The sequence below is a fragment of the Pseudochaenichthys georgianus genome, chromosome 17, assembly GCF_902827115.2.
Source record: "Pseudochaenichthys georgianus chromosome 17, fPseGeo1.2, whole genome shotgun sequence".
Taxonomy (NCBI): Eukaryota; Metazoa; Chordata; class Actinopteri; order Perciformes; family Channichthyidae; genus Pseudochaenichthys; species Pseudochaenichthys georgianus.
Window position 1 is genome coordinate 26236569 of NC_047519.1, and position 144179 is coordinate 26380747.

General features: G+C 41.8%; 1 protein-coding gene across 1 annotated transcript; it reads right to left on the reverse strand.

Annotated features, from left to right (window-relative positions):
• Window positions 1-14875: 14875 nt before the first annotated feature.
• On the reverse strand, window positions 14876-77208 carry cdh2 (cadherin 2, type 1, N-cadherin (neuronal)). The gene is made up of 16 exons (XM_034104243.2): window positions 76891-77208; window positions 75171-75279; window positions 37298-37518; window positions 33939-34106; window positions 32874-33029; window positions 31158-31302; window positions 30646-30818; window positions 29223-29360; window positions 28562-28747; window positions 27703-27956; window positions 26845-26987; window positions 25545-25778; window positions 23529-23762; window positions 23161-23300; window positions 18693-18857; window positions 14876-16119 (listed from the first exon to the last, which is right to left on the reverse strand). The coding sequence occupies exons 1-16, from the start codon at window positions 76948-76950 to the stop codon at window positions 15913-15915; spliced, it is 2733 nt and encodes a 910-aa protein (XP_033960134.1). The 5' UTR covers window positions 76951-77208; the 3' UTR covers window positions 14876-15912.
• Between the last annotated feature and the right edge of the window lie 66971 nt (window positions 77209-144179).

Below are 144179 nucleotides of genomic sequence, written 5' to 3' on the forward strand. Positions count from 1 at the left end.
CCTCAGACAGAACGCTCTAGAGTTTTGCTCCCGTCTGCTGATGGCTTGTCACTCTAGCCCTCGGCTATCCATACGAATGAGCGGCTACAATGGAGTTAGTAGACAGGAAACACTGGCCTACCCAGTGGCCTCTTTTCTCCTCTATATAGACAATAAAACGACCCAGTTGTACAATCAGCTGCACATTGATCTCGGGGCCATCTAGCCTTCAGCACATGTATTAGCCACTGATCATTGAAGTCTCTCACTAGTCGGCAGCAAGAATGCGAGAACGGCAACATATTTGGTCTCATTGGAGGAAATAATTGTTTGTGTGTGCCAAGGGACATAAAGCCGTAATGACAAACGGGTGATGGAATGTCATGCGTTTAAAAGCATAAATAAATCTAAAGGCTCTCGAGGGAGTCTTTGTTTCCATTATTTTTCCGTGCCTTTGTATTTTCCTCACTCGGTTTTTTGGATATTTTATTTCAAAGGAGAATAAAAGCATTTCTCTTGAGTGCGCAGTTGCCATTTGCTTGGGCTTAATGTCATTTATTTTAATGTTTAGTAATCTTTTTTATTTCTTTTTTTTAGGTTTTGATAAAGAAGGTTTTTGTGTGTGTGTGTGTGTGTGTGTGTGTGTGTGTGTGTGTGTGTGTGTGTGTGTCTGCGTGTGTGTGTGTGTGTGTGTGTGTGTGTGTGTGTGTGTGTGTGTGTGTGTGTGTGTGTGTGTGTGTGTGTGTGTGTGTGTGTGTGTGTGTGTGTGTTTGTGTGTGTGTGTGTTCTAGCATTACTATACTTGTGGGGACCTAAATCTGTTTACATAGTCACGTGTGGGGACTGGCTTCCCTTATGGGGACAAATTGGAGGTCCCCATGAGGGGAATCATTAATTTTAGGGTGAAGACTTGGTTAGGTTTAGGATTAGGGTTAGGGTAAGGGTTAAGTTAAGGGTAAGGGTTAGGGTTAGGCATGTGTTGGTTATGGTTAAGGTTAGGATAAGTCTCCAGGAAATGCATGTAAGTCAATGTAATGTCCCCTGAAGTGATGTATACATGGTGTGTGTGTGTGTGTGTGTGTGTGTGTGTGTGTGTGTGTGTGTGTGTGTGTGTGTGTGTGTGTGTGTGTGTGTGTGTGTGTGTGTGTGTGTGTGTGTGTGTGTGTGTGTGTGTGTATGTGTGTGTGTGTGTGTGTGTGTGTGTGTGTGTGTGTGTGTGTGTGTGTGACAGAGAGAGATAGTCTGGGTGTGTGTAAATGTGTGTGTGCATGGTTTATGATTACATGTCCCTTTGTGGAGCACATCAACCATTCATGCAAGAGAAGCCACAGCGAGATGAGAAATTCCTTCCGTGCTCTCGCAGGCAGCAGAAAGTGACATTGAACGTTCATATACAAGCTGAAAATCTCATGCTCGGCCGATATGCATCTCATGAACGAAACAGCGTTCATCATTCTCGTCTCAGTGCGCCCCGCCCCACCTCACCCTTCCCCCCCTGCTCTGTGACCGCGGTGTCACGGCTGTGTTTGGACTGAGAATAATGGCTGGATGGGGCCTGATACATGGGGGCTGATAAATCAGTATCGCCAACAGAGGCAGAACAATATCTGCTGAAACAGAGGGGCCAGCCATTCCACAAATATCTGCCTGCAGTCAGAGAGAACACAGGGAGCCGTAGATCAAGGCTGGATGTTGGTGTGATCGCAAAAGACTCAAGAAGCGGTCCCTAATTCTCTCCGTGGGTGACGCAATCAAAACAAATGGATCTAATATTCCACCTAGAGATCAACAGAGTAGAAATGCAATTGATTGATTCTACCCAAGTCACTGGGTCTATACATAAATGCATTAAAGACTGCATGTGCCCTGTGTGTGCGCTCGCTATCCTCCAACCTAATTACTTATTCATTCCAATGTAGCATGCAGGGAATGGGAACCTATAAGAAATATGCTTTTGCCGCTGCGGGCCCAGAAGTTTCCATCGATAGCATCCATCTTCCCAAAGTACACCAAAGGTCAGGAGCAGCATAACTTAGAATCCGGTTTGCATGGGACCCATGTCTGTATTCTGCATGTTTACTGACAGTCCCAAATCCTCCCCCCCCCCCAACGGAGACTGGGTGGATCTGTGACACTTGCTCAGCCAACCACGCGCGCTCACTGAGGAGCTGAGGATAGCTAGTAAATCTGTGATGGTGAGGGGGTGTTGGTAAAAGCATTGTTTCACAGTCAATAAAAGGGGCCCTGGGGTGCTAGTAAGTACAGCAATCTGAAGCCATTTTCTAAAGAGAACATCTTGGGAGTACTCAGGGGGTTATAAGTTGAGTTCCTCCTCGTATTTGGAGTTAATATTTCGGATAAAAAAACAAAACAATATGGTGCCCAGCACATATTGCTGTGTCTAATGGGAAAAGATAAGGAGTCACTGGAATGCAATGTGCACATGAGAGCCAGGAGGAGAGACAACAAAGCCATCAATGCAAGCCAACAAAAGATAGCACATTCATTATTTATTTATATTTGTATTCCTGAGGTGTTTGCTTCTCTTTTTTTTTTATAAATGTGCATTTTGTATGTCAAAGACATAAACTGGCGGATTAAACCAATGTAATTTCCATCCAACTTAATTAGCTTTGCAAATAATTTTCTGCATATTTGCATCCTCTTGCATGACTATTTTTATCCATTTGTCAGCTAGCTAAAATGTGCAAATGAGATACTATTTTGAACAATTATTTCACCTATCCTTGCTGAACCATATGGCAAATAGATGATGAAAATATGCGTCTATCACACAATAGGCCATTCCAATTACCGCTCAGTCTGTCAATGCCAATGATTATATTCCTCAAAATACATTCTCCTTTAATTTCCCATAAAGTATATTCCAGCATCACTCTAGCTGAAGCATACTATTTTCCTTTGTGTTAAATGGCACACAACGGTAGGTTTTGGGTGTGTGTAGTGAAGGAGCTGTACTGTACTCATTGTGGCTACTCTTTTATAAATAGTTTGTTATAATAATAACACCACAAGCAGATTATATAGATTATGTGGTCACATTATTTGCAGTCTGGAATGTACAGTATATATTTATGTCCCATGGCTTTGTTGAATAACCAATTCTCATTGGTCAAAAAACATTCTACGGTCTGTTATTTCTGAATAACAGTCTGCTGCTTTGGATAACAGACCATTACTATGAATACATAATCATTTAAAAAAAAAAAACTAAGAAACACCAATAAAATGAAAATGTGCCAATTACTAGTAATTATATTTAATTTTAAAATGATCAAAACGTAAACAACCCATCATAGGATTCGCAAGCTGGATTTAAAGAGGCTTTGACATTTGAGAGGCCATAAACAGCACACTCAATTACTGTATATTGTTTTTGAGAGTCATCTGTTGGAGGTTAATGCTTTGATTCAAACAGTAAAATTAAAAAAGAGGTTCAAGGAGTAGAAAACGGGTCACTGAAGCTGAATTTAAATCACATAATTTCAAAAATATTTCTATAATTATGGAGAAAACTGAATATGAATGGCATTATTTAAATGTAAATGTTGTACTTTGGAACCGAATGTATAAGACATGTTTTTGTGATATAAAACCTCCAACCGGTCCATGGTCTCTTCCCAGCAGGACGTGCATGGTTGAATCCTAACCAGGTGCACGAACCACCTCAACCACAACTCCATTGTCCCCTCACTCGAGAACAAGGCCCCGAGATACCCCAACTCCTTCACTTGGGGTAATGACTCATTCCCTACTCCACTCTGAGTGGAGAGTCCATCGGTGACCTGCTGAGAACCATGGCCTCAGATTTGGAGATGCTGATCCATCAGAACCCTCTCCCATCATCCCCTTCATCTGGCCTCAAATCGACCACCAGATGTGCGTGTGTACCATTACCTTAATTATTATTGAATTTAATTGTATCTTTATTGCGCATTTTTACTATAACTTCTTATATTTATAAGACATTTATTTGTATTTATTTTTTATTGCACAATTTCATTTTACCGCATTATAATAGGCGCTTTCACACCGGAGTACTTTTCCCAGGAATAGTTCCGATAGTTCCTGGGATTTTGCGTTCACACCAAAAAGATCTGGAACTAGAACTTTTTTTCGGGAACCTTTTCACCCCTTTTCAGTCCCTGCTAGAGAGGTGGCAATTTCTGATTGGCTGGCCGAATTGCAAACCACGCCCCGTAAAACTCTGAGCAGGAGAAGTCAACGATTCTTCGGGAGAAAAAAAGCCTCAAGCAAAGTCTGCAGGAGAAGGAGAAGGAGTGGAAGGTGGAGAAGACTGCCCTCACTGCACTGCAGACATCCCAGAGCCCCCATCTGGCCCAGGTGGAGATGCAGGAGAAGAAAAGCAAGAGCCTGATGGCTGCTCTTCAGAAGATCTTTGAAGAAATGGTGGAATGAGCTCCCCATTGACATCAGGACAGCAGATAGCTTACACACCTTCCGGCGCAGACTGAAAACTCATCTCTTTCGACTCCACTTCGAGCGATAGAACTATTAACAAAGCACTTATATACTAATAAAGGACTGGCTTATCTAAAGCCAGTTGAGTAGCACTTGAAATGTTTTTGCTCTATGAAACCTGATGTACTTATATGATTCTGTTTTCTTCAAGTTTGTATTTTGTTGGTCGAACGCGCTTATTGTACGTCGCTTTGGATAAAATCGTCAGCAAAATGCAATGTAATGTAATGTAAAAGATCCCTTGCCCTGCATCTACAGTTCCACGCTGAAGGAATGAATGAACTGTGTAATATGTGAAAATATGTAATGTTTGCTGTTTTGTTGTTGTTCAAAAAGGGTAAAGTATTTATCAGGAAACAGGCACTGGATTCTTTTAAATCAGGGTTAAAACCCTTTCTTTTAATGCAGCCTATCCTGAGATCCTTTAACCGTGCCTTATCATTGCACTTTTAGTTGCAGCCAGTATTTTATTGCTTTTATGAATCGTCATGAATTATTATTATTTTATTTTAATGATGATGTGTTGAATGCCCATGTGAATCACTTTGAATTGCCTCTGTGTCTTAAAATGTGCTATATATTTTTTTTTTAAATAAATCATCATAATAATCAATCAATGTTTATTTATATAGCCCAATATCACAAATGTTACATTTGTCTCAGTGGACTTCACAGTTTGTACAGAATATCAGTATGACAATACGACACCCTCTGTCCTTAGACCCTCACATCGTACAAGGAAAAACTTCCGGAGAAAACCCACAGTTTAAAGGGGAAAATGGGAGAAACCTCAGGGAGAGCAACAGAGCAGGGATCCCTCTCCCAGGACGGACAGACATGCAATAGATGCCGTGTGTAAATTGAAAAGATAATACATTTGCAACATAGGTAGTCCAAATGTTTGGAAATGCATGTGTGTATAATAGGAAGATGAATCCACGAGGATATCCATCTAGGACTTATGATCCAGGACCACAGCAACAGGCACAGCCACGACTCAAGATCCAGGGCTCGCGATCCATGACACAGGACCGCAGCAACAGGATCATCCATGACTCCGGATCCCGGCATATATAGACACCAAAAAGAAATACATTTGGGGAAGCTGGGTTATTCAGAACATGAGAGTACACAGGTATAGACAGAGAGAAGGAAGAAGTAAGATGTCCCCCGACAAACTAAGCCTACATCAGCAAAACTGGGGGCTGAATCTAATCAGCCCTAACTATAAGCTTTATCAAAAAGGAAGGTCTTAAGCGCACTCTTAAAAACGGATAGGGTGTCTGCCGCCCGAACACAAACTGGAAGCTGATTCCACAAATATGGAGCTTGATAAGAAAAAGCTCTGGCTCCCATTGTACTTTTAGAGACTCTAGGAACAACCAACAACCCTGCATTCTTGGAACGCAATGCCCTAGTAGGACAGTAGGGTATAATGAGTTATTTAAGGTAAGATTGCGCCTGCCCATTAAGGGCTTTGTAGATGAGAAGAATAATTTTAAATGCTATCCTGTGTTCTATAGGGAGCCAGTGTAAGGCAGCCAGAGCAGGAGTAATGTGGTCCCTTTTCCTAACTCTGGTTAGTACACGAGCTGCAGCATTTTGAATCAGCTGGAGCGACTTAACTGACTTCTTGGTACACCCTGAAAATAAAGAGTTATAATAATCCAGCCTTGAAGTAACAAATGCATGGACTAGTTTCTCTGCATCGTTTTGAGGCAAGATATGCCTGATTTTTGCAATGTTACGTAGATGGAAGTAGGCGGTCCTTCAAATTGATTTTATGTGGGCGTTAAAGGATAAATCCTGATGAAATATAACACCAAGATTCCTTACAGTCTCACTGGAGGCCAAATTAATGCCATCCATATAGTATATCTTTAGATAATTTGTTTCGTAGATTCTTCGGGTCGAGTACAATAACTTCAGTTTTGGTCGTGTTTAACATCAAAAAGTTTAAGGTCATCCATGTTTTTAAGTCCTTGAGGCAGTCTTGAATTTTATTTAGATGAATAATTTCATCAGGCTTGATTGATAAATATAAAACATTTACAGAATGATTCCTTATAATATTGCCTAATGGAAGCATATATAATGTGAACAAAATAGGTCCGAGCACTGAGCCCTGTGGCACTCCATGGCTAACTTTGGTTTGCATGGAAGATTCATCGTTGACACGTACAAACTGAGAGCGTTCAGATAGATAGGACCTAAACCAGCCTAAAGCAGTTCCCTGTATGCCAACTAAGTGCTCTAGTCTTTGCAATAAGATGTCATGGTCGATAGTATCAAATGCAACACTGAGATCGAGCAAGACAAGAATAGAGACAAGTCCTTTGTCTGAGGCTATTAGAAGGTCATTTGTGACCAGAGCTGTTCTAAAGCCAGACTGAAAATCTTCAAATAAATCATTGTTTTTTAAGTAATCACACAGCTGTTTTGCTAATGCTTTCTCAAGAATCTTTGAGAGGAACGGAAGATTAGAAACAGGTCTATAGTTGGCTAAAACCTCTGGATCGAGGTTGTGCTTTTTAAGAAGCGGTTTTATCACTGCTACTTTGAATGATAATAAAGGCTGATAATAAAGACATATTCATAATATTTAATAAATAAGTGCTAATTAATGGAAAAACTTCCTTCAACAGCTTAGTTGGAATTGGGTCTAAGATATACGTTGATGGTTTAGAAGAGAGAATCATTGAATTTAATTGTTCAAGGTTTATGGCTGAAAAGCATTCTAATTTACTATCTAGTGTAATATTAGAACTTACATTTCTGGGAGCTGTTGATAACACTAAACTGGTCAAAGGCAAGAGCATTCATTTTGTTTCTAAGAGTAACAATTTTATCGTTAAAAAAGCACATACAATCATTACTACTGAGTGCTATGGGAATAGAAGGCTCAATCGAGCTGTGGCTCTCTGTCAGCTACAGTGCTGAAAAGAAATCTTGCATTATTCTTATTCTCATCTATTAATGAATAGTAGTAGGCTGCTCTCGCTTTACACAGTGCTTTCTTATATTCATTGAGGGTAATATGCCAAATTAAACGAGATTCTTCAAGTTTAGTGGAACGCCATATCCTTTCAAGTTGTCTCGACTAATCTATGTTGTTTTATTTTCATCTTTTTCCAAGGAGCAACAGAATCTAATTTTATTCGCAGCGCATCTGTAGCACTATTAACAACATGATCAATTTGGGGTGGTGTACATTTTGTATACGTTTCCTCCCTTACATGCAGACATGCTATCGAGTTAAGTGTAATAATCAGTGGCGGCTGGTGGAAAATATTTTTGGTGGGGCTGTTGATATAGTGAGTACAATTTTTTTTTTTGGGAGAAATGACCTCTTAAATTAGGACTTCTGGTGATGTAATGGCGCATTTCCAGTGCAGCGCGGAGCTCGCTTTAATGCTGCGTTCAGACCGGACGCGATACGAATATTCGCTTCGCTCTAAACGCTCCTATCGCATCGCTCTAGTCCAGGCATCCTCAAAGTACGGACTCCGGTCCGGATCCGGACCGAACCACAACTGTCTCTGGACTCTGAGCAAATTATACTTTTCATATGTATTATCTGTATTATCTGTGTTATCTGCGAGACATCGCCACAACGCAACGAGTCAAAATGATCCGCGATGTCCATAGACTGCAAACAGCGCTCATCGGACATTTATGAGAGAAAGTCTCTAATGTCCGAGTGCAAGTGAATGCAGCACAAGATGCACGTCATGTAACCCCTCCCCCGGTCCTGGTGCGAGCGTGGACATATGATTGGCGGCGATTTCATTTGAACGGGATGGCGCAAAACGAGAAGCATTCGGACCCAAGCACTGAAGGAATGAGGTATTTGCGGTCCACACTGACAGAGAAGAGACTGTCAGTTTGGCTGCACTCAGCATTGAATCAAAACGCACTAAAGCTGTTGATCTTAATACGTTTGTGAGGCGTTTTGCTGAACAAGATGGTAATCGCCGCATTCAGCTGCAATACACGTCAACTTGATGCTCTGCTCACGGATGAGCAAACACAACTATTAAGATGATGACCTTACGAGTAAATATTAGGGGTGTAACGGTTCACAAACATTTCGGTTCGGTACGTACCTCGGTTTTTTGGTCACGGTTCGGTTCGGTACGTTTTCGGTACAGCAGAATTTTTTTTCACAAAACAAAACATATATATATATATATATTTTTATTATTATTAAACTGTGAATAATGTATTCACTCAAATAAATACAAAATATAATAAAATAAACATTAAGGTGCAGCATTTCAATGAACTGAAATAATCTGTATTTGAACTTTACTGTACAAGTACTCACAAAACATAAACTATTAGTTTTGGGTTTTTAATTATTATTAAACTGTGCATATTCACTCAAATAAATACAAAATATAATCAAATGAACATTAAGGTGCAGCTTTTCGATGAACTGAAATTATCTGTATTTGAACTGTACTGTACTAGTACCTAAGCAACCAGTTTGACATTATGACTTGCTTGTCATTGTATTTTCATGTTGTTTAAAGAAAAATGAACTTTTCCACATTGCTTGCCGAAAGGGCAGATCAGCTGGCACTAGCAATGTATCCTGCTGTGGAGAACACCCTCTCGCTAGGGACAGAGGTAGCAGATACAGCCAGGTAGCGCTTTGCTAACATGGCAACATAAGGATATTTGGCGTTTGTAATAGCTTTGGCTCGGTCTGAAGTTTTTGCGAGTGGTGGAGGCTCAAATGCTAGCGGGAGTTGGGTTTGCACTTCAGTCTTTTTTCTTTTGGTACCGGTGATATTCACGTTCGGGTGATGCCTTTTCAAGAGTGTGCAAGTTTGATGTATTGCCAGCCGCGTAACCAATTTTAGTTGAACAATGCCGACAAACAGCTTTGGTTCGGTCCACCTGTCTTTGTCCGTCATCCTTGTACGTAACTGCGAAACTAAAATGTTCCCAAACCGGAGACTTCAATGATGCTGGAGGATTTTCGAGCTCAACTTTATCTGCGTTCGCCATTAATTTTCGACAGTTCCTCAAATTACTGACTAAATTTGAACGCATCCCTCTGACCAGCTCTCATAGCATGCCCTCTCATCCAATGGAATGACTTGCTCGCTCTATGACGCGATGAGCCCAATGTGAGGAAATTACTCTGAATGCTGCGACGCAGCACCTGAGATTACTTCCAAGAAGTTGTTCACGTTCTCAATTTTTTACGTTTAACGTTATATTCGCTCGGTACACTTCGGTACACACGTGTACCGAACCGAAGGGCCCGTACCGAATAATTTCGGTACGGGTACGTGTACCGTTACACCCCTAGTAAATATATATTTTTCTTTGAGGGGGTCTGCCCCCAAAAAACTGTTTAAGTTCTGAGAAAGTCAAATAAGACGGTGTGTAAAACTACACTGCCCAGCCAACAGAAAGTAACCACTTTGATTGAACTAGGCCAGTAGGTAAGGACTCTCCACTGAATAACAACTGAAGTATAAAAGAATGCATGACTGAAGTGATGGAGACCATGTCGAAGGCAAACAAAAAGAGGAAGTAACAGGTCAGATCAAGCAAATCCCCTCTCAGATTCCCCAGCAACCAGAAGAACATAAACACTGGCTGGTGATTTGATTAATCAGCTTTGTGATGGAATAAAAAATGCACAGTGCATTTCCTTAGATGTGGGTGAGTCCACTGACACCACTGACAATGCTCAGTTGCTGGTGTTTGTGAGTTTTTATGATGAGGCAAAGGGGGAGTTTGTTGAAGATGTGTTGGGCCTGACGAACCTCAGTGGACACACAAGGGGGAAGACATTTATAAAGCAATAATGGGAATGCTGAACGAAAGAGGGTGCAGAGGCCTTTATTCATAACTGTGCAGCTCTTACACTGCGACTCTGCGGGGTCAAGCACAGACACAACAACAATGAAAACTGCTGCATACAGATTATTTTTGTTTTTGCAACCTCGTGTTAAGAATCTTGTTGCAATTGTTTAAAAGTTTGAATGACCGTAATAAATGGACCTTTGTCTTATTGAAACATTTATTTTGGACCTTTAAGATTAGTATTTGAGTACCCCTGCTCTAGTCGCTCGAGTTTCACCGCGGCTGCCAGCTGTGTTTACTCGCATCATTCAAACAAGAGGCGCTGGCTCGGGAGCTACAACTACAACAAAAGGAACATATTTTACCGTAATTAAATTGTAATACACGTTTCTAAATGATGCCGACGTAACAACATACTGATACCGGTTAGTAAAAACCATGAATTAATGCTTTGAAAAGTCTGCAGACAGACGGCAGGCGAAAAACCTTTTAGAATGCTTGTTCCCTGAATGGAGCTTGGCTAAGCTAACGTTATATATGCTCCGACCGTGCACACTCACAACAACGGCCTATACAGACATAAATAAACCAGCGACTGTATTCTCCATGACACAGACAGTCTGTAGTTTGTATTTGTGTAACTTTTGTCTAGTTTCTGAAGAGATCATATCTGTCCCCGGCTGTTTGAAGAGCAAGCATGGGAAACAAAAGATAGCATTTACCTGTTTGCATCCAGCTAGCCATGTGAGAAGCCTCGTTGATACGTTTTGTCTTTTTCACGAGCTTGCTGTGATATATACAAATCGGGTTGGTCCGGTCCAAGGTCTTTAAGTATCAATTTATCTCCCAAACTTCTCCTTTCGAAAGGATTGGAGAGTAGCTCTTGCACGGAATTGGGTGCGGACCGAGGTCCGGCGACTCCACCTGCACACCATTCTCATCCAACTACTACGTCACCTTGGTCACTCACGAGTCTAAAAAACAACTCACGTCAACGCACGTAAGCAACATGGGCGCCAACGTGAGCGCCCTCGTAACCAAAATATTTGACGGCGCTGATTGGCTGAAATTATGTTTCGGCGGCACAGTTTACTATTGAGACTTTTGCAACGAGCTGGTTGCTGCTGTTTGGCTCGGGGGCTCCGCCCGGTAATGATAAACTAATGCCATGGGCAAGGCCAGGCAGGAAACATGTGACTTATCAGTAACTTTAGACATCGTAACACAATTTTAAACGAGATTTTATTGTAGATTATACATTTTTGTGATACCAATTGTATGATATTTACCTTGTTCATTAAAAATTAAAATATAAAATATTTTATTTTTTTAAATATTTTTTTTAAAAATATTTTTATTTTATTTTATATATATATATATATATTTTACTCCTGTTCCTGGAGTCCCTCCACAATTACTAGGCATATTACAACATAAGCAGCTGCATTAAACTCATTAAATAATAAAAAGCCTAAGAAACCCTTTATGAATTGAAATAAAATGGAGGCAGCAGTACTCAACAGCAAAACTATATGAAAACATCAGTTTACTCTCACAACTCGTCGACTGTTGCTTATTTTTTTTTTAGCAAAATGGCAAACCTTTCCTTGTGCCTTAGTAAACTAAACCTGCAAAGATAAGTAGACTAATACATTATTAGATTAAAGGAAAATAAACGGACAACTGTTTCAATAATTGATCAATTGTAAAAGTACATTTTAATGAAAAATGTTTTCAGCATTTCAAAAGGAGATCTTTCTGTTTGTAAGGGTAATCATCGCATTTAACTAAAAATTATTGACATTTAAAGACATAACTTTATGAAACTGGGATGACCATTTATCTCAAATTCTATTCCATTTTATAGACCAAACGATTAATGCCACGCTAAAATGCAAATTGTATTCGTGAACTTTAAAACTGTAAGTCCTACATTAAGGGTAGGGTAGGTAAAAATGGAGAAACCAGCTCGAGTGCGCTAGAATTTGAAAGTATACAACCGAAATAAATCTTCCCCTTCCTTCAGACTTCCTTACAGAGCCCCTCCAACACACACCAACGTGCACATGACCAATGAGGGCACGAGATAAGTTTGTGCACAGATGGAAGGCTGACAGGCAGGTAGGCCATCCAGTTATCTGACCCGGGCCGGCTCAGATAATTGGTCGTGCTTTTTACAGCGCCACGGCTTCCACAGATGAAGATTTTGTATGTATTTTTTGTTAAAGCATTTAATTTATTCATTGCTATCGGGATGTTAAGAGCATTCCATGGAATATAACAAAAAGTGTTTCTGAAGTGAATTACCTACCCCACCTTTAACAGCAGAATATGTTGTGGTGTTGCACAAGATGCGTGCGTTGATTCAGAGGTGTAAAGGCTGCTCGGAAGGTAGCGGATATATTCCAACATCACTCTAGCTGAAGCATACTCTTTTCCTTTGCATTGTGGAACAGTACGACGTGTCTATAAATGGCATACAACGGTAGGTTTTGGGTGTGGGTAGTGAAGGAGCTGTGGCGGCCTTTATGTCTCGGGCTCTCTTAGATTGCCAGCTTTCCTTCAGGGATAATCCATGTTGTGAAATTGAAGTGCAGTGCTGGAATATCAATTACTTTTACTCCCCCCGCTGAGGGTTAAAAATGAAACAGGACTTGACTACTTGCTGGATATGAACGTCTATGATATGAACCCATCGAAGCAATCTGAACATCAAGATGATAATACAGCAGGGTGGGGGGGGGGGGGGGGAGCCTGTAGAGGAGCTAAAACTGGGAAGAGATAATAAAGAACTGAACAAATGTAGCCTACTCTGTGCTGCGCCTACAAAGCTTTTCATCTCCCGTGTTTAATTTTAATAGTTTGACATTTGGGATTTTCTGGCGAAGAGTTAGATTCAAAGATTGATATCTCTCTCAAATGTCAAACTGCTCCTTTAGTGTTGTATACTCTTTCCCTGGAAATATGTCCTGCTTGGCTACACAGTTGTTAACGTTGGGGTATTTTAGCCAAAAAAAGGTATTGACGAAGCACTTTTGAAATGTGTCACTAACCACATCTGTTTCTGCCAGGGATCAAAGCAAAGAAAGCTGTTTAAGTGGTGTAACGCTCCTATTAGTGAAGCTGAAACAAAAGCACATACATTCAAGAACATTCGCTGGTTTGAAAACCGCAAAGTTGAAGGAAGTGATTTGGCAAAACAAACATGACGCAGCTACAGTTGAAACAACACCTCGAGGTCAGACAGTTTTTTTTTTATCATTTCACCGGACTTGGCAACGTTACATTTCATGTTGCTTCTGGCAAATGTAGGGTGCCACTTTGCATACTCTGAGATAAGTGATGTGCACCAGACAAGGTCAGTCGAAATCAACTGTAAAAATAACTCCTCGCCTTGCGCATGAGGATTTATGAAGACGACTGGTGTTGTTAAGAGGTACAGGATGTGGAACACAGAGTAGCGACACTGATTACACCCGCTGAAAAACAAAAGGCGGTGCGGTTCACTGGGTAATCTCTAATAGACGCTCATTGCGTTTTGTGTGAGGACTACAAAACCAAACTGGAGTCTGTCTAATTTGGTTGAATTAATAAACCATGTCAACGTCTATTCAGCTGGGTGCAAGTGGTGGCTCTGTGAATTACAAGTCCCACGGTGATAGAGGAGGGGGGGGGAGGGAAGGAGGGGCAGGTGAAGGCTAACCGGCACATCTTCCGTGACTTCCATCATCCAGATTCACCGTACACGTGAGGGCTGAACAGATTGTTACTGCACCGCCACATACAGTACATACAGTACACACACCCCCCCCCCCAGCACACGTCCCAGTGCAGATACATGCAGAGTCCCTAGAGGAACTTTTTGGAGACATTCTTCACTTTGAGGTCAGGTCCGTTGTGACCTTCAATTATTTACAGTACAAACAGCTGATAGCAGACAGGTGTTGATTGGACCTGGCGTTCCCATGATCCTTTGACCTTGACTTGGCTTAAGGACACACAGATTGTGTTACATAATGAGCTAACTGTTTACTTCTCAGCCTGCAAGTCAAACAACTAATCAGCTATAGACTTGTAAGAACTTTGTGTACAATGTGTGCAAACAAATAAATACGCGTATTAATGATTCATTCTCCCCTCTGGTAAAATATTGTCCAATAAACATTTTTTTCATTCAAAGCTTTTGTGCTTTGAGATAGATTGCACAATTCTCAATCTAATTACGCCTCTGCAACAATGCTGAGTTGGAGTAAAAATGAATAAATAAAGAGGCAGTTAAGTTTTTAGCTCCAAAATTTGCATTTTATTTGGATGGTTGGGGTCAGAGATGTATAATTTGTTTTCCAGTACACATGGTTATCCTCAAGGCTTACGTCCAAAACCTTTTCCAGTCTTAAAACTGATTCAGTAATTAGTGCCTAGCATGTCACCCCCCCTCCCCCCCACCCACCCCCTACCCTTTTTGGTACAAATTCAACAGTTCTGCTGACAAGATCACTACTTTTCCATTTTTATTAATGTGTTTTTTTCCACGTTTTATACAAAAAACTCTCTTAACGTCTACACATTTAATGTCACCCAGATTTTTATTAATTTTTTTCACTTTGTAAATAAATTTGGGAAACAACATTTTTCACTTTTGTTGTCATGAAAAGATAAAAACATGCAAAAAACTTGAATTTGTAGTCCAAATTATACATTTACAAGTTTTGGAACTTTTTGCACTTTTTCATACACTACATCAAAAGAAAAAAGATAAAGGAAAAAAAACATTATGTACACACATCTTTTTACAGTGAAGTAAAGTTGAAAATATCAGATGATGACTAAGGCAAATGAAGTGTACATAGATTAGACCAAAACAGTTTTTTTGTTGTTTTTGTAAAATCACTCCAGAAACAAAAGAAAAGAAATCTGCTACAAAAGTATGATTCATAACTCCCTTTATTTGCAACCAGCTGCATCATTTTAATTTTTTAGTGAAAAAGTCTAGAAGTCTAGCGTACTGTACAGTGCTGTTCTTAATTGTTTTTCTTTCCATCCAAGCTAACAGATGATCCTTCATTTAGCGTCTTTGTGTTTTATTTAAATAATCTTCAACAAACAGGAGCGTAGTGTAACCAAAGAGAAAAGCATGTAAGCATACCAGAGTGTAACATACTTAGTTTGAAATCACTCCAAAAGTCAGTACCATTAAAGCCTTGAACATAAAACTAATCATTTAGATCCAAAAGAATGTACAAAAAGGCACATTATATCCCAGTGCTTCTGTACTGTGAAATTCAAGTGTAACTGAGCGCATTCAATACCAACAATCCAAGTGGCGACAGTCCACCAGTGTTCCCTCCCACATTCTCCATAACTGGACCACAGCCTATGCCAAAGCTTTCAACAAGCATATGTATGCGTAGACTACAACAATAAGCCTAGGTTGGTTTTTGAAAAAAATTCTGAATCAATGTTTATTTTTTTGTTTTCTGTCACAGTTCCATCACTCTCTCGGGGGAATATCAGAAGCTGTCCATGTCCATCAACAGGAAATCTTTCCTTTTTTCTTTAATTTTAACTTTTTTTTCATCTCTTCATTCTTTTCACGGAGAGAGCTTAGTCATCGTTTCCACCGTACATGTCTGCCAGTTTTCTAAAGCGAGGGCCCCAGTCGTTGAGGTAGTCGTAGTCCTGGTCGCCCCCACTGCTGGAGGAGTTGAGGGAGCTGAGGGAGCCAGCTGTGGAGCCGCTGCCCTCGTAGTCGAACACTAGCAGGGAGTCGTAGGGGGGGGCCGTGGGGTCGTTGTCTGCCGCCTTAAGTCCCTGCACAGAAGGAAAGACAAACTGCCGTTAGATGAGAAGATTAAGCCACGTCTGCTCAGCAACACTGTCTGCTCCGAGGAGTGAGCCGCATCACGCACCTCCCCCCCCCCTCCTGCTGCACACTAACAGACTAATCTGTCCTGAAAGCAGTCAGCGGTTCCACCTTAACTTGGGCAGGAAATCACATTAATCAGGCTCTAGTGTTCCTGCGAGTTTCCTTTGTGCGTTTGTTGGGGCTCTCCTGATGTTGCTGGGATGTCGGATTATCTGCTGCTTGATCGAAAGGCAAGAATGAGGATGTCCAGCAGCCTCCCATGTCTCGAATCATCTTCCCCTCCCCCACCGGCCCATGCAAGCCCCCCTCTCTCTTTATCTCTCTATCTCTTCAGTGTTACTTCAGCGCTGATACTTTGTCTTTTAATATAGATGGCAACACCTTTTAATATATCATATTTATCCGAGGCCTGTCTTCACAGCGGTAAGCTCTAAATTAAACTGACGCAGAGGTGGAGTGTCTCGGTGTGTTATCTCCACGCTCGGAGTGTTGGTGGGGGGTGGATCTATTTTAAAGATAGTGCTCGACATTCCCAGAAATCCTCATAGCATCATGAGGGGAGTCCACATGGATTGTTATTGATTTCCAGCCGCATTCCCTAACTGGACTGTGGAGACTTGATGGATTGCTAATCTAGGAGTGGAGATGTGCTTTGGCCATGAAACACTTTGGATCTGAGCCTGGTTTCTCTCGCTTATCGCCACCACTGAGCTAACCCCACAAATAATAAATGAATTAACAGAAGTGGAGCAACATAACACCAAAAAAAGAGAAAAAGAAAACGAGACCTCAGCTCATGGGGAACTTGTGAAAGATTTATAGTTTCCTCCATGCTGCCGTTATAGAGCTGGAATGCTCTCAAATAAAAAGATGGATTGAATTAAAAGTGCTTGGGCAATAAGCGATTATTTTTCACTTGTTAGCTTTGGTTAAGTATTTGCCCAGGGCTGTGACGCTGATCATTTGGTGGGAAATATGACAGATGGATCTTTCATTACAATTACAACCGTGATCGCTGTGCTGGTTATAGACCCCTCCGACTACAACGGCAGTTTCATAAGGTTAGTCAATCACAGAACGTCATAATAACTGACTCATCCACTGTGCAGGAGACAATCACGACTCTCAGAGAGAAATGCTGCGCTGTCCTTACTTTAGGAGTCCGCTGTCCCACAAAACAAAAGAGTTGTGTAATGAAACCCAGTGGTATTTCTATTCAGAGCCCAACCTTGCCGGGGCTGACACGCGGCTCTATGCAGAAACAATGAACGCAGTCACGTCAGCGTTGTGTCCACCTGCGTCCAACAGAGGTCATGCCAAGTGATGCTGCTGATGTGTCTGATTTTACACCCCTTCCCACCCGACCCCTTTGTGTGAGAGGCTGACTAATAGACCTTTGTGTGTCCGTCTGCGAGGTTAAAGTCCTTATGCTAAACCTCTGCCTCGTTTTTTTCTCCCCTCTAATTGAATTAAGAGCCAAAAGCTGAGCTCCATTGCAGGATGGAGATCAGACCCCCCTCCCCCTTTCCTCCCCAACCCCTCTCTGTCTCCCTGCTCCTCTGGCAGCTAGCCCTTATCAGTTCGGTCAGATTCCAGCTCCATGTGAGTGCTGGAGTTACCATGACTGAGCTTTAGCGACAGTCAAATCTGCGACTAAAAACAGATCGCTGCCTGGTTGCGCTGAGCCGTTTTCTGGGTCAGGATGCTCAGACTGGGAAATGTCTCAGAGGTTTTGTGAGAACATTGCAATAACAAGTCTGATGAAGGGTTTCGTACATTTTCAAACCGTTCCTTATTGAGCGGTGCAAAGCATTACATTTCAACTCAATAGGGCCGTTACGACAAGTGCATTTTATGTATTCATGACACATGGCGAGGGGGAAAATGAGTGGTGCCTGGGTAAAGGGATCCGAGAGATAGATGGTCGGGAGAGCACAGCTGAAAGAGCGAGTTCTAATCTAAAAACATGGGCGCCATCCAAAAACTAGGAGCGAATTCCATTTATAATGCTGTGAAACTCTCTGTTGGAGCTATTGAAAAATACATGACTGCTCTTTTCATTTTACATTCTCTCTTCATGCTGGAGTCAATGATGGCTGCAGGCATACGGGGGCACTCCAATAGAAAGCCGATGTATTGCTTCTCTTGTCTCCTATTTCTATGCTGACACCTCTAACCACTTTGGCGGAGAAGTGAGGAGAAAAACAATTATATTTAAGTGAGTTAGCATCGTGTACTTTTTGGGGATTCATTTCTGCGGGGAAAATATGAAAACAATTCTAATAAAAGTTGATTACATTTTAAGACCTTTTCTTTCTATGACTAAAAGTTAATATACACCAAATTGTTTATTTAAATACAAGTTATTTATAAGAAGTTATTCAGCTTGAAAATGAAATTCAAGCTTTGTAAACAGCGCTGATCCTCTCACTCCGGCTATTTTCCGGGGATTTGATTTCAACATACAGCCAAACAATCTCAGTTTTCAGAAACTCTGAATGCCCGAAGGTGTTATTACCTCATTGATGAAGTCTCCGATGTCTCCAGGGTGGGGTGCTGCTGACCTTATGGGGTACTGAGGCTCAGGGTGGAGGGGTCTCTCGTCTAGACGGCGGATTCCAACCGGCTTGATGGCATCAGGCTCTATCGTGTCCGGCTGCTGGAGCTGACTCAGGTCGTAATCCTGTGGGACAAGTCGACAGATGGGAGTTAGCAAAGTGGCGTGATGAGACCCCCGAACAGAGTGCGATTATCTAAATAGGTAAACACATCCATTGCCATATAGAGGAGGAGAAGTTCATCTGAGTAGAGGGGAAGATTTCAAAGTGTGCATGTAGCAGGAAGAGTTGAAAGTACACAAGGGAAAACTTTAAATCTACTTGTCTGTGAAGTACAAGCCCAGGGACAATTTGACACATTAAAGAGCCAGCACTGAGTGGGGGGGGGGGGCCAAGCTGAGGACCACATCATACGCTGCACAGTAGTTGTACTTGTGCGGTGTGCTGCAGGAAGGATGTGCAGGCGACTGTTTTGCTCTAATCAATGCCCAGACACGGGATGGTGGATATGCATAAGCCATTTATAATCCTATTAACATTACCAAGGCAACCTGAATGGCTCGCAGTTTGTGCAAAGTCATGGGCAGGGAAGGAGGCGGAGGAAGAGAGAAAAGGAGTTAGGAGAGACAGAGGCTGTGGCGAGGAGCACAGCCGAATGACTGGATGGTATCACGGTGACAGCAGATATGATAGAGAAAATGCCAGTCGAGATTCAGGGAGTGTGCCTAATAAGCGTGCATGATGGATTGTCCCTCTTTAGAAGATTTTCGGTAATCCATCCATCTCTAATATCCCCCTTCAAAATTGTCTTTGCTCAGTTGCACATGTACCTACACACACACACACACACACACACACACACACACACACACACACACACACACACACACACACACACACACACACACACACACACACACACACACACACACACACACACACACACACACACACACACACACACACACACACACACACGCGGGAAAGAAACAAATTAAAAGGCTGCCAGATCCTCCAATGTAAAAATAATCGTGAGAATAAATATAAACGCCTGTGATGATGCTCAAACAATCCGGATAAACAAACAAGACGAAAGCACGCGGCTACTTCACAAACACTTACTCAACTCCACACTAATAAGTATTATCTCAAATCTAAAGCAAACACATTGATTATTCATGTGTAATTTGATTTCATGGGGAATGACACTCAACTCCCGAGGCTAGCCGGAGAAGAACAATGGCCACCACACATCGTGCGATAACGCCATCCATCATCTTTGGACCATTTCTGTCTGACTTCTGTTTGACCTTCGCTGAGGTCGCACACCGGAGGGGTCAGGAGTCCGTAGCAGGAATTGCAACAGAGACGTATAATGGCTGAACTCAGCAGGAAGGTCTAATGACAGAGCAGCCCCCCCTTCAGGGAATTGACTCCTCACACACACTGGCCGGGTGAAATGGCCGCCTCTGGCCCTTGTGACCCACATTCAAACATGGGAGACTGAACAATGCTAAGCCTTATACACTTGATCTGTAGTGAGTCATCGCTGAGCAATTTAAAAACTGAACTGAGTTAATGATTTCAACGTTTTTGCCATAATAAATAATAGCGTACAATCTTATTTTATTCTGCAATCTGGGAAAACAATAACAACACTAAAAATAATTACTAATGCGGCTGTTAAATTATAAAAAATGCATCCACTACAGTTTATAGGAGTCATTTCATATACCCATCTGACCATCATATGTAGCCCAGTCATACGTTCACACAGGTTTTAATGCATTGATGGATTAGAACAATAATTTGACATATTGGGAAATTAGCTTTCTTGTTGAGACAAGATTTTAATTACTCTCATATCTATCAATTCAATGGCAGTAATAGCAAATCTTAGCAAGTAGTAATTCCTTGTGTATGATATCATAATAATTCAGGCCAGGATTGCAAAAAAGTCCCAGATAAACCATCTTCTTCTTGAGATAATATTAGAATAAGATCTTCTGCACGTGTTAAACATGTCTTGTCTCTAGTGACAAAAATGGCACTTATACTATTTGCATAAACAGGTCTGATTCGTTTTGTTTCACTTGCCGCATGAGATTGAAAAAAAAAACAGAATATTTTTCAGAGCATGCTTGCGAAGCCACGCTGTCTCATGTGCATCAAATCAGTCTGAGGTCATTTGAAGAAGAAGACGCCGCCCGTCTTATATGTTATGTCTTCACCTGCACACCGGTGCGCAACCACCTGATTTGCTTATATTTCTGCATTTTTCCCTATGTCCTGGGAGCGAGGCCTGATCAGCTGTCTGCCTGTGATAGAATGAGTGCTTTTCAAAGCAATACAAGGCAGGGCAATGGCAACTCAAATCATACACTCTGAAAGCGCCCCAATGGTGTGACACTTCAATTTCCTTGCAAGCGGGAGATAGGGAGAACAGAGGTGGGTATTATAAAGACCACATAGCTGGGAAAGTGAGGGCCATTTTATACGTAACACTGACTCTTGATACTGTAGACAAGACCATCTCCTCCCAGCGCCCTGCCCTCCTCTGCGCCACTCAAAATGGAAGCATGTTTTCCCTCAATAAATTGCTGCATCCGCTCGTTACCTTTTAGGGATATTATATTATGCAACAGTTTCCTTTTCAACATGTTCTGCTCCACAAGTTTCACCATTCTGTCTGTGAAAACAAAGATGTGAATACACAAGTGTGTGTGCTCCCTTCTGCCTAATCACCAGCTGATGTGTCATGGCTACCCAGTCATATTGTTACCTTAGACAGAGCTTCATTATTGTGCCCCAGCAGATGTCTATCTCCAAATGACATCAGCTTACCAATTACTAGTCTCCGAGGCTAATTTGGCACTGTGCTGGGTCAGACCGAGGTCTCCAGCTTATATCTGCTATACCTAAGCCACCGGAGCACTTCATCCAGCAGCAAGAAAATAGCCCATTTTGTATATTAGCGCCTTTTTTATAAAATGATTCCGTTCTGTTAACAAGGGGTCATTAGGACAATTGAGTTTGTGTCTGTGTGCCTGATCAGTGCAGGGGGATAAAGAGATGGGACTTTATTGATGCCTGTGGCACTGCATTTCTATTGTGTCTGTGTGAAGCTGGAACCGGTTCCAGTTGGGGGAACATTTACAATATTTCCAGAACCGATTAGACCAGAATGTGTTTGTGTTATTGATTGCAGATTTTAATTCCCAGCTCCTTTTTGAAGAAAAGTACTATTTCAATTTTACCATGAATAATTGTCTTATTCCTATTTGTGACTCTTTGGGGTCCTTATACTGTTCCAGTTATACAGAGACTGCTTGTGCTTGCATGTGGCGCCAGAGTTCCCGTTAGGACTATGACCGGTAAAATATGCTGAAGACCGGCAAATCTCCGGTCAAAATAATTCCCCCTTAGCGCAATACCGCATCAGTTGCGCCACTTATGTGACAGACAAGAATAGTATGTGACCAGAAGTCGCGTTAACCGAATATTTTCCGTCTATGACGGATTTTTTTTAACAATGACGGACAAATCTGAAAGCAGTCCGTCATTTTCACAGATTAGAACAAACTCGGAACAGCGCCAAAGTTTCCCCGCAGCGAGGCTGCTTATGGGTGTTATGCATGTTATGCCGCGTTATGCATGCCCTCCAAAAAGGAAATGATACCGTTTCCAAACCTAACTGTGCCGTACAAATCATTGAAATGTCTGAGTTTTGGCTTTACGCTGTGCACGCTCCCGCGCTCCATTATTCCCGTGTTATTGTAAATTACTGTACACTTTTGAATAGTTAATCTACTATAATTATTTTGTTTAATATCGAATCATATCAATTTGTTTTAAAGCTCAATAAATAACAAAGAAGACCTTTGACTGGCACTTTTCTAATTTTGTCCGGAAGATTGAAACTTTAACGGACATTTTGAACTCTGTGTGCCGCAGTGCGTTGGTGTTCGGATCAGGGGAGTGCAGGTTCAAACCCCACTGCAGTCAGCATGTCGTCGTGTGCCTGGGCAAGACACTTCACCCCAAATTGCCCACAGTATTGAGTATGTAAGTCGCTTTGGATAAAAGCGTCTAACAAGTAATACTGTCAGAACACACTCGCCGTATACTCCTTTTTTAAAAACATTGCACAGCTCCATGCTACATACGGCTTTGTGGAATATTAGATAGTTCTATACCAGCACCAAATGCCTCTGCTAAAACAGAAACAATTATATGTTCTGATACCAATATTATTGGTAATTATTATTATTTTATTCAAGAATTGTGAAAATGTAACTATCAGATTCTAAAGGGGTATGTGACAGTCTGCTGTTAAAGCACGCAAAACAAAACTTGTGTTAATGTACACCTTCACTGATATCAAGAAGCAGATTGACACAAAGGGGAGTCTACGCTCATGATTCTTACCTGATCTTCCTCTCCTCCACCTTCCTCATCATACTTGAGAATGTTGTCCCTCACATCGTCCTCGGGGTCGATGAGGAGCTGCTTGGCCTGACGCTCTTTATCGCGGCGCTTCATCCACACCACAAACATCAGCACGAGAACTAAAAGGCAGACAGGGAGAGGGATCTCATATTACAAAACGTAATAATGTGCATGTTTTCAGACAAATGTAATCGGATCTGATGTTTTAGAGCTTGGATGGGAGCCTGATCAAGGCTATCTTTTTGGTAATCCTACAGTAATCTAGCGGTATCTCGGATAATGTTTATCTGTCTTTATAATCCCTGTGTGTGTGATGTGCTGTTTGAGAGGGGCATTGAGACACTCACTGAGGAGGATGATGATGCAGAGGAGGATGGAGATGATGGCGCCGGTGCCCAGACCAGCAGCCATGATGTGTTGCTGGTCAGTGCAGTCTCCGTTGAAGTCGCACTGGCACACTTTAATCCGCAGATAGGAGGTGTTGGTCATGGGCAGGTTGCCTGAGTCTGTGATTAGGATGGGGATATCGTAGATACCGCTTTCAAGGAAGCCAATCTTCAGGCTCACCTGAGCATAGTCACCTGGGGGATGAAGGGGACAAAAGACAGCGTGAGTGGGTGGTCCATGATGGCCCCTTGTCATCAGTGAGACAAGAGATTGAGTTACTCTGTGTATAAAACAATATAATAATATATATTTTACAGAGGAGTCTTTCAAAGGAGATTAAATCAAAACTGTGAATTGTTTGTATAGACCGCGTTCACAGTACGATTACACTCCTGTCACTACAAATTAGGGGTCGACCGATAATCGGCATTTGACCGATTATCGGTATCGGCCTTTTTTTATCAAATTGCCGATAAAACTTTGGCTCTGATGCGGCCGTTTCTCTGGCTGCAGTCACCACTCTGTGTACACGAGCAATGTCCCGCCCACAGCGCTATCTGATAGGCTATTACTGAAGATTTTCCGGGCCAGCCAGAGAGGCGGGACCTTCTCAGATTACAGGCAGGTGCGAAAGAACGCAGACACAGACTGAAGCAAGCAGCAGCGCTGAGCGGCAGAGCCATACATGTGTTAAACGTAACCAAAGTTCAATAAACATCCCTATCCCCTATGCTGAAGTTGCAAAAACACCACGATCTTATGATCCAATTCTATCAGTTTCCCAGTTACACAGGGACCCGGGAAGTCAGTCAGAGTTGGGGGTGCGTGCAGCGTCTCGCAGCGAGTAACTGTGGTGCGGAGGGGCTGCGAGTGGAGCCTCGCAGTTTTTCAGGTTGATATGTGAAGCTCATTAGCTAGCCAACATGTATCTAGCAAATGTTTAGCAAAATATTAGAAGTGAGGCTACTCGACTAACGTTAGGTCTACTGTAATAACCTCACTTTTAATAGTTTGCAAAACATTAGCTAGCACTAGTGTGTTGCAGTTGCTAGCAGCTTATTGGGATTTTATGCTAGATAGACGGATATAATAAATTAAGCATTATTGTTAGTTAAGCATGTCAGCCTGCAGCCCCACTTCTTGTCTCTCTCTCTAACTCATTGCAGATGACTGCACTAAAGAAAATGGCACAGAGAGGAAACCAGTTGTAAGATGTTTAAAAGTTAATTAAACATAATATATGCTTAAATGCATTCCAAAGAAGTTGTGTTGAGTTGTGTTGGAGTTTGTGTTATTCTACATTTTGACACCAAGATTTTCTGATTTTACTGCAAATGTATATCGGTTCCAAATATCGGTTATCGGTCTCCTTGATTACTAATAATCGGTATTGGCCTTGAAAAAGCCATATCGGTCGATCCCTACTACAAATATGCAGCAGAATTTCCTACCTGGAAGTTGCATCGGCACATCTAATCCAAAACATGGTTGGGATTTAGATTTGGAGATAATAAATCCACTGAATACCTTTTGATAATGCTGCTTAGGCCAAATTCCCAGCTGCAATAATCCAAATGACATTATCCTATTAAGATATATTCACTGCTTTATAACTCACACTATTCTAATAACTTAATACGCAACAGATGGGTTCGTACAATTCATGTTTTTCCCCCCAATTAGCATAAACAATTAATGACTGCATAGTTATGTTAATACAATATTATTTAGTTTCCCCTGCTCTACCTGACCCCTCTGCTGTATGCTATGTTTACAAAATGTAATGTAGAAGAATCACAACTTTAATTACTAAACAACAGACTGCTGAATGATATATTGAATTTTTTTTTTTATTCATCATTTAAGATTAATTAAAATTGCTGAAAAGGTCATCTGCTCATCTTTTAATATTCAGTAACACATGCAAAAAGCTGAATCAGCGCCACATTACAATGAGTAAGTATTCGGTGTTTTACCGCTGACTCTTGTGATGGTCCAGTTTCTCCTGACATCCGCGGGCCGGTGGGCTAACTCAAAGGCAAAGGGCCCGGCGTTGGGGTTCAGGTCTCCATCGAGGGCCGTGATGTTGATGGCATTTGGCTCCGGCTTCTCACATATCTCTGTCTCCTGGGGGAACACCACGGGAGCGTTGTCGTTGATATCCAGCAGGAAGATCTGGAGGGTACCTGTGCCACTTGCGGGAGGTATACCTGCACGGACCATACAATTACACACGCTCAGCCCATACATATTTATGGGGGGGAAAGGGGATTTTCTTTTACATTTACATATGTATGGGAATATATACTTTTGAAATGCAATCTCTCATTTTGCAGTTGCTTTGCAGTCATTATGCAATCGTAAAGTAAAGTATGGAGTTTTTCTTCTTGGATCTCATGCTATAATAAGACACTCTAAACAGCTATTTACTCTAGTGGGAGAAGACTCATCCAAACTGCATACTGATCTGAGAATCTTATCTCTAGTGAGGAGGTAGGCAGAAAGAGAGATATCAGAACATTTGGGTAGTGTGTGAGTGTGTGTATGTGTGTGCCCGAAGAACGTCTTCCTGACGAAGCACACGGGATGAGAATACTAAAGCAGACAAACAGAGCCCACTGTCGCTCCTCTCAGGCTCCTCTATGTATTCACTCAGCTAAGAGGCTTTTTACCATTCAGGCCACGCTCAAAGGAGCTAGTCATCCAATCCTGACCCATTAATGCTGAGAAACCTCTTTATTGGTAGAGTTTTTAAGCCTATTGGCCTAAGCTATGCTCGGCAGAACAGGGTAAACCTGAACAGAGGTAAATCCCACCAGGGCAGGGAAGAGGTGAATACATCCACATGCTGCATGGTTCTGGGACTGCTCGCACATTAACCTTCAACTAAGGTAGTCTGCGTTTCAGACATGCCAAGTGCTTGATACAAGGTTGACCGTCAAGCGTTAAGGATGTCTTTGTGGCTTTAAATAGAGTTTTTAGGTTTTTAAACTGATGCTTTTTTGGACTGGCTTCAGGTGAAAAACATCCCAGTGGAAGTCAAAGTGATGCTGGGTGGAAGATTGACCTTTGAGAGGTAGGCTACATTCGACATCCGCTAGGCTTTCCATTGAAAAAGCAGCATTACCTCCTCCTGACTGCTCCAACAATAATGGCCGGGAATAGAGTGCTTGTGTAACAGTCTGGCTAAAACATCTAGACCATGTAACCGGTGCATCACTGGAGCTCAATATGGTAATTTTGGAAAAATGCAGTATCATTTAAATGGTAACTCACCGCTGTCAGAGGCCAGGAATGTTGCATTGTACAAACTGTTCTTCACATAGGGCGACTCTCGGTCCAAAATGGCAATTGTTGTTATACGGCCGGTGTTAGGGTCAATCTTTAGCCAGTTGGCTGGATCTGCGAGTTTGGAGTATCTGAGGAAAGAAAACAAAGAGATTCACACACTGATGTTTCTGTGTTCATTGTAAGCTGAGTTTAAGTTAGGAGCAATTTGCAAGTTATTTTGCAAATGTAAGTAGTGACAAAGTTTAAAGGGGTTAATTTTGTTAAATAAAGTCTCCATTTTTTGGAGTCCTCTTCTAAAACGGATTTATTTTTTATTTGTTAACACAGAATAAATATTTCAGACATCATACATTTTACATAATTGTTCTAACTTTTGAGAACAGCCCCACAAGGAGACCAAATTGGTTATCAGTAGCTCAAACTAATTTGTAGGACAAACCGAGACATTACAAAGTTAGCTAATTTCATTTCATGGACTGTTTTCAGGCAGATAAACCCTATCAGGGCCAAACAGCTGTGAGGCAAGGCGTTTGATGATGAACAGGGAAGAAATAGGGCTTGTTTGACAACAACTAGATGCCGGCTGCATATTGTTTCTTGAGCAGGGATGATGAAAGGATGTGGCCTCATCTTAACCTATCATTTCAATGCTGTTTCACAAACAGAGGACTATTAGTCACTGTTGAAACCACCATCATCTTCAATGCTGTTGGTGCCAATTATTTCTGCGTTACGGGTGATAAAACCCACACATTCCAGGATATTAAGATGTGGACTGGCCTTGATTCATTTGAAAATATGTTCTAAACCACCTTCTGTATCCTTTTGACTTTAAAACTCTACCTGATGGTTTGCTGCATGAAGCGATCGGGGTCCTGTGCAGTGAAGGTGGACAGTGTTGACTCAGGCATCATTCCCTCTTCCAGTTTAATGAGTTTGGGGTTGGGCTCGAAGTAAGGACTCTCGTTGACATCTATCACTCTGATGGAGACAGTGGCGGTGGACTGGCGAGGAGAGTGGATGCCCCTGGCCAAGGAAACCTCATTCTTCGCTTCCACTGTCAGCACGTACGTCCTACTAGTTTCATAGTCAATGGGCTGGAACACAATAAGAGGGAGTATATGGAAATCACGACCAGGTAGAAGAATCACACAGGGTGAATTTAACAAAAGTGAGTCGCATACATGTTTTGGTCATTTGAAATGAATAACAGCTACACAAAGAACTAAAGCTAATTCTGCATCTGAGTGCTCACAATAGACAATGGGATGCGATCAAGGGAATGTATCCTTTTGTGAAGGATATGTCACCGTAAGAGAGTTGGCGGAAGAGTTGTGCAACCAAGCATTTCTTTATTTTTAAATCATGTTTCAAGTTTTAATGAAGATATATTTCAAATTAGAATTTACATGAAATACAAAATGAGAATTGGCTAGCAGCAACATACTCATCATGGTCAGAAACATGTCTTTAATATGTGTGACAAATACGGTGCAGTGACCTTTTCATTTGATTGTTCTTCTATCCTTGAAACAAGTGAACTGGAAAGTTTGATTATTAACTCATCGTAACCATGGGCAACATCATAACAACTGCAAGATATTAATGGAATGACAACAACTGCCAAACCTCTCATTGCAATATACATTTAATATGCATCTCTAAGGGATAACAAGGGTGGAGTTTGAAGAGGAGGCCTTACCTTGACAACTGTTACCAGGCCCTCGTTAGTGGTCGGATCAGTGGGCACAGAAAACCTGCCAGTGGGGTCGCCCCCGGTGATTTTGTAGACGGCGTTCCAGGCCGGTGTGTTGGGCTGGTCCTTGTCAGTCACCGTCAGGTTGGCCACGATGACATTCACACGGTTTTCAGGCACCTCGCCGAAAAACTGCATGAATAAACCATAAACACACAGAGCAGCGAGCTGTTAGTGATACCACTGAGGCAGCAGAAAATACTGCGAGCGCGGCCTCACACAGCACAGCCAGACCAATCTCGGGTAAATAGACATCTAAGGTAACTTATCATGTCATCATGGTCATCTCATTCCCTGTCCTCCCCTGATAGCACAACAGTAGCATTACAAATGTCAGTGATTCCCGGGCACAGTAAGTGCCTCTTTCACTCGGGCAGACATCCCAGTAGTTGCATGTGTCAACATTTTGGAGGGGAATGTAACACTCAACGCATGGGTTCCTACTTGTATATCTGTATGGCTTCAGAAATGCTGGTCAAGCAGAACTAGGTAAGTGAGCAGAACGGCCGCTTGAGTGCTTATATGGGGTGAAATAGGGGGTCCGTGAGGTGCTCTCACTTCGCCAAGATTGCTGTGCTGATGTCTCAGGTATGAGTTTGTGTCTCACCGTCTCAGCAGTAAACTCTGGTGCATTGTCGTTAACGTCTGTGACTCTGATGACTGCAGTGGCTGTGTTGGAGAGACCGTACATGGGGTTGCCCTCCATGTCAGTGGCCTGGATGATCAGCGTGTACTGAGGCACTTTCTAAAGGGAAAGGGGAGAGAAGCAAAAACAGGATTAAAAAAACATAATTCTCTAAACTTTTAACAATATAATACGTTTTGTAGAAATGTTTGGAGATTGTTGACATGCTTACTGTTTATAGGGTGACCTGTTTGTTTGAATGAAATCCAAAACAATACGCATGTAAACCTTATCCATCCTATCTTTAACTTTGTGGTTGTTTTTAGGAAAGTGCTTAGTGTTGCTTTAAGCATTATGTTAAAATGTGTTAATATTCCACCTCATGCATGTTAATGAGGATACATTTATATATAAAAAACCGATATACAATATAATCTAAAGTGATACATACAGCGCTGCCTCCAAAATGGCCTTAACGTGAAATATACACATCTAAATACACATCAGTATTAATGTGTTCAACTCGAATAAAATACATCTGAACTGACTTCCTTCTAATTTACGATGACAAATGGTGGCTTTTTATATAAATGGTATTTATTCTCTATGGAGTTTGCAAATGCATGATGTGTGAGCTTGCACCTTTGCTATGTACATCATCTTGAAGCAAACAAATGGCTATTTTCACATTAAAAGCCACTCAGGTGACGGACCAGTTGCTAGGTAATGAGAGTCGGGGAAATTACATTCATGGTGGCAACTGGTGGACATAAAACATCGGCCCCTGGGCAGGAGTGATTGAGCGGCCACCTAGCCAGATTGCTCTCGATAGAATTGCACCAACTGGCTCCAGCTTTCTATATTATTTTATTTTTTCTCTAACTCATATGCGATCCAATTAAATAAAAGGTTGGTAGCCTTTACAGCATAGGAAGTAGAGGGGGAAATAGAGAAGGGAAGGCAAGAATGAAGGGAAGCAAGCGTTTAGCTGCTCAGTGATGCACGCTGCCCCCTTGTATGAGTAAATAACTGTGAAACAACCAAGTCCGTTTTTACTTCTCATTTAGTTGGTAATCGACAAAATTCCCTTAGGCTCTTTAGTTCTCAGACAGTCGGAATATTAGCAAATATTCTCAAGCTGTGTTTTGTCATTATATTTAAAAGGAAAAGTGTCCAGACCATTTATGTAAACACGAAAACATTTACACCTATATGTTTATCTGAAATAGGTGGAGGTGCAAGATGGAAATTATAATAGGTGGCCCTGCTAATGTCTCACTGAGATACAATCTTTTAATTATAAGTCTACATTCACATTCAGTTCAAGAGTAAAAGAGCCAAAAGCTTATGAATGAGAATTGAAAGTGAGAAGGAATAAAGGAGAGAATAAAGATGTGTCAGGCACCTCTCTGTCCAGGCCTGCTGCCACCGTGATGATGCCTCCGGTTTTATTGTTGATGGTGAACATATTGGAGGTTGGACTCTCTGGATTCTGAGACAGGATCTTGTAGCGCAGCATCCCATTGGCTGTTTTGGGGTCGTCTTTGTCAACAGATGTCACTGTCATAACAAATGTTCCTGCAGGGCAAAATGCAAATATTTTCATGTCATCTCCCTATTTATTGCTTTTTTATTGGCAATCAAAATATATTATAAGTTGAGTGGATAGTGCAATATTGAAGACAAGATGTATAGTGTTGTAAGACAGAAATCCAATGTTCCTTGTGTGATCTTAAAATACCCCCAGCCGCTTTAAAGCAGCGGAGGCAAAGTTAACAAAGTAGCCACCCTAGGAATGCCATCAATGCTGCTTGATCTGCTAACACGGCAGCAGCGTGTAAAGCCAGAGGCTCAGACTACACCCAATCAGCTGCTCATACAGTGTGATGCTGCGCTCGGCTCTATGTGGTATATTACCTGGCTTGGAACCCTCTGGAACAGAGCCGTTCCAGATCTGATGAGTGAACTCGGGTCTGTTGTCGTTCATGTCGATCACATTGATCACAATGTCAATAGGGTTTTCTACCTGGTTGCCGTTGAGGTCCACTGCATGAGCTCTCAGCTGAAGGAAACACAAACGCATCTGGGCTGTGGAACTGTTCAAGCAACAATGATTTTCAACAGTGCAAACATTATATCGGGACAAAACACGAACTCTGCGCTCAATGTCACCAATGGAACTGCTGTGATAATTAACCCCACTAACCATCACTAAAGCTGTTTACTTTATTCAGAAGAGCAAAGAGTTCAGAAAATCCTCTTTATTCAGACCAGTATGAGAGAAAGTCTGTCTTGAATTTGAGTTGTGAATAATAAATTATTCCCTCAACCAGCTCTGGCATGCCAAGGCAAAAGAGGAAGATATGATTAGATTCAGTCAGATGCCTGCCACAGAGTTGACAACAACACAAGCATTTCATCTGCATGTTTGTGGTTGTCTCTTGAAACGGATACAATCTGATTTTATTCAGTAGTGTTGCCTACACTGGGTCATCACAGGTTTAGTTCTTTCTTATGAAAAACAACTGATGCGCTGCATTGTTGTGCACTTCAAGTGCATCTTTCATGCATACACACCGTGGTAAGTTGGTGCCTTACACAGGATTTTGAATCAGTGACACATTTACATATTGTGATCCTAACCAGTCATTCTCTAGAATAAATACATATATTGAAAATCCACAGGCTATAAGCAGCATACTTTACTTCATATGGCTTCACATGTAATGCCTAACAGCTTAGTATTTAGAGTGTAAATTGATCAATTAATTATAATGTACAGCTTCAAGTGCATACAGTGATGCACTTGAGTCATAGTAGGAATGATGGGACATAGGGGGAAATTGGCCCACTCTCATCAGAGACGACTCAAACAAAACGGATCTCCCGTATTGCTCGACAGTGAACAGTCCACATACAGCTTCAAATGAACCAATGTGTTACTGTGTGGATGTTGTTGTGATTCTCTATTATGACCTTCAAATACACGGAAGTAGACTATAGTACAGTCTATCATTATATTTTAACTACAGCCTGCTCTAAGGTCTACCAGTTATTGTTTAAGCACATGCTATATCATTTAAAGGCCATTGCAATGTAATGGGAGAACCACTAATGAATGAAGCAGCTCTGAAGCCGGACCTTATCATAATGTATCTAACACACACACACACACACACACACACACACACACACACACACACACACACACACACACACACACACACTCATTCATGCACACACTCATTCATGCACACACTCATTCATGCACACGCACACACACGCACGCACACACACACACACACACACACACACACACACACACACACACACACACACACACACACACACACACACACACACACACACACTCATTCATGCACACGCACTCGCACACTTCACTCAGAAGAATCACGTTAAATCCTCTACATTCTCAGACGGATAAGTCAGATTTCTGGGACACCCCAGTCTGTAATGATCCTGAGGAGACTGTTTAGGCTACACATGACCCTTAAGCACATGCAGATTGGCAGGAATGTGCGGCAAAGCCAGAAAGAACAACCTTCTCTTGATGAAGCAGGCATGAAACACCATTTGCTAACTATAATATCATTAAAGAGTTTTTGGACATACATGGAAGTTTGAGATGTGCTCTCGATCCAGTGGCTTTTTGACAGAAAGCTCTCCGGAGATTGGGTCGATGATGAAGACGCTGGTGGGTGGCTGGTCAGCGCCTGGGCCCGTCACACTGTATCTCAGCAACCGGTTTTTGTCGTTGTCTGACCGGATCTGCAAATGTAAAGATTTATTTATAAAAAGCTCTACCCATACTTAAAGTAGACCACATCTGATAACATCATATCAATAGATTTTCTTCTTTATACATTGATACATAACAAATGGAAAGAAACAGGAAACAAGTGTGTTTAAAGTGTGTGTGTGTGTGTGTGTGTGTGTGTGTGTGTGTGTGTGTGTGTGTGTGTGTGTGTGTGTGTGTGTGTGTGTGTGTGTGTGGTACTGAAGTTCTGTCTTTACTGGGCTGCCTATCCTATTTGCCATGTAAGCCGAGACCCTCTGTGCCTACACTGTGGATCCATTCTGATAACATGTTTTCCTCATCCTGATATTATCCAATAAGCCCACAAACATCCCTTCTAATATGTCTGGATTTAATTTAATACATACAAATAGCTTGTACAGGACTTGTTTAGTAAGTCAGCTCAATATGCTGAAAAAGGATCTGCTTCTAAGCTGTCCTGTGTAATGCTTGTCGTCTGTTAGCTATCACCACTGAGAAAAGATGCAAATGAACTTGGCTGTGAGTGTCCTTGAGCCGTGTTAAAAATAGGAGAAAAATATCTCAACAAGGCAACCAAGGGACAATTGGGCTTGTGGGCACTTAAGATTTCTCTTTGCTTCTAAATAATGCTAGGTTACATTGACTCCCACTGCCCCCTGAAACAAAAGATAAATAATACAACAGAAAAGAGAGCCCTGACCTTTAGAAAAGTGCTGTAAATATGAAACATTTTGTTGAAGGCACAAGTCTCATGTATGTGACCCTCTGAGTGGGAGCTTAGGGCTACAGGACCTACAAGGTTGTCATATCGAGCAAAAGGCATTTTCTTTTTAAAGTTGTGAGATTGGTGTGTGTACATGTGTGTGTATCTGTGCATGTGCTTGGGTGAGCTGCGTTACCCGGACAAGCTCTTGCGGGAAAGGGCCTCGTGAGTTCTCTGGGACATTGATTGGGGGGATGACCCAGTCTCTCTTCATGCGCTTCAGTTGGCTGTCCGTGTTTCGTAATGGAAACACTATTTCCTGCAAATCCTCTGACATGGCTGGAGGGGCAGCAACTTGTTGGACCTGTGAAAAGGAAATGATTAAGTTCAAGAGCTGGGTAGAAATCACATCTTTGTTAAAAAAAGAGTACATTTATTCTTAGCCACCCGATTGGCACTGCTACTATATGGATGGATACGTTGTTTTGCTGGTCCAAAACAGACCACAACCTTTGGATGGACTGTCATGAAAGGTTGTACAGACATTCATGACATCTATGTCGTCTAGCACAGACATAAGGTTTACATTTGTGGCTTTGCGGGCAAGAGATTGTTTAACTGAATCAAATAGGTCTGGTCTGAAATCATCCTTTGTCTTATTATATTATGTTTACTCTAAATGACATATTCCTCTTTAGGAAGCATTAAGCTTTAATCCACCGCAGCATCTGCAAACCCAGATAGTAAAGCACCACCTTACTGCACAGAATAGTATTGTAAGCTGACTAATGACCCTCACCTTTCACTTATACTAAAGGAAATTGATGTGGTGATAAAAGGAAACAGGATACCATTTCCTGCGAAACTAATAAGCTCTACCAAATGTCATTTAATAAATATTCAAAATTTGTGTTTAATCAAACCATCCATTTTTTATAACTTTCTTTGTAGCTTCAAATATCTCCAGTCCGAAATGTGATGATATTCCCTGAAATGCTTTGGTGTGGCGAGTGCAGCTGCCGCACAGCGCCAGCACTGGTTTGCGTTAAATGGCAAACCCCTTCTCATGTCCTGATCAAATGCACTCACACAGACAGACCAGCTTCCATAATGGATCTGCCATCCTCCCTCGGCTGTAATGAATGAGATTTGAAACAAAGGAGGATGGTACCTGCAAGCCAGACACTAAACACACAGATGGCTCAAATTGCCTATGTTGCTCCAGAGACTGGGGGAGACTGAAGTAGTGCCAGAGAAAGTTAAAATAACCTTGAACAAAACAAAGTAGGAAGGAAAACAGCAAAACAATATGTAGAATCTGTCAATGTTAATGAATTATAGCTAGGATTTCAACGGAGCTGTCAGGTCCCTTGAAGTATCTTCCTTTCTGTTGCCTGTAATTATTTGAATGTGGATTGTTTTCCGGGTAGTCTCGTGTCCTAGGAAATAGTACAAAGTGCCGTGTGCAAACACATAAATTAATTAACACTTTGTCACCTTATAGCGTGACCCATATGCCACACTTCCACCCCCCCTTCTAACATCTGGAAGCTGTCGCAGAGCTTCCACTAATCATGTTTGAAATCCGATTATACTGCTTTCACACATTGGAAATGCAGAGAGGCAAGCGGACAGATAGCGGTGCAGCATGCTTCAGAAATATCTATTGCCCTATTAAAATGGGCACGAGTGAGAGCAGTAATTATTTGCAACCTGCGTCTGGAATGATGAATGGCATGGTGGGTTTGTTGAGCCCAACACGCATCTATCTCTGGTATGCTGGAGGTCCCGTGCCTATCTACACTCTCAGAACCCCCTCTATCTCCTGACTAGGAGTCTGGAGTCCTGGAGGGTGTTAGGCTGAGTGATGGCCTGTGTGTCTGTGGGAAGGATTAGGCACGTGTGTGCGTTTGCCCTTTTAGACAAAATTCTCCCTTTCAGAAACATTTTTTTCCCCAGGAATGTGGAGCAGCTGAGGCTCTAATAGAGGTGGAGATTGTGACAGAGGACACTCATGTTAATGAGGATATTGTTTGGTTGTCATTGATTAAAATGTTTCCCCACGGCTGCCGCATTCATAGACTAATACAAAAATGTAATCGCTGATGTGATTAAGAGATGTGTGATGATTCATGACAATAATTGTGCTGGAGGGGAGATAACCGCTGATGACCTCTTAAATGGGCGAGATACAGGAAAGTCAATCCCTGATTTCATTACGGACAAATCAGGGCGAACCCAACAGCTCTCCGCAGATACAGATCGGAGAACGGCTGCTGAAGATAAATTGATAATTTCTATGAACTCATACAGCCATTGGGGGGGATGAGTCTTATAAAAGAACTGATGAGAATCTATATTTACCTGTTTGAGACAAGTATGTATTTGCCCAACAGACAACAGTGACTAATGGTACCATTCAAAACACATACCTGCAGGAGTCCCTCTTGTAAAAGAGTGTCAGCAGCTAACGATGGTGTTTTGAGAAGCCATGAAATCATTACATTCTTAATTTCCGTTCAGCAGACCCCCGTGCCCGCAGCACTTATAGTAACTACAAAGAACTGTCAGTATTAACTTCTAATCTGCGCCCACACAAAATCCACCCGCCTTCCCTGAGATTATCTGCCGTGCTGCTCATTTAGAAATGGCCACTTGTGACCATTTGCGTAAGTGTATTACAGGGATAAAACAAGACACACACATTGGTCTTTGTATAGCAAACACGATTATTGCATTTGGGGTTGTTCATTAAGATGCCAGAAGGCTAATGATCTAATATCTAACGGCAATGATTATTAACATATGCCCATAAAGACTCACTTGTAAACCCTAAGGGGTGGGTCAGGATACAAAGTAGCATACTAAAATAGCGTGTGTGTGTGTGTGTCTGTGAAGTATTACTCCTGTAGGTTTACAGCGACAGATATGTTCTAATTGAGCAGGATCATATAATCCACTTACACTGAAGTTAAAATCCCTACAATAACACAGCCTTTGGAGCTTCTTTTCATTTCCTGGTTGCAAAGCAGACAGGAAGGACAGTGCTTGTTTTGTGCACTTCCTCTGAAACCCCGCCAACCACAATGTTGACATATGAGCACACGGTCATTCTAACAAATTGTAGATGAGTGCACAACACGTCCAGCGGAACGGTTAGACTCAGACAGATGCTTCCCGTCTTCCAAAGCATTGAAAGAGGTGCGTCCCCTTTTGGATGACGAGGCAATAACCTCACAATCACTGTGTATGCTCACTGAAATGTACTTTATGAGGTGCCTTGTTGCATCTCTCGCTACCCACTGACCATGTGGAGTATATGTTTGTGCCTCGTAGTAAATTGACAAATTAAGTTTGAATTAGCACGCATCCATCCAGTCTCTCGGAACACCTGCTACAATTTAGACAACTAGTCATCTGTGAATGTGCAGTGTGCTTAACAGCTGGAAGTTATTCGATGAAGGGGATCAATCCACCTTTCTTCAGCACTAACATCAGTCAGACAATTAACAAACAAGGCAGAAGTATTAGGGAGGTGATGGTGAAGGTATTCACCTGCTGGTTGTAGTCTGTAGACGGTGTCAGCTTGACCTGGGTCACCCATTGCTGCTGAGTAGTGGTGTCACTGGCCTTGATCAGCAGCGGTGACGCAGGCAGCGTAGAGAGCTCAATGCCCCTGGCAGCATAAACTACTCCGTCAACTTCTATCCGGAAGTCCGATGGGTTACTGCATTCAAATCGCACCAGACCACCTCGGCCACAGTCGACAAACCTCACTGTAAGAGACGGAAGAAAATGGAGGATTAACAAACTGGCCTAAGAGTGAGAGAGAAACCAATAAGGAAAAGAAAAAGTGATAGAGACAAAGAGGGGGGAGGACAGACAGCCAGCCAGACACTGAGGGTCCACAAAGGTTTTCTGATTCTCCTTCTATCTCATACATTATTCACTTCAAGCTGTGCCCCAAAGGTATTTCTCAAAACAGGTGCAGTGGAGGAGAGTTAGCAGGAGAGAAAACTAAAGAAAAAAGGAGAGTGTGCCCCTTAAGGTCTATTAAATAAAAACCCCAAAACATTACATGTAAAGTCTGATGTGTTAATTACACTGTCTAAATTCCCCACTGCAATTGAGAATATATACACCGCATGTGTAAACCTGAATCTAGAATTCAGCTAGATAAGTCTGATTTTATTCGCAGCTAAGGCCATCCATTGCATGCTAGCTTTGTCCCTCATGACATACAGGGATGCCTTCTGCGGATGACTACCGATCCTCAGCTCCTCGAGAGACAGAAGTAAGTGCTGTGCTGAAGTAACGGATGTTTATTTCATCAGCATTGTTCACACAAAAAAACACTGAAACTCACGCACGCATACAGACACTGCAGACAGGTGGCTCATGGGGGTTTGAGTCCCACCGGTGGCAGTGGTACAACACCGGTTAATGTTACAAGTGAGTGACAGCACAGCACAGCCTATGTAGCTCCTACATGTACACACAAACACCAGATACACACAGAAGCCCCTTCATTGAGCTTCATTGTGTGGATATGGGTCCCTGGCAGGCTCCCTTCATGTGTATAGGCACCAAACACACAGATCAGAACGTTCCTATATCATTTGTGTGGAGGCTCTGCTGGTGCCGCTTTGAATTATTAAAGGAGATGTGGAATTACTTAACAAAAGCCTTGAAGGAGGGTGCCTAATCTTCCTTTGTGCCGTTACCTTGGGGACCCACAGATGTCTCCAGAGTATCATCTGCATTCGGAGGGTATCAAGTTCCTCTGACTTCAAGAGGATGCAGTAGATCGGCACTGGGGCCAAAGGAAGTCCTTAGTTTTGCCCCTAGGCCTAATTTAATAGAAACACTCGATGCATGCACTCAATTGTCCTAAAGTGTACCACACCCTACTATTAATAAATCTCTCAGGGATGACAGTAGTGAATTTAGCCATCTTCTTGGTGCTTGTAACAGCAGTCATGGCAGATGTTTTCAGGTAGATACCCTTGGTCCCAGCTGTATCTGTTTTCTTAGTGAGAAACTAAATGCAGGCTGAAAGCTAAATGGCAGTGGGAAATGGAAACACAAATAGACAACCTATTATTGAAAAGGAAATGTGGCTAAATAAAAAAGTAGTGTCCAATACAAAGTATTATGTTTCTGAATGTGAGAACTAGAATGCATGTCAGAGAGAAGGAGAGAGAATGAATCAAAATAGGAAGTTGCACAAGGGAAGTTTGTCATGCAGTGTAGTCACAATGTATTCATCGTGTCCTTATGAATGAAAATGCAATCTTGCTATACTTTATCAAAACCAAAACGGGGAGAACAAATCTTCTGCTTGAGGACCATGAGCTGCATTTTATAACAGCTGCTGCTAAAAGATTGAACACTGACAAAATGGGTAAACAACACTGCAAATGCACTTTTTTTACCAGAAGAGTTACAATTCATCTGAATATTTCTAAATGACACACAAGGTGAAATCGAAATGTAAGGAGAGCTGGCTGTTCTAATAATAAAGATAGAAGATGACAAGATCTTTCTTCTTTCCTGGAATATACTTGATATTGACTCTCTCCTTCCTAGCAGCTTCTGTTCAATTACCCTTGACCAATTAGCTTTTTTACTCTTGGAACCGGGCAAAGCTGACATCAGATAGATGACCTTCTCCTTCTGAAGGGTTTTTGCCTTAAAGCCAGCCGTCTGTAAACTCAAAGTCTTCAGGCAATCACCAGCCAGCCAAAGTCAGCAGATACTCAGACAGAGGGAGAATACAGAGTAAGGGACTGTCAAAAGAACTCACAATGCAGCAGAAGACACTCCATAGATTTTACAATTCCTCACTCCACTATTCTGACTGAGGTGCCAATGCTATATAATGTTACTCGGCAAGTGTATTACAGCTGAAAGGAGTCTGATAAATGAAAACTGGATTATTCCAGCTTCTCAAATATCAGCATTTTCTGATTTCAGTTGGTTTGTATCATGTTTATTTGAATATGACAAAACAAAGAATTTAACAATATAACATTTGACTCTTAAGGATTGCAGGTTTATTTATAATGGAAATAATCATTATGGCTTATATAAATTGGTTGCCTGCGATTTAATTAGATGACTGCAGGTAACTCAGATGTCCGCAGGTATGAGTCTGGGCAGCACTTGCTAATGAACAATTCACTTTAACATTATTATATTCATGGAGAATTCCAATCATATTTGTGTTATTTAGTAGCAACAGGATGTCATGGAACTATGGCTTGCCTGATCTTAAAAAGATAGTATATACTGCAGATGATCTAAAATGTGTTCTACTAGCTCACTATGTAACAGTACAACCAATACTAAAAGCGTTTAATTGACTCTGAACATTTTGGAACCAGAAAAGCTGCAGCCCATGTGCTTCCGTTTTCTGTCCACCCAGCACTTTTGACTATACATTATTGTGTGCAGCAGTGCAGTCCACTTGACAGCAGCGTTCCCCTGTGAGTTATCTAAGCCCAGCCTCTTGTTGAGCTTAGCTCCTGCTCTTTAACATTGTCTGAAATGTGGCCATCAGGACACCTCTGTGAGTCAGCGAGCCCCCACGGCAATCGCTGCACAAACTCCCAGCAGGCACGGCCATTCCCAATGATAATGAATGAGAATGTCCAGCATGTGTCTATTCATTTATCAGACACCCTCTAGTGGCTTATAAACCACAGAAATGTGTAGCGAGGCTCCGGTTAGACCCTGGCTGCTGCAACTTAACTACATCTAGATATATTGGCTCCCCAAGGTTCAGGGCTAAATGAGAATTTGGCTGCCACGCCCTATCAGGCATGCCGTCATGGGCACAACGATAAAGGCCTTTGGTTGGACAGAAATGCCGATGCAGCAGAGGAGGACTGGGGGTTAAAAAACAGAGGGGGGGGATAGAGGGAGAAACAGGCCTGTCAGCAGAAAGGTCTGTCCAACTAATGCCCTGCACCGGGGCCCAAAATTACCTCCGACTCAATGATTCTATTCACAGCTTAGATGCCCCCCCCCTCACGGACGAGCAACACAAAAACCCAGCTAACCTCTTCGTAGTGCCAGAGTGCCTCTCTATTGTCTGCTCCGTCACGTGATAGCTCTAACTCAGACAGACACAAATAGTTAGAGAGAGATTGGGAGAGGCGGAGAGATGCATTACATTTGGAACATAGGATGGGGACCGTGTGACTGCACAGAGGCAAATCAAATGTTCCACAATCTCAGTTTTTATTCTAGTTTGCCAAATACACTAGCTGCGAGTGAGCCGGCTGAAAGTCTCTCTAATGCGCCGTACAAGACTGAAACCTCTCATGTGAGATCATCCCAATACACCATCATTCATTTCGGGGAAGTGAGGTCACTGACAGTTGAGACATACTCAGCATAGGTGTTTCATCAGTAGCTGTGGATAAATGCAGACCCAGGCAAATACCCCAGTGGCAACCCCCCCCCTTCCCTCCCCTCAACCCTGGCTAATGGTACAACACCCCTGACAAAATGCATTATTCACAAATGAATGTGAGCAGGGTTAGTACAGTGGCCAGTACATATGAAGCAGAGGCTGCAACTGAATGTGCTGTGTGACACATCCATGCCAGCACCACTGTTTATAAGATCCGTTTAAGCCCCAGTGGAGCCCCCACTCTTGTACCTGAATTCAAACTGCTGTGATATGAAATCCTAATCCAGTCCAACATTGGGGAGAACAAGCCAAATTAAGGTCAGCATTCTTGTGCAGCATACAGACTTTGTGCCCAAGCACAAAAACATCCTTCACAGCGTATTCTGTAATTGCCCAATTATTGTACAAAATGCTAAAAGCACAATACACTAATGTTTTTAATTTGCTTAATTGTGCATGCATGTTATTTTCTCCAACTCTACTTTTTTTCCATGATGCTTTTATTTTGAATGCATATTCTACAGCTTCAAGGCTGGTGAGTTAACAAATACCATTGGGTACCTTATTACATCGTATTCTTCACAATTATGGAATTTGTATGTAGATGCTTAAAATGTAAGACTATTTTCCAATGGAAAATGTGCATTTTGTTTCTGCTCTCTGATCCTAACTATGCACATTTGAACTGATATTAAAAAGAAAACTAGAATCAATTGTGTCTAGAATTAAGTCAACAAATGTGGGGTTATAAAAGCATCATCAATTGTTTTTCTTTCTTTTTTTAAACAGCAACGTTATAGGAGCTTTTGTTCAAATGTATTCAAAGAGAGTGAGATTCAGAGCTGAGGCAAAGATGTATTTTATGTTTGCGATAATAGGGTATTCTTCAGAGAAAGTAAACTGTTTATAGCTGAAGCTTGGATCTGGGAATGATGATACTGCCTTTTGCCAGACTAAGCCCTTGCAGGCGTTTTACTAATGCACTTCACTTCAAACGCGCAGAGCATTCCATGCATTTATAGCCAGGCCTAAAATATGCAAAGGGATTTGCATGAAAAAAACATGCAGTGTTTGTACTCTGTTCAATGTCTCTAGCAATTAAGAAAACTAAAGAGGAATTGCATCACAGCATAAACACATTAACAAGCAGCTGGCTTATTTCCCTAGCTTGATTGTAGTGACCATTCCCCCAACACTTTGGTTTGTGTAGTTTATGCATATTGTTGGAGCTATTTTTCCCTTCCCAAAACTGCTGCTTCAATTACAGAATGATGAAGAGGCCCTCAGAAAGCGTATTGATACCCTTATCACACACGCCCACATTGGGATGCACACTGAGAAATGTAAGAAGCATGAATGTTGGAGCGGCTACAGCGATACGAGCTTGTTCAATCTCAAACAGAGATGTTTTAGCTCCCTTGATCTACAAAACTGGCCCTGAGGAGATGGAAACTATTAGTATTTGGTTTGATGTGTTCTTTCTTTTCACATTTGCACATGGTCATTTGCACTCTCTCAGAGTACAGCAACCATTTTTGACAACCATTGTATTTTAAGGACAATTACTATAAGCAGGCTCCCCACCAGGTAAGAGTCACCTCCGTTTCCTTCAGAGTGTCAAAACCTTTCCCTTTTCCTGTTGGCTAGGAATGTTCTTTGTTGTGTCTCAGCAATGATTGACTTTTAATGAAACTACCCCGACCCTCTCCGCTGACTGGCCCATGCCTACACCTCAGCGCCATGCTTATTAGATACCTGCTGGGTTCTGATTGAGCAAAAAAGCTAGAAGATATCTGGCTGCTGTGATCTCCCTAAACTGACATTCAGTAAGAGCCTCTTATAACTGTGGCAAAACATGTTTCTCTGTGAAGAAAAAAAATACACGATGACAGTTCAGCTCTTTCGAATAAGTAATATTTGGCCTTTGAAAATTATCAACCTCCATGGGTTCGTGGTGAAGGGGAAGCACAGGGGAAATCACAATTATTCTTTCGCCTTTGTTGGGTAAATGAAATGATTGTGTGTTTCCCAGTACAATGACAGCGGAGCATTGTGTGGATTACTGTGTCACTGGAGCCACGAGCTGATAAGCCTAAGCTACATCCTTCTGCAGTTATCAGCACATAGCTACTGGGATTTTGTTCTGCGAGTTATTGAGACGCGCGGCGTGATACGTAGGCTTTAGTGGGGTATTAAACTGACCACATTACCAGGATGTCAAACACTCTTACTCGTTATGATGTCTTTCTGAAAGGCTCTGTGACCCCTGGGAACGCTTGCACGAGAAAAACCTTATGAAAGTCATCACGTTTATATGCTGGTTCAATCAAACTACTAAAATGACAGAAAATCAGCCTCCAAGTATGATTCACTGTCATTTATTCTTTGAGTTCAAAGGACAATCATTGATACTTTGTGAAGAGTGGGACTTCTAATTACTGTAGACTGTGATTGGGCCAAGTGTCAGTGAATGTGACCGTAAAACACAAACGTAGTCTCTAAATCTTTGAAGCCTTACTGTCTACCACACCCTGTTGGCAGAACCTCTGAGATGTAAATCACAGTTATTGGAAATGAGGTGTTGACCTTCATGACCATAACAGCCATTCTTTGACCTCCTTCTGTCCTCACATAAAAAGGTTGCAGGTTTTTAATTGCTCACTATACCCCATTTCACCTTATAATTTGCTGACATTGGTCACTTTGTTACATCCACCAACGCTTTAATGATTATCGGAGGGAAGGAGAAAGAGATGGAGAACAAAAGCAGGTAGGGGTAAAGTAAAGCAATCTGCACAAGGTTGGAGGCCAGCGGCAGTATGAGACACTGAGACTCCTTTAAGAAATCAGACTGTGAATAATAAGCCATTGAAGGTGGCCACATGCATCATTTTGTATTGTTCCTGTATCACAGAGGTCATTCTTTGGTGACCGCACACCGCAGTAATACACATATTAGGAAATGCTCTACTGCACCGAGCATCCATCTCGGCTGCACCTCGGCGATTTTCTGCTGGACAGGAAGTTCACTCATGTCTGGTGCTCTCGTTGGCTGAGAAATAACCATTAATGATATACATCAGATACTGTGTCTCCTTTCATTTATTATGCCTCGACTGTGGTGAACACATGGGTACCACTAGAGCTAAATAAAGTGACCCACCCCCCTCGAAATTATGTATTTTATGAACATATTTAAGAATATGCTTCAAATAGATGAAAGAACTCATGGTATATGTATTTTTTCTTAACTATATTTGGTGATTAATGACTCAAAGGAGTCTGAGAGAAAAGAGGAATATGAAAGGGCAGCAGCCAAAGGCTTCATCACATGAACGCTGTGAGCCCCCATGCCTTTGGTTCCAAGCTGAGCTGATGTTTTCTGAAGAGGCTGGTCACGAGGGCCTGGCACTAAAACTGCCTCAGTGCAACCTGTAATGTAACATTATTAGGTCCGTTTGATCTCAAAAGCACAGACTCAAAGCTATTTAATTCTTTCCCTTGATCATTTTTGTCAAAATACCATCATAAATATCAAAGAGACAAAGCAGGAGGCAGTGACCCGATGATGAGGTAACCTCGGCTCGCATGCTCACTGGGCCTTGTAAGACTTTTTAATCTCAGCAGCAGAGTGTGTCCTGTCTCAGATTTGTTTCCGAGAGAAAAAGACCGAAATATATCTCCCTGCCCAGAGCTGTACCAATCATTGTTCCATAGGGACAATGATTATCCAGGGCTTTTGGTGGGAAATGGAATAGGTGACTTATGCAATGTCAATGTCTCCTTCTGCTTTCACCAAGTATAAGACTAATGGTGTTAAAATCCTGCATGGTTAGGCTACAGGCTGCAGCTCCACTGTCTCCAGCTGTAGTAAATCATATCTGTCAAACACTCGGCCAAGGCTTTGGTTGATATAATTTCCATAAACATGCACTTCTGACTCACTCACAATGATACTGTGCGTATCATTGTGAGTGAGTCAGAAGTGCATGTTTATGGAAATTATATCAACAATCACTTAAGGTACTCACTTATTTTAGAAGTAAGAACTGTTATCACTGCAGAAAACGCAATTGGTGTTTCTTCGGTTGAAGATGGCTGGTGCCAGACAGAAATGCTCCAGCGCCAGTGTGTGTGCAAACATCGCATGTGTCAGTGAAGGGTGGAAACATATTGTATCAATCATAACACAACCACTCGCATATTTGTCATTCATGCTGAGCGACGATAAAAACGGAAGCCGTGTATTGAGCCACAGTTTGGCATACGGATAGACAGCTGATGAATTCATTATGTAAAAGGTGTTGTTTGAGAAGTTTCAACAGTTTTTGAATAGTTGTTGTTGTTGATTTACCAATTAGCTTTTTGTGAGACAGAATATGTTATTTTTGATAAATATCCATGAAAAGCTGATTTGTTTATAGAAAGATACATGTTAATGTAGTTCATAAAAATAATGTGATTCTGAAATAGAGTCCTACATACATGTATCTATGTTTATATCAAGTTCCACATTGAATACGTTTCAAGACAGTAAGAAGACAGACCGGACCTTTAATAGGAGAAAAAACCTGTCCATTAAAACTTGAATTGGCCCTCGACAAAGCTTGTGCAAATGAATGTTCAAGAAGACATTTCCCGGGAGATTGACCATCAAGGAAACTATTTGTACATTATCAATTTGGATTCAAAGGAAAACAAATGTACGTCGTTGAGTGTGATTCATTCCAACACATTGTCTTACCACCTGTGTCATTACTTGACATGGAGTTAATTTAATGCTTAAAGGAAGCGGATCAAGCCACCGTAAATAATAACTATCATGCGTGACAGGGCTTGACGCTCTCTCTTTAAATGTAACACGCCCTATGCATAGTTATACAGCAGCAGATGGTTATTGCTAATCCTAAAGTCTTTAAGTGCTTTCTGTCTAGTAATAAATGTAACCATATTGATTGCCTCACTATATTTAAACACATTAAATCTTTCATTACACGGTGCCATGTGAATAACCAGCCAGGACAAACACAATGGCAAGAACATGACATTCAAGGCCATGTAAAACAGTGATATGAATAATACAATCTAATTCATATGAACGACTCCCTTCTATCTGTTGCGTGAGTCATATTCACACCTTTGTGAGTGAATAGAAGTCATGGCTGCTTAATAATATCGGTGTAAATATTCAGAATGAAAGTACAACGCATAATAGTATGTCATTTAATTTCTTATTTACAGTAAAAGCTCTCAATCAATCAATCAATCAATCAATCAATCAATCAATCAATCAATGTTTATTTATATAGCCCAATATCACAAATGTTACATTTGTCTCAGTGGTCTTCACAGTGTGTACAGAATATCAGTATGACAATACGACACCCTCTGTCCTTAGACCCTCACATCGTACAAGGAAAAACTTCCAAAGCTCTGTACCCACCACAATGTTTTTTGGGGTGGTTTTTCCCCCAAAATGTTCCTTTTCCATGTCCTTGATTGTACTCCTTGATGTTTCTCTTTTTAGGCTTTGCTTCACTTGTTAAAATGGACGTTGAGGATTCTTCTCAGTATGTTACGTTTGATGACTTAAGCAAATGTATAGAAACCTCCCACTGTGTTTAACTTAAGGCAAGGTCTAATCTACTGAAACACACTCCAGTAGATGGGGCATGGCTGGATAGACTTGATATGCCTTTATGCATATGCAATTTCAACAATTTCCTTAGCAAAAATGACTCCATACTAATTAACATGAAAGTGATAGCTATTAAACAAGGCATGGTTTGCACATCCTCTCTGTCTTCATAGGGAATTATATTTGCGCCTGCGTTGCATCGCGCTGTTGTCAATCAAACCCATGCAAATGACTAGCTCAGGTAAAGACTGATATGGTCCACTGAATCCAATTACAAACCTAACCACACACACAAACATGGGATTCCTGTTCACTTTCAACAATTTCTTTTTAACATGCCCACATGAATGTGTGTGCCCACACACACAGTAACATACCGTTCCCCTTTATGTGCTCAAACAGAGGAGTGCAGCCATTTGAGCCACATTCACAAAGCAAGGGATTGCATAGAAACCAGAGTGTGTCTAAAAGGAACAAAACATTGGAGATGTGATGCACTCACCTACAGCATAAGATGTAAAATAAAGCTGTAGAAAAATGCATGGGGATATGGGGCCATTATGTCATGTGTATCACAGTCACAAGTTCATGCCTTTTTTTGAGAACATGGTTAATGGAATTCCTGCTTCTCTGCTTTTTTCTTTTTGTGAAGTCGGGCACAGGGAGAAACAAGGAGAGGGCACGGGGAGAAACAAGGAGAGGGCACGTGAATCCTCTTTGCAGAGGAAACAAAGCAGCAGACAAAGGGAGATGAGGCTGACAGCCTCTGGAGAACACTATTATACCGTAAGAGATGGGGCTTGTTTCTGCGTCTCCCGTAGAAGAAAATGATGAAATTGCGCACAAAGAAAAAAAAAATGAATATATACCGTGTACATTAATGTGCTATTCTCTTAAATTATTCATAGATTTTAAAAAGAAAAAAGATATATATATTGCCGGAGAGGTCATAAGGATATGTAAATGTTTCTTTTTAAAGCTAAACAAAGCAAATGAGTCACTGGTGGGCAGACCATTACAGTCGTAAATACCAACCATTATCCTCATTTGACGCACTTCCCCCTTATGCCACACATCACCAAACACTTAAAAATCTCCCTCTCTAAACCCAAGACCAAAACAAACTGAGATATGGAGAAAAAACAAAGCTCTGACTTGCCTCCTCTGAAAGGCTGGGGAGAAAGTACATGAATCCATTCAGAAAACAATGACAGCAAGGAAAAATAAGCTTCTTCAAAGAGAGGGATTATTAGGGCATCTGCCAATACATCCGGTGTGCGCATTTGCCATTTCACGTTTGAATCAATATGTGTCAAATTCTGCTTGAAACACAATTAGCCCGTGCGTAAAGAGAAGACGAAAAATACACAGAAGCAAGATTAAAGACAAGCCCCGTGTTCCACTTAAAAGCTTTCACATGCAACACATACACAGCTTTTCATATGCATGACAGCTTGTTATGTGCTGCTCCAGCAGAAGAAAGCAAACACAGAGGAAACTATGCATTTGTATGAATTTACAAACGCTGTCTTAATGTGTCAACTGAGCGTATCCCTTTGTATTGCGTTGGTTCCTGGAGACATCGAGCTACAACTGAGATGTCGAATGCATCTCGTTACTAACCTACTCTGACCTGCATGACCCTCCCCCACACATAGTTTGTCCTCAAAAGAGATCCACGGGGTGGAATGGAAAAAGGGTGAGGAGGCAGGTTATTGTATGGATTGGATTGGGGGGGGGGGGTTATGAAATCCTTCTCTGCAGAGCAAATAATGAATGATCTCAAGGCTGAATGAGTCATATTTTCAAATTGATAGCAAAACTCCTACTCTACTTGAGTTAACAAATACATCTAGTGTACTGCTTTTTTTCCCAGACTTGGACAGTTTGTAGAATATCGAGTTGCTGATTGGAGGTGGAAAGTCGGTATGCTGTGAGATATAGACATCTCATGCACAATCCAGAGCTGGTATCAATCCCTGTTACTGTTTTTATTTTGTCTTTAATGAGAAGCCTCTGACGCTCAATGCGGCATCAATTTGTAAAAGAGACACAGCTTTCTATTAGTGCTGCTCACTTTCTTATGCATGACTTCTTTTTTTATTTCTGAGCAGAAGCAATTTAACACAATCCAACCCAGCAAATTGGCATACTGCATAGGAGTCTCGCCTCCACACAATGCACTATTTTAACCACTCCAACTATTTGATCATTCAAAAGGTTTCCTGTCACGCCTAGACTGAGAAATACATCTGGCAAGCTAAAAGATGTATTCTAAACAATGTATATCGATAAAGACTGAACATGGTTGTCCTTATGTGAGCACAATCTGCATTACTAATAGAAAACTCATCTCTTTCGACTCCACTTCGAGCGATAGAACTATTAACAAAGCACTTATATACTAATAAAGGGCTGGCTTACCTAAAGCCAGTTGAGTAGCACTTGAAATGTTTTTGCTCTATGAAGCCTGATGTACTTATATGATTCTGTTTCATCAAGTTTGTATTTTGTTGGTCGAACGCACTTATTGTAAGTCGCTTTGGATAAAAGCGTCAGCTAAATGCAATGTAATGTAATGTAAATGGATATCACAGTTTATCCGATGTAACAGTTGCCCAGATCAGATGCAACATCAGGTGTAAACAATTAGTCATGGCATGAGTCCAGCACAAGGAAGTGTCTCCTCTCGCATGCATCATCTGTGTTCAGGGAACAGTAGAGCGTTGCCATGTGGGGAGCATGGCTGTGCGACTGGACTGTGAGAGGAGAGCCCTCTTACTCCCATGTAATCATCTGAACTGAGTGGGTTCAGAGAAGGATCTGTGCAGCTGTGCTTTATTACAGACACAATGCGTCCCGGATTAGGGGAACTGGGAGGAAGGAGGGAGGGGATAGAGGATCACGGTGGGGGGAAGGAGGGGTGAAAAGGACTCAAAACACATCTGTCCTCATTTTGTCTGCAGCTATAACACCAAACCACAAGCAGGGCCATGTACAAATCTGTCTCTGCTTGGAAAGGCCGCCTGCGGAAATGTTTCCAGACCTTGGGTTTTTAGCGCGAGGGCTCGTGGGAATAGTCTGTCGCCTCACAGTGATAGCAGTGTTCATCAGGGTCGCACTCACATCGGCGGCAGTGGCACAAACAAGCAGGTTGCACAAACATGTGAATCGCTGTGGACAGCTTCTGGTTGTAGCTTGTGGTCTTGTTGTCGGTGACTCGAGGAAGCAATCAGTTATGCATTTATTGTGACCGTTAGTCTTATGGTGAATGACATATGACAAGTGTTCCTGCTGTTTCCACTTTGGAAAACAGACAGACTGGTAAAGGCTTTCAGGTCAGGCGTGGCAGTGCATCTACACAGTGGTGAAGTGGGACTTTTATAACCTAAAGAAATGCAAGCTATCATGACGCCTCCACGTGAGTCATCCTAACCGAGGCAGAGCGAAGAGAATTGAGGTGCTATGTTTGGTCAGTGCTGTCCCATCATTCTGCTTCACTGGAACCTCTCAGGAAAACATAAAATGCAGATTCACAGCAGGTTATGCCAACCGAGGCAAGATATACCAGAAAGACATCCCACTACCATTAGAGCTTACTGAAAAGCCTTTCTATCCCCTCAGAACATCTTACGCACAAGAAGTGTTTAAACATCAAACCACACTGTTGCACCCTAATCCACCACCCAATTCCTGATTTGCCTCCCTGTTTGTCTTGCTTTCTACTTCACATATACATAAGAAGAGACGAGCTGGTTCTGAACACTACTTAGGATTAATCCGCCAATAAGATGTTGTGTTTGAAAAGTGGCTTTGTTAAAGAGTGGGGAAGATGTTCCTTTGTTACAGTTTACTCACTGACAAAAAAAGCTTCATGTGACTTAATGATGAAATGCAATTTTTTTTTTAACTCTGGGAGATTTGAAGTTAGTGGCACTGACAAAGGGAGGGAGAGGCACTATTTATTTGTTGGAAAAGGAGAATTAGATGTTCCAAGTAGGGTCCTATTTTCTTTAAAACTCCCCTGCAGGTATAAACATAGCAATTCCAAAGACTGGAGTTGATCCTTGTTTTTCAAAGCTCATGAACAGACCAACATAAATGATGTGTGCCGCATCACTTGCTTTGTGGCTGCTTTTCTCACTTACACTGCTTCTCATCTAAGGCTGTTGTTCACACTGGTTCACACGCGTCTGATTTATTGGTGAAGGTACAGGAATTACATTTTTTTTAACAAGCTAAATCCCATTTATTTCATTGGCTGACAAAACCATGCGCAAAAAACAAGCTTATTATTTTGAACAAAGTCTATGTGAGCAAGGTCAGAAAGACGCTTGGATTCAGACATGTTAGGAGGTGATATTAATAATATAAACCTGTTGTTTCTTTCATATATCCTGTGGTCAGGGTATAGCGCAGCTGCTTAATAACCAATATGATCTCCTCGGCTACTCTATTTCCTCTAGGACCACACCAGACACATCCTGCAATATACATGGACACTCAAGATGTACGGCCTAATAACGCACATGACATGAATTCAATAACACGTGTCTATAGCCCTGCATGGTTGCTGTTGAGAGCAGTAAAACAAACTTTAATATCCCAGTGTGTTAGAACTGTTAATGATCAGTGCTAAGGGCAGTGAGGCTCTAACTCACTGTCCACAGCCACCTCACTGCCAATGTAGACTGTAGCTCTCATGCTAACTGTGAACAACATTGAAGAGATGTTCCTCCACAGCACCAATAAATAACAGCATTTTTATATGCTTACCAGTTCTGTGACGTCAGCATTTAACTTGGAAAAATAAGACTCACTGCATTGTGTTATTCACCATCTTATTTTCTCACGAAAGCCTGACACTGATTACTTTGGAAAGTTATTCATCAGTATGTGATTTGGCATCCGAGGGCAAATAATTAGTTTGCAGAGGTAGGGTTTTGGCAAGGCTGACGGGTTCAGCAAAATATGGCAAACATGGCATGCTATGAGATCACAGAGCGCCGGCCAGCTGTGTCTGTTGATGCTGTTGAACCCTTTCAAGCCCCTTCAACATATGGTTTGAGTCAAGCACATCAAGAGTCATACTGAGTTTTAAAAACAAGCAAGGGTGCCGTGTATTTGCAAATGCTGGATTAATTAAAACACTGAAATACACATCATTAAATGCATCTTGTAGAAATGCTGACACTGTACTTATGGGACCACATCATTCAAAAGCACAATTCAAAAGGAGGGAAAAAAATACTTGGCCAACTGGTTTGGTTTAATCCAGAAACTGCTTTAAATTAAAAATCGAAACTGCTTTTGACAGTGAGGTTAACGCTAACAGCATCGTTCTGTTCATTAAAATCAAGGATTTGACTTTATAATGGGGTGCTGAAATATCTGGACACATTTTTCCAAAAAAACTGTTCAGGTGGGAAATAATCAAGACATCTAAATGGTTTAAATTGAATACAGCTATCACAGTCAATATCTTTCAGCACAGGAAATGGTTGCATTTATTAGAGCTTACAGTGTTAAGGCCCTGACACACCAAGCAGTCACCAGAGGACTAGCCGACGCTGAAGTCGGCTGTTGCCTGGCCGTGTTCTCCTGCGTTTTGGCCATGTGTCGCACGGGAACACACCGCACCGACTTCAGTGCGTGAGTGGCAATAACTCTCCTTACCAGCAGGCGGCGGTAGTGTGTATTCGTCATTCAAAAGAGGCAACAACCGGAAGACAGAGAAGAAGAAGAAGAGTATCTTTTCTCCGTAATATCATACAGAGCTGGGCTGCAGTCGGATAGTTTAAAAATCAGCTCCTAAGTTCTAACCCTATCGTCTATTCCTTGACCTCTGAGTGAAACGTCACGGGGTTAAGGGATAATGGATAGGAGAATTCAAAAGGACTTAGGAGAAGAGACTGCGGTACTTTAGAGAATCCGAATGCACTTTCACTATCCGACGTGTTTATGATGCGCCAGCGGACGTCATTGTGTGCGTCTGCTGCTGTGGGGAAACTATGGAAACCACAGTTTTCTATACAGCGGACGACAACATGGATGTTTAATAAGAACGAGGGACTAATGTGAACTCATCTAGAGACTCTGCACCGTGCTCTGATGCTGCTGCTTTATGAACGTGGACAACAGAGAAACATATTCTTCATGACCAAAGTTGGAATTGAAATAAAAAAGGAAAGTGAAACTTATGCTCGTCCCCCTCTCCCTCCGGTCCACATTAATACAAATGATCCCAATACGTATGAGTGTATGAACTAAAGATCTTAAAATCAATACAGATGTATTTATTATAAACGTTAGTCCTTAACATCTATCACTGTGTATATCACCATTCAAACATCTTTTAAAAGTTGAACAAACCCCACACAGCTCAGTAAAGACTGTGAAATGTTGACTTTATTTGATAATTTCAGTGAAAACTAACGTTCATATTTCTCTTTTTAAGTATAATACTGATGAACGTTCAAAACAAAGCACTTTGGCAACTTACCACCTATGTTTTAAAATGCTTAATAAGCACCGTAACTTTCATGATATCATTTCTCGGTCATAATCAGTTGTTTCCGTGAACGGCCGACTGTTGAGTGACGGCAAATGCTGCGGCTGCAAGGCATTGTGGGGCAGCATTTTCGCTTCTCCTGTCGGTTAGGGAGGTCCAGTGGTTCCTAAGCTAAAGGAGGTTATAAAGGAAGTTTGAAACCTCCTTTCCTATCATTCTCATCATTCTAGAGAATTCGAACGGCACTTATCATGGCTGCCACTGAGGGACTTCCGGGTCATTTCACTCCTTTAGGAAGGTTCCTAAGCTAAATGGACTATTCGACTTCAGCCCTGGCCTCTCCTGGATCAAGGTGATGAGCAGGTCTTCGTTTGCATCATTCCAGATCGCCATGATGAGATGAAAATGAATAGCAGTCTGTGTGTGCCTTCTTAAATCGTTTGTTTACGTCCCTCCCTTCCGCTTCGCTTCTCATGCACTGATTTGCTAGCTGAACAGCCAATCAGAGTGATTATTTGGTCCGACTGCCAGACCCGATGCATGGCCGATTCAACATGTTGAATCGGCCATGCATCGGGTCTGGCAGTCCAAATAAGGCGTGTCACGTCGACTGTGCGGGACACACCAACCTGACTACGGCGCCGCGAATGCCCGACAGCCTCTGACTCCCAAAATCGGGTTGGTGTGTCAGGGCCTTTAGACTACAAGCTTTTAATAGTTTAAAAAACCTTCTCTTGCCTCGTACACATGTTCAGATGAAGACACATTAACCAACAGCTACTGTTCGCAAAACGAAAGCTTTCTTTTTGACGGGTGCTGTTGTATTCATAAACCCTGCACACAAAAGGCAGGGGCAGACTGGCCTTCAGTCACTTTGAAAGCAAACACAGGGAACTGGCAAATACATGTTTCTTTCCAAAGAGCATGTTAAAAAAAGGAATGAGTCACTGATTGCAGACCACTGTCCCTTGTACGCTCAAAGCGTGAATATGAAGCAGATACTGAACTCATGTAATCAATATCAGTCATGTTAGTGCTCGGTCAGCTCACACCACCTGAACCATAACACACCTACACAACGTCCTATTATGTGCTGGTTTGTCACATCTCCACATCAGTTAATACCGTGTAGGTTGGAAGATAATCTATATTTGCCTTTTATTACGTTTGTGGCTGACATGCATATAAATTGTCACCATTTTGGACTGCAGCAAGTGTATGCTAACTAGAGGCTTACAATAATAGCCTTGTTGCAATGCTATATTTGCATGATAACCATGGTTCACCTGATCATACCGAAGCAGGCAGAACCCAGACAAGTAATCGGGTCAGAAAACTCATGTTGAACACATTCATACTTTTTTACAAAAAACATAATGTCCAGGGTTTCTGTGACATGCAATGGCCAGTTGATACTCTGAGATAGAGTCTGGGAAAGGGCGTTGCCCATGAACCTCAGCGTGCTGCTCCATCTTGTGTTACACATCCCCCCATGCTTTGTGCACAGGGACAATAACAGCGTTTGGTGGGGTGGGGGCTGTTGAAGGGCTGACGGGGGGGATCTGGTTACCTTCACAACCACTGCCATAACAACATATGGAGGAAGCTCACTTACATGACAACAGGTCCATCTTCCTGTGTTTCTGTTCAGGCCGTCTACGTGCCTCGGGACACAGATTGTTCAGTGCAGTCAAATCTAAAACTCGGCAGTAGCCTATTATAGACTGAAACCTCATATGTTAACGTGGACATGATGTAGGACTAAAGCCAATGTCTGGCTTCAATTGCGTCACCGTGTGCAAACTCACAAACACTAACATAGAGTGTGTGTGTAGGCAAATATTTGTCTCATCCCTCCTTTTTGTACATTCATTAACATAATGTGGGCGTAGAGGGGTCAAAGATCAGCCCCATCACAAACCCTTTGAGTGAGGACGTACAATGGGCAGGAGCTGAATGCTTTAAGGCTAGCAGGAAAGGGGAGAACGGCTCCTCCCTTGGTACTGCGATCCTCCATCCCTATCCCCGCACCTCCACTACATCCAGTTATTCACCGAGTTTACCATTTGAAAAGAACTGCACTGTAACCTGAAGCGGTCTATTGCATATCATTTTTCCACCGAAAGTAAGGAGAGCTGCAGGGGAGAGGAGAGGAAATAATATAAGGTAGAAAAAAAAAAACGTGTAAAACAAAGGGAAAGAGGGGGGGGGGTTAAAAGCAGAGCTCCACTAGTTTTATTGTACCCTGGTCCATGGCAGAAACTGTGGGGCTTCTTTCAGTTGTCACATTAAAAGACCCATCCATCAGAAACAGAGCTCAGTGTGGTCTCCGCAGAATGCCAAAGAGGGGACACTTTCCACTGTGCTGGCCAACACCCCTAAACCCATCTAGTGTAAATACGTTTTCCATTGGCGCTCATTATGACCAGCATACAAACAAGGCCGCTACATTCCTTAGAAAAGAAAACAATGAAATTAAAGAGCTAGTGGGAGGGTGGATATGTGCACACAAGCCAAGCGTAGCTAAGGAGAGAGTTTACAAGCTTTTACCCTGGATAACACTCAGAGGGTACAATATCTAAAAATCTGTAGTTCATGTTAAGTTCATTCAGCATTTAAGAGAGCAAGGCATTATGAGGGCTTTAAATCCGATTCCTACAGTTGTTGTTTTCCGGTTGGGACTCGAGGCTCAAAGATGGCTTTTGTGCCGGAAGCCTGGTGAGTAAGTATGCACGCATCCGTCCAAATAACAGCAGATATCTTGGAGCGTCTGCAGGAGGGACACTAGCCGATATTGTGTTGCATCCTGATTTGGGAGGACGGTTCGGTTGGAAAGCGGATAACATGACAGCTGTAGCGACCCAGGATGCCGGGAAGACCTGGAAGCACAAACATTTGCCTTTCTGCCTCGCTGGAATCCACATTAAGAGGTCATCGGCATTACAGAAAGCCCCAGACGTGCCCTGGTGGCAGCTGTGCACGAGAGTTCACAGCCCAAACACAAACAAGAGATAGAGTGCTCAGAAAAGGGATGGGTGCTGCCAAGCATGTACAGTATCACACTGACACTCTATCCCAGACAGTAGGCCTGGATTCAATTCAATTACCATTTCATGGAACCAAGTACACATTTCTGTATATTAACAAAGAGAGAGGATAAGAGTGAGCAACGAGGCGAGTGGTAACATGAGAAAGACCATTTGCATCATAAATCAATCGGGATAACATCACCAGGGTCATGTGATCTTACACCAAATAGTGAAATGTTTGATGTTGCCCTTGCATATGTCCCACTCAATCAGTCTAAGGTCTTCTCCTCAAGTACACCAGGGGGAGCAGAGCTTTTAAGATCAATGTAACATATGGAACACACCAAACTGAGAAGGAGTGGCGCCTAAGGGTTAGATTTGAACACGGACAGACAGCTGGTGCCATGAGCTATGACAGCAGAGAATTCATATGGAATTCAATTCCATTTTTTACGGCTGTGGAATTGTGGGCAAATTGTGGAGCTTCTCTGCTAAGAACATTAAAGGGTTTTTTATGGGTCTCCGAGCAGAGAGCAGGTCACTTTAATGAGGGGCAATGTCCAGCCTGTGCTCCTCCTCTCTTTTAACGGCATGCTTCCTCAAAGCCCAGGTTGGACCCTCAGCCACATCAGGGACATCTGGCCCTTCCATCTACAAACATGGGCCTTAATGGGCAATTACAAAGTCCAGGGCCTGGGAATATGCTTCGATTTATGGTTCCAATGTATCCAAACCCAGAATCCTCTGTCTATCATGGCCACATTAGGTTATATGAGACAGGAGGCCCATCAGACCTAATAAGCCTTATCCTTTCCAGAGGATGGCCATTTAACTCCCCCCTACCACGCCAGCCCAGTCATCGGCTCCCAGTCTAGTCAATTAAACAAATGAATGGCGTCCGTGGTATTACAATTAAAGCATAGAACATGAAACTATGGAGCTCATTAAAGCCAGACTCCTATACTCCGAGCAGAGCCCAGGAAAACTCAATTACAGACATCCTATGTGTGTATTTCTGTTTCACCCTTTCAATGTCAGGCTCGTATTCAGTCGCACTATATTCCTACATCTGAGGGAGGGAGGGGGGGGGGGGAGAGCTGTGTCAGTTGCCCCTGACAACCCATGGCTTTTGCCAAGTTGAGCCCTCTTCATTTAAGTTTCCCTCTTCTTTATTTCACTCTTCCTCCCTCTTTTCTTCAAGTGGGGGTCTCCTGCTTTTGTTAAGCCCCCTCCCCCCTTTCGTTACAAACACTACCACGTAATCCATGTCAAATCCATTGGAGACAGCCCGAGGAAGTCAATATGGAGCGAATAGATTCTCTGCTTTCAGTGTGGAGCTCCTGAGGCAGCGGAGGCAAACGCTGAAACTATCGCAGACAGTTCAAAAAAACAACCGTAACAATTGTTTTTCATCCAATGCAAGAATATACTGTATTTTTAGGGAGGAGCTGGTATTTTCGGAAAATATATCAAAAACACTATTCAACAGCTATTTCTTCGCACCTCAGTCTGTTCAGGGGGGTATACTACGAATCTAGTTCAACCTATCCTGGATATGATTTGAGTTATCCGGTTGACTTAATCCAAAACAAAGCCGCTCTCGCTAAACTGTCCTACAACGCTGGCTATCAACTCGTTCGCTCAAGCCAGCCGTGTCCTATCTAGTTAGGTGCGCGTTCACATAAAAGGGGTGGTATCTGGAGCATTCGACCAATCACAAACATGAAGAAGCGTACTGACAGCGCAGCGTCATACTTCCTGAATGAAAAGTCAACTATAATATTAGACATATGAAGAAGTTAAACTTTAAACATCCATGACTTAAACACTTTATCCAGGATAAAAGCCACATAGCTGCACCTGCAAGGTGAATACAGCTGGTAAAAGAACAAGTGTTTGAATGCGTACATTAACAGGTTTATGATATCACTGCCCCGTCTAAAACACGATCTGACTTCAATTACATTTGTCTCGAGTGTTTTGTCAACTTAATGTGTTGCTTAAAATAATACTTCTGCATACATTATGTGACACTGAGTGTTGCACGGCAAGATACGGCTCAGCTGACTCAGATAAAGAAATATATAATACATTATGATATGATGTGATATGATATGAATGATAATGGGACACATCGACGTCTGCACTCACAGTGCCGCGGACTGTAGGCTACGTAATGTTACTTTGATCCGGTTACTTATGTTGTGGCAGATATTTAATTAAGCTTTCTTAACATAATAGTATAATGATAGTTATAATAGTCCGATTGCTCTGAACATGGGAGGTGATATTCTATTAATTTTCACGTTCACACAGTCGGTAATTTTGGTCGGCCGTCTTTCCTGCAACCGCAGTTTAAACTGTATTTCCTCCGCACACTGAGCTCTGATTGGTCAGCAGGCGTGGTGCTTTCGCTGAGTTGATCTCTTATCCTGAACCTATCCTGCTTCGGAGCACAGACTAGGTCCCAGGATAAGTCACCATGGTGATCTAGCCCGCTAAAAAGTGAACCAGCTTCGTAGTACCGGAAATCCCAGAAGTATTCAGAAGTGACAGTGATGTTTCAGTAAACTGTTTATCTTCCTTGCAATGTTCAATTAAATAAGAAATGTGAAAGCCCCCCTGCTGAAATGAAAAGCTGGACATGTGAGAGAAAGATATGAAACTCTTCTGTGCTCAGAGCCAATGAAAAGAGGATTTACAAACACATTCATCTCTGTACTTTATTGAAGTGCTTGAGCAAAGATGAAATTTGAATTCAATGAAAATGAAAATCAGAACAATTGATTGTGTAATACTTCATTCCTCCCATTTAGAATTGGATGCAAAAATAAAACGAGTGTTGGGAATTCATTCTTAGTTGTGTGAAACATCAGCTCAGGAGAGAACAAGAAGATGGTGCGAAATGATATATGTCCATGCCGGGGTCTCCACTGTATTTTTTAGCAATTAACACCTGCCAACACCCTTTCACCCCCCTGTCCTGCGCCGCAGGTGTGAGGCGACCAACGTGCGACCTGATGAAAGACACACTGCCAGTGTAGTGCCAAACAGTCATTTCCCCTCACTGATAGGCTATTCTTTATTTAGCGTAGCCTAAGGCGGTGTGCTGTGCTACCCCCCAGACCAACAGACACCGGCGAAAACACTAACAATAAACTGTTACCACCAGCACGGCCCCCTGGTCACACATTAACCACAGCAAACTGATATGATAGTGAGGCTCGGAATCAAACGCATCAGACAGGAAACAGGAGAGGGCAGAGATGGAACCAGGAAGTATGAATCACCACCTGTACGGCACTATTTCCTTCGGCTCGCCCAATGGCCGGAACTATAGAAGTGACAGTGAATACTAACAATGTGAGCTAGTGTCTCTTGGGCTTCTGTACAGCAGGCACAGCCGAGAATCATAAATGAGCGACTTTGACAGAAAACACATCTAGGCTTGGAGAAAAAAAAGGGGTGAAGGATGAGCGGCAGAGGAGGCAATGAATTCAGAGGTTGGGGGACTTTCAATATGACGGGGGTAGTTATTTGTTGGCAGCAGCAAGCCCTTTACCAACAAAGGGCCTTTCATATTTCCTGTGAACAGAGACTCCCATTAATCCCGGAGGGAGGACTCATCTCAGGCTTCTCCTCCGCACATAAATTACTCTTCTTATGCCCTTCCTCCCATTACTGCTCAGTGTTTACAGCGTGAAGTGTAAAGGAAGAAAGTAAAGGAGCCGGCCGCACGGCTTTAATATGTTAGACCACTCTTAAAAACAGTTATGTCAGCGCTAACTCATAACACATGTATCAACATTTGCTTTGCCCCAAGCCACAGCCGGGAAGCTCTAGCAACCACACTCCCCATGTCTCACCTCTCATTCTGTCTCTCTGTGTCTCATGTCTGTCTGTCTCTCACATAGAGGAGGAGTGAAAAGGCTCTGCCCAGCTGTCGCATTTTTGAGCAGATGAAACCGCCCCTGACGGGCAGAGTACATGCCAATCCCCACTTATCCCACACAGAAAGTAGTTTAACAGTGGTGCACAGCTGCCTGTGTACACATGCTTAGACCCCTCGGCGGTCTGGTGGAAGGCACGATAAGCGGCTGAAGAACCATCGCTTCGTCTGTGTGGCACACTGAGAATGGATTTGCAGGAAGTGGAGGAGAAAGAGAGATAGGGATGGAAATGGAGATAGAATGAGAGAGAAAAGGGTAAAAAAGAAAATTCTCCCACTTATGCATGTGCCCAGTGTCTGAGCGGCCTTATTTTAAACAGGCACAAATCAATGCTGGTGCAATTGCATTTTCCAGGCGCACTGCAGACGGACCCATAAATGAAGGCCGGGGATCAGAGGATAGCGAGGCTAGACACTGCATTGGCTGTGGCCAAGTTTCATAGAATGCTGTTCCAGCTGTCAGCAAGCTCCAACACCTACTGCCACACACACACACACACACACACACACACACACACACACACACACACACACACACACACACACACACACTTTAATGCCTGCAACAGTCCTTTTCATAAGATTCTTAACGTGAGAGGCCTCTGGTTGTTGTCTACCTATAAAAGCAACAACGGCCACACTGTTTCCCTGTGAGATTGTACTAATGATTATTCTAAGTGCCATACAAATGTGGAACAATTATCTTGTAAAAGGGCTGAATTTAGGGACGCGTTACTTGGTAAGATATTCATTTACACAGTTATTTAGCATGTGCCTGATTCATCACAATGAATAATTGTTCATATTTAAATTTGAATTGTGGATTGTATGGTACTCTTATCAATCTCTTACGGAAAACCCACAGTTATCTTCCACACAGTCAAATGTAGCTGCTGTGGGCCATGAATCATTCCAGTTTGGATTGTTTTTAAGTCCATGAAAAACCTCAAAAACTTCCTCTTAATTCAATTTGGAAAAGAATCATTTGTGACTATCTTGTCAGTGGAAAAAATACAATTAATATACAGCCTTGTAACTCATGAATAATTATTCCCTTTCGATCAACTAACCAATCTTTAACATGTGTATAAAAAACAATGTGTGCCTCTGTTGTCCACGACAGACGTTCGGCACAGTATAAGCCGGGCAAATGCAGAACAAAGCCTTGTTTGTGTCTTGAAACCAAAGCTCTCCTAGACAACACATTCTTCGGAGGACAGGGGGGAAACATCTAAATGGGTTCACCATAGTTGTTTTTTCTACTATTTGTCCAATAAGATACCCTTTAAAAGAAAAGATGTGTGTGTGTTGACACTTGGTGGGTGCTGCTTTAAGCAAACACGACAAACTCTAGTCAGGGCTCGACATTATAAATGGCCCGCTGGCCCGGAAGCACTATTTAGACACCCCGGGCCAGCATAACGTACTTTCCACTTGCCCGCTCGGGCCACTAAAAATATTCCTTAAAAAAAAATATTGTCCTGTGGTATTGGTATTTTGACAAGCAATTTTGTTAAATTGTTTCGTTTATTAACGCTACAACATAGCGTTTCGTGAGTCGGTTGTCGTTGTTGGGTGAAAAGCAAACAGCTGTTTGCTGCGGTGCGGAGCGCGCTCCTTCACTACAGACTATCGCGCCACCTAACCATTCGCCAACATGTTTTTAATACCAGCGGTAACCGGTCAAGCGCCGTGCAAAAAACAATCTTCAAATAAAAGAAAGTCACCGGAAAAAGGAGAAAGGAGAGTGACAGCCAGCTTGATCGATGGAGTTGGCTTCTAGTGGTGCAGTGACGCGTCCTAAAACCCTTTTATAATCTATCGATTAGATTTATGATTCGAAAATTATAAAAGTAGGGTATACATGTGAATATTATCCGGCTGAACAAAACGTGCATTTATCAAACAGGTTTGTTTTCCACAGACCTTATTTCAAGCTATTTTCCAAAACCCTGTGGAGAAATCCCATTGCTTTTTGTCGAGGGAACCAGCAGCTTACTTCCTGGTTTTAGGACGCGTCACTGGCTGCACCTCTCAATATGATGCCAATATAAACAAGGTCTTCTGTCGGCTCTGTACATCAATGCCGACCTATGCTGACAAGTGAGTGAAGAGTAGACAATATAAAGGTATTGGCTATAGGGAAATGTCCCAGCAGTTTAGGAGAATGAAGGTTCTAATCTAATCTATTACATAGCCATTACATTTCTAACTCCTAATGACAGGAAGGCAGAAAGTGCATTATACAAATAATAATACTCATAATAATAGCCGACATTTTTTTAACAATGACCACAATATCCTTATTTTAATAAACCAAATATGAACAATTGAGGGAAATGAGGAAGAACTGATGGTTCAAATGTTGTAGTACTAGTAGTAATGTAGTTGCATAAATTACTATTGCAACAAATGTGTTAATTTTCCTCATTATTAGAGGGCCAGTGGGTACAACCCTTAATGTCTACCCCTGGTAGTGTAAAAGTAGTCAATCCATGTCAACTATATGTTCTTGGCAAGTCATCCACAGCAAACTTTGGTAAGAACTGTTCTAAATTCAATAGTAAGAAGTTAATATATCACTAGATTTAGCAAAAAAAGAACAGATAAGTGACTACAAATGTCTTAGGTCGAGTGAATTCCTAATGACTCAGTGGTAGTTTGTGATTGACAGCTCTATTTAAAAGGTACAGGCAATTTAAATGACTTACTTCAGCAGGGCACGATGAGTAAACGAGAAAATTGTAATATTGTACCATAACTAACACCTGTAACCACAGCAACATCTGTTCCGACCGTAAAATGGTGCCTACACTAGCTATCAGACTTTTTTTTCCAGCATGGCTTGATTGCTGAAATCAGCAAAGGTGTAATTTTCTCCATCAGCTTGTGATAAACCAACAGTGGCTTTATGTGCTTTTCCTCCTGACAAATGTACTACCTTTAAGAAAAGCAAGACTATAAAGTGGTTCGCAATGGGAGCAAAAGCTGTGGAGAGGAATCGTCTGGATCAAATATGAGGATGTAACGTCTCATCTCTATGAGGAAGAGGTAGAGTGTACAAAAGGCTGACTATGACTGCGATGTGGCTGACTTCTAGATGGCTGATGTGTTTTCAGAACATAAGGCAGAGTTTGACAAGTAAAGTCAAGTTCGAAAGTAAACTATTCTTTTTGCCTGTTCAGTATTTGTTGGTCATACTCTTTAGTGATTGAACTGCGTTTGAACTTCAGCTTTAGAGTGACAGCCATATTTGGCTGCAGTGCAATCATATGCTGGGTGCATGTTCCCCCCCCCCATCATCTGGCACCCACAGTCCTCGCTCGAGGTATAAGCTTTTGCGATATGGAGATTTTCAGGTCCAAAATAGCCCTCCCACTCTTACATACCCCTGGTACTAATAGGCAAAGATAATACTTGTTTCCATTTTATACAGTACATTTGTATAAGTCGTCCACCCCAGCATGCAAATCAGTCCCTACTCTCAAGCGCACACAATTCTCATGCATTAGTCCTTTTACCTCGTCCTCTGGCTAACTTTCTGCAAATAAACAAACACTTGAAAGATTCAACAGGCTCCTCTAAATGAATACTACAGAGAATGGCTGAGGCAGCATCAGTGATGCTGCCTGTGTTCTTGTTCCTCTAAATGAGGTTATAAGCCCGCTTGAAATATATGTGGTATATGTATGAATGGAACAAATGTATGATATTAAAAATGTCCTTTAAGTTGGACCTCACCAGGGACGTCTTCTAATAACAAAAACGCATTTATAGTAGCAGTTTGCTGTTTTTCTCTATTGCTTATTTCCACTGGGATGGGATTGTGGTCCTATGTACAAACAATGTATCAGGCGGAGATAAGCTTCTCCAGAGTCAATACAAATGGTTTTGGTTGAACGCCATAAGGGACCGGGTATGATTATAAACACAAGTAGTGGAGCTGGAAAAATAACATCATCCATGTTGATCTAATATAAATGCATGCCTCCCTTTCCTCCCACCAGGTTTGTACAGACTAGGAGCTCTGAGGGCTGAAATAACATGCGCTCCTTCTTCTCTCTCCGTGCTCCCCTGCAGTCCACACAGCATTCTTTACATGCTACATTTGATTCATATAGGGTTCTACCCATTCAGCTGCCTTCTTTTGTCTCACAGATAGAAATGTAGAAGCAAAGACCCACGGAGACTGAAAGATTTGGGATTAAAATAAAAACAGCGAAGTTGGCTAAGTACAAATTGCGAGTGACTCTTGAGTCTACAAAATCTTTCATCTGATAATGATGACCTCATTTGAAGATGTGTTTTGTGCTCCAAGTATGAATCCTTCAGGCATTTCACACAATGCCCCCTGATCTCTCTGAGACGTATTCACGGCAGCATTATGATTCAGTGTCACTGCCGCTGTATGCGCTCTCCATTTCTACTTTGGCAGAAGACAATTGGTCAACTAGTGAAAAAAAAAAGGTTTGAATGAAAAAGAACCCTGGAGAATTAAGTCGCCCCTCAGTTTGATTCCAAGCCAAGCTTCTTAATAAGCTCAATTCATTTTCCTCCTGGGCCTGGCTCCCTCTATCACTAGTGACAGGCGTGAAAGGTCAATAACCTTGGCTCATAGCCCTCATATGGTTAGCAATGCCATAAATTAATGGTTGAGGCCGTTATTCCAAACTCTTCAAGTCAGCCGAGGGAAGCTTATCTTCTACAAAGGTCACAGTGCTTAGAACACTTAGTGTGAGAGTGAAGGGCTGACACTGGACCTGTATAAGATTGAGCGTCTCGCAATTGGGACGAATCAGATAGAAGGTAGGTGGGATGCTGGTAAACATTTGAAAACCTTTGTTACTGTTGCTAAGCATTCCGTGTGCAAGCACTGTTCTGATGTGATAATGGAATGGAGAAAAACGACACTATACGATTTCTTATGGTTAAAAGACACATTCAAATGTATCCGAAAGTAGCAACACAACGTTTTAGTTGAGACTGCTATTATCCACCAAACACCAAGAGATTAGATCCTCCAGGCAGCAGACTTTCTGTTACTTTTCATGGTCCTGATCGCTTCATCACATTGAACACATTGGTGGTGTTAGCTTCAAATGATGCAACTCAGATTAGCTTGCACTGTGCTTTTTTTATCATTTTGTTGGGGCTGTAGTATTCAGTACAGCTGAAGACGGGAAGGGAAGGGAGATAGAGCGAAGAAGAATTACAGTAAAGGGTTCAAACCCGATGCAGGAAGGACTCTGCCTTGGTACATTATAGGGCTGCTCCATTATGGCAAAAATCATAATCCCGATTATTTGGGTCAATAATTGATATTAAGATTATTAAATACGATTATTCATTGACTTTGAAAACATCCATTAATTGAACTTTAAAATAAATACAAATAATCATTTGAACAGCATCTTTTTAAATGTTGATTACCCTGAACATAATTCAACTGAAAAACCAATACTAAAATAAACGATACATTTATATTTACATTTAAATAAATAATATCAAAAATAATAAATAAATCAACAAATATTTTGGAGCGCACTTCAACAAGCTACTAAACATATAAAAATATGATAAATACAAATAAATTAGACTAAAATAAATGAGATCAAATATGTTGCAGTGCACTGTCACAACCTAGCAAAGCAAAACAATCGTTTTTTTCGATTATGTTGTTTTCGTAATTCACGCAGGGCAAAATCGTAATTGCGATTAAAATAAGATTAATTGCATAGCCCTAGTACATGAGCAACCTAGCAATGTGCTCTGGTCATGGCATCATCATATCATCGAAAGTGATATGATATGAGTATTTTAAAATACTGTAAACATGTTTGTGTCAAATTAGGATTGTATACATTTTGTTCCTCTTCCTCACCATCGTGTTTTCCTTTGTCTGAATCCTTCTGATCTCTGTTAGCAATCTAGGGAGCAATTAGGAGAGTTTGGCTTAATGCACTGATCTCCTGCTTATCCAAACGCTGCTAAATCAATGTCATGTACGAATGAGATTTCAGAGTTATGAATGTTGTTCTTGATTTCATTACAATTAATCATGCAGCTCCAATGGACAGCTTCTCTCGCCTCAAAACCTCACACAAGCACATCAACCTGCAATGACTAAAGCGGCAGAGGGCCAAAGAAAGCAAGAAACTAGTGAAGAAATGGAAATTGTTGTGACGTTTCTTATGGAGTCTTGCTGTTAGGAAATCTCTTGATTTAGAGCAACTTAATGAATGAACACTGCCAACTCTAGCAAGTGGTAATGCAACCATTGTCTCCACAATTCTGTTCTTCGTGCTCACAACTTGAGGCAGGAAGTAATTTACAACAAAAGGAATTCAAATCAAAACCACAATCAAACTGTTACGCCATATGCCTTTGTCTTCTCCACATGGTTTGTGCAGACTCAGTCAGACTCAACGTGTTTGGAGAAATTAGCAGACCTTCATCTTGTAGCAGCACTTATACCCCTCAGTAAGAAAGTACCCCCCTAGCCCTTGTCCTGCTGAGCAGGCAATGCTACAGGAAATAAAGTGGCGACATGCTGCACGCTCTTTAATGCCTCAGTAAATATCGACAGAGGCAGAGATAATATAAACTCAGACATCGCAGGCCGCAGAGCGATGTGTTGCTTACTGCCATAGTGTGCACTCAATGGAGACTAAAAATTGCTGCAGGTCAATCATAATACCCGTGTGGCGGAGGCAGACACTGGTGTCAGCAAGGCTTGGTAACAGTAGATCACTTGAGACAAGTAATATGGCGTGCTACATATGCTTATCTGATGAGCACACAGTTTGGGGGCGGAGGGATATGTAAGGCAATGTTCCTAAATCACCAATCCAGGCAAGATTACATTTAAAGATTAATTTACTGTTAATAAAAGTAAAAATATACTCCTCATTTTGTTAGACAAGCAAAAACTGCTCCCAGACGTATTTGATTAATACACAATGAGACTTTAAATCCTGTCTCGACAGATGCACACACACAGCAAAAGGAACTATCAAAAAAGCACAAGCTCCACAAAACCTCAAGATAGCCATCTATCAAAAAGTATTACCAACAGCACTAAAATCGCACATCACACTCATGACTGGAGCCACGAAGCAACCAAGGTCACTTCCAGAAACAAACTCAGTTATAGAATAAGGGACTAAATGCAGCAGCACTGTACTTGCATTACTCAATTAAGTCACATCAATCATTGTAAAGAGCCAGGGGAGTCCTCCATCTTAAGCCTCACGTGAGGTAGGGGGGAGCGGAGGGAAGGGAAGGGAGTAGTGGGGGTGATACAAAGCGAGATAAAAGGAGGATGCATGGAGGATGTCCCTTTTTTATGACCTAGCGGCTCATCAGAGGCTAGTGTCCAAAAGAGGCGCTGGTGCGTTGAAATTGAAGCCCCCGCCGGAACACAATAGTTGGCGTGGCCCGCAGGAGGTAGACGTTTCTTCCCAAGCAGGATATTGGCTTTTGTGAACATGGCTACAGTATCTGGGTCAATTAACGTGTCCCTGCTTCAAATGTCTCTTTTGTTGGCAGAGGAATAATAGCGTGCCAATTCATGTAGTCTCTTGAACACAGCATGAGGTTTGAAAATGCAAGCTATGTGTGTCACTTGCATACAAAAAAAGGCTAAACACAAGGCTCTGTCTATTTTTTTCATTTGCTCAAACTCTCATTAATATATTCATTTGAGTATAAGCTTCCCGGTTTGACCCTGCACACAAAGACGTTGTGTATGCCTGTTGTCAGTCAATGCTGTTTGATTTATATCTGGCCAGCAAGTGAATGCATTCCTGTCGAAAAGAAACGGAGCTGAAGCTTAACGTTTTGCCTTTAGAATAAAAGATTTCACGAGAAACAGAAAGTTGTTGATAGGTCTGCCGATTTCAAATGTGAAGCCAAGGCTCTTTACTCGAATCTGTCTACACATAATGCGAAAAAACAAACAGGAGAGGGAGAAAAACTGGACAAATCAAGTGGGGGTATTGCACAATAAACAGCTGGGGCAACACTGCAAACAGAACCCTCTTTGTGGAGACGGGATCTGAGAAAGAGATATGGAGCTGTATGCTCAACCAGCCAAAAAAAATGTTGTCCCTCAGAAGAAAAATGGCACTGAAATCCACAAATCAGTCCAGGGAAAAGTCAACAATTCACTCCATAGTGCTGATGTATTGTCTTCCTTATGCAAGCTGGCATTTTCTGTTCCACACTTGTTCTGGTATTTCCCTTGTGAAAAATAACTGCTAGCCTAGTTATAAGAAGGCATATATGCAGGTCAATACGGCTATTTATACACGGCCTCATTACATAGTGGGGTCATCTTATGCACTTTCCTGGGTGTTCTTCACGTTAAATAAAACACATCAGAATCAGTGTGACACCACAATCACTAAGAATGATTGCAGCTCCCTCTCATGTCAGGACCAACTGCAAACAGGAAGGGATTGTTTTAGAAGAATACATAAATGTAAAAGGGAAAAGAAAGTTTGGGGCTCTCTGCTGGAACTGCTACCCCCGCGACCCGACCACGGATAAGCGGGAGAAGATGGATGGATGGATGGACATAAATGTCCTCTTTTGACAGTCTAGATGGGAGCACACAGATCCATTTTTAAAACCTTAGCAATACAGCATTAAGGATGGAGGGGCGCAGGTGGGATCTAAAACCAAATAACCTATCAAATCCCTCCAACCTTCACATGACTGTCAAGCAGCAATGCAGTGAGAGGTGTGCTTTCCACATCTGTGTCCAGTGTCTGTAGATCATGATAGGCAATGACACTTTGATTTGGCAAACCTAGTTACATGAAACCTTGTGAAAAATAAGTGACAGTTTACATTTAACGAGTCGCAGTTCGATTTTAGAGCATGGTCTGGCTGCGGGTTTTCAGTCAAATGTTGTTGTTAAATGCAGTCTAGGTGAATTAACCTTTACCAACAGCTAGTTATAGAATTCTCTGTTACCAGGAGCTGCCCTTCAACACCACCACCGAAAGCCGTCTGTCTGAGTTGAACGAGCTAATTATATGCCAAGGACAACCCCCCCCCCCCCACACATTCACACAGGCACGAGAGGGACACCTTAACTCCTGTCCAATGTCAGAACCACACACTGTTAGGCGCCAATGGCAGAGGGCAGGGCCTGTGGCTGATAACAGCGATATGAAGGGAGGTGATGAAAAGCCATCAGGATAATGTCAGTCCTACAAAATACTTTAACTGCATCAAGGCGTTTCTCAAGAATCCGTCTGCTTCCTAATATGGAGGGGTTATTTTACGACAACTGTTTGGTTTAGTTAAGAAGATAGAGCCTAAAAAGGTCAGACGTAAATAAAATATGTGATATTCTGTCATGCCACCCAGCAGGCTCAGAAAGCAAATTAGCCACAGATGGGTGCACTTGTTTTAATATGCTAACACTATTCATTATTTTTTTACGATATGGCCTAAGGAGTGCAACTGTGATCCTCTGACAAAGAGTTGTGGTAGCTCTGACGCTAGCACTCAACCAGCTCTACTTTTTCTTGTAAGACCGGAGGCCAACTGCGCCAGAGATAACTTTCCAAAACCATGCAGTGCCAAAATTCAATCTTTTGTCACAATATGTGGTGGTTATCTAGGCCATGGCGCTCCCAGGAAGAAAAATAAGACAGTGACGGGATGAAAAGAAATGTATGCAGGCTGACAACGATGAGGAATAAAGCAAATTCAACTCTAACTCGCCAGTGAGGCTTCAGCTGGGAATTGAAGCGTGGCCTTCATTACAACATATTGATCACTGAAAACAAAGACCCTGGATTCATTGATTGACTTCCTGAAAAAAAGGAGGGGGGTGGGGATGAACGGTCTGCTCTTACTAACACACTTGCGCTGAAGCTGCTGCTAGTACAAATAAAGGAGAGCTGGAGTTTGAACCCCACTAAAAAGAGAAGGATGGTGGGGTTGCTCTTGATGTCGCACTATGACAAAGAGAATATGTGAAACATGCCGCAGCTGCTATACAATTAAAAAGCTTCACAGTGTCTCATGATGCTCTTGATTTTTCTCATCTGCTGTGTGATGGCTCCTCTGTGCTCATGGAAGTCATCTTGAACAGGGATCTGAATATTAAAAAAGTCGTGTTTGACTACTGAATTATTCAGCATCAGCACAGACATCAATGCAGATACATACACCTCAAACACAGGAATATTGATGGCAGATAGTCTTTTTATGACACTAGGCTTCAGCAGATACCCTATTCCAGGCTATTCTGTAACTTATAATGAATGTTTAAATAAACAACAACGCTATATAGCATTTCAAGTAGGAAATGTTCCACAAACAGTCCCATATCGTTTCTGGCACATAGGACAAGGGGCATGTGATACTATCCAACTTGCTATACAATCCTGAAAACCTGGACTTTTCAAATTTGCCTTTTCCGTTTCTCCGAGTGATGGATGACCAACTTGCTAGGTCAGAACAACATGAGGTAAGGTAGCCCCCCTAGTGACGGGTCAGGACCCCTTGGGCTGGGCTTTCATTCATCTACACTCCACCAGGAAACCCCCACCAGCCTCATCACCAGTCTGAGAGCAGGGGAAAGGGTTGAGTATGTCGCTGAGCACTTGGCCCAGTTTACAGGAGAGGGTCGAGCAGGGTCATGTCTGACCAAACACCGGGGCCCCTTAAACACATCTGAGTGGCCCCAGCTGTACCCAGGGCCATCAGGATCTCAACAGAGCGCAGAGAACCAGAACAACATAAAACTCCGGATTTCATGAATACCATGTTTTTCTTGTCAAAAGGGTGAAATTTGGTTTGTTTAAAAGGTTCGCCTTGAACAAACACGGCAAAGAGAGGTAATTACAGCTAATGATAGATTAACTGAAAACTCAGAGATATATATATAACCCCAACGCGCTTTCCAGTTCATGTTCTCATTGCCGACGTTGACACTAATTGTTCCAATCACATTATTAAACTGGTCAACTGTAAACCCCCCCCCACTCCCCATTTGGTGGAGCCTTCTCCCCTGAGTCTCTTGGCATGCTCACATTTAAAGCACTTGCACCAAGGCTAAAGCAGAGTAAAGACGTACTCCCCTTATTGTGAGGAAACAGAAGAAACAGAGGTGTGAGGTGGAGGGAGGAAATATGAAAGCAGGGTACATGTTGGGGGTAGGGGTGGCAGAACAGCAGCATGAGAGACTGTATTAGGCCCAATTAGGCTTTTGGGCTTTTCATTAACCCAGTTTTTAGGGAGGGAAACCTCTGCTGAATAATGCTCTGACTGACTCACTTTGCAACACCACTATAAAAGGCCTCATCGTTAAAAAAAACGGAACAATGTGTGTCAGCTCTCCAAAGCCACCAGAATTCCATTAGACACCCAGCGGCAAACCCCCCGCAGCTGCAGGCTACCTGAAATTAAATGCAATTTTGTAAAACAAGTCACTTTATTAAGTGACTAAACAAGATAAGTGAAAACACTAAAGGCACGTTTAAAGGCTCCTTTCTTCCGTATGATGGTCTGATAATAAATAACTATGTTTGGCCGTTTCTCTCCTCTCAGTATCAGGCCAGAGAAAATATTCAAACGTTAAAAGCAAGGTCAAATCGGCCCCAGAGGGTAAACAGTGGGTAACCCCCTAATACTGAGTTGGTTTTGCGATCTGAAACGATGAGTGTAACCTCCCTTTAATGGATCATTGGAGATGAGTTCTCATAGAAGAATAATTGTCCTTCCTGGCTTTTCTCTTTGCTGCTCTGCCAAAGAACTTTAAAGAAACACATTGAACACATCTATTGAAAATCAATGGGGCTTCACTTGGCCAACTAACAGTTAAAGTGTACTTGATGCCGCTGCTAATGTGATTAAATTGTAAAATCTAATAACTATTATAAATGGTTGGCCATAATAGATATCATCATATCCACAGGATGTTTTTCATTTAGCACATAGAATGTCAGCCGTTTACATGTGAACTGCCCCCCATTTCCAGGTGTTACAGACCGCAGGATGTGTATTCTCTTGATCGATAACAAAAGGGGAGACTGCAGTTAGACGGGACAAAGATATCTAACAGCTCACTCTTGCTGCGCCTCATGCATACAGTACACCAGGGTCAAAAGCAATACAATACGAACAAAGGACTCATATCACTGACACCTAACACAATGTACGGATACTATTACACGGATATTCAAGCAGGTCTTATTTCAACTGAGCTAAACTACAAACCAATAACAAGGAGTTGTTGCATACTGGAATTAGCTGACTGGGTTATTTATCACATGACAAACCCTATGCATTCTGTTGGAACGTGTTGAGACTTTCAAGTATTGTTTAAGAAAATAACTCCAACAAGTTTAATTTATGCGTTTGTATTCATTATGTAATCCTTTCAGGGCTTAATTGACAAAGTTAATGAAACGCGAGGAAACTTAAAGAGTAAGCCCTCTACATGTAGCTACAGAATGAACCCTCAGCTCCTGGTCCAAAACAATATCCTCACCCAGCATGGTGAAAGAAAGTTGAAAAACGTTGGGCATACTCTCCCCACTGTGGGGGCTTTGTCTTTCAAAACATGCCACAGGAGCTTTTCATTAGAGAATGCAATTTCATTAACATCATCCCACGCTGCTGAGCCCTGCTTCATTACAATGACACAGGAGTGCCCCTCTCTGTCAAGGAAACCTCCACAGAGCAACAACTCGCTGGGGGAGGGGAGGGGAGAGAAAAGAAAAGAGGGGGTTGCGTGAGGGGGGGCAAACAAAAGGGAACCTGATTACCCCCGGTCACGGCTCATCCACAAGCCAACACAGGGAAATCCATCACCTGCAGGATCAAACGGAAACTTGTGCACAATTTAAAGCTCAGTGAAAGCTGTACCCACCCATCTAAACACTCTCTTCCCTCTCTCTTTTCTTCTCGCGTCACTGCTACCTCCCCCACCACCTATCTGACTCACTACGACGGCAGCGTGCAAGTTTTAGGCACACACTGTGAAATCCAACACAAGTGAGAATGTTTTCTGGTCCAAATGACCTCAAGGCTCTAACCTCTCTGATAGCACACTGGTGATATATTCCAGTTTTTATTATCGTCTGTGGGCCTGCATACTCTTTCATGGTAGCTGCGTACTCATGTTGTCAATATTAAACGCCAAAGAGGCAGTATTGGTCATGCTTGCTGCAATTTAATGGGTTAAGAAAATCATTATTTTTCACTTTGTTGTTTGGATGTTATGTATACACCTATTACATGTGGGTTTCCACACAGAAAGACTATCGCTGTAACAAACATTTTGAAAGGTATTTAAATTGCTGTTATTACTGGGCTTAGCGGTGCAACACTGCAAACGGATACATAACGATTAGGGATGCACGATATTGTTTTTTTGAAACCGATACGGATACCGATAACTTCCTGCTTCTCAAGACCGATACCGATAACCGAAAAAAAAAAAAAATGTACGCCACTAATTATTTTAACGCATGTGTATTTCTTTTCCTCGGCCGCCCCGTAGTTTCAGAGCGCATCGAGTTTAAAATACCATCTACAAGCTGATGCTGACAGCCCCGCCCCTGCCGCCCGCTTGTGGCAGACCACACTTCCACGCTCACCGGCAGGCACCGACTGGCCATCTGGAGGACCGGGAGGGTGTGTGTATGTGTGGCCCGAGCGAGAGAGAGAGAGACCTTACGTGCATTGTTGTTGTTAGCATCTGGTGCTAGCTAGCTGCGCTAACGGATATAAGGAGCTGTTTAAATGAAAACAGAGGAGCGACATTTCGCCACAACTGCGCCGAGCACTTGACTTTATGCAGGAAGCCAGACAGTGGGACATTGTACGAAAAGTCAGCACACTCAGCACGGATAGTGCGCAACATGATTGCAGCGTCCAGGCAGCTCCGGTTCGAGCATATGCCTTGAGTTGCACATAGCTCCAACGCCCATACCACCGACGACATGTTTGTCTACTGTCCTGGCTTCACGGCCGCTCACCATTTACGTCACAGCCAGGCATGAGTTAGGGAGCGCTGGATTTGTGAAGAACTCCCCTCTTCCTAAACCACTAATACCACAGTACTGGCAAAACGGGAGGAGCCGAGTGAAAAACAAGCACCCCTCATCCCAATCCACCCACACCGCAGTATTTTTTTCTTTTTTTTACCCAAAAAATATATTATATATTATTGGGGCTATTAATACTGGTATCGGGTTTATCGGGATGACGTCATAATTCCTAATATCGGACCGATAATTATCGGCCCGATAACGATGTGATTCAAGCGTGTATTCTTAGGCATAAAAGTGTTTAAGGTAACAGAGAAATACTTCCTGCATATGGTTTGAATCCGTACTGAAGAAATTATAAATAAAAGAGAAGACAAATGCAAAAGAAAGGCATATGGTGAAGGTAGTGATTGAATGGATCAGCACAAGGCATGGAATGTTTAATAGCTAGGTTATTTGCTTGATTAAAGTGGTGCAAATACTCAAATCCGTGTGTAATTGACTTTCTAGTCAGTGCAGTCAAAGAAGTTTCCGTACTTAAAATCACAAAGCCAGCAGTTTAGCCTGCCTGTATGATCAAGTATTAAAGTAACAATACGCTCATGTGTATGTCTGCTTTCGAAAGCTAAAACAGCATGGTGGCTGAATTGACAGGAGCTATATAGTTAAGTTGAACCACATTTGTGCTGGTTTACAAGGCAAACTACACGACTTGCAATACAGCACAGCAACACAGAGGCTAATTGTTTAAATATGTCAGGCTTGTTCTGATCCTCTCTGAAATGTAAAACATGGAGGCAAGCGCACACACACTCAAACAAACGTAGACACAACACGCATCCTGGGAATATTTGATCACTTACCGTTAAAAAGGGGATGTCCTTTCTCCACGATATCTGGCATCACAACCTTGTATACATCTTCAGAAAAGCCTGGTCTGCATGGTGGGGTGACCCTTCCCTCTGCTGCTATCTGTAATGGGGGGGGGGGGGGGGGGGTTAACAATGAGTCATAAACCAACCTTAAGAGATTCACTCTGTTGCCTCTAAAACCTCTTGGTCACGTTCTGAAGTCCCCACAGTTGTACAAAAGCATCTGTTGTTTTTATAGCAGGGACTGCAATTAGGATAATGAGGCCAAAAGGGTTAAGCATTAGCCAAAAAGCATGGCCAGGCAAGAACAGGCTCCATTTGTACCCCTGGAGGGGCCCAGGCACAGGGTAGGGTTATGACCAACTCTCCAACTCTGTCCCGGTGATCAACACACTGCTCTGGACAAACACTCCACTTTGAAGTACAGGAACAAAGCAATACAAAGGTAAATGCTAACGACCCACTGTTGTGGGAATAAACATTTATGTGTCAAAGTCTGAACACACAAGAAATACCAACTGCTGATGTTTAAAGAAACTGCAAGGCGATCACTGTGATCAACAAAGTGCTTTTTTCTTGCCTCATTTTGAAGCGGAAAACTCTTTTTAGGTTGTCAATACAACATATGCAGGGAGTAATGGGGATGTTGTAAAGAAAAAGCAGTCAGTGAATCACTGGGGATGGTGTTTCGGTAAAACATGATTGTAGCACAAATGTCCAAATATACTCCATCAGACAACCTCAGCATTGATTCAGCTCCTAGGAACGAAGGCCTGGCTCTATTTCTTTACATGCACTCAAATAATGTGAAAAGAGGAGTCCTGCTGAAAAAGAGCATTGTGGGTATCCGTGCCACTTGCCATTTTAAATCAGAGGAATTTAAATGGGAAATGCTTGAAGAGAGGGGAGGGGGAGCAGAGCTGGAATTCTAGCACGTTACACCAACGGCTCCGGGATGTACATTTCTGGATATGAATACAGACGCCAATCCCTTATAAAACAACTATTTCAGCTGCCAACGTGCATTACTTAATTCTGATGCTGCTCCTTTTCCTTTGCTCACGGGATACATTTTAACAAAGTAGCCACATTGTCAAGAAATACAATTATATCCGCAAAAACACTCCATTGCACTGTCAGGTTTCATTTGAGGTTCAACAACAATCACTATAACATGTAGATAAGCTATAACCACCTTTCTTCTTTACAGTAGGCTACTTTTCATAATTGCTTATAACGCATTTTAACAGAGAGGCAATTAACTCTCCGGGGGACAGAGACACGCTGCAGCAATCTACATAAATATTCTAAACTAAATTTAACCGAGTAAGAGCTCGGTTAGTCTGCGTCTGTATCGCCCAACTTTCAGACAATAAACGGTTGAGCTATTGTGAACTCTCATATGAGGCTACGTCATTGCAAATTTGAACTATTTTAGCTAGAATAATTAATTCAAATATGCGTACTAGCTAGGCAGATAGCACAGCATATCGCGAGCGAATAAATAACCAGAGATTACGGGGCACGTGCTAGACCTACTTTATCGTGAATGTTATGGTATATAAATGCAATGTTTTAGAACTGCACGCCATGTAAAGTGCATGTTGGAAAGCTAGCAGCTCGACTGAACTCGTAACTCAACAAATAGCATGGGCACCGAACAAGAAGCAGCTAAACTGTCCGGTGTAACTCCGCTCTGTAATTATATTACCTGCAGTCCTGCCAAGACCGCGAGCAGAAACAGACCGCTGCCCTCGTGTAGTGAGTACATTGGTGCGTCCGCGACTGTTTAATCTCCCCCTTCGGAAATCCGTGTGGCCACAAATAAAAAAGAAATAAGGGGAAAATAAAGGAATATCCGTCTGGATCAAGTGTAGCCGCGTTGAAAAAAAGGTCCCTCTACGACAAAGGCAGGAGCGGTGGCGGCAGCATGTAGCAGCCTCCTCCTCTATCTATCCAGTCAGCACTGAGGGAGAGCGGTGCCTGGTACTGAGGCTGCTGCTCCCTCCCATCCAGTCCGACACAAACACAAAAAGAGCCCCAGCCACTAGACTACACACCGCCCATCTCACTGTCTCTCCCTACCGGTCACACAGCCAATTTCACTGCTGGGACTGAGCCGGGTCCCCTATGTTAAGTAAGGTCCATCATCCCAAATGACAGAGTATTATAAAACGTTTACACACAATAGTTATGTTCATTCATGTGTGTGGTAGAGTTTCGAGTGTATGGTGGTCTTATCTTACATTACGGTAGGCGTATATCATTTATGCATTTCGTTTTTTCTTTTATTATTTATTTTCTAGACTATTATTTTGGATTTGTAAAGTAGTCAATCTAGGTAATAAAGTATTGTATATGAGCATGTTCAAGTTTCATGGTGGTCTTATCTTACATTATGGTAATCGTCTATGTTTTTCTATGTTTTTTATATTTATTTTCCAGCCTGGCATTTTGTATTTGTAATGTAGTTTTTTAAGGTAATCAGGTAATGTCTATGAGTATTTTTTGTAATGTTTATAGGGTATGTTATATGTATTTAATGTATTACTGTTGGCCTAAATTGGTAGATTTATGCTAAATTGCTGATAAGGCTTTAATATCCTTACTTAAACTGCATACAATCATAACCAACCAAACAAAAATACGGCTCCTATTGATATGACTGAACTGTCCTTCCAGTCCAAATTAAATTGAAAGACCACGTCTCTCTATTTCAGATTACAACATCAATAGTTTTCAACATTTAAAGGTTAGTTTTAGGTCAGTATTTATTTGCCTATTATCTCATTCACTACTCTTGCACATTATATTTAAATGAGACTGAGATAGAAATGCAAAGAAAGACAAATCAGAAAGGACGTTGCTGCATGTGAATGATCTTATCATCATCGTATCATGTGTACTAATGGTTGTCTTTGTTTCCAGTGTTTGATTTTGAAGTCAAGTTGGAATTTAACAAATGGTGTTGTGTTATTTGCTATCATAATGCACTGGTTTGAATGTTGTTTTCATTAGAGTTCTATTGTTTTTAGCTACAGACTACTTTGAGATGAATGCTTTTTAAATGTCATGCTCATCAGTAATGCAGAATTCAATCAGTTGTCTTTCAGTCTGCATAAAGAGTAGCCTAGGCCAGACTCTATTGATCACAAGGTGGGAGATTTTGATCACACAGCCCATAGGTAATTGCTGTTTACTGCACGTTTGATCTTAAGGATTATTACTTGTCAATGTTTTAAGGATCTGTGTGTGTGTGTGTGTGTGTGTGTGTGTGTGTGTGTGTGTGTGTGTGTGTGTGTGTGTGTGTGTGTGTGTGTGTGTGTGTGTGTGTGTGTGTGTGTGTGTGTGTGTGTGTGTGTGTGTGTGTGTGTGTGTGTGTGTGTGTGTGTGTGTGTGTGTGTGTGTGTGTGTGTGTGTGTGTGTGTGTGTGTGTGTGTGTGTGTGTGTGTGTGTGAGAGTTTTCTATACAGTCTGCCTCATTGCTGCCAAATAAGCTTGCTGTTTCACAAATTAGTATTACTGTGGAATTCTGAATTTTGCATTCTATCAATTCATCTTCACTTAAGCCTAGAATCCGTAAGTAAAGCTTTTTTCATGTTCCATTAAAATATGCAATGAATAATTCCCTCACATTATCTTCTCATGTGATACAGGCTGATGAAGGTTAAATGACCTTGGTTGTGCTGATGACATCTAATTAACTATCAAGACAGGGCTCTATGGAATAGATTTCATATGTGACACAGAAATATTTTAGTGTGGTTGGCGAGAAAAATACTTAGTCTCTCTCCAAATAATAAACAAGGGCTGACTTTTCATTCACCTCCTTCTGGGCAATCTGTTGTTTTCCAAGTTATTGGCGTTTTGTGCTGCATCAAGTTTGTGATGGGAGCGATGCTGCTCCCCTCCTCCCACATATCAAACCATTTGCTCCTGAGAGTGTCTTGTAATCCTAAACAAACAGTAGGCACTAACATTTCCCACTTATAGTCAGTACACACCTACACACACACAAACATACACACAGCAAGAGAGTGCTGAATAGTTTTTAAAAGTGCTTGCGTGTCATAATGAGACACACGTCACTTCACAGTCTTGTCATTGATTAGCACGCCTGATCATCCATGTTTTTAAACAATTACACTGTCTCATTTCTGTAAATGAATGCAATCAAAAGAAGAAAGAAAGTGCAACAAAATTAAAGATTATAGAGAGACTGTTGCCGTCAGGGTTTCCAACAGCCAGTTTTCCTCACAGCTGATAAGAAACATTACAAAATCATGTTTCGAAGGCAGTCAGATTCAATGTGCACTTTGGCAGAATTGGGCAAAAGATCAAGCTGAATAACCTGTTGATAATTGATATCGCATTTTGTACACATTTAGGTAATCTAATCTAATTGAAAGTAGGATCAAAATGCTTCATCTCTTTGATTAATGCAGAGGCGGTTATCTTTAATCAGCACTTGTCTGGGCAGGGACGGGAGGAGGCGTTAGTGGGAATCCAATTTGGACTTGGTGCATTCAATCAAACAATATCATGTTGCATGATTCATGAAAACCAATCTGAGACTCTGCGAGAACTCTGTGTGCATCTACCTGCATTTGGCATGGTCTTAAATGTGCAATAAAAGGATACATGTAACATATACGTCGCTGTGCAGTCATACATTCTCCGTTAGTGCTGTTTGTAGACAGATAACCTTGTTTTGCAGGCATGTGTGAGGCAGCTCTATATGATGCATGTTGGTGTTGCTGCTGACACTGCTGTTGACTCTCATAAGCGCAGGTGTCCGGGGGCTAGTGGCCTGGGGGGGCCTTTGATTCCACACCTTTTACTCTGCACAATTGGATGCAGCGTGAAGCACTGCAGCCTGGCCTTTATGGCACTGGAAGAAATATGGACGAGGTCAGCAGCACTTTCACATCCGCTGCACTTCTTCATGCTGACTTTGTGTTGATACAGGAATATCACACAGTTCACACTCCGCTCACACATACTGTAATTCAGAATTCAGTCCTTTCTGCTGAAAGCCAAATATAGAGGACAATATTCAGTGACACACATGCACATAGCCTCTTTCCTTTGAATTCATGCGCTGCTTATGCAAATATACAGAGGCACAGATCCAGTATTTCAAATGACACTCAGTAGTCGATCAGTGGGCAAGAATGTATTCTCTTGGCATAAACACACATATTTGGCTTATTATCTGGTCATTGGCAATTCAAAGCATGTCAAAGGTTGCTGTAACAAATTAGACACTGGGAAGGAGAAACCTAGTCCTCAAAGCTATTATCAATTCCAATCAAGCTTCATTGTTATGCATTCAATAAAAGATCTCCAAGGAGCACAGTAATGCTCTAATTATTCCCCTCTTCTGCAAAATCGGCTCATTCAATCTTTTATGCCACTCGAACAATGGAGCCAAACAGAGCCATGCATGTATTCGGGTGCACATACATGTGTGTGAATGTGAATCTGGCTACTTTGAGTTGTCTCTGGCTTTCGCGAGTATTTTATTGCAAAGTCCCAGCATGTGATCGACCACAAATGTAATGCATGACATGTTTTAGACAAGAATATTAGGTAATTATCTAGGAAAAAAATCGTAACGATAAAAAGGATCTCATTATTTTGTATTGTATGCAAAGTGACAAACAGTGACAGACACACGCAAGCACATTTCCGCTGAGCGTTCTCTCTGTAATTTCTTGTGAAAAGACATGTCAGTAAAGCAGCTTGGTGCCACCCTCTTGTCGACAAATAAAGGCGAAATGATGCTTCGCGAGCTCAGGCAGCAGCTTTGGCAGCGTCTACTGAGTCACAGAGCTCATACAAGTCCGTGTCTCCCCCAATTTAGAGATTGCAGTTTTTTGCTAGGGGCCACATGTGCCTGCTGTGTGCTTGTGTGGCACGCATATCTAATAGTGATTGATTGCCTTATCAAGGCAAATTGTATTGAACTTCAGAGCAACCCAAGGAGAGAATCGAGCTTCTTTGGTTAGTGATGCAATAACAGTGCGGCTATTGATTTTTAATGGCACATGTCGGCAAAAAGGCAGTTGTCTCAATTATTCATTGTTCACTTGTTATCTTCTTTTTCTTCCAATTCAAGTGTAACCCATATACAACATTTCACATGTAAATTATTTGTTGGGTTATGTGCTAATCACTTCAATTCAGACCTGTACAAAAGAATATTAAACTGAAACATTAAGAACAGAAACAGAACAGTATGTTTTATTCAGATTTGAAGTATGTATTGTACATGTGAGAATACAGAAATAATATGGCAGTCTACAAAGTCAATTACATTATGTATTACAACGTGAACATATGTCTGTATTAACGCTGGTTGAGTTGCTCCGAGACTCTTTATTAAATAGTTTCATCATCCATACATGAAATGCCGTGGTGAGTCTGTCAAGTGCTCACACACACACACACACACACACACACACACACACACACACACACACACACACACACACACACACACACACACACACACACACACACACACACACACACACACACACACACACACACACACACACACACACACACACACACACACACACACACACACACACACACACACACACACACACACACACACACACACACACACACTCACACTCATGAACTGACAATGCTTATAAGTAAACACATTTTTTGTGCAGAGCCATGTACGTCAATGTATCAACTGAACACAGACACATAATGTGTGCTGTTATCCACAAGAGCAACATCGACCAAACCATTATCTCAGCTCCCAGTGTGCAACATTTCCAACATCAACTTCCAAAATGCAGTACACATGTCTAAGGAGCTTCTTGCAGCCTCAGTGCATCTTTGGTGTTTTCAGTATTTGCAGCTTGAAATGTATTCCCCCTTATCACTATTGATATGTGAGAAGACAAGGTCTCTGGTCCTGACAGCCTGGCCTGCCTGATTTAGGGCTGGACCAACAGCCTGTCTGAGGCAGGAGGCGGGATGGATTTATATGAAGGCTGATTCTGCCGCCGATACCCCCCCCTCTACATTCTTCTGTCTCACACTGGGCTTTCTTATCGAGAGCCTAATTTTGGAGGCAGTCGAGGAATGAGCCACTGTTATTTTGCAATCACAGAGGTAATGAGATTATAGGTTACTTCAATAAATGCTTGATGTCTTTTGGTTACCCTAATGTGTTCACCTGGGAGAGTTTAGTTTTCACATGTATTAGATTTCCTTCCTGCAAAAGGCACAGAAGCCTGATTAGAAAAATGCATTAATAATTACCGTGGGCGCGAGAAGGTGGCAAAGGGCTGGTTTGCTCCCCGAATTTGACAGATTGAATAAAGAGGTATATGTGTTCATTAAAAAAGTAAAAATCATGATGAAAAGTATGATAAAAGGCAAGATAGTTAATATGACAATATAATAAATGAACCAGGGAATATGATGATGCATTGTTATGGTTATTGCAGTTGCCCTTTTCATATTGGCATATATTATCATTAACATGTATAACAGTTAAACATTGCAGATGAAAAAAATATTAATAAACAGAAAATAAATTACGAACATAATGGTTTTTCTTCTTTTACAGGAGATATTATCGCTCATTTGAAACAATATAGTGTGTTTTAATGAGATTAAAAAATGATCGTAATTCACGATAATTGCCATGGTACCTATTCCAGCACACATGCCTGTGGGTATTAAGTATCTTTTTTCCCCCGTCAATGTGAACAGGATTATCATCTGGTGCATAATGCTTTTCACAGCTCATTAGCAGTCAGCAGGATATTAAATGCTTAAGATGCTGTTTTTCTTTCATTCATTCAGAAAATAATGCTGCCTTTTTCCTCTGAATCTGATAATTGCTCGAAAATAAAACACCAGCATACTAACAACATGAAACGTTTTAAAGTGCATTGTTGAAAATTGTACAGGTCCATTCTGCACCCGGTGATATCAATTCCACTGTTGACTTGCTTTCACTTTCAGTAAAGAGAAGTCCTGCCAGCCATAACATGAATAATTCAACTAAAGAGAAGATACATTATTTGGAAATAGCATAGATTAAAGGTTTTCGTCATTATAGCTTATAATCAGAAGGATTTATATAACTTAGAAGGGTATTTACGGTCAAAGCAGCAGATGTTAGTGGCAGGTTGCTCAGAGCGAAGGGTGCCTCATTTGGCTCGCTCAGGAGGTGATCATGAGACATATTGCCTTTACTCTCGCCCTCCACAGACACATGACTGCTCCCTTCACCCGCTGGGGACTTCAGCAAGACACACACATCAAAGGGTCAGTAGGACGAAGCAAAACGTCTGAAGTGAACCAGCCAAAGTATTTCAGGTGCCTCACAATGTTTGTTCATGAAAACTGTAAGATCAAAAGCTCTTCATAGTCAAAACAGAGCTTTATTTGGTTAAAGGGAAGCACACTGATGCATCAGTGTGACTCACACAATCCCCACAAAACACAAAACACGTCCCACACAGTTCTTTTGAAACTCCCACGAATCATGAGTGAAGCTGTTCTCAGATTTGTTGCTTTTTAATATCAGCTTTCGCTCTCTTAAACACAAGGAGGATGTTTCAGGTATTTTTACAACAATTCTCAAGGATCACTTTTTGTCTCATTCTGTGCTTTTTCTTGCTGCTCAAGTCCTCTCTCACCTTTCTTGGTGTCTAATTGGGTTTCATTGATTTACTCCTCCATGATGCTGGCTTGGCCAAGTCTCTGCTGACCCTGCAGAAAAATATCAGCCGGCCTGTCTAACAGGCACTGTTCCGGCCACACACACACACACACACACACACACACACACACACACACACACACACACACACACACACACACACACACACACACACACACACACACACACACACACACACACACACACACACACACACACACACACACACACACACACACGCACGCACGCACGCACGCGCACACAGCACCCCCAATACAAGCAATGAATGATTGTGTCAGTGAGTTGGAAGTGAGTCAACCTGCCACTCCTGTGGCCCTCGCAGCAGAACCATAGATTTGCGTCGCACTGAAACAACAAAAGGCTCGAAGGGAGGTGTTTGAACCAACTGCTCTGGGACTCTGGTTCAGCTGTAGAGGGGGAACAAAAGTCAGTTGGCCAACTGGCGGCCCAGGGACAGCCACTCATCTGTGCCTGAACAACCATGTGTCACCTTGAGCTCTCTGGAGGAGGTGTCCGGACGCAGACCTGCTGGGCCAGGCGGGGTGTAAAGAAGGAGGAAGTAGAGCTATCCAGCTTTCCATATGGGACATCTGTCACTTAGGTATATGAGAGAGTGCAGCAATAACTTAAAGGATTTCAGTCAGAGTGAAAATGTCAAAAAAGGAAATACACTCCCTTTTTCAATTCTGCAAACACCAAGAGAGAGAGGTGTTTCTTTCTTTCTTAAGAAGAAAAGGATATACGGCACAGACAGGGCTTTGATACCAACTGTGTCCTCGTTTCCTCCTCTAGACTCATGTCCCCCTTCTGCCATGCATTATAAACGGCTGATTATGACAGTGACAGCTCCTCAGGTGTGCAGTATCCTAGATTTGTTATTCAGCTCACAGGCATTGCTGTCCCTCCCTCTTACCACCTGCACAGGCACACATACACATAGCGACACACACAAGTAAGAGTGCGCACACACACACACACACACACCCACGCACGTACGTATTGCTCACAGCTGCTGTGTCAGCGGGACTCTGGAGCCAGAGAGAAGAGGATATTACATGAATCAGCCTCACACAACTGTTGTGTTCATAGTGCTATGATCCAAACTCACAATTTAAATTGGACTTTCATTGTTTGATTTAGTCTTTCATGGGCCACTGGTGGTTTCGTGAACGAGGATTTGTTTAATTTTGGAGATATTGTTACATTTTAGTGGACAAGATGGCCAGATTTGCATTCCTGGAGCCCATTGCAAAGGCAGCCTAAAACTTTAGGCAACCTAAACACTACCCAAAAATGAGTATATTATACTTTTGAAATCATTTGTGAATGTTAGCTCTACTATAGTATATGGTACGAAATATTGAATGCCTCACATGATAAAGCATATGAGCAGCACTAATCAATATTCTTGTATTCATAATTAATCATTATGATTATGAGTGATGTGGAATGATTCAACCCACAGACAATTATCACCTTACTCAACAGTTCCCCTTGGAGACTTTAAGCATCTATTAGCTCATTGTTTGGGTTTTATGGCCCGCAGCTTTACTGTTTTAGTGACATGTCTAGTTTCAACAGAAAAAGGGTTGAATATTTTAAAGAAACTACAGGATATTTGTCTGTTGATGTTGGACATGGAGCTGGAGTGACGCTAGTCAAATTTCAGACTTGATCTGACAAATAAAGTAATATCGTAGCGTATTGTATCGTAGAATGGTGACAGAAACCGTTACTGACTGGCTGGTGAAGATAATGTAGCATTTAGCAGCTAAAGAGCAGACAACCCTCACTACACTGACAACACTGAGCTAAAGGGTGAGGGAATATTGGTCTCTGCTGAATGCGTAAATAAGCAAATGTTTGCTAACAACTTTATAAGGTACATATTAATCAATGTTATGTTCGTCATTTATTGTCCTGCCCTAAAGTGGCAAAATGTATAATGCTTTAAGTATTTCTGAGCCTGTTACTTAGTGGTGAATTGATCTCATTCTGGGGAACTTCTTAAAATATGAGGTGAGGTCACCCAGCAATTTTTAAATAATGGATATGCATCACAGTGGAAAATTGTTCATTAGAAAAATCAATGCTAAACATTTTATCTTCTGCTCTTCCAAATCAGAAAGTAAAGACGTTGTCATAGCCTCACTCGTTGCCGTTCTAAACCTGTATTTACAGTATCTCCAATTTACACATCATAAAACAATTATTGTCCTAAACATATGAATATCTATTGTATTAAAGTTTTTACATGGACTAATTCCCCCTTAGAGATAGGTGTCAATACCGCATGTGTGCTGCTGTGTACAATTCTCATTATCCTTTGATATTCTCCTGTTGCAGTATTTTTAGAAAACAAATTGGCTTTTGTATTAAAAAAAAGATTCAGTGAAAAGTTGGTGAGGAGTTGCCTTGTAAAACAAAATGGTGGGCAAAAATAATTTCAGGGCATGTTAAGAAAAAAGATAAGATTCCTGAGGTGTCTCCTCACATGGCATTTCTTAAAGTGCCTGTTTTTTTCAGCAGAGCCCATGGCTTAAAGCTCTAATTTGCTCCAGCTTTGGCTTCAGTCTACCATGTAAATGCAATCAAGTTGCTGACAAAGTATTACTGTTGGCAGAGCTGTCGTCTCCCCTCTACATTAAAGAAATAAATACATAGGAAACTGATCTAAAAATAGAAACATTAATCACTTTGCCAGGCCTCACTGTGGGAAGCATTAACTTACAGCGGGTTGTGGCTTCACCTTTTGAGTCACGTTGATTTTACAGACGTGAGGTTTCTACTTTCTGTATTTGCCACATGTATTTCTAACCTAATCTAACTTGACAGGGTTAATATCGCGGGGTCCAGTGTACAGTTCAACAGTCTGCTGACCTTTTGACGCACAGATTCATAGTCAACTTTTAATTAGGTTTCCTGTTCCCTTCATTGCTTTGCTTTTCTAATGCAGCCAGATTGCAAACACTAGATATATTAGATGTGATGTAACCTGAGTAGGTTAACCGAGCATTACACACTAAATCAAGACTGATTGCCCAACCTTATACATGAAAAGGTTACATCAACCTTCAATTAAAGCCTTCTTCACATTTCTCATGCTATACAGTCATGTCAATGTTAGTATAACGGGGTCCGGGTCAAGAGCTGAAATGTTAATGACCCAGTGCCTAATTGACTTTGTTTCCTCTAGGGTTAGAAATTAGTTCTCATAGCAGATAGATAGACAGACGTCTCCTTAATTGGACGTTGCTGTTACATAGTTTCAGTTTCGTAGGTCAGTAGTACATGGAGCAGAAATGAATGCACAATTACATTTTCATGCGTTGATGTGAATATATTATCCTCATCCCATAAGCACCTCTTTTAATATAATGCAAAAGAAACACACAAGGGACTTTTAACAAGTTTGTGTGTTTAAATGGCTATTAGGGAGGACCTAAAGATGCAGAGGAAATGTATATATTATGCTATGGATATAACCAGCTGTTAGTCAGGGCCGTGGGCACTCTTGGCTTACTCAGCGGCATTGAACCTTGGGGAGGCTGATCGAGCATCTGTTGGTGAGAGTGCCAGGGCTCAGACCCCTTAAAATAAGATTGTAATTGATACTGACAGAGAAGCTCTTATGAATGTCATGGGCTCCTGAGTGCGATGACAAATTGTATTGTTGGGAGAGTTTAGGATTCTGGTGACAAAGTGTCATCTTGCATTAGCTGGCTGGAGATTGGCGGATCCGGCTCAACAAGGTGGCAGTGAGGTAGTCAGCACATGAGACTGTTCACTCCTGACAAGCTTGCTGAACGCTCTTCAAGAACTGAGAGGAAGAGCCGGTGTAGCCAAGCGATTTTTAAGTGCTTGGGCTTCGCATTGCTGACTGTGAACCGCCCGATTTCCCTTTTCCCCAGTGCCATTGTTAGCTCTTTTTTCATCCTTTTTGAGTAGACACAGATATTTTTAAATCTAAAAAAAATGGTTTTATACCAACTCAGAGCGCATTTATGTCTAAAATAAAGAGGAAGATACAAGCTTAAAGCTCCTGTGCTTATCAAGCCACCTCATCCACAGTGTATACTTGGAACAAGTCTCAAATTCAGTCTCCCCACGGCATCATGTTGGAATCACAAACAAATGGTGCAATAAAGAGGAGGAACCCAGCTGAGATGTACCTCTTCCCATTACCTGCAGTTTCAGTTTAGAAGTTATTTGAGTAACTCTTGAGCTAGAAAATAGCTAAAAGTTTGCTTTTATATTCATTCCTCCTTAACCTATGGTGAACTCTATTCAGTACCAGCTTTTAAACACCTTAATTAAAAGACAACTTGTATGTAACCTTGATTTCTTCTCTTAGCCTCTCATTCTGTGTCTTTCTTGCAGGATCCCTGACTGTTGTAGTCCTTCACTCGTGGTTTCTTTGTGAAAGCGCTTATATTTTCAATTCCAAATGCATATTAACTGCAGTTAATATAAATGTATGTTAGCTTGTTTTTTATGCTTTTCAATTGCTTTTCAATTGCTTTTCGATTGCAAAGTGCTCTTTCATGTCTTGTGAAACACCTTATACTACCTGTATAGTTGAATATTGGATTTAAATGATTTATTTAAAAGGCCTGTTATTTTTTATGCTTAATCCCCTATTTTTATGATTTACTGTTGGCATAGATGAGTTAATGCATCTTAGTCAAACAGGGAAAGAAACTTGTGTCTTCCTGATTAACCGATACGTTTTCCTTTCAGAAGGAAACAATTGTGGCTGGAAATTTGCTAAATGAATCGCAACAAAATCCACATACTGTGTCTCTTCGACGTTTCAAATGCATCAGACATCTAAGATGCATTCAGCCTGCTGGGTAAAAAATAACGATGCTATGAATAGGATGCTGTAATTGTCCTTGCAATATTATGATGTTAATTTAATTTGTATTCCCACTTTACAATTTGAAAGGACAATGTGACATCTCCCCGAATGCAAAGTAGGGGGACTACACGTTATCTTATAATAGCTAATTAGATTTCTTATGTGAATACTGACATGTTAAAAATAGGCTTCTCCTAACAGTGTCCTTCATGGGCCATACTCGTGTTTATGATTACCATTAATCCTGCCAACAGAGTGGAAACATCTCGCTGCCTGTGTATTGGCACGGAGCTCCTCAATCATATCAAAACTAATTTGTTGTCTTGAGTTATTGATGTAGAGCATTTGGGCTGAAGCTATGAGGACTGATTTCCCTTTTCCAGTAACAAACAAAGCTGTTTGTTAAATTAGTCGGGCTGAACAGATATATTGAACAGATTTATTAATAAACATCCAGTGTTATTAACGTCTGCAAATGCTGTGCAGTCAATAACACAAAGGATGATTCCCCCAGCATACACTTCATTACTATATGATATGATGTTAGTAAAATGCTACATCTTACTTCTAACCCTTCTTATTCCTTAAAATCTTTCAATGCATGGATATGTTCATGCCCTGCTTCTAATCTCCACTGAGCAGCATTACATCAACAAATGAATCTTCTACAGCGTCTACAGCCACACGTCTGAGGATGGGACATATGAGGCAATTTGAAAAATTAGTTGTCAGCAGTATTGATTTGTAAACATCTCTTGAATTATCGACCCATGCAAGCGCAACTCAGAGCACTTCCTCTTTACATTATAATGTCTATCTATCAGGATAGCAGGTTAAGGCGCGAATATGGTTTCCAAATTCTTATAAAGAAATACAAATAAAGTCGTTGTTAGTAGAATGTGGCGGGGTACTATAGACACCATGTTAATCTGTTTGTGATCCTGTCCGTCAGAGAATGCGGCGATCTGTGGTTGTTTTCTGATTTATTCCCCCCCACCGCTCTGTTAAATGGGATGCCTGTAATGCTGGCACAATAACAAATTACCTGGTGAATTTGCATGCTGTTGTTGCAGCATGCTAACATCATTGCTTCCAGTAATTACCTCCGATTTGCTAATGGAAGCTCTTTCATAGTATCTCTGCATATTTTTGCAACTGTATGTGGTCATCGGATGTAGACTTAAAAGCATAATTGGAAGGCACAGCGATTTGCTTAATCTACTATTTATTTGATGAAAATGGGGCGGTGGTGGCAAAGTCGATAGGGACTTGGTTTGGCAACTGGAAGGTCACCAGTTCAAGTCCCGGCAAGACCAAGTGCTACTGAGGTGTCCCTGAGCAAGGCACTGTTCCCTACACTGCTCCCCGGGCGCTGTTCAAAATGGCAGCACACTGCTCCTAACACAAGATGGGTCAAATGCAGAGAAACAATTTCCCCACGGGGGAATAAATGGGTCTTGCGCGCCATCAATAAGGCACTATCAGAACGTGAGGAGAAGTACTAATGTTTGTTTTCCAATGAGAGTGCTTAATCTGGCTGGGTGAAACTCACAAGCTGACATTTTTTCTGCAGGCTCTATTGATAAAAAATGCCTCAATATAGAAATGATGTGGCCCCTCGTTTGGCCTCTGAGGACTGACTGCCCTGAGATGGAGCACTACAGTTAACTGCACTGCAAACTTTCAGGAGATTATTTCCCAGTTGGGGAATAATAATTGTTGGACTTAAACTAATGGAAATCAAACAATTGACCATTGCATCAATACAGCAACATTTTCCATTACCTTTGTTTAGAGGGAAAGTTGCAACAACCATTTTCACTGCAGTACAGTTGGAGCCGAACAAAGGCATATAAATATAAATACTGCAGGCACATTCCTTTTCCCCATGTATTTACTTTTCTGTAGTTCTTGTACTCCCAAACTCCAGATGTCAATAACTGATATCAGTCTCACATCGCCATTTCTTTCATTGAAATGGTAGAACTTTTGGGAATATGTAATCAGACTAAAAGGTCGGAAGTAATCTTAGACAGATAGGCTGAATAAATACTTAACACCTTGAATACCTTAACGGACTGACTGAGTATTCACTCAAGTTTCAGCTGAAACTACTTTAGTGTTTGTAAGACTTCTCTGTGGTGCTGGCAGGAATTCAGTGTCACCCAGCGATATCTCTAAAGGCTTTTTGAAAATGCCTTGGACCGGCAGTGACACATCCTCCCTGACCTGGCACTACCTCTGTTAACAGTCACATGTGTTCAGTGTGATGACAGGAGGGAAGTGGAACAAGATAAATAGGCCTTATAGCTAAACAGTGAATTCACAGTAGAATGACCCAATACATTCTTCAAAGCAATGGAAGTCTCTTTTATCTTAAAATGTTGGACTATTACTAGTGATGTTCTTTGTATACATAAACAGATATTGACAATTTCTGTGGATAGCTCATACTTAAGCTCTTTAACAAGGAGGGGGCTCAGAGACAGACCTGCACCCTCTCCCAAATAGTCTGCCCCCCAAATATAAAGTTTAGAAAGTGTTATCTAACCATAATAATTGAAATCTAAATTACTTAATGAAAAATGTTGATGAATAAATAGTCATTAAATAAACAAACTTAATTTTGGGCGGTCTAACGACAGAGCGGAACCTCACATTTTGCGATATTGTCCACTGGGGTGATAATTAATGTAACAACACCTGGCTTACAACAGCTAGCTAACTTACAAATAGACGTTTTAAGGTTTGTTTTTCCAAACAAGAGCACTGGTTTTGGAGAAATCAGGAACTGCAACAGCTGATAAATAAAGTGTGGCCATATCAGGCGCAAACTATTATGCGCAAACTATTATGGACAAAAGTTTTACACTAGGACATTAACCGAGCATTGACGTCATTTAGGCTACTTCACATTGCAAAGCAGCTAGTTTAAGTGATAACCTAGCTAGCGTTTGGACTTTTGCCAGTAAGTGCACCATTTCCTGGAAGGATTTGTACCCTGTACCTAAACTGGCCCCCGCAGTCCTCAGTCACTTCAATGGTAAGTTATATTACGGTGGCCCTGAAGTGCAAGACACCACAGCATTTCACAAAACACCACAGCATTTCACAAAACGCCACAGCATTTCACAAAACACTACAGCATTTCATAAAACACCACAGCATTTCAGAAAACACCACAGCATTTCACAAAACGCCACAGCATTTCACAAAACACTACAGCATTTCATAAAACACCACAGCATTTCAGAAAACACCACAGCATTTCACAAAACACTACAGCATTTCACAAAACACCACAGCATTTCAGAAAACGCCGCAGCATTTCAGAAAACACCACAGCATTTCACATTGGACGGAAAGGGTATTCCTTTAGGGAGAACACTTCTTGTTTGTGATTGGACAGAGCCAGCCAGAGAAGCACTGCTGTGATTGGTTGTTTTTGCTGCCAGTCAAGAAATGACGCTTCGTGATTGGTCAACACCCGACAGCGAAATATGTCCCAACCATGGTCCCACAACGTATGGTCCCAACACATCAGCCGTTAGCACACACTCTCACAGCTCCTCATATCTGTTCAGAAACTGGACACAAGTTAAACATGTACAAACCACAGACTGTCTATGTCATGGCGAATACAGTCGCTGCTTTATTTATGTCTGTATGATGTTGTTGTGTGGACGGAGCAGCTACAGGTTAGTTTAGCCTGATGGATCCGATTCAGAAAACACGCATTTTAAAAGCTTTTCGCCTGCCGTCTTATCTGCAGACTTGTCAAAGCGTTAATTCATGGTTTTTACTAACTGCTATCAGTATGTAGTTACTTCGGCATTACTTTGAAACGTGTAATACAATTAAATCACGGTCAAATATGTTCATTTTGTTGTAGGATTTACATGGAGATACGCCCCGTCCCCTCTCCAGCGCCTCTTGTTTGAATGACAGCATTGACAGGAGCAAACACAGCTGACAGCCGCGGTGAAACTCGAGTGATTAGAGCGATGCGAATATTGGGTGGTCTACCATAGTATTTACATGGAGATAAGCCCCTTACAAACCATGAGTTAATAAAGCATTAATTCTGTGTTTACTCCTGTCATTCAAACAAGACGCTGGAGAGGGGGCGGGCCGTATCTCCATGTAAATCCTATCGGAATCGGATCCATCAGGCTAAACTAACCTGTAGCTGCTCCGTCCACGCTCACAACAACGTCATACAGACATAAATAAAGCAGCGACTGTATTCACCATGACATAGACAGTCTGTGGTTTGTACATGTTTAACTTTTGTCCAGTTTCTGAACAGATATGAGGAGCTGTGAGCTCTGAGTGTGTGCTAACAGCTGAGCTAACAGCTGATGTGTTGGGCTAATCACAAGCGTCATTTCTTGACTGGCAGCAAAAACAACCAATCACAATGAAATGCTGTGGTGTCTTGCACTTCAGGGCCACCGTACTATATATATATATTTATTTTTTCCCCACTGACATACCTGTGCTGCTTGGCTGTTGGTACATTTGTGGATCACACACACTGCTGCTTCACATCCGCTTGCAATGTTTTGATTTGTCAAAAATGTCTGTCTTGCTTCCTGTGATGTCTTGGAGCTCAGTTTATGTAACTAGTAATGTGCCTTCAATGGCACTGAATATACTGAATAACTATTGACTATTTGTGAAAGGTTTGATATTTCAGCATCGATATTAAACTATTAAGATAAAGGGGAGACTAAAATGACACTCAGAGGGACAATTTCATAACATTCATCTGCTATAATTATTTATCTATTATCTATATCATTCCAATAACTATATAGACTCTCACTTTTTTTAAAACTATTTTTCTTTTTGTATTACTTTTAATATAGTATATTCTAATATTGTTTTAATATTGTCTGCTTATCTGTATTATTGTGTTGCATTGTTGGAGAAGCCTGTGACCTAATATTTTCAACCACATAATTACTCTGTAGCTATGTTAGTTTGACAATAAAGAACCTTGAACCTTGAACCTTGAATAGGACAGCAAACAGATGCAGAACATATTATGGAAATATATGCATACATATTTTTAAAGACTCTTGTGATCTTGCTTATGTCATGGCAGCAATGATGAAAACATTGCCCAACATAAAATAATGCCAAAGGCAGCTGTTACAGACAGGATGGCAGCAGTATTTTTGAAGCATTTAAGTATTATATGAAGCTGCCTCGCTTCTGTTCACACAGAAAATATTATCCACATTACACTCAAGAGACACCATAACCGCTGGAAGAAGCTAATTAACAAATCATTAGAGTTTTGCATTTGATCCCTGGTTTTACATTTTTATGCTGCACCGAGAATTAGAAATAAGACCTCTCTTTTCTCTTTAAAGATGTTGTGTGAAAATACAGTTTTCCCAAAGAGTTGATTGGAGTTAATAAAATGTCACACTGTGAATGTATTAGATTTGAAATGAATGCATGGGCACAGTTTGATATAAAAGATATCCGTACACCTCCACTACTTATGATAATTGTTATATGCAACTAATTCAAAGGAGCAGCAAAGCATTTTGATGCCTAAATTTAGTTGAGCATGATTATAATCAAAGCCAGTCTGATGTGGAAAACAAAAGCAGGAGGCTTATGTAGAAAATGACTTTTGTTAAAAAAAAAAAGCATATTTTGGTGTCAAACCTGTCAAAGAACAGCGATGGTGTTACAACAAAATAATAATTCCCAGCCTAAGATGTGGTTACCGGCGCTGTTGTCACACGCTATGACAGTTGGGATATAGAGGAAGCTATCATGAAAAGGATATTGTTGTTCACCTGACATGGGAAATCTACTCTCCTAATAAATGAAATGATTAGTTTTCCTCAAAGAAGACACAATTCAGGGCTTGGATTCATCGAAAATAAAGGTTGCATGCGTTGAATATTTACTAAAAGGGCATAAGGGTGGATTTTTCCTAGTTTCCTCCTTTTTAAGGCTAAAATACTCAACACTAAAAGGCTGTTTTTTATCCCAGGGAAAGAATGGAACACAACAGCGCCTTAAACTCTATTGCTTTTGTGCTGATTGATTTAGATGAATTTACCCTGAATTATAACATAGTTAGCTCACAAGGGGTTTTTGCAAATCTGTTGCAGTAGTCAGGGCGTTCCTCTCTGTAGGGAAACTACTCTGCATCATTTACTACTTATTGTACCTTGGTTTTAAGACCGCTGTAAGCAGATACTCAATGGTACGGCTGTACAGGAGGCCAAAGAGGCTCGTCAGGCTGCTGCTGCAGAATTAAGGTGGTAATTACAGAGACAAATCACTTGAGCTTATCCCAAACTGTGGGAAATGTGGAAAACCAATTTCTGAACACATTAAAGGAGTTTCACGCGTTGCATGTTGATATCTCAGCCTGATGGTTTGCTGCCGGAGGATATTTAATTTCTTATACGATATTTTAGATATTTAATGATTCAATTCTTTAGGTGTTCCTCTGGTAGTTGTATATCACTCGCTCTCATTGTGCTATGCTTACTGTCACTTCCTTACTGTTTTTTTTTATTTGAGGGCATTCAGTACAATGTTACTAAAATACTGGTCTTTCATTCGTCCAAAATCAACACGGACACATTTCTCATTCAGTTTTAAAACACAGCGTCAAGCATCGTATCTCTCGTTAACAGCAAGCAAAAGCTCTGATATGGAAGCATTCAATTATTCTCTTTAGTATGCAGACACACAGTAAGGAATAGGTTTTTAACACTTTATTTTGGTATGTTTGGTTGCATCTTGAGAAATGTTACATTTTCTGTAAAAACACTAAACGCAAGGGTTAACCGGAGAAGCAGTTTATTGTTGACCCCAGTGCACAGAGATGTTTATAATACTTTGCAGGAAGGCCCCTTGAAACAGCATTAGCCTAAATGATAACAGTCAATCTTTACTTATGGCTCCTTGGCACTGTGTGACTTTGTGTATCTCTGCAGCCACTCTGCCTTTCCACACCAAGGACATCATGTTTGGACTCCAATTTCCCTGTCACTTTGTTTGACTGTTAGCACCGTATTTAAAAAAAAGAAAATAAATTGTATTAACAGAATGCAGTGACATCTTTTGAATTTTCTTTCTTCAAAATACATTTTGTTCAGAATTCTTCAGCCTTGAGCTATTATGAAGTCTGTGAGTGCTTGTTGGTATATTGCAATTGTTTTTGATTGGCCATGACATTTGTGGAAATGTTTCAGTCTGTTGGTATCTAAGTCTACAATAATAATCCTCAATGCTTGTGAACACACAATTATTGGTACACATTGATACATTTCACAGCTTTACTTACATTATTTACCTTACAGGTTTAGAATCATTCATTGTGATGTATTATTTTAAGGTTAAGCTTCCAAAACAGTGCACAAGGTCTTTTACTTTAGAGATGTACTATGTATATTTTGATGCTAATACTTAATATTAAAACTCATTTTGAATACAGTGTTTTTTCTTACACAAAAGTATTGCTCAAGTTAAAGATCTTAGTACTTCTTCAAACATGCATTTATGTCTAGATGTGGTCAGGATGTAAAGACAATCTCACGAAATATTTTAAATAATAAGGATAGACACTACCATTGAAGGCATAACATTGAAACCTCATGCACATATTTGGTATTTTTTCTCTATGAAATGAAGTAAATCCAAACACAAGTGGTCTTGGAATCTGCCAATAGTAAGCAACATTATAAGGTATATAAAGTTTATTATAACATTTCACAAAATAAAAATACTTCCCATTTGATTTATGCTAAATTGACAGTTAAACTAGTTTTTGAAGTGGGCAAACTTGTTGAAGCAGCTGCATCTTAAATTATAAAATGTAACCTGCTCGTTTGGGAAAGGATTGGGACTTTTATTCTTTACTGCAGTACTGTAAATGTTGGCTCCGCACTGTACCCTCATGGCCCAACTTGATGATAAAACTTTGATATGGCATGGAGAGCTCTGCCAATATGTCCTCGCCGTTCAAGCAAACGTTTGAAGTATGGCGCACCATCAGCAAATACCTTACTGAAATTCAAATGTGTTGAAATACAGTTATCCTTTTTATGGGGATTCAGGTGCAGCTATTTGGAGTTGGGGCTTCCTATTCATTTATTCTGTTTCTAGGAGCCGCTCAGCTGTATTACTGAATTGATGCACTGTGACAGTCTTAAGCTATTTTTATCTCTTTTCTCTATCACATTGAGAAATTACGGCTGAGATATTGTAGAAAAATCATGGATTTCCAACCGACACTGAACTGAACTTGATATAGCTCATAACACCATCTAAGGCTGCGTATTGAGTTTTGTTCCTCTGTGACCCTTAGATCAAAGTAATGGACTATTGGAGGCTGTGCTCTCCAAACCAAAGAGGCCTGAGATACTAAGCACTTTAATGGTTTTGGTCAGGTTCTTAATTATAGGACAGTTTCCCTTGAGTGATTCCTCTCTTATGGAAGAGCAAAGCAATTCTACATTTGTGCCTGATCAATACAATGAGAAGGTTTAATACAAAGTTAATGAACAGGCTCCATCAAATCAATTAACACACGATTATTCAGATTGGCAGCGATGCTATTCATTAGCCTAATACGACAGAACGTTCTTATAACATGCAGTCATGTTACAACTAACGCAGGGTATTAAGTAAACTCTAATATACCAATATTTTCTTTTACCAAAAACCATGTTGTGATGATATGATCATCACAAAATCCTTGCACAATGCAATTTTTGTTTAGTTATCATCAGGAATGTGGATTAAATCAACAGGTGAGTAAAGGCAAATAATAGAAGTGCTAGAATAGTCTGGTAAATTCAGCATATTGCATTACTTTGCTGTTATGCAGGCTTTTAAACCAAAATAAATAAATAAATATCCCAAATGTAACATGATATCTGGTCTCATAAGACTATTAAACACCTGAGCTCTGTTAAGTGCCTCGATAAACATTCATTTGTTTGTCATCTGGCAATTTACTTATTTATTTAATTTCATCTTTCTGTACAATATTTCATTTTACATTCTCTTCTTGTATATATCATATTCTATTTACGTGTACATAGACTTCATGCACTATCTTTTACTTGTATTTTTGTATTTTATTATATATGTTGCATCGTTGGAGGAGCTCGGGTCATACGATTTTCATTGCCGTTTCTACAATGTAGCTTATGTGCATATGACATTAAAATCTTTGAATCTAGAATATCACGATACAGAAATATTGGTACACATTGGCCAGCTCTAGTTACAACGCTATTTGCTCCAGAAATACAATTTCCAATGATATTGTTCAATAAATGTGCCTTCTAATTCAATGATATATAATATATTTGCAAGCACATTTCAATATGAAATGATACAAAGGGGTCAGTGTTATTAGCTGGCTCTAATTGTACTGTATATTGTGTGTCCTCAAAAGCTGCTGCTGAAGGTCTGTCCTTTCTATCCCTGCTTGTGAGCCTCTTGCATGAATGCTCTGTTAATGGTCTGATGACTTTTTGCTCCAACAAGTTCAGCGGGTCAGTCGTGTCATCCATTTTACTTTGGTCCGAGCTGTATTGATCTCTCCTAAGTGTAGATTATTTTTCTCCCTTAGCGGCGATTTCTATGGCAGCGGGAGAAAAATACTCCTACCCTACTTATCTGGGCATAACTCACCACCCGTCTAACATCCAGACAAGCTGTAAACATTGATACGGTACAGCAGAATGGTGTAAAGATGATGCATTGCCAATTTAGTTTTGCAGCATGGTATCTGAGTAAAATAACCTAGCATGGACTGTATTCAGTGGTGGATTGCTGAAAAGTGTTCCGTTTAGAAAAACCAGACATTTGTTGTTGCTCTTGTCTACCTAACATACTAAGGTTGATACAATCTGATACACTTGGTCGAGTATACATGGAGAATGTAAGGCTTTTTGAGTTAAACTATTTGTAAAGTTGTGTCTCTCACAGGATTTTGTACTTTTTGTACTTATACTTGGTACTTTGAATAATTAATAATTAAATGCATCAATCTGGTGTACTTTGAGATCAAAATGAAGACTTTAGACCTACGGAGACCTTTGTGTGCTTGTAAGAAATGTCTGGGTGATAATGTTGAGCTCTACAAACTATCTATCTAAACTATCCACATCTCTCTTTTGTATGTACATATAGATTACATTACATTACATTGCATTTAGCTGACGCTTTTATCCAAAGCGACTTACAATAAGTACATTCGACCAGGAAGACACAACCTTGAAGAAAACAGAATCATATAAGTACATCAGGTTTCATAGAGCCAAGTATTTCAAGTGCTACTCAACTGGCTATAGATAAGCCAGTCCTTTATTATTATATAAGTACTCTGTTAGCAATTCTTTGTTAGTAATTCTATCGCTCGAGGTGGAGTCGAAAGAGATGAGTTTTCAGTCTGCGCCGGAAGGTGTGTAAGCTTTCTGCCGTCCTGATGTCAATGGGGAGCTCATTCCATCATTTTGGAGCCAGGATAGCAAACCCACGTGTTTTTGCTCATGGGAACTTGGGTCCCCCTCGCAGCGAGGGTGCAGCGAGTCGTTTGGCTGATGCAGAGCGTAGAGCACGCGCTGGGGTGTACAGTTTAACCATGTCCTGGATGTAGGAAGGGCCAGATCCATTTGCAGCATGGTACGCAAGTACCAGTGTCTTGAAGTGAATTCTAGCAGTTACCGGAAGCCAGTGAAGGGAGCGGAGGAGCGGAGTGGTGTGGGAAAATTTAGGAAGCTTGAAGACCAGACGAGCCGCTGCATTCTGAATGAGCTGCAGAGGTCGGATGGCACATGCAGGTAGACCAGCCAGGAGGGAGTTGCAGTAGTCTAGGCGTGAGGTGACGAGAGCCTGGACCAGAACCTGCGTCGATTTCTGGGTCAGCTGGGGACGTATCTTCCTGATGTTGAAAAGCGTGTATCTGCAGCAGCGGGTTGTAGCAGCGATGTTTGCAGTGAAGGACAGGTTGTTATCTAGGATCACACCCAGATTCCTTGCAGTCTGGGTCGGGGAAACAACAGAGGTGCCGATGTTGATAGTCAGGTCAAGAGTGGGACAATCTTTTCCCGGAAGGAAAAGCAGTTCAGTTTTGTCAAGGTTGAGCTTGAGATGATGAGCGGACATCCACTGAGAGATATCAGCTAAACAAGCAGAGATGCGTGCGACGACCTGGGTCTCTGAGTGGGGAAAGGACAGAATTAATTGGGTGTCGTCAGCGTAGCAGTGGTATGAAAAACCATGCGGGCTAATGACAGATCCGAGCGAGTTTGTGTACAGGGAGAAGAGGAGGGGACCAAGAACAGAGCCCTGAGGGACCCCTGTAGTTAATTGACAAGGGTCGGACTCGGACCCTCTCCAAGTTACCCTGTAGGTACGGTCTTTGAGGTATGAGGTGAGGAGGGAAAGTGCAGAGCCTGAAACTCCAAGTTCTTGGAGAGTGCGAAGGAGGATCTGATGGTTCACCGTGTCGAATGCAGCAGACAGGTCCAACAGGATGATGACAGAGGAGAGGGAGGCTGCTTTAGCAGTGTGCAGTTCCTCAGTGACAGCAATGAGGGCCGTTTCTGTGGAGTGCCTTGAAACCAGACTGGTGCGGATCCAGAAGGTTGTTCTGATGGAGATAGCAGGAGAGTTGTCTAAAGACAGCGCGTTCAAGTGTTTTAGACAGGAACGGGAGGAGAGAGACAGGCCTGTAGTTTATAACATCAGACGGGTTGAGAGTGGGTTTCTTTAGGAGAGGGTTTACTCTTGCCTCCTTGAGACTGTTTGGAAAGTGACCAGAAGTTAGAGAAGTGTTGATGAAATGGGTGAGAAACGGTAGAATATCAGGAGCGATAGTCTGAAGGAGGTTTGAAGGGATAGGGTCCAGAGGACAGGTGGTAGGTCGGGCAGAGGTAATGAGGGTAAGAACCTCACTTGGCGAGAGAGGGGAAAAGGAGGTTAGTGTGCGGGTGGAAGGAGGGTCTGGTGACCCATCGGTGAGTAAAGGTGAGTCAGAAAAAGAAGAGCGAATATCATCAACCTTTTTTTCAAAGTGGTTAACAAAGTCGCATGACAGAAGTGAGGAGGGGGGAGGGTCCAAGAGGGTGGAGAAGATGGAAAATAGTTTTTTACGATTGGAATAGGAAGATTGGATCTTATCTTGAAAGAAAGTGCTTTTTGCCTGAGAGATCGAAGCAGAGAAAGAGGAGAGGAGAGCCTGATAGGTTAGGAGGTCGTCGCGGTGTTTGGATTTCCACCGTTTCCGCTCTGCTGCCCTAAGGACGGTTCTATTAGCACGCAGTGCGTCATTTAGCCAGGGAGCAGGAGGGGACTGACGAGCCTGCCGAGATGTGAGAGGACAGAGAGAGTCCAGAGAGGATGAGAGAGTAGAGAGGAGAGTTTCTGCAGCAGAGTTTGGAGGCAGGAGTTGGAACGAGTCCGAGGAAGGGAGGGCTGAGAGCACCGATGAGGCAAAGGTAGAGGGGGAGAGGGAATGGAGGTTACGGCGGACAGGTGCAGGATGAGAAGAGATTAGTTTGTTATGTTTGGAAAGGGGTAGAGAGAATGAATGAATATATATATATAGCCAAGTGATTTACATTTTCTAGCATTTATTCCTTTATACAGTTTTTGTCCTTGTTTTGAGTGGAAGGCAGATTTAAGATATTCATTGTACAGGTAAACTCGCTTTTAACTGTGCATATGACAATACATGCGACTTGATGTAAAAGGTGATTACACAGTACAGTAATATCACAGCAATAATGCATACTGCATAGTAAAAGAAACAGGCTCCGTGATTTAATGACGTATATGCAAATATATTAATTATTCATTAGTAAGTTGAATAGGTTGTGAATTATACATTTCTCTAGTGCAGTGAGCACTTCACCTCACAACCAGGATGTTGAGTGATCATCTGTTTCAACTCTGAAACAACACTCAAGCGTTTTTTAGCCAGCATGCTGGGCTATTATCAACCAGCAATTTCTTGTTTAGTTAACAGCTCCTTAATCGTTATGTACACCGTGTTTTGTGGTGGCTTTTGAATGCCCAGTTCTTTTTCACACTTAAGCTGCACATCGTTTCAAAACATTCTGAATAATTTAGTTTTTAAGTGGAGTTGCCCTGAAATCAAAGAGTGTGCTTGTCTGTAGTGCAGAGAAGAGCCTTCTGTATGACTCTGTTAGAACTGCTTTCTGTCAACTCAGTGTGCTTAAAACTCCTTTTGAAGAGTTTCATCAGTCATGCATAATTTTTCTTTGATGCACATGTTGGATGACTGTGAGTAATGTTCGCCTGATGTGAAGTTTAGTGACAGGGTTTTTCTTTGCCCGCATATACCTCAGGTATATCGCCTTATAGCATTTCAATGTATGTTTATTAGGGGTGTAACGGTTCACAAACATTTCGGTTCGGTACGTACCTCGGTTTTTAGGTCACGGTTCGGTTCGGTACGTTTTCGGTACAGCAGAACAAATGATCACAAAACATAAAATATTTTTTTAGTTTTTTTTATTATTATTAAACTGTGAATAATGTATTCACTCAAATAAATACAAAATATAATAAAATAAACATTAAGGTGCAGCATTTCGATTAACTGAAATAATCTGTATTTGAACTTTACTGTACTAGTACTCACAAAACATAAACTATTAGTTTTGGGTTTTTAATTATTATTAAACTGTGAATATTCACTCAAATAAATACAAAATATAATAAAATAAACATTAAGGTGCAGCATTTCGATGAACTGAAATAATCTGTATTTGAACTGTACTGTGCTAGTACCTAAGCAGCCAGTTTGACATTAGGACTTGCTTGTCATTGTATTTTCATGTTTTTTTAAAGAAAGATGAACTTGTCCACATGGCTGCTGAAAGGGCAGATCAGCTGGCACTAGCAATGTCTCCTGCCGTGGAGAACACCCTCTCGCTAGGGACAGAGGTAGCAGATACAGCCAGGTAGCGCTTTGCTAACATGGCAACATAAGGATATTTGGCGTTTGTAATAACTTTGGCTCGGTCTGAACTTTTTGCGAGTGGTGGAGGCTTAAATACTAGCGGGAGTTGGGTTTGCACTTCAGTCTTTTTTCTTTTGGTAACGGTGATATTCACGTTCGGGTGATGCCTTTTCAAATGAGTGTGCAAGTTTGATGTATTGCCAGCCGCGTAACCAATTTTAGTTGAACAATGCCGACAAACAGCTTTGGTTCGGTCCACCTGTCTTTGTCCGTCATCCAAAATGTTCCCAAACCGGAGACTTCAATGATGCTGGAGGATTTTCGAGCTCAACTTTATCTGCGTTCGCCATTTTGACAGTTCCTCAAATTACTGACTAAATTTGAACGCATCCCTGTGACCAGCTCTCATAGTATGCCTCTCGTCCATGACTTGCTCGCTCTATGACGCGTTGAACCCAACCCTTCGGTTCGGTACACACGTGTACCGAACCGAAGGGCCCATACCAGATAATTTCGGTACGTGTACCGTTACACCCCTACTGTTTATATACCGTACCGTGTCCTTCAGTTAGTCTTATTAGATCACATTTTTTACTGGTATATGAAAAGAGACATGAATAAGCTAAATATATAAACTAAGAGCGAAGACATGTTTTGCATGTACATCGCATTGCTTGGAACCAGTTTTTCTCTCTGAAAGTGTTTGATATGTAAAATGTAGGAATATCATTAGGTTAAGGAAGCACTTCAAGCCATTCCAGAAAAAGCTATGTTGCTGTCACCCTGCTCAGCGGTGAGCTAGTTTAGAAAGTCATCTCACTCTTTGACTTTGAGAAGTTCTACAAGACCTCATCCAGTCACGCTCCGGAATCAACTGGATGTGAACGATTTCAGGCAGACACAGATATCATCCATCAGCCACCTCACCTGGGCCTAATGGCTTGCCGCAGACAGGCATGTTTGACAGTGTGTTTCATGTGTGCATACCACATACCCACCTACTCTCTTTATGTCAGAATATCAGCAGGCAGCACAGTGTCAAGGCCTACAAATGGATTTTCTAATCCACTTGTTTGCTGGAAGTTCTTTCAACCCGGGTTTTGAAGTGCAAGCCAAAAATGTACTTAAACGCAAGCATTCCCTTAGACTCCTGTCCGTCTCAGCCCGAGGCTATCATTGTGTGTGTTTGACTGACTAAAAACATTTCCCTGGCAGAGAGAAGAAGATGCAGGCAGTAGAAGCGAAGGACATCAGGAAAGCTCTAATAATGAGATGTCAAGCAGGGCAGACCATAATTGTTAATTACATTTATTCCAGTGCTTTTGGAATGCCGCCACGATGCTTTCAGGAATATAAAGTGGTGTCCTCAACATGTTCCAGGTTCAGCCTTTTAAATGGGTCTGAGCTATCAGTCCTGAAATTCAATAAGGAGGGCCCCGTTTCAATCTGCAGGCATGGCCATATAAGGAACAAAGTCAGACGTTTAAAAGCAAGAAGTATAAAGTCTCACAGCGTCAAACTGTATGAAACACTAGCTTTGTTAGAGTGTCTGCAGACCTGCCAATGTGCTGTTAGTTTACTCTGACATACACAAATATATTTCTCCATTATAGCAGAGTTTGAGCTGCATGGGTGAACAGGACACGGCTTAATAGTTTGACATAGTGTTCATCAAACTGTTTTATGTCAACTGGAAATCACTCCCAGGCTATTTGCTTTGACTGGGCCATGTTTGCTTGTTCTTCTATTTAATTAGGTGACCTTTCCTCAACTCCTTACCTCTGCTTGAACCGAAGCTGCCTGGTCTGCACGCAGTGATGGCTACTTTTTCATAACATATGAAGGCAATTAAAAATGTGCTGGTCAAGAACAGTTAGTGAAGTCGGAAGTTCACGAGTGTCCCGTCCTTTAAAGAAACCCTTGTTATTTGGATTGGAGATTAGATATCCAACCACAGAATCACAAAGCGCCTCTTGTATGTACTGCTGAACATCCTTCCAGCTTGTTGCCTTAATTGCATTTGAAGGAGAATCTGTTAATCATACTACTTTTCTGTCCCTCAACAAATACACAGTCTGTTGCTGTAAAAATGACATAGACTAAGGAAAGACTAAGGAAAGACTACAAGCTCTGTTTGGTACCTTCTTTTTACATGCGTGCAAAAGCACATCCTCTGATGTACATATCCCTTCCTAGTTTTAGTTGCTACCCCCAAACCATCTGCTGTCAGACATCGGTAATTAGTTTTATGGTGTTCTTGGCAGCCAGAGTATGGCTTCACGATAATTACCCTTTTATTGTTTTGTATTCTATTGTTAATGTTGTTGTTGTTTCGTGGCTTGTCCTAATTAAAAGTTTGGAGCTTTACAGAATTAACACAGGCTGCCCTTTTTGTCCTCCTAAATTGCGTATCCCACAAAGCCAACATGAAAGGATGTGATGAATGGACTGTGTGACAAGAGCAGATATGGTGTGGGACAGTAAAGTCTCTCAGTAATGAAACACACCAAACCCTTCTGTTACCACAACCTGTCATGACTTTGAGTTTTACAGGTTGCTGGCACTTGTCTCAGAGGAGAGAGTATCATTTCTATTTTGTTATCCAAAAGTCTTGTCTTGCAGGCCCATGTCTTTCTGGTGGTGGAAACAAGCCATGTCTCCACTCTTCATCTTTCTTTGAGATCCTTCTTGTTTTTTTTCCTTCTGCTCTGCCATCCCCTGAGTAAAGTACAAGTCAATATTCTCCCTGCATCTCTCACCGTGCTGTTTGTTTTTAATGGCTTTTAAGTTGACTGGCGGTCAGCGCCGTCTCTCTCTGCCTCAAACGTGTTGTCTGAGAGGTCTGTGGCGCTGAGCTTCGGTCATCATCGCGGCCAAATCCACTTACACACAAACCAATAAGCTCTCACATTCAATAGCACACATTTGCCTTAAGTAAAAGCTCTCTAGATTAAATTGAAGACTTGACCAAGAGAGGGAAAAACTGACTTAATCTGGTATTGACGTACACAAACCCATCCTGATCCTTTGGAAATACAAGTCATCGATCATAAGGATTTAATCAAATGTATATTAATTTGTATTTTAACTTAACATACAATCATGAGTAATGTTATAGACGATTTAGCCACAATGTCAATAGTGAGGCACCTACAACCGACAAATGATACCTTGTTAAACTAAAAGCAATGATATTTACAACCAATAATACCTCCAATTTATATTGATTACATTTTCACTTTCCACAGTAGTGTGTTTTACCATTAACAAATATTTCCGAATGAGTAAGGTTTAAAAAGATTCAAAAAGAGTTAATGTCATATATCATATACAAAACTACAGTTTAGTTGTGAATGAAAAATATAAACAAAAAAATTCAAACTGTCTCTGACTCTGGTGTAATGGTAATTGTGGTGACTGAACAATGGTGACTGAGAAGAATTTGTCAGCTCCATATTTTTCCTTGATTATTAAATCATAGACGCCAGAGAAATGTTGTTATCATTTAGCTTTCAGCCTTTTTTTTGCACAATTGCATGCCGTCGGCAGTATGCTGTGAAGCAGTGAGGGGTATGTGTGATACAGCCTGCCTGACTGATTACTAGATCTTTAAATCCGTGTTTAACAAGAAGTTTGGGAAAGCAATCAAAACTGGCTCAGCCTCTTGTTATTTCACTCTCTCTGTTCTGTACATTTTCAAAATAGTGCGACATTCTGCTGTAGGAAAACACACCATTCCTGACAGAATGACTACAACTGTATTTCCACTTAAAGGTCACTCCAGCCCATAACATCTAAGACATTAGTAAGGTTTCATTATAGATTGGTCGAGATGCTTTTCAGCTATGACATGCATATCAAGGCCGTCAGCTGTCACTAGCACTTACATCTGAATGTTAAGACAACCTTGGTGATCCTGTAGTCAATAAAACATGTATGTTGTTTAATAGATGGCCTGAGCATTTTAATCACTAACATATTCAAATGAGCACAGAGAGCAGGGGAAGTATCAAGACATCTATTCCAGCGTATACATCGAAGACACATTTAAGCTGTTTTTCTACTAATCAAAAGCGGCTTTTTTTCATAGACTAATTGAAACCAAGTGGCGACCAATGATTCAAGGTGAACAGGGATTTTGTAATCGTGTTTTTTTGCCGCTCCGAGTAATTTAATACCAGGTCCAGATCGGATACTTATAACTAGCTCTTTTGCCAATTTCAAAACAGCACGATGTAATAATATCAGGGGAAAAGTACAGTGTGTTCCCTCTGTTTATTGAAATAGCATGGTAACAGTTTAAACCAAACTGTCATGTTTTTGGATTCATGTTTTCATTTTCCACCTTTTTCTTTTGAAATGTTTTCCTCCTTGTGTCTTCTCTGATCCTACTCCCTGTGTTTGCCTTCCTGTCGTTAGTTTCCCTGGTGTGTCTGATTGTCTGATTGTGTTCACCTGTTGCCCTTGTGTTTCTGCCTCCCCTGCCCAGCTGTGTCTTGTCCTGTGATTACCCTTCTGTGTATTTAGTCTTGTCTTCCCCCTGTGCTCCATGTCTGTTCATCGTCGTTTCATGTCCCTGCTACCTGTCGTCTATGCTTGTCCATGTCTCCTGCCTGTTCCCGCCTGTAAGTTTGTTCCTGTCTGTCGTGCTCCCCGGTTTTGTTTATTAGTTTCTTGTTTTTCTTGTCTTCGGCTTTTTATAAATAAAGCTCGCCTTTTGTTACCTTACCTTTTTTAGTCTTTTTTTAAACTGTACTTGGGTCCTATTTTCCCCAAACCTGACACAAACATTGGATCAAGCTCTATAGCTCACAATACCCCTTATGTATTGTAAATATAAATAAACGATTACTTGACCATTATCCGATCAATAAAATACTAGCTGTGAATCCTACAGTATTTGACCTTTAATTTAACTCCACCCGATCACAAATGTATCAGAAATACATGTATTGCTAAAGGTTAGTTCTATATAAGGGCTAGTTCTTCTCATTCCATTCAATATAAAAACATACACTTACTGGATCATTTTCGTTTCATTTCCCCACATTTTTCTTCTTCCTAATTACCCAAGTTTAAGTTTGCTTTTACATTGCACCCGAGCCTAAATGTCATAGCATTACATACTTTTGCTGTGGCTAATGGCCTGTGCTGACAAGTGAGTGGGCAAAACTATCTCTTTATTTAACACGCAGAGAGTAATGATTTGCACTCACGGGGGGCTCTGGTGAGGGCCGGACAACTCAGTCTGTTTCCCTTAATAGGGCCTGTCTCCAATGATTAGGGATTGTTGACAGCGGAAGTAGCAGTGCCTAGCACCAGACGGAGCGCTCGGTTTACTTTTCCCATTTATTAACAATTTCCTAATCTCCGCTCGACAAAAGAACTAGCCCACACACACATGCACAAATGAACACACACAGACATACTTTTGCTCATTATGTCAAATATCAGATGGTGAAACAAAGTCGCGGGGTAGAGATGGACGCCGCTCCTCCCACGCGTTCTGAAACTCCTGAGTCTCAGGGCCACACAGGCAATCGCACTCCAACTATCTCATCATTACACCGCGGTTCCCAGCACAGCATCAGGGCTCTCTATCCTGGACCAGGCTGGAACCAAACTAACTAGCCTTTCATTTCTCTTGTCTATGAGGCTGCTGATGCTTTGTGATCAGTGTCTTCCATGTCATTTCTTAAATAGTTCATGGGCCTCAAACTCTTTTCTGTCAAAATTAATTTACACTGTACTTTCTTCTTCTGGTAAAAAAAAAAAAAAAAAGGCTAGACCATGAGCTAATTGTAAAGAAATGGCTATGCCTCATTATTTTTCCCTCCAATGGACATAAGCCTGATTATCTTTTTCGTATCGCGACCCGGACTTTGGCATTCAATTCCTTTTTCTATCTCACCCCTTCGATTCGGGGATCAAACCTGGGTTCACTCTGGGATACAACACACTCTAATTGACCAACACCTTTGACATGTGCGTGAACACAACTTGTATAATCATAATGTAGCATGCAATGCATACTGAACAGCCTTCCTTTGGGGGCTGAAGGCTAAATTCATTTATATGAAAGTCAAGGATAACTAATGGGCAGCCTGGACAAATAATACAATAACACCCCTCTTATTGTACAGACATTCAAACACACAAGGCATATATAATTACATATTCCTGCCAAATGCATACTCATCCCAATATAAAAAAGGACACCTAATGGCATACTAATGCTTAGTGTTAGCTATTATGCATGAACCGTTTCAGCCTAAGCCACCATAAAAGCTAATCAAACCATAGCTTTCCAAATTCCACATTGGGCCTTATTTTTTTAGAACCGTGTATTCTTCTGATATCAGCAATTAATTGCACAGAGTTAATTGCAGAGTGAACTGCAGATGACTTCCTGCTGCAGTGTGTCTACCCTGAGACAAGAGTATAAAGGATGTACTGGGAAAAAAAGGATGCGCTCAGAGGATTACTAGTCTTTCTTGTGCGACTAAAGCTGGCATGTGATTTTAAAAGATAACACCTGACCATAATAGTGAAAAGCTACCACAGAGACGTTTTAATGTCGTATCCATCAGCGTGGACAGAAGTAAAAGTGACACACTCTTCAAAGGCATTCTTAGCTCTGGAAATTTGACCCAGCTTTGTGACTATCCATCATACAGTACATGGCCATTAACCTGTGACACATGGCAACCATCAACCAATCATTCCTCGCCATAAATCATTTCGTCCTATGAAAATGAAACTATACAATTTCTACACCCTTACAATGCGATGCCACGGGGTAGCGAGGACAAAGACACACAGGGCTCTTTGAAAGCGGTCATGTTGGGCAGCTCCAGTGCATAATGCCATGCTAGTTGATGTGCTGGCCCATGTGCATGCTCATGCCGTAATCGGTCCTGATTATACAGTAGCTAATGGCCATAATGATGTACATGTTCTCCCCAGCAGGACAGTGCAATTAGGTTCAAGCAAATTCAGTCTCTCCTCAGGCAGTCCCTAAAAACCCTCTTGCTCTCACAATCTATTTAGCCAAGTCGGTGCATGTGTGCACGTGGACATTGTGAGAGTGAGAGAGAAAATCGTTGACCATGTGTAAAACACAACACGCTTCACTTTTTATGGTAACTGACCTTTCATTCAATGACAAAAATGCAGTTTGATTGTGAATAAACTAGAACCAACACTTCAGAATCAGAAAACTTTATTTGGGGATAATGGGTTTTGTAACTATTGCTTCATTTAAAAAAAAAAATCTATTTTGTTCACTCTGTCTGAAACGAGAACCCAATCTTCTCTGATTACCGGCTCTGTTGTGATTGGTCAAGTGCCTATCTTGTACAGTGTGTTGGAGCACTAGCCTTACATAATGATGTCACTATGTCACGGAAGTAAACAAAGTAGATACAATTATGCGAGTGTGTGGGAGAGAGACTCCCTCTGGAGGGACTTTGGGATTTCTGCCTTTAGCAGACCATTTACATGCACTCTACTGGAAAGCAAAAAGCATAATAGGGCCTTTTTTTAAATAAAGAATGTGCACATTGTACTAACATATGACTACCATACATATGTAAAATGAGTATATTCAATGTGTACAGGTTATAATGCTGCAAACCATATTATTACTCCACACCATAATAATCCTTAGGGATATGAGTATCACTTAATGACTTTTTTCTATAGGAACCCTTACACTATACACTAGTTAATACAATACAACTTCAACAGCTTTGAAAAAACCCCAAACTGATAATAAACGGTGTTTGTTGAGAGTAGTAATAGACACCATTTGAGTAACCAGCCCTGGATTTCAACATTAAGTATTAGAAACATGTGCTGTAAGGCTGGCTGCAACTTTGTTGATCATAGACGGCTGCATGATTCATCAAACAAGACTTGCCTCTGGTAAAACTCTCCGCCCTGCAGCTTTCCAAGTTTTTTTTTTTTTTGTGGGATAGCACTGAAAACCTCTATCACATTACGTTACATATCCTGTAAAACCACACCTGGCTTTTCCATTCACTGTATCTCACCATTTCTGATTCAGATTATGTCATAGTTTCAATCAAATACGGTTTTACTTTAAATAAAATAGTTGGAGTAAAACAGCAATTGTTTTTGAGAGTCAACATGCTGCCTTTATCATTAAACATGGATCTGTTCCTTTATATATTTAAGGTTGCCATGGTTACTGGAATCTTAAAGTCTCAGATTAAAGGAGGTGTATCTTACTCAACACAAATAAATTGGGATTTAGTTTTAACTGTTTCTTTCCTTCTTCAGACTTTTGAGCAAATTACACACACACACACACACACACACACACACACACACACACACACACACACACACACACACACACACACACACACACACACACACACACACACACACACACACACACACACACACACACACACACACACATTGTGCCCGCAAATCAAGCCACGTCTCCATGGAAACTAGAACCGAATAAAGAGATTGCCTTAATCACTTGATAAGTAGTACAAACTCTGCTCTAGTCTGGCCAAAGACATTCACTTTCCAATATGATTTCAAATTTAGTATGTGAAATATGTGAAGCCATTTCATTCTATTAGCCAGAGTTATACGTGGCGACATCTGGGACGGCTCTCCAATATGTTGTACTTGGGGTTAATTAAAAATGTAATGGTCAAGTCTGTATTTCTAATAGAGCGGACAGGAGCTCATAATTCATTCAGATTGATTAGATATTAAACCACTGGTCTGTACAACCCGCAGTCAGAGCCGACTGTATGGAACAATTATCCCTAAATCAGTGCTGCTGCTGATGCCCATTGCTCGGATTGGGACGTGTACAGAATCCTAAGGAAGCTTCAAGAGCCTGTTGAATATTTTACTCTAATTCGCTTCAAATCCATCAGAATAGTAAAACAGATTTGACTGTTTTGAGATCAGTGGAAAAATGGAAAATCTGGAAAAAATACCATCAACATGAGGGATAATAAATACCAAACCCTCTGATGTCATGATAGGATTGAATTCTATGTTTTATATTGTTTGGAAATTAAACCATTGACAACTGTAGAATTAACGCTTAATCATCATCATTTTTCTACCTTGCAATACAGTTCCAATTTAGAATATTTCTTAATATATCTATTTTTATGCATAATATAGAAGAGAATTGATTGTCTGAAATTGAAAAATAAATGCAATACATTTAACTGCAGACCTGTGTCTACATGATAATATTTGTATATCAGACCTTTTTTTTTTAATACTGACCAATCTTGTAACATTTTCAATTGAACAGAGCTCTGTGCATTTAACTGGTAAATATCACATTTTTCAATACAGTACATACTTTAGGATGTGCCTGCCCACTTAGAAACTGCAATCTGTCTCCTTGCATTATAAGTAAAGTGTGAAGCCTCTTATGAGAAGGTAACATATGTTATGTACTGCTTTATATCGGTGCACCAAACACCATCCATGATTGATGTGGCAGCTTCTCTGGAGCCATTACTAAAAGGACTACACAGGCTCTATCTGTGTTTCCATCCCGTCCCCCGAGGCAGTGCTTTGTGGATGAACTGAAGAATGATCACTTTGAGCAAAGATGGACGCCTGCCTTCACTACCATGATGTCATTGTGTATATTTAGTATGCCAGTATGTATCTGCTTGAAAAAAGGATATACTGTAGAACAAATAATAAATAACCCATTTCTCACATCCTTGAGAGCCTTTTCACATATGGATAATAAGGTTGAACCTAACCCTATACCAGGGGCGGACTGGGGGGAAAAAGTGGCCCGGGGATTAATTGACAGACAGGCCCACTTAATGCGCGGCATGTATCGGCCGGCCGGCGACGAAAGTATGTTACTTAACAAAAAACCCTATGCATTTTATGTTATTTTGGACAATTATTCATATAGTAATCACATTACCTGAGTCCTTGAGTTGCCTAGAGCAAAATAGTTACGGCATATATTTAGTGATTTTACTGTTAACAGATCATTGATGCAATAACATTTTGACCCAATTTGCCTGACTTGACACATGGAATAAAACATGGGCGTAGGAAGCATCCTCAATGTGGGTGAGACAACTTAACAGGGGATGTGGGCAGGTGGTGGACCTCACCTCCTCTAGGGGGGTCCGGGGGCAAGCTCCCTCTGGACGATTTTTTTTTTAAATGTTGAAGTTAAATGCATCAATCTGGTCCATTTTGAGAGCAGAATTAGGGACTAAATCTATGGCAGTCAGTAGGGGCTTGGACTGTGAGCCGTAGGGTCGCCGGTTCAAGTCCCCGACCAGACCTATTTGGAGTGTGGACTTCTACTTGGATAGGTCCCAGTTCACCTCCTGTCGTGGTGCCCTTGAGCAAGGCACCAGACAGGCACCAGAAAGGGTGTGTCGCCTTCTGTCCTGCCAGTGTTGGCACGACATTAATTAATATGTCGAACTCGGACTTCATTTTAAGGACATTTCGGCCAGGGGTGTAGAGCTATATTTGTTTAAGAACCGGATTGGCAAAACAGGAGAGTGTGTGCACCAGCCTGCCTTGATCTATGTATTCATGTCTGTGACTCTCACAGTATCTGCTTCCCGCAGCTGTTTTATAGAAGGAAAACCTCCTTCACTTCATGAAATCTCTGCAGCGCCAGGAGGCAGCGGGAGGGTTAACTCGGCCTCTGAGAAGAGGAGCGCGCAGTGCCTTTCACGCACCGCCTTTCACGCACCGCCTTTCACGCACCGCCTTTCACGCACCGCCTTCACTGTGTTTACCTTCAGAATCATTAGAAAGGCTAAAGAGCGGTGTGGCTGATGTGTTTTAACCACACACACCTCTACACACACATACACACACACACACACACACACACACACACACACACACACACACACACACACACACATGATTTAAACGCAGACTTTTGTTCCTCCATGTTACGTTGTTATTGTTTCACTGAGCGGACCCGCACATTTTTTTCAAACGCTCTCCTTTTTGGTCCATCTGCGCGGTTTTGTGGGCTGTGATGATTTGGCTGTAGGCTACCTTTAGTAATGAATATTAAATGTTGTGAGGAAATCTTTCCACCAATAATTCCAATAAGTAATCCAAAATGTATTCATTTCAGGTTTACGAAAGTAACTGTAATCAGATTACTCGTTTTTTAAATGTAACGCCAGCTGAATACAGTTACTTGATTTTTGTATTCTGATTACGTAACACCGTTACATGTATTCCGTTACAACCCAACCCTGGCCACACCCCACTGGGCTGGGCTGGGCCGGAACACTTACAAATGTGGGCCGGTAGGATTTAGGCAAAAAAAAGAGAATTTTTTTTTATTTATTTTTTTTTAACTTTTTTTTATTTTGTTGGCCCTCCGGCCCACACACAGCACCGGCCCACTGGGGAAACTCCCGGTATTCCCAATGGCCAGTGCGCCCCTGCCCTATACTCTAACCGACACAAACATGGAGGTTGAGAGGAATCGGCATATGTTTTCACACTTGTTTGCCATTTTTATTTATTATAACACCTTTAAAAGTCTATAGATTATGATGAAAGTGCAAAGATACTCTTGCATTTTAATAGATTGTAAATTCAACCAGGCTTTTCATGGGACGGATAAATCAGAGGATCAGATGTGGCATTATAAAGGCTAATATTACAAGTCAAAGCTAAGATATTTTTTCCTCGAGGCAAAAGAAAAAAGAATTTGTTTCATATGAACACTGCTAAAAACATTTTCCTCTGTGTCACGATGATGAAGGCTGACAACCTGACAACCAGATGGATTTCTACTGTTACTGAGTCATGACAAGCACATCTCCATGAAAATCTTTAATTTCCCTCTGCCCAATCCCTGAAATCAAAGAAAGAACGAATCAGAGAGGAAACATCTGAGCCTCCTAATTGTTATTATGCAGAAGTGACAGAACTGCAGCACAGCGGTCACTGCACAGGTATCAGGGAAACACCTGAAAACACCTAAGAAACAAGAATTTTGCCAGATTCTTCTATGAGTAAAAATACTAGTTAGAGTCGACGCAGACCTGGCAATGTCCTGTCTTTCAATCAAGAGGTGAAACACATCTGTAGCACTTGAGCTTTGCCGCTGATATCTGAAGAGGACCTTGGAGGAAACACTCCTGGCAATTTGCTGTATCCTCTCAATAACAAATTAATATAGGAAATAAATTATGCAAATAAATGAATAATTTCCTCTTCATTTAGAGTTAGACTAGCCATCATAAGCAATTCATTTTGAGTGGAAAGCTTCAGAGGTGATACTTTAGCTTATGGAAAGTCATACTAGTGAGCTAATGAGCAGGGATAATATGCTGTTTTGTGTTTTTAAACCATCTGCTCAGTATTGTTTTTATGCCACAAAACACAGCTTTCTCCCGTTTTATACCCCAACTTTGTTGTTGTTTTTCTTTGAGAGCCATTTATTTGCTGCATTAATGTAGTTAATGAAACGTAAAATGCCAATTTTAATGCAATTTCATGATGGATGACTTTTAACAGTCAACATATTGTGAGTGTAACTGCTGAACTAAAACAGACAGGTTTCTATACATGGCGATAAAGGAAGGCCAATTACTGTTTTCTCGTTATACACATTGGCTTGTACATTTCTCCTCAGCATTTTAGACAAACAGGATTAAACTTTAACAATCCCTGCAGGGAAATTGAGAACATGTTGCATAATGTGGCCTTAATACTTATTTTTTTACACACACAATTGAGTTTTTATATTTAGATGCGGGGGAAATGAAGTTGTAATCTTGAGAAAATGGATAAACCAAAAGCGTAACGTACTTTTGCATTTTGTTAGAACAACCTTTTAGTAGACAGATGTCATTCTGATAGTTGGATTTTAAAGTGTGATTAAATGCATTTATTGTTTGGTTGCGTCTTAATTGTCTCAATCTGAACAAAATAATTTTATCAGCATTATTCATAAAGGTCAATATTGCAATCTCTATTGTTCTTTCTATAGATGCCGTTAAGAAGTTATTTTCACTTCACCCCGCAATAACTGTGCCTTGAAAGGAACGTTATTTTAAAGCAGGGAGCAATAAAACATCACTAAGACAACAGAAACAACATTAAACATGGACGAACGCTGGAAACCTGCCGCTGGTCACTATGAGCACCAGCAGCATGTTGACAGGAGCCAAACCTAACCCAATATATGAGCCAATGGTGTCTGCGAGATAATTTACCTTTTGTTACTACTTGAAATTCCCCCAAGAGAGAAAACACATCTCACGTTTCTAAAAATATAATCCATTCCCAGGGGCTTTTCAAAGTCTGAAAGGCATTCTGATTTGAGATTTTAGTCTGTTTTTGGCTATTTTCATCTGTCTAAAAATACATGCAAATGCAGTTTTATTCCACAAATTAGCAAAAGATATTTCCATGTCAGCAAGCACAACCTGTTTTGGTGCACATAGAACACATAGTTATTATATTCTCTTGTCTTTTGCCAGTGTGTGGTTGGCAGAACAATGGCTATGAAACACAATTAAGAGAATATTTTCAAGGAGATGGAAATGATGCACGCCTCGGGGCGCACACACACCGAGCTGTAAAACCCCCCCATTTGTCCTGTTTTAGCCGCATATGTTTTCATACCCACCATGTCAAGATAATTACAACAAGTACATGAAAAATGCTAACATTACACTGTTATTTGTGCGGCGTGTGCTGTATGATAATGGTCAACATCCTTGTAATGAATAGGAAATCTGCATATGTGTGTAAGTAGGCAGGCTTAAATGTGAAAATAGCGCATCTTAATGTGTTGCCAGATGTCTGTAGTTTTCTTACACCTGTTGTATTCTGGTTACTTCTATCTATGCGATAATTAAATGCAACGCAGTTCCTCCCTCAAAACCCATTTTTAACTGCCTTCAGTAGAGTTTGGTTTTACATTTCACAATATACTTTTATGTAATGTGTGTTTCTTTTGGCTTTTGTGTGTGGAATAATTGATGGAAAGAATACATTATTTACCCCCTTGACACATGTAATGATATAAACCTTTCTTCTTTTAACCTGCACTCCCTGGCAGTGTTGTCTAAATCGCTTTATTCTCTGGAAACTCTGTCAAATCCAGTTCCCTTAGCTGGCTGTGATTTGTCTAGAGACTTTTATCCGTCGACTCAACAATCGGTTGTTTTGATTGGTATTAGGCCAACGCCACTGTCAGACCCTGGGATATAAAAGAGAATCAGAAATCATTATCCCATTTGTACAAGATTTTAAGTTGTGGAAAGTCCTGGTGATTCTTTAAACTTCCCTCAAACGCCTCAGTGTATGCAGAGTATGCTGGGCCTCTTGAGCACAGGGGTTAAAGAGCCTGTTATTTGATGTGTTGTTTTGCAACAAGTAAGCAAGTACAAAGTTCAGGGCCGAGTCAGTTTAAATTAACGCTTTTTTAAGCTTGAGAAGAGCCTTTTAAATTGAGCGCTTCATTGAAGGAAAGTCATCGGAGAGTGCATCGGTAATGAAAGTGTAATTCTGCCAAAGGTTGTTTTTGGTGAACTTTTCATTATTGATGTCCAGCATCTAACACTCAACACAATGAAAGCAAGGACAGCCTCAGAGTTTCGGTAAATGTAAAGTGCACACAGAGAAGCATCAGCCCAAATCCAAATAGTTCTTCTCTGTATTTTGATCAGAAGTTTGGATGCTGATTCCCACAGTCTCATGCTGCAGAAGACTACAACACCTTGGTGGTGAGTAGGAGTACATCGACGTTTTTTATATACATAAAAATACATCAATGGTAATAATACATTTGCCATCTATTGAATATTACAACATCCGTGGACACTTTTTTATTAAAAGAAAAACATCTAACAGAGATATGGTTGGATAGAATAACTGCATGTTATTACTTAAACATATGAACATGGCCTAGATAGCAACATGTCTCCTTCCCTACTATGCAGAAAGTGAGACATATATTCCACTCGCTCACATTTGTAGCAATATGTCAGAGCTCGTGTTTGGACATGGCTTGTCAAGCTCTGCAGATAGGAAATATGAGGACAGTGATTCTATTTTACAGCTCATTTAGCATTCACGTGTAGTACCTTTAGCCCAGGTTCCTAATGGTCTCTATCCCCCAGGATTTATCAGAAGATGTATGAAAATGCAAATATCTCAGCAGGATGTGCACCCAGCTGTCTCTGCATGGAGACAGATTTGATGGAATAGCAGCAAAAACTGTGGCTCAAGAGGGGAGCCTTTAGCTGGTTTTAAGCACTGAACTGTTGGGCAACCATTCATTTGGAGGGGTGTGCATATGGCTGCCATAACACTGTCATAACAATGTCAGGACAACTGATAAGGGCATAAATTCAGCTTTATGAACGTTAAGAAAGAGTAATTTGGTTAATAAGGTCATTTTCATTTCGTCGATTTCTCTATGACCGATCTGTTATTATGACATTCGGATGTTTAAGTCTATCATAGCAGGCTTTACTAACACATATAATACAGTGTTACACATTATCGTGATTGTGTCAGTGCATTTTTTTAATGACTTTAATTAATCAACTGTCAAAGCTTTTTAGATGTATAAAAACATGATTGCGAAATGTATCAACAGTGGTACTACAGTGTAATAAAATAACACGTGTTTTCACTCTTGAATATTGATTGAAGTAGGTTGAAATGTAATGCAGACTTGGACCTAGTTTAGTGTCTTTAGACTGGTGTTATGACATGGGACAGACCTGTGTGCACTTCCTCCGAATGCTCACTGACCTACTGTACTACTGGGAAGGAATAAAGATTTTGTGTGTGTTTAGGAAAGATATGTACAGTATTTACCACTGTTAAACATCTGGCTAGCATGTGTTTCAAACAACCTCCAGAGATAGATTTCAATCTGCATGTAACTCTTTTTTGTTGCACTGTATACATTTATTCTTAGTGTAATCTAAACCTGCAGACATCTATAAGAAGGTTTATGCTTAATTTTCTTGGTGTTAAAGTATATTTTCATCTCCACATACATGGTATTACACGCTATAGATGCCACTGTGGGAAATATTTACCGTCAGTTTGTAAACTGGTGACACCTACATTGAGTTAATATCTGACCATGACCCTCAGATTGCTTACTTTCATATTTAACGTTGAACTCTTCTGAATGCGCTTCTGCTGCTGTTCAGAGCAGAGCAGTCTTCTTATTACAGACACATGCATTTCCTAACATTCGGTCTATATGCTGTCAAATGTATTATCTCTTCGATTTACACACGGCATCTATTGCACGTCTGTCCGTCCTGGGAGAGGGATCCCTCCTCTGTTGCTCTCCCTGAGGTTTCTCCCATGTTCCCCTTAAACTGTGGGTTTTCTCTGGAAATGTTTCCTTGTACGATGTGAGGGTCTAAGGACAGAGGGTGTGGTTTTTCTCATACTGATATTATGAACAATCTGTGCTGTTGTATTTGCTGTAAAGTGTCTCTACTGTAGGCTATTTTTATTATATGTACAGCACTTTGGCTCGACCAAAAATCGTTTATAAATGTGCTATATAAATAAAACTTGATTTGATTTGATTTGATTTGATTTGATTTGATTTGATTTGAGTCACTTTCAGTCTATTAGCGAATAAATATTGAATACAAATGTTTCTTACAAATTATAGTTTTTGATTTGAGCAATGCGGGCGATGATAATCTTTCAGAAAATGAACTAAATGCCGAACGCTGGGAAAATGCCGGTAACAACTCCTGCTGGGGAAAGCCTAACACTCCCATTCAGAAACAGTGAATACATCAACAAAAGTAACAATAAATGGCTCATCCACATTTTGAATCTATATTAATCTATTTAATTACATCTCTATGTCTCCAGAATCTCCAACCAACTGGTGGAGTATTTGGTCCATAGCTATCCATTGGCTGTGTAATGTTGGCTGCACACACATATGGTAAATGAAAACACTCAGCCAATCCCATTAGGAGTGAACTCCTCCAGGGCATCAGACAATTAGTTACCAATGGCTCCTAATGGGTTTACCACAATGTATCATCTGGCACCGTCCTACACTGGCTGCCCACCACAGCTCCAACCTGAAATAAACCACACCATCCTTTGGACAGTTAAAACTGAGGGTGGAAAAACTCCTGAGCCTTATCAGGTGCTGCAAAGTGCCTTCAGGAAGTGTTGCTGTGTAATGTGTGGAAGTCCGGTGTCAGCTCCAGTCTCTTCGTCAGCAGATGTCTGCTGGATCCCTGCCAAACAGACCTCCACAAGTGTTTTTCCATTTCATGTCAATGTTACTGTACAGAGCAGCAGCACTGTAGTTGTGCTCCTTCTGTTATTTAACCAACGTCTCGGCTTTTGAAGGCCCACCAATGTAACAGCCTTTGTTTCAGGCCAGTGGTGCATATCACCATATTACAGCAGTTTGAGTTAGTGTCTATGGCTTTCCATTGGATTATTTGTGTTAACTTTCAGCATTAGCAGTGCAATATCATTGTTACTCTGTATGACACAGCTCAAAAAGAATATATTTAATATATTCCTGAGAGGTAATTTGACACAGTAAGAGTGAAAATACACTTTGAGCCCAGTGCTTGACCCAATTGCAGAGGTTCCCACGGTTCTCAATAGCTGTCTGATAAATGAGAGCACATCGTGGGAGGTATATTAATCACCAACGCGTAGTATTGCAACACCAGGACACACAATCCTTCTTTGCTTTCAAACTGAGCCCACCTGGCTAGTTTTTACAGGATTAAGGGTCAGCCTTTAGTAACACAAGGCAGAGGTTTTTTTTTATTGATGCAGTGCTCAAAGGATGAGTGTAGATTTGTGTGTGTGTGCTCGCTCGTCTTTGTGTTTAAAGTTCAGGCTGCGCCTCAGGTTTGTGAGTTTAAACCTTTTTTCCTTCTTGTGCACTCACTGGCAAAATCCCTTGTAAGATAAACACCTTCCGCCTGACAGATCCCACACATTCTGTACCACACCTTCAGTTCTTGAAGTGAGACTTTCCTAGGCGAGATGAGCAGTGTTAAACAGCTAATTTAACATTCATGTAAAGGACAGTGTACTCTGAAGTTATGCTGCTCTAGGGACAGAACAGATCCACCCACCCCTGGCCAACACTCTCCATTTGAATACAACACTGCAGTGCTGTTAACAAGGCCGTTTAACTTCTCACCACAGAAACTAATCTATGCCCTCATCATGTTTCATGACTCCTTATATGGTTATGAGCGCTCAGATGCTGACTCCAGCACAGTCAAAACTGACAACTTTCTGTTGCAGTGTAAAATGTTCACAGCTGTAAGGGCTGATCTAAAAATAACCCTCTCTTTTTTTCTCCTCCACTTGTTTTGTCAAGTGGGAGGACCTCTTACTTTTTTCCCTCCGATGCCTGAGCATGGCCTCTGAGTTTGGAGCTTGCTCAACTTGATCCGCTTTTTTCATTCCCACCGCTTGCCAATGTTCCTGACAACTGAAGCAGAATGCAGACAGAGGGAGAGAAAGTGGGTTCGGGGCTGACACAAAAGCATGACAGTCCGTCTGTGCCCTTTGTAATGGCTGTGCTCACCCTTTAAGCATCCCCCCCCAGTTCTCCCCCCCTCCTGTATTCCTCGCTCAAGCCTTACCGGAACAGGCGTTATCATCTGTGATAAAGTACCCCATGGTCTGGGAGGAATCAACCCTGGATGTTTATTGCATTAGGTCAGCACATACTAATGGAGAACCTCCTATGGACCGTGTCATCGCCACAGGGCAACAGGGTGGCTGATACAGAACAGTATTACTTCTTCCTCCCCTTGCCTCTCTGTGGCTCCTTTCTTTTTCACACACACACCCACACAGGAGAGGTCATACTCAAAATAGAAAGCTCATTACAATCTTTAGCAAATGCAATTTATTTGACTATGTTATTTGAAAAATAAATGAACAATTCTATATTATTCTTGCTGCTCGTTTATGCAGTGTTGTCAGGTTGCATTTATTTGGCAGCAGCAGAAGAACATGGTGGTTAGTGAATGCTATTATGTCTATGTGTATGTGTGTGTGACATGAGGATACACCTGCACATGAGGAGGGGGAGATAGATATTTCCAAGCCCCTAAATGTTTGCAAGGTAGAGGGAATTTAACACAACCTTCTTCCACTGTACCACTTCAATAACTGATAAAACATTAACATAATTACGCTATATAAGCGTATGTTTTGTCCGTTTCTCAGTTTACTCCCTATACATTTAGAGATACTCTATTTGTTTTTTGTAAGGTATTAAACCTTAGTGGTTTCTGAGTTTTACTCCGGTACTCTGATAACGACTCTACTTGGGCTCGCGTTGTTCAGGTATCTGAGAAGGCATCAGCTGCCAACTCACCTGAGGCCCACAATTAGCATCAAGCAGCTGCTGAGCTTTCTGTGCCATAACAATTCACACTCTGTGGACACAGACTGTCAGCCTTGCAAGATCAGCCACACAGAGCAGTAAGCCTGTCGTCTTCCCTTCCCCATCTTTCACACTTTGTCCTGGTTTTGTAAATGCATGCAAAGAGACAACATACCTTCTAGTTGGATACAAGATGCAAGCAGTCACCCCTTGTTATTGGAGCAAGCCACATATTAAAGTGACTCTCATTTATATTCATCAATGTGCCATTGGAAGGAAACGGTACTCGAGGTCTCAACTGCTTGTTGACCCCCCGCAGTAAGCAGTCAGGCGAGCGCATATAGGTAACCCCGGCCAGTGAAACATCAATAGCCATGGTGGCACCATTAATGAGGGACACTCGCTGTGTGTGATGGGAATCTTAGAGCGGCTACAGCATCTCTGTGCTGTTCAACGAAAACGGTGTTTAAATGATTATTAGGGAAAGTCGGTGAAGGCTTGAACAGATGGTTTCTCTTGAGACATTCCCGGTTAGAAGCAACTGTCACGAGCAAAACCCTTTACCTAAAATTATCTGTTCTACTCTAATCACCCACAAAATTGTCATCGTTATAAACATTTGCAGAATGGAAGATTGGGAAGGTAGATATATTATCTTCTTGCCAAATGCAAATTTTGCCTTTTTAATAGATCTGACGTTCTTCTGGGAAATCCATTTGAAGTTAATACATGTTCTGTCCAACCCCGTGGATTAACTGTCAGCAGGGTCACGACTCTTCCGGGATAAGACTTGTCCTTATTTTCAGCCAATAATTTCCCAGTTAAAGCTAGTCTCTGTGATATAAATGTAATGTACAGAAAGCATAATCGGCTTGTTGGGTTATACCCGTGCAGGTTGACAATGCCAATAAAGTCTGCTCAAAACAGCCAGTACACATAAAGTGACATCTTTCCAACCCCATTTATCTTCTCCTGCATCAAAATAAGCTGCTTGGGCAAAGTAATATCACGCTTTGCTAGCTGGTGCGTTTTTCTTTTTTGAATAGAATAAACAGCCTCCACAAGAAATACTCTCAACAATTCAAACATTGTTTTAATCGCTTGTTGTCACTGGAGAAGGTGGAAAGCATAACTATCGAAACATGTTTTATTGCAACATACTGCTTTATTCAGAGTGCATATGGTTAGCACGATACGACAAGGATATTCTGTCTGAACATGAATGTACAGGAGGGATACTAGCACATAGGCAAGGCATACACTCACACGAACGTCGAGCATATTCACACACACCTTGCTTGCATGTGTGAACACATGTGACACAATCTAACACATTCACAAACACACACCGACACATAATAATGTAATAACTTCCAGTGCCACAATCTTACATGAGAACTCTGAGCAGGATGTTTCAGTCTTGGAAACTTGTCGGCTGGAGGAGGGGCGGGGGATCGACAGCAGAGTGAATTATTTGTTCTGTTTTTGATCTCCGCACGATAACTTTTTGCAGTATGCCAGCAGCAAATGTGCTGAGGGTAGCTCAACAAGCCGATTTGCATGCGAGTCAGTAACACAATGGCGAGTGCAAATGAAACACCATTGCTGAAAGACCTGTCTGCAGGTATTTGGATGCAAACACATTTCACAAGCAGACACATATTCAGAGGCATCACAATGAAATGCCGATCTCCAGGACGAGGAAATAAAGGAAAGTAATTCGCATTTACAGGGGCATACATAGCCGAGGGGATCCGACTTCATGTAAAGACTCCTCGTAATGCACAGGGTTTTTTTGTACCATTCTATTTAGTAGGACATTTGATTTCATAGCATATTGACTGCTTTTCGGGTTGATAGCCTATTTTTGTGACCTGTTTCATTTATGGGAAAGGCTTTGTTCAGTGTGAATAGCAGCAGATTGTGTCAATCTTTGAAAATCTTTACTGATTGACACCAGGCGTGTAAGAGTGCGGTATTACTCTTATTAAAAAAACAAGTACCAGATTTTGGTTTTGTAAGAAGAAGATAAATACATGTACAGTAGGTCTCCATCAGTAGCTGCATCCTACTAAGGAAACATGTTTTATTCTTTATACTTGCAATGCAAAAATGGTGCCTTTGCCATGGATGCACTGAATGCACTTTGCTTTCTTTATTCAAGAGCTGGGGGGGCGTAACCCCAGACCCCCCTGGGGGGTTCACCTCTTGTTACCTTTTCACCCCTGGTGTGTTTGCATGCATGATGCATAGGTCCAGTTGTGCTGTATAATCCTACAGCAGGTGTTACAGTGTACAGAGCTCACATACATAAAGGTGTGGGGGTGCGTTCAAAGCAGAGCAAGTAAAGAAACACTAAATGTGTTGTACTGTATCTACCAGTGAAGAATCATTCCTGGAAGCAGTGCAGGTTCCCGCTTCAGCGCCTCTTTTCTTCTCTTTCTGTGAAAATTGTGTTTTTCTTTCGAGGGAGCGAAGGTTCATATCTGCACAGAAAAAAGAAACATGTTGCTACTGTACCAAAACAAACAGGATACATCTCACCAGCAGAGGCAGTGGAGCAGAGACGAGCCTGACAACAGCCGCGGGGCCCTGCGATACTGAACTCTGCCTAATCAAGCAGTCTTTTGAAAACGCTGTCACTTTTATCCAGGCAAAAAGGAGGAGGGGGAGAGGGGGGTTGCAGGTAGCATCGGAATACTTTTTTTTTCATGTAGCCAAGGTAGTCGTTTTTGAGGTGTTGTGCAAAAGGATGTAGCAAAGGAACAAAGCAGAGTGCAGGCGGGTTTGCGACTGATTTATGGCTCTGGGCATTCTAAGCAGCCACTAGTGTTTAATTTCTACTGCGTGGTTTGGCTCTGCTCAACTCACTGTTGTTCCCAGTTGTTTTACTCTATTTAATTTTTCCACACCCTCAATAGAGGCAGGACTCTCTTACTTAATTGCCAATTACCATATAAAAGAGTCGTGACATTATCTTCAAGGTGAAAATCGCTGAAATCTTTCATCTGCTTTTTGCACAAAATTTGTGTTGTAGAATCGGTTCAGGGTACAGACTGGTTTGGCGGTCTGCAATTGTATTAAAATCCCAGTCAGGTGAATACATTTATGTTGCTTTTGATTGTAGTTGGCTCTTTTGAAATTGGTGGTTTCTGCAGGATATCCCACATCTAGTGATGCTCCTTTCTGACCAATCAGTGGTCTGCAGTGTTTTGACTCCAACTTCTAGTGTCTGCCCATTTGCTTGGATCAAGGTGTTACCAAATAAAGAATTGAGATATATTTGTTAATATACTATTTACATCTTCTGCTGTGGAGCCGTGCTCTGCATACTGTGAGTGCTCCGCTTACTGTGAGTGCTCCCATGTAAAAATGTGCTGTTTTCATTTCGTAAGAGCCTTTATTTAGATATTTTAATAAAAATCTCTGAATATGGTCATGCAGGCACTGAATTTCAGGTAATTAACATTTTCTCCATCTGACCTTGGCAAGGGAAATCGGTCCCTTAAGTAGCTTAATTAGGATGGACATACCACCCACCGTATTAAATCTTAAGTGGTGAGAAATCAGCAGTGAAGTACTGTGTGAAAAGTCATAAGCAAACTTGGGTGGCCAATTATCCTCTAAAATCTGACATGCTTTTTTCAACAAATGCTCGTAATCATTATGTTTTAGATCAAAGCAGAGCTATTTATGATCACAGTCAGACATTCCTTTCTTTGGAGTAGCTTCTCTGTAAACACGAGAAAACGATGAACCTTTCAACCAGACAACACAATCAAATTCATGTCCAAAATAAAAAACATTTTACCATCCATTACCTTCTCTCACAAACATCCCAACTTGTTAAGATGTTACTGCATTATTGATGGAGGCTGAAAAATAAACTCTGTTTTATTTCATTTTCACTACTTGAAGAGAACTCGTTTATTATCCTCAAGGCTACCTAACAATCAATATCAACACATTCCTGTTTCACTTTATACTGTACTATTGCTATTCTATACAATTACTTAAGTCGTCTTAATAGACCATTCTTAAGATGTATTCCGTCCCCTTCTTCAATGGCAGTAAGCCAGAGAGTGTGAATGACCTTCTACTCTTATCTTTTTGTTCTCTCCGTATCAAGTTGAGGGCCTCGTAATTACTGTTCTCAACTGCCACTGCATTTCAATGACTTTCTTCCAAATCAAAAATTATTTGAGGTCCAAGGTCAAGAATGTATTATAAATAATTACATTAGAACCGTTTTCTGTGTGTTTCTCTTTAATTACATTCATTTGCAGGAAATGTGTTGAAAGTATTTGAATAACCTGATAAGAGTAGAACTTGAATGTGTTTGCGATGGTATTTTCAACGTTAAAAACAACCTCAGATTTTTCCTACTGGGTTGTGCCAGTGTTCTGTCTTTGGAGAAGATGGAACATATTCAGGGTGCAGTACCTCAAACCACATGTTCTTTCATTTAAAAAACAATCCATGTGAATCAAGATGTCATTCTCCTCTTTATAGCATTAGTTATCCAAGTTTCAGATCATAACATAAACCAGCAGCATCTTGCAACGTTTTAAAAATAGAACAGGCAACACGCAAACTTTCAAAAGACACATAACATGAGGGCTAATATACTGCAAGAACAACTTCACTTAGAAATCATACATTTATCTTTTGCTAAACAAATTGTGATTTTCATGCACAACTTACTTAAGGTGAAACGATGTGTGTTTAATTTACACTTTATTTTCCATTTACTTCCCTTTCGCAACCTTGTGCGTTATAACACCAACATTACTTTAAATGGCTTTTAACAGTCATCAGCAATCAGCTAGTAAGTAATCCAAAGGAAACACTTGTGTTAGAATAACAGGGACTTTGAGCGAAAGTGTGACATGTGTAAATTGAGTTTGCCAAAGCTGAGGACTTAATGGAGGCCATGTTTATAGGTCCCAGCCTCTAGTCTCTGTGGTATCAATGTCTTCATCAGTACAGAGAGGCTGAAGCAAAGACCTTTCCAGCCTCTACAGCCAATCCTTCAATCTCAGCAAGCTTTCCTAAGCAAATGAAACAATGTTCAAATTTAGCCTCTCCTCCCTCCAGCGAGAGAAAGTTTACTTTTCTTCTTTCTCACCGGTGCAAAATGTAGAGTAATCAACCTGCTGTAAAAAAAATAAAATAAGGTTCGTGTGAGGAGATGAAAGAAAAACTTTGCAACATCTGGCAAGCAGACGCTGGCAGGTTAAGGTAAACAGAGTGTCCTTTTATGGTAGTACTCCTACCCTCCACAGAATCAGAGGTATGATGTGGAACACCTTCAAAGGAGTGAGGGGCCAGCACATCTTGTTTCAATTTATCCTCTCACTGGCAGACATGTTCTCCGGCCATAATATACTCCCACAAAGAGGAGACTAGGCATGCTCGCACAATTGAACAATAATAGTGAGCCATGCTTGGAAAACGGGCGCATTCTCAGACACAAAAGCTTTTGTTAAGATATGCATTTCATACCAGACACACACACACACACACATACTCAGACATTGAGATATTCACAAACTCACATATTTTTTGTGTGACCTTCTGTGAAACCAGGGCGGGAGTAGATTAATTAGTTCACGGCCAGCCCTGAAAACTAGCCTCGTGCCAGACCTGCATGTCAGCGTGTACAACATCTGGCAGGGGGCATCTGGTGCCATACATCAAACTAGCTCCTCCACGTTCCACGCCCCGCACACTGAATGTCGGCCTGATCAAACCAACTTCTAAAACTAACATTTGCTTTACAGGGGGAAAAGAGGACAGTGAGTTCCACAGGCAGAACTGGATCTTGTACCTGCATTTTCAAAAGGTCACTGCCAGTCCAAGAACTTTTTGGTTTTAGGTGAAATGTTGTAAGAGGGTGGTAAAAGAAAAGCCTCTTCAGACATTTCATGCCTGTGTATGCAAGCGATTCCAACTTCACATCCCGTATACCCCCAACTGCTCCCAGCATCTCCACCTTACCGGAGCCTTTGATGTGACTAGCAGAAAAGTCACAAACCTACAAGCACTCCGACTGCTTAGAAAGGTCTAATGAACAGATAAAAACACAACCCCTAAATCAATGAGCAGGCAACGGCAACCCTGTAGCTGTCACACTGATATCAGAGCGCCTCTGCCCTCCATGCTGAAGCTGCAGGAGGAAAAGCGGCTTCCCCTGTGATAATAGGTAGCAGGCTTTAGGCTGTTAAACTGGGTCACTTAGTGCTACATGTATCTGTGGAGCTCCCTAAATAATTCCTCATCTCCTCTCCTCTTACATCCTTTGTCTCTTTTCTTCTCTCTTACACACTCATCACCCCGTAGATCTTATTTTAAATGCTTACCCTCCAACAGAGCACCCCCAGTACTCCTCTCTTGCCTTGCCACCCACTCTCCCCCACCCTGATAACAGTAACTACATTCCTCTCCAGTGATACCACCAAGGATTTACTTGCTGCTGGTTATAAAGCACATTGTCGGACTGGCTTGTTTGAACGCTCATAAAGCAGCATGGCAGACCTGTTTTTGAATAAATCTGCCTATCCGTCTGCTCGTGTGTCTGGTATTACATTATCCTGTTCCTTTGAGTTCCAGCTCTCTCCTTCTGTAATGACAGAAAGATATTGTTACCTTTACCACCTCTCCCCTGTGTGCATGCCATGCTCGCTGGTGGAGTATAATTGAATGATTTTGTGAGGGATCAATGAGATTAGGGATTGTGTTTATTCCTCTGTCGCTCTGGATTAGCAGTCCTTTTATATCAAGAAGAAGAATAACACATACAGTACACGCTCAACACCAACACACACCATGCCGGATACATGAGCGGATAGCATAGCAAGATGGTAAGAATGCATCAGTGAAATGTTGAAGCTGTAAACATGCTCTACAAAACAGCCAGGTTTTTCTATTTTAAAAATTGAGTTCTGGGAATTGAGCCATCTTCATGTTTATGTAAAAACATACGGTTTGTATCCATGCTCATGTGTATCCTTTGTGTGTTATCCTTCGTTCAGGTAATCGAAGCAGCTTCAGAGGAGATTGCTGGGGGGACATTTTTCTCATGGATTCCAAAAGTGGGGGTAGGCTCAGACGTTTGTTATGTAGGGAAAGCCCGCAGGCCTGCCTATCTGCCGTTATGCGGGTAAAAGGAGAGTTTGCTATTATTAACCTTGCTATGAATTCCGTCCTTCTACCAATCCACGAGTAATCCTAATAATCCAAGCTTGCACCCCCATCCCACCATAATGAGTGCCAGATGCTGATAGAACAGATAAACAGCAAACCTGTGTTTTTATCCAAGAAAAATAAAGCAGAGAGGCCCACTGGAATCCACATGCTGTGATGAAAGAATGTGAAAACAGTGGTACACATAAGCGGGGAAAATCTCTCACAATGGATCTCATGCGAAAAACCAGTCAAGCGAACAGATTCGTTTTAGAGCAGCACGGAGAAGTGATTTAAGATAATTCGCGGCATTTTCTAGTACTTGTACATTTGATTGTCTAAATGAAAAAAATATTTGAAGTGGTCCAGACCTGTGGTAGCAGCCATGTACGAAAAGCCTGCCTTTCTACCCACACCCCGAGGACAAACACAATAATAAGAATTGAAAATAAAACACCTCTGTCTGAAATACCTCGGCATGTTCTCCCATTTATAATTTTGACAAATAAACAACTTGAACAGGGCCAGAATGAACATGTCAGAATATCTTTCGGAAGAGAATGTGAAGTGAACATAAAGGCGAGAAAAGACAAATACAAACAGCGATGTACATTTCTGACAGTTCAAAGGCATTGCTGGCGGCTGCTGTATATGAAGTGTTATACATACACACCCAAAGCTCTCTGGGCCTCACAGAGAGCACTGGAGCATTGTTCAGCCTGATCTCCTCGGGCCTCTATAGGCTGTACAGATTGCTTCCACAATTCCTCGGAGGCAGGACAGTGATGCTGGAAGTCCAAAGAGAAGAGATCATAGCAGGGGGGTTACATCAAAATATGAGAGGTTTATCTGTTCATATAACCAACCAAGAGCCAGTGAATCCTCTTGCAAGCCACCATTTGATGGTAGCGCTTGAATGCCAAGACAAAGTCATTCTTTTGATGTATACAGTGAAAGATAGCGGCAGGAATGTAGTGTTGGGTGCTTTTGTCCGGAGCCTACACGTGATGCTATTCAATTAAAAAATAATTCTCAGAACTAGCACTTATTGTGGGCATCTCAATAGATGTTTCTTTTGTGACTCATGACTGTGATTCATTTTTATTGGTAGGGTGAGTCTGGCTGACCCAGTTGTAGGAATGCTTTGTTTCCTCTTTCCTTTCAGCGGAACAATACGCTGCCCTTGACTAATACTCCTGCACAATACCTTGCCTTTAAGGCTTTTACACGGTCCATGCATGGGCACTATTCAACGCTGTATTGTTATCCTTGTGACATACCAACAATGAGTTGTGGCGGCTTATATCCTTAACCAATTGAAGGTTCAGCTGTGAGTGGAAATGTGCAGATTTCTTCACTGTGGAAAGTATGGCACAACATAGAGAGATTAGCAACGATATTTCAAAATGAGCTGAAGGCGACTTTGATGGTAATGATGAGGAGGGTAATAATGATAACAGCGCTGATGTTGATGAAGATGAAATGCGGACACCATAATAGTCTCGATGCCATTTTTATAGCAAATGTATACAGAGAGATGATGGTGTGTTTCCCAGTCTATCAGCAGTCTTTAGAGACAGGAAAATAAGAACGCCAATACTAAGGAGGAATCGATCACAGTAATGTTTTGTTCCCCTGTGGAGAGGAATCCAGTGTAGGTGACATAACCACCCCCATCATACCCAGCACAGCACTCCATCACCTCTGACGGTCTGAACTACTCGGCTTTTTTAAATCTACTGGTTCTTTACTTTATCTCCCTAACCAACCGCTCTGCTCCTCATCCTCTCCTCTCAACCAATTTATATTCTGAACCCTCACTTTAACCAGTCCCCAGTCCTTTTATCATCCCAAACGGTCAAATTAATAGACACTACTTTTCACATGTGACATATCAGAGGATTTGGCCCGGCAAGAGGGACAAAGACGAGCTCCCTGCTGCTTTGCTTTAATACCTTTTATGCAAACTAGCTCCAACACTCCACTTTGTATCACTTTCAATTTTAAATATGTGAAAAATCCTTCATTTACTTTCTCTTTGTAATCCTATGTGTCACATTATGCTCATTTAAAACCTGAAATGGTCGTTCATCCCTTTCTCACACATGCCTGATGCTGCTCACTCATGCTAACAAGCTGCAATTAAGATTTTCATACTTCCTGTCATTGGGGGAAAAGTGTTTTGTTTTCTAAATAAAGAAGTGTTGTGTGAAAGGATGGCACAGTGTCTGAAAAGATAACTCTGCCCCTGGTGTGTCTCACCCTTCTTTTCATGTCAAATAATGGTGGCCCCCATTAGACAGAGATGTGTAATTGCATGAGTCATGAACGTTAAACAGCTTCTTTTTGTCTCTCTTTGTCAGTCTGCACGTCACACTGCTGAATAAGGGTCGGGGCAGTTTGCCAGCTTCAACTCCTAAATGCTGATTTACTTCATCCGGTGTGAGTGTTTGTGTGTGTGTCTCCCTAATTGTGCGTATATGTGCTAATTTCATGCCCATTTATTATGTATTGATTTCTTTGTCTCATTATTCGTCTATTTGTCTTCAGTCCATTGCAGCATTATTGCCATGAGTGCCCTTTGGAGTAAATCATGCAGAAGGCTCCTTAGCGGGCAGCCCACATACTGTACAATGAGAAAAATCTCCGATACATAACGACTAAATTGTGATGCTTTATTAACGCAATAACGATAATTGTTATCGGTAATAGACCACATAGCTACGACTAAATAAGTTCAAATGGCTTCACAAATACTCACGGCAAGCTGAGATGATTTCTGTAAGCAGCAGTTTGAGTTACTTTGCAATGGGAAACAAATGAGCTCATTTGTGCTCCAAAGCCTCACAGGACAAATAGCACTTATTCATGCATTTACCCCACATGGAGAGGCAATATACATTTACAAACAGAAATTGGATGAGATGTGTTGCATACAGTTTTTATAAATTATTTAGCATTTCATTTGAATAAAATCGAATCAGCCAATAAATAATAGAGGCAATTATGACTATCATTAGCCGCTTGTATTATTGTATTACATCGTATTATGAACCATTATGTTCAGATCTTTGCCATTTGCTGAACATCATTACATATTTGTCAGTTTCTTTTCTCCAAACAAAAGTCTCTAAAGACCATAAATTACTCTTCACTTTATCTCTAAGTGACAATTAGAATAATAATCAGTGACACTCAAAGGCAAAATGTTTTCACACTTTTCTTGCGAATGTTTTCGCACCATTATTAATCATAAGCGATCTAAACAGGTAGCCTGCACACCTGCCTGTGGGCTCAGCTGTTCCATACCGATCTGACAGATCAGTCAACAAAGCGGGATCAAACTTGGTCAACAATAATATTCTCTTTCAAAATCTCTCTGCAGTTTATCATGTTACATCCTTTTCTGTCTGTACTGTCAGCAGGTAATAAACGGGTTATATTGTAGGAACCCAGGCAGTCATTGAGACGCTGGTGATATTAAAGGTCCCCTATTATGCTGTTTTTCATCAATATATTATAGGTCTCAGATAATGGTTAAGCCCCTGTCACACTGTCCCGAAATTGACACCCGATGGCCACACGATAAAGGAAATGTTCAAATTCGGCTGTGATCGTAGCAACATCGGGCCATTCGTGAGGGCATCTAAGCCATCGTATGACCGCCGGTGGAGTTTCTCAGGCTCCGGCAGCAACTTCGTGAGCGGCAACTTCGTAAGGCACTCGTGAGGGCATCTTGTCAAATCGTGTCATCTTCGTGTTATCATTGGTGCATTCGCCCTCACTCTGATCGGGGCGAATGCCCGATGGCACCGATGATAACAAGATGCCCTCACGATGGCCTTACGAAGGGCAAAATTGACACACGAATTCAACACGAAAATGAACCTTCGCAAGGTCCTTCGGCAATTTTTTGACATGCCAAAGATTTTGCCTCCGCTCACGAAGTTGCTGCCGGAGCCTGAGAAACTCCACCAGCGATTATACGAAGGCTTAAGATGCCCTCACGAATGGCCCGATGTTGCTATTTCCTTTATCGTGTGTCCATCGGGTTGTTTTATTGCACAACAAAATCATGTAAACATATTATGTAAATAACCCAATTTGTGTTCTGTGAAACTAAAAAGGATATAATATATTATTTTGAAGGACAGTTGAGAGGAAGTTGTTGTTGCTATGGAAACAACATTACGGAGAAAACGTAATATTTTCTAGATATAAAGACGGATAAAGTAAAGAACAAAGTCTGAAAATATCAGTACAGTATCATAGTACTGTAACATAATTGTTTTTGGTACTTTCAGTGCAGTTGTATGTCTTAAATGTAATGTAAATGTTGCCTTCGTGTGTGGTTCGGGGCCATCTTCGTGCGAAATTCACAATTCCATATTCGTGTATCCATCGGGTGTCAATTTCGGGACAGTGTGACAGGGGCTTTACACAAGCCAAAAAATCATGACATCAGAAAGTGGCCAAAATCTGATTTATATAAATAGATCAGGACAAGTGAGCGAATCTTTTTTCCTGAAACTTTCAGAATCTCTTTTCACGAAGGGGACACATGTTTATGTAAAAGACATGAAAAAGTGGATTTTGCATAATATGTGAGCTTTAAGGGAAAAAGACCCATGGCTAGCTGTCACCCCCCAATACCTATTGATCTATCGGATACACAAAATCACATTCTTCTGTTAAGTTATGTTATCCACCACCACTAATATCCTGAATGCCACCATACCTATCCATTAGGCAACCCTCCAAGTGAGGACAGGTATGACGGAAGTCCCATGCAGTTGGTCCCTCAGCTGAAATAAAAAAAAAGTCTCTGTTGTTGCTCATACATTATTAATGTCACGGCATTCCTCACTTTTGTTCTTGATTCTCTCCCTTTTGGGGCATAATTATAATCTCAGGAGCCCTCTGACTGTGCTGGAGATTAATCTCCCATGGCACATCTCCATCTGCAGCCTGGATCATCAGCCACCCCGCGCTGCATCAGCCCCCAGCTGTGGTGGTGGGGGTGGGGGGGAGGGCACACTTGGGAAAGAAATGGGAGAGGAGTGAGAGCATAACAAGAAAAAGAAGGAGGTGTGTGTTGTGAGTTGGGGGGGGGGGGTTAAGAGCAGCGATGCATCTTAATATTCCACATCAATTTTGTTTTGTAGAGCTGATTTGAGCCTCATTTTCCCTCAAATGGCCTTTTCCACTGAGATTGATTGATACTAATAGCTTCTCCAGCAGTTACATTTAGGGAGGATTAGAGTCTTCTTTATTGGTGCAGTCAGTTGTTAGTGTGGCACCAAGTAAGATTGTAAATGTGCCTCTCTTTCACATAATGTGACTCTTGAGGGTGGTAAGGCTGAGAGCTTCTGATACACGACCACTGTCCATCTTCACTTGGCCTGTGCATGGCAAAAACTAATGAAATTAGTCGTTTCTTAAACCCTGTAGACAGACACATAGTTAAGGCAATTTTGCTAGTGTGCTTGACAGGTGGCCAAAATATAGTCATTTAAACATAGTCATTCCCATAAACTTTGCTGCATTTAGTTTTTGGGGTTTATGATAGTTAGACACCAAAAAGCAGTGCATTCAACAATGACAATATGCTGAATATGGTACACTCGGAGAGAAGAGTGTTCTGCAACCATTCAGCATACCTAAATGAGCAATGCAATATGACAGCAGTCCGTCCCACACACCCATGGGTTTATAATTTGCCCAGGCTTTGGGTTGGAAACTATAGGTTACTTACGTAACCCCAGTACTCAGAGTAACATGAAGTGAGATGTCTCACTATGGATGCGCCTCATCGCGGAGCAAACAGAAGCATCAATCTCATTACGCCAATCCTGATTGGCTGGTGATCTTGACGTCAGCGTCAGGGAATTCACCCCCTATAAGTAGCTTGCGCCACAACGCATGCGTCATTCAAAATAAGCACCTCTTCTCGCTTCACCATAGCAAGGAGGGCCGTCTGGTGAGACATCTCACTTCATGTTACTCTGAGTACTGGGGTTACGTAAGTAACCTATAGTTCTCATTCATAACACTCTGTTCGATGTCTCACTATGGGATATTGTAGTTCCCGTATTGCCAGACGAGCTTATCTCGAAAATCACCAAACCGACCAGAACTTTAACAGGTAGGGCTCCGACTCAACCAGGTGCCCAGCACTGCTTGAGTCAACCTGGGAGTAGAACGTCCAGACTGTTAAAAGGCAGACAAAAGTGAGCGGTGAGGACCAGCTCGCTGCTTGCACCAATGTCTTGGATGGGAGACATCCTGGACAGAGCCCAGGATGCAGCCAGACCCTGAGTCAAGAGAACTCGCGAACCCGAGGGTGCCTGCAAGCTCTGACTCGTACGGGCCCCAGAGCAATTGCTTCCACAAGCAGTGGGAGAGCCGTTGCTTAGTAACAGGCTTCCCCTTTGTAAGGGATAGCCCAGGACACAGGGGGCTTGGTCATTATGACGAAGCACCCCCGATTATGGTACCACTCACAGGCCAGGCCCATAGAGCCAAGCGCTCTGGGTGTGGGTGAAAGATCGCCCCCCCCCGCTTGGGACAGTATGTCCCTGCGTAGTGGGAGCTGCCATGGCTGCCCGCACAGCAGCTGATATATCTCCGCTAGCCAGTACATAGCTGGCCAGTGTGGAGCTATCAGAATAAGTGTGTGGCGTTGCTCTCTCACTCTGGCCAGAGTTGGAGGTATCAGAGCCAGGGGTGGGAACGCGTACAGAAGGCCCGGGGGCCAATCGTGCACGAGTGCATCCACGCCTAACGGTGCATTCAGATCCCGCATCGAAAAGAACAGCTGACACTGAGCTTTGTATTTCGATGCGAACAGATCCACCGCGGCTCTGCCGTAACGCACCCACAGCTGGCTCACAATCCTAGGATGTAGAGTCCAGTCTGCATAAAGTGGTATACCTCTGGACAGTAGATCTGCCCCGAGGTTCATCACTCCCGGTACGTGCGTCGCTCTCAGAGAGAGGAGACGTCTACCGCTCCATAGGATAAGTTTGCGCGCCAGTGTGTGTAACTGGAGAGAACGCAAACCCCCTTGGCGGTTAATATACGATATTGTGGTCGTATTGTCTGTCCTCACGAGGACATGATGTCCCCTGAGGAAAGGCAAAAAGCGTCTTAGGGTGAGAAACACCGCTAAAAGCTCCAGGTAATTTATGTGACCTGGAGGTCTCTGCTCCCCTCACCGGGCGACCTTCATAAATACCTCCCCAACCTGTCAGACATGCGTCCGTGGTGACCACTTTCCGTGAAAGGACAGCACCCATAGGCACGCCCCGTACTAGAAAAGTCGGGTGCAGCCAGTGGCGCAGTGCCATTACGCATTTCACAGTAACCATCACTCTCTTTAGTTTTAGGGCGGCCACCCAGCGCTGAAACTCCCTCATGTGTAAGCGTCCCAGTCGTGAAAATACGCATCTTTCAGGTTGACTGATGTAAACCAGTCATTTTGTCGCACGAGCCGCAGCAGAGATGTGTGAGTGAGCATTCTGAACTTATATATTTTTAGATATTTGTTCAGAGCCCTTAAATCAAGTATTGGCCGAATTCCGTTCCCTCCCAGTTTGGGAACGAGGAAGTATTGGAATAGAAGCCGCCCTGACTCTGCTCGGCGGGTATAATAGATATAGCCCTCTTTTCTAGGAGTGAGAGAATTTCTTACTCCAGAATGAGGGCTGACTCTCCTCGGGCCTGCGAGTGCAGAATGCCCAAGAAGCGAGGGGGGGTGACAGCGAATTGGAGTCTGTAGCCCCGTGTTACTGTCTTGAAAACCCAAGCAGATGATGTGAGCATCTTCCACTGCATGCTCCTTAGAGCCAGTGGAGATGTCACATCTCCTCCTCTCTGAGTCTCTATTTGTTGTGTTATGGGGCCCTCTAGTGTCTGAACACGGTGGTGCCCCTTTTCGACAATACCCACCGACACTGCGCATGCGCGTGACGGTGGTGCCTTCACAGCCCCAGCCGGCACTGCGCATGCGCGTGGCGGTGGTGCCTTCACAGACCCGTCAGTAATCCGCCTTTTGAGAGATGCCGTAGCTGCTCTCAGAAGGGGAACAATTGACGGGCTGTTTATTGGTTTCATTGATTTTCTTTTAATTTTTTTGAGCTGCGCCCTCGGCCTGAAGCCTGGATGCCAGTGGCAAATGTTTTATAACAAAATAATCAACCAATGTGTGACATGTGTTTGTGCGGACTTGAGGATGGTGTTTAGGCTTCTCTCGAGGCGGCGGGAACACATTCAGAGCTGGGGAATGAACTTCCAGCTCTGTCACGGAGGGGAGAAGGAGGGGCTGTCACGCCGCTCGCTTCTTCTTCCTCGATTGCTGGCCGAGATTCTGGGTTGGCTGAGCCTGAGCTGCAGCCGGAACCGGAGAATTTCTAGGCCAGCTTGCCCTTGTCTCCAGCCTGGGCTGGGGACTCGGAGTGGGCTGCGACCTCTGCGTCTTCGGTGTTTTAAACCGAGCAGAGTTCGAGGCAGCTTGGGCGAAGGACTGCTGCTGCGAAGGACTGCTGCTGCGAAGGACTGCTGCTGCGAAGGACTGCTGCTGCGAAGGACTGCTGCTGCGAAGGACTGCTGCTGCGAAGGCAGCGGCTGGACCCTTCGAGGGAGACAGAGGTGGAGTGCCTCGTCCTCCTTCTTCTTCGTCTCAGACCTCCTTTGCATGGAGGCGAGAGCGGAGCCGAAAATTCCCTCCGGAACGATGGGCATATCCAGCACATCCTCTTTTTCCCGGTCTGGGAGGGTGGTGAGGTTGAGCCATCTCGCTCTTTCCTGCACCACCATGATCCCCATTACCTTGCCCGTGGCCTGGACGGCGCAGCGTTGGACACGGAGACAAATGTCCGTGACCGCTGCCATCTCGTCCAGAGTGGCTGCCCCCGGGTTACCCGACAGGTCCTCGCAGAGCTCCGCTTTGTAAGCGGTTAGCAGCGAGGACACATTCAGGGCCCTGGCGGACAACGCTGCAGCTTTGTAGGACTTTTCAGTCATTGCTGACTGAAAACGGTCCGACTTTGCTGGCAGCGTGGGGTTCCTGCTCGGTGACTGGCCCACCTTCGGTAGGAGGTGCGCCGCTACCAGCAGTTCCATGGGCGGTATGCGGAGCAGGCCGAGCTTCTCCATTCCATCACAGTCTAGGGAGGAGGCACCCTGGATTGGGACCTTGTTGCTGAAGGGCCGGTCTCTCCACGAGACAGACACCTCATCCAACATCTCCGGGAAGACCGGAAGGAGTTGCCTCTTTTTCCCCGCTGCTTGGGGAAGATGTTTTCCCTCGTAGCGGGACCTGGAGGTCTCCTTGGCCATTTCAGGCCACGGGACGTTGAGTCTGGCCGCAGCGCGTTTACACACGGCCTGCAGGTCCATGCTCAGACCGGGCGAAGCTGGTGTGCTATCGCCCGGGAGAGCAGCCCTCGCCTCAGGCTTCGCAGATAATGAGCCCCAGCCCGACACGGAGAGGGGTTCACTCTCTGTGGCGGACGCCCCCGTGTCTTGACTGCCGGCCGGCGGGTCCGTGGACATGGGGGGGTCCTGTTCCGACAGGCTAGCTTGTCGTGCTAACCGTCGGCAGAGGCTCTTTACGGTGAAGCGGACACAATGTCCACACGAGCCGGGGTTGTCGATAGCGCCTCGGACGTGTTCCAGCCCGAGGCAGGACGAACAGACCTGGTGTGTGTCTGTGCCCGAGATCTTCAACCCGCAGCCGCAGAGTCGAGCCACCGAGTCCCTGACTCCTCTGGTGTGAGGGAGAGGGGCGTCCATCCTTGTCGCCTCGTGGCATGGAGAGGGCCCGCTCTCGACAGGTGGGATGGGAGAAAAAGATGTTACCACCTTGTCCTTAATCCGTAGAAAAGGACGGTGTGGGTCTTTTATTCCCGGAGAATACTGACTGGTGTGGCAGTATGCTCCTTAAATCCTTTCTTCCTCCGTGGAGAAGAGAAAAGAAAACTTCCTCGCTACCGTGGTGTCGGTAGAGAGGGAGCGAGCTAGCAACAGGTGTGCTGCTAGCTTAAAAAATCGGACCTACCTTACTTTCTCGGGTAAGAGAAGGGCGAGGTCGATTTTAATTAGGGCCGGGACTTTAACGCGTTAATTAAGATTAATTAATTACACAAAAATTAACACGTTAAAAAAATTAACACATTTTAATCGCACTTTAATCGCACTTATTTTTGCACAGCGGAACGTTTCTCACTGGGTGAGTTTCAGGCGTACCGATTATACTGGAGCACCAACTAAAGTTCATGACTTCAGCATGGGACTTCAAACAACAACAAACCACGGTGAAAAATAGTCAAACATGAACGAACAAGCTGATGAGACCGCTTTGGTTGGCCCCGTGGATGGGAAATTTTGTTTTAAAAAACGGACGGATGGAAGCGTCGATAAGAGCACGGTTGTGTGCAAATTATGCAAAAAAGAATTTGCATATCACCGCAGCACATCAAGCCTAAAGTATCACCTAAATGCAAAGCATGTAGCAGCTAGCGTGGACGTTAGCCCAACTCCGAGTGCAAGGAACCACACCCTGACCCAACCCACACTCAACCAGATGACTGGTTTCAGGGCCAGGATAAGTAAGTCCACGTCTGAGAAAATAACCAACTCCCTGGCTCACTGGATTGCACTCGACTGTAGACCACTTGGAGTAAAATCCATGTGAAAATTGCTTCTCACTGTTCTCAGGTCAAATATGTATATTTGATTACAAATGCGATTAATTTCGATTAATTAATTACAAAGCCTCTAATTAATTAGATTAATTGTTTTAATCGAGTCCCGGCTCTAATTTTAATACTAACTGCGTTAGTACTACCGTCTTCCTGCGAAGCAGAAGGAGTAGCCGGCGAGCGCCCGTCGACCAAAATGGGTATTTGGGTTCAGTCTGTGGACAGTTAAGCTTGCCCGGCTACTGTGAGATGTGCTCTGAATCGAGAAGAGGTGTTTGAATGACGCATGCGTCGTGGCACAAGCTACTTATAGGGGGTGAATTCCCTGACGCTGACGTCAAGATCACCAGCCAATCAGGATTGGCGTAATGAGATTGATGCTTCTGTTTGCTCCGCGATGAGGCGCATCCATAGTGAGACATCGAACGGAGTGTTATGAATGAGAACTGTCCTGCAAAAAAAGAAACAGCCAAGTGTTTGGCCGCCTCGCAGTCCAGCCGATTTAACGGGCCCTGGCTTCCAGCATGCAAGATATGGTTGATCCAATTTAGGCCATGCTCAATCAACCTAATTCTACTGGGGACACGCAGGCTGGGTACTGCAGTGTGTGCAAGAATGGATAGCTCAACAAAGCAGCTTTTAAAGGTCATGTTTTCGCTGCCTCTGTGCCTACAAGATCCTTATAGAGGGCACCGTTTGCAAACACTGTATGTAAATTCATCACAAACCTCCAACTTAACAGTGATTTATGTTCTTAACCTGAGGGGCCTCAATTTTGGCTCAACGTTGGAGTGTAAAATGCCTCCCCAAAGCCCTGTTCGTGGTATCTGTACTTTTTAATAAGTTGAGTTGTCACTTAAAATTAGGCTGATATTATAAGTATCTGAAATGTTTTGGAGTTATTCAGTACAGCCATTCGAACTCTTGTTTAACGGTTTACTCTTGCTTCCTTCTTGTTGTAGGCGCACAGTAATTACATGCTAACACTGTAACTTGTCACAGATGTATGCATGTGCCCACGTCAACAAGGTTTTGCTACTCCTCAATTTTCTCGTCTTCCTCATGGGGAGCACGGTGTCATGCTTTTGCTTCTGCCATACAAGGAGCCAATTATATTATCAGCATGGGACCTCCGCTTGACATCGCATGTCCTGATGGTATAATGAAATAAAAGAGGTTTCACACACGTGCTCCCACTGTGTCCTTGACGTGCGAGCATGTCTACTTTGCAATTTCCGTAATTTGGGTGAGCAGTATATTTTCGAAGATACCATAGTGCTGAGCGTTCTCTACGGGGGGCCCTGCCTTCCATTTTAAGGGTTTGACTCTTTAAGGGAAATAGAGAATGTAACATAAAGGTCTTGTGACCTGGCTCAAGGCACTACAACTAAAGGGAGACACGCAAGGAGTAACAGTTGGCAAAGAATATTTAATTAAATCTAATTAAACCAATTAAAATATTCACAACAGGGGATGTGCAAAGTAGTATAGTCAGTGGTCTGTGATGTGTGCAGGAGGTTTGTGTGGGGTTGGAAGGTGCAAAACAAAGCATAAATATTAACTAAGGCAACATATTCAAAACAAAACATAGTCCCAGCAAACAGAAATGCAGGTCAGTCCTAAATACCAGATAAAGCTCTTTTATGCAATTTTTTCTGTACTAACTTTCAATCAAAAGAATCACTGTAGTAGAGAGGAATACTAATACAGGTTGTCCTACAGGCAATTGAAGGATGGTTAAAGTTTATTACTACATGACTCCTATATTAAGAGTTTTGTTCATCAGTTCCTTTCGTAATAAAACAGCCACTTAGTGAATTACTGTGATCTAGACATATGGCCACACTGCTAAAGACATTTTGAATAATCCTTTCAAATATCAGCAAAAGTGGTAATCAAAATGATTATCCTATTCAAAATATACATGAGACACATTACATACCAGCTTCTTGGTTCAACGTTGATCTACCTACTTACCTTCCTTGGGAAAAGTGTGAGAACATTTGCACTGGGCACACTTCCCTCACCTATTTTACATTTGTATTGTCCATTTTCGTAATGGAAACTGCAATGTCAGTCAGTTGTGAAGCAAAATAGCCAAACATTATGCGACTCCAGCTTGTCCAATAGGAGGATGTGCTACTTGTCTTTGCTTTGTTTCCCCCAGAAATGGTATATCATCTGACTAACAATTAATTCATCGATAATGAAAATAATAAAGAGCTTGTAGTGTAATTACAGATCCAGTGTGCGATTTAAGGCTGATATATTCTCAGAAATGTTATATTTCATAAATTGAAATACAGTGTCTGGGGAAAATTACAAAAATGTTGCCTGAGTGATACAACAAGGAGGAAAGGTTGACACAGAGGCTGCGGAGCGTAATCGGCAGCTCTGACAAAGATTTTACTGACTGTTGATATTCATCATGTTTTACATGCAAACTTTTACAGCAGTCAGGAATGTTGGTTGTAAATGCTCTACACGATGCAATAAAATGTTCCAAGCCGTGCTTTATGCTGGGGTTTAAAAAAGCCTTGTTATAATGAGATCTCCCACCAACAAACAGATGTGGTGAACCAGCATTCTGTGAAGTTAACATATGTAGATAATTGGATGGTGTAGCTATTGTGGAAAACACATAGTGGGCCCCTGTTTCTCAGTGAGAAGTCATTATCAGTGTTTATGTTAATAGCCTTGCCATACCAAGGCTGCATATGTTCTTGGACTTAAGGGGAATTGGTTGACTGTTTCTGCTTTCCACTTCTTGGCCATGGGTGCTTTGCTACTCTGATTTTCAAGAGTCTTGAATATCTGAACAATCTGTTGTACATTTCCAAACATTACATTACATTGCATTTAGCTGACGCTTTTATCCAAAGCGACTTACAATAAGTGCGTTCGACCAACAAAATACAAACTTGAAGTAAGGTTTCATAGAGCAAAAATATTTCAAGTGCTACTCAACTGGCTTTAGGTAAGCCAGTCCTTTATTAGTATATAAGTGCTTTGTTAATAGTTCTATCGCTCGAAGTGGAGTCGAAAGAGATGAGTTTTCAGTCTGCGCCGGAAGGTGTGTAAGCTTTCTGCCGTCCTGATGTCAATGGGGAGCTCATTCCACCATTTTGGAGCCAGGATAGCAAACCCACGTGTTTTTGCTGATGGGAACTTGGGTCCCCTTCGCAGCGAGGGTGCAGCGAGTCGTTTTGTTGATGCAGAGCGGAGTGCACGCGCTGGGGTGTACGGTTTAACCATGTCCTGGATGTAGGAAGGGCCAGATCCATTCGCAGCATGGTACGCAAGTACCATTGTCTTGAAGTGGATTCTAGCAGTTACCGGAAGTTAGTGGAGGGAGCGGAGGAGCGGAGTGGTGTGGGAAAATTTAGGAAGGTTGAAGACCAGACGTAGTGCTGTTGTAAACACGGACTGATGCTCTTCATGTGCTGATTTGACGCTAGTCACCTGTGGGTTTAGCCATACACTGTATGGTAACAGAGGGGATGTTGTCCCACCCATAACTTCCGTATGAGACATAAAGCTCAATGTGGGTGTCCGGACATAGCCATGTGGACAGTTTTGACTCTGACTAACTCCTCGCTATTCCGAAGATGGGCTAAGTTGATCCTCGGCAGCCACAACCTTGATTATGAATATATTTTAAACGGGTGAGTTATTAAAAAAACTCGCCCTGATGTAGTTGTGGGAAGATAATCCATAAACACCTAAAGTTGTCTTGTACCAGGCTGTTACATGTTTCTTCCTGCTGTAATGTTTGGCATTTTTAAATGGTGGAAGACAGCATTAAATGGAAATTAGTGTAACTGCCATTTTTGGTTTATTCAGCACTGTGGTAGCCACTTTGGTTAAACTTAAACATTAACATAATCTTGCTGTGTGTCTGCTTCTGCAGTAGGTTATGTGTAAAATAAATGTATTTTCATATCATATTAACCAACAACAACGTGTTTTTTTAAACATATTTGTCTTTATTCACATTTTCTGTAACTTTTACTGTTTGCTTGCATTGGAATCATTTTCTACATCTGACATTGTAAACAAGAATTTCATGAAGTATTTAGTTGTCAGTGTTGCTCGATGAAACATGGATGATTTGGTGGA

Coding starts and splice junctions, on each gene's coding strand:
- cdh2 (XM_034104243.2), bottom strand. CDS start 76,950: ATGTACTCACTACACGAGGGCAGCGGTCTGTTTCTGCTCGCGGTCTTG. Junction 28,748..29,222: donor CAGAGTTTACTGCTGAGACG/GTGAGACACAAA, acceptor TTATTCATGCAG/TTTTTCGGCGAGGTGCCTGA. Junction 16,120..18,692: donor TCGGAGACTTCATCAATGAG/GTAATAACACCT, acceptor CCTTCTGTGCAG/GGACTTAAGGCGGCAGACAA.